Genomic DNA, 118,933 nt, shown 5'->3' on the forward strand with positions numbered 1-118,933 from the left:
ACGGCATATATTTAACATTCTATATTATGGACTATTCGCTCTAATGATTCATCGAAAAGGACATCATAACTACTGCTTAAATTTAAAGAGGGAAAAAATCCTTTTCCAAGTTTCAGCCGCTGTCTTGGAATTTTTTTTGCATTGCTATGCATATTTCCACGACGATGAACTCTCGTAACATACAGTTCGTATGTTTAAATCTGCACGCGTTCCTGTATTAGTAACGGGAAGTGTTTGTCGGAACACGACAACAAATATTACAAAAGTATACATATATACCCATTGCAGCAGCGGAGTTTTTAAGATCTTTCAATGTTCTGTCCACAGTCTCGACATGTGCTCTATTCTATTCTAATTCATAACATATTATCAAAGATGTTTCTAGTAATAATTTACCAAGAGAGTGTTTGTATGTATAGAACCTGTAGACCATTAATACAGTGATACGGATGGGGGTAGTTTAAAAATAGAATGAACAGTTTTTCCGCCAACACTATAGGTATCTCTTACTAATCCCCACGTAGCTATATTCCAACCACAACAGGAAAAAGGCCAAATAAACAACATTTGACAGCAAATTGACTCGAACTCATTTAGTGAGCTAGATTAATCTATGATATTCACTATAGATTTGCGAAAAAATGACTTTTTGAATGTCGACGAAACTGTTATCGGAATTTTGGAAGTAAAATTAAAGATCAAATAAGTATTTAGGTGTAATAGTGTTGTTTTATAAATAAAGATATATTAATCATAATCTCTTAGTAGTGCACAATATAGCTGAGTTATAAGCAAATCTCATGATATACGTAAATCTAAGGTTTGTTTATCTATTTTACTAATTCCATTGGAATAGGCATTGCATTGCGACGCGACGACTACCTAACCGAATGATAACCGCACGTATAATTATTTATATTAATATTACTATTTGCGATATATTCTAAGATATTTGTTTAAACTTTATAGAGTTAAGAGTTATAAAGTTTAATGAATACATTTCTTCTAAGGAAACCTGTAATAATTTATTTAGTTATTCAATTTTCAATAGACAAAATCCACAGTTGAAGCCCATCTTTCACTCTTCATCAAAATATATAGGTATTTAGGATTGTTTGATTTATATATATTTTTTAAATTTGAATACTGTAAAAGATTCTACTATGATAATGTATAAAATCACCAATTTGAATCGAAAACATTCGATCAGCCACTAAGAACCATAGAATGTAATTATATTTAATTATATTTGTAATGCGACATGAACTATAATTATTATTTAAAAAATGGATACATTTACTATAGTAAAATGTATGTAAGATTGTATGTAGTCGTAAATAATATAATCAAATAAGATTATGCATTTAGACGCATTTTAAAGTCAGGTATAAGCGTATTTATAAAAAGTGGCGTTCTAATATAACCGTCAAAAGTGAATATCAGGTTGGACAGGTCTCTTTTTATGTTAGGCAATATAAATACAAGGAAATTATAAAATAAAATAACAAATTATTAGATATATATTTTAATACTATTATTGTTCAATTAAAAATAGCATTCTCGAACATAAACGCGCACTCGCAAAGCGTAAACACAACAGTGTGACCATAAATAACGAGAAAAAAATTAAAACTAAACATTACTTGTCTATTTTCATAGATTTCATTGAACGTAAGGCATCGTGTTAACACTAAATTAAAAAAGCTAGTTTCTTCATAACATTATTAAATATTTAATTATGTTCTTTAGTTTTCTGAATACTTTTGACTTTTGTCGTAGATAATGAACAATGTATTTTTTTAAAGACAAACTAACTTCGCGGGTTTTTATACTCCTGTAAAAAAAATTCAGGTCGCATGTAAGCTAAGCATTTCAAAAGACCTAATAAAAGTTTTAAAGCGAAACAAGTAACAAAAATGTGATGATTTACAAATTGTTTGAAAAATCTCTAAAACTTCCTCTCGAGCTAAAACAGATTATAAAAAAACAAACACGATCCTTTTCCCTTCTTCCTGCCTCTGACATAAATAAGGAAACATGTTCATTCTTGTGCATTGAAAAATATGTTTAATGGATTCGTTCATTCCTAGCGTACAATCTAACGCAATCAGCACTTAAGGCCCTTGTTAATGTGTTAAAAATAAGGACAAATTATTATAATAACCAACACTTACATTGTAAAAATAGGGAAATCAAATTGAATTGTGATTGAAAATTTCATAGTTTTCAATCTCATTCAATCGACATATTATGCATGGGTTTGCTATGCACAAATGTATGTTTTGCTTGTGAAATTACTATTTATAGTAGTATAGTATGGTTGCGCTACTTAACGCAACAAAGGTATAAGTTACTTTCATTCCAATTAATCTCATAACCTTTACTCATTAAATTAAAAATTAATTTAGTATATTGGTCTTGAGAATTATGTGAAATTTGATAATCAACTATACATTCTAGCTGATGTAAGATTAATAAATTTCGTTAGTCACAGTGCGGTTTATTATAATAATTGTTTAATATATTCATAATTAAATATTGATAGTTTATTCTTGCATAGCAGCTGCCTCGGCCGGGGCAGTGGGCTCGTTGCTGTTCTTCTTCTTGGAGCCGGATACAATGTCATCGATTCTGAGCAAGAGGATTGCGGTCTCTACTGCTGTTTTGTATACCTGCAATTTTTATATGAAATTTTATTATTGTTGCCATTGAGTCAACAGATGTAAAAATGCACCATTACTAAAGGAGCATGTATACATAAGCTGTGAAAATGTTTGTCTAATTAACTACAGCTAGTAACATGTTTCAGACTGTGAGCCCATACCTGCAGCTTGACGGCGAGCGGCTCCCAGATGCCCTTGATGGCCATGTCGACGATGTCTCCGGAGTCGCCGTCGATGCCGCTGGTGACGCTGCCGGCGGCGTGCTTGGCGCGCAGGGCGGTCAGCGTGCGGATGGTGTTGGCGCCGCAGTTCTGTGCCAGCGTGCGCGGGATTATTTCTGAAATGCGATAACGTCATGTAAGACAAAGTTTGTCTTAGGATTTATTAGTATTCTTATTTTCTACTCCAGTTTAGCGTAAAGCTTGTATTAAGTTTAGAGATACAATAGTAGGAGTGGGAATCGAATTTGCAATATTTTTGTAGCTAAGCAGAGTATTCATAATAGATCCGTAATAATTTTGTTGGATGTAATACAAAGATATAGTACGACACAACTTAGATGTAGAATCAGTAAAATTCGTAAAACCGATCACATCCGAATTAAGTGACTTCGAAATCATCAATCTTTATTTATTTGCTATGCGAAAATGATCTTTAAGCAAACGTAATAATTTGTAATGTCATATAACCAAATACATTCGCCAAAATGACGATTGATTGTTTTTTTTTAATTGTCGATACTAACATTTAAATTATGTCGTACTATATCGAGATCTCTATCTATAGTTATTCTGAATAAAAATATTAATGCCTGCTTATGACTACATTCATGCATGCAAGCTAATTAATTCAAAATATTTGTATTATTAATACCAATTGACTCAAATAAAATAGTATCACACTATAGAGCTATATCCTAATTTAAAAGTATATATATTACTAAACTAGCTTTCGCTCACGGCGTTGCGTTATGTATACCACAGACGTGACGAAATTTTATGATGATCGGTTGAGTAAATTGGACGTGAAAGAAACCCACTGTCGCGTTTATAATATTAACGATTGTTGTATAGTATCAGTTTGTGCGTACCGAGCGCGCTGGCGACGGCGCGGTAGGGCGTGGCGTGCGGCGCGCGGGCCGCCAGCGCGCTGCACACGGCCAGCTCGCACGCGCCGCCGCCGGCCACCAGGCGGGGGTTCAGCACCTGGAATCACGACATCCTTGTACGAGTTCTGCATGGGAAACAAGGTTGTATAGCCTATTCCAGATACAGGGGACACGTTACCAACTTTGTCAGTGGGTTGCAGTAATATCATTGATCGAAATCTTTGATAACCTTTGGTACCATGGTATTCAAAAATTGTATTTAAAATGCAGGCGAAGTTATTATGGGAAATTTGTTGTATATCCATAGTATCCAGATCCCATGGAATATGTAAATCCAAAGTTTACTTCTTCATTTGGATTGAAGAACGAATTTGTTTTCTTTTAGAATTAATGAAACAGTCAGTTACTAAGTTTTGTCTTGTTTTGCTCTTATGTCAAAGACCACATTAGAACAGAAGATTTTTTATCAGTTTCAAAAACTGTTTATATAATTTTAAGGATAACTAACCAGATTTTTAGCGACATGTAGAGCGTCTTGGAGATTCCTCTCGATCTCATTCAATATGTCCTTAGACGCACCGCGTAGAAGAATTGTGCAAGCCTGAAAAAAAACATACGAACTCTTTAGTCAAAATATACAAAAAACTTGTAAAATAATTTAAATATTTTAACATTAACAATTTTACGATATGTCCAACCCAAAAACCCAAAAATCTATTTACATAGATTTGCAATAAGTGGCACAAAGTTTAGTTACCACACATCTATTTCAGTTTATGTTCAATCACCTCTATTTGACAAGTGGATTTAAAAATAAAAATATTAAATTAATAATATTTTTTTCTATTATAGTAATAAGAATCAATAGAGATGTTTCCCTATAATTTATTGCGATAGTTAACTATAATTACGACGATTAATTCGTATTAGAGCATGATTTAATATATTTATATGATATGTTATAATTGTTCGTGAAATGATTGTTCAGCATTTTGTCTGTATTCAATTAAATGTAAGAGCAACATAAGTTTCATAACAAAGTTGATTTAACTTTAAAAAAGGTTTGATCTACTACAACTCATTTACTGCATTTCATTTGAGGAACAGCAAATTTTTTTTAATACATTGTATCGAAAGCTCCTTAATTATTTGTAAATTGCAAAAGCTTTTGCAGTATATCTTTAATCAATTCTGTTGTTTTACATCTTATCAAATTAACGTTTTATATTTAGTCATGGAGGAGCTTTACATCTGAATAATTTTTTCTTTATACTTAAAGGACGTCTCAACTTTATAATATAAATTATATGTAAACTAATTAAGAAGATTTTTTTATAAGTCTACATCTTTTACGGTTTGATAAATTAACTGCAACCTGCCTTTTAAATTAATCATTACTACTAGTCTACTTCTGTATATTAAAAAAAAAAAACACACCTTGGGATTCTTGCACTCAGTAACGAATGTGAAGTAGTCGTCGCCGATCTTCTTGACCTCGAAGCGTCCGGCTTGCATGCCCACGTCGCTCTCCTTTAACTCCTCCGTACGGTTGACGATGGTGCCGCCGCAGGCCCTCGCTAGACGGTTGTTGTCGGTTTTACGCAGTCTGCGCGAAAATTATGTATTATATGAAATTGCAAAACATGAAAATAAATGTAGAGGTCTGATGACATGGTCTACTATCTATGGATACCACTGAAGACAAAAGTGAAAAACTACTGGGATTAAAAAAAATTGAAATAGATACTATTTCAACTCACAGGAAGAGCAAGGGATGCTCATGGCATAATGAAAATGCCATTGGACATTGGCACTAAATAAAATAACTACTGAAAACTTTTTCAACCAGAAAACAACAGAAATCAAAAAATTATAAGACTTGGTAGTGCAAACCCAAATGGACCTACACTAACCTTGCCAATGTTTTGTGCAAGGCCATCTCAGTAAAGCTAGTTATGTTAGTATACTGCTACTATATAGAGAATACCAAAATCTAAAATGATCTTTAAAAGTTATAGTTTGTTATATTATTAACAGTCACAACCTAAAGTTGCATAGTTATTGCAAAATAATTGTTACAATATTGAGACATTTAAGTCTCAAAACTATAACTACTTAGAATTTTGTTTTTCAAAAATAATCATGAGCTGGTCTGTTTGCAATATTATCTTTAGAACATCTGTATAAAGATAATAATATTTTCATCAATTATCTCACCTGCGAATAGCTGTAATTCCAGCCTTGACTAGATAATGCTGTGCTAAATCAGATACGCCCTTCTCAGTGAACACAACATCGGGTTTCAATGCAATGATGTCTTCACACTGACGTTGGACATGCTCTTCTTCCAATTGTAATAGTTTGGTAAAGTCCTACAAATTTAATTGATATAAATTGCAAGAAAGAAGGTACATATTCAAATTTTTAGATAGCAGCATTTTTAAGCTTAAATAAAAATTAGGTCGTTAGTTTTGATTTGGTTTGTGGTATTTCGCAAATAGCCTTATTAACTTATAAAGAGGTAGTTATTTGCAGTGATAAGTCATAGAAACACTCACAATGTCATTTATATGAATAGATTTTTATTCCATCATTAATAAAAAGAAACATTGTATGTTTCAATAATGATGTGGCATTTTCAAGACATGACGTATTTTATAATACTAAGATTTTGAATAAATAAAATTTTATATATCTTTCAAAGAAACACTTACTTTTTCTTACATCTAAAACGACTTTGACCTTGAAATACATTTCTTAGCATTACATTTTTTGAAAAAAAAAACAAAATGTAATTAAAAATAACATCTTATCTTAATCTTCAAACCGAATAAGTAATGTTCAATCAGCGTAGGCCGTGTTGATGGCAAATCAAAAGTCAGTAGGCAAAAGCAAAAGGTTGTAAATACTAAATCGGTTACAATTACAGTTCGCTTAAAGAAAGCCAGGTCGTAAGAAAAAACCTTTTGATAATTCCGAATAATATCTTACTTTTGTATTACTTTCAAAACTATAAATCAAGTGTTGCTTGGCATAAAACAGACCTATATTTTAAGATTTTTTATTTCTATAAAATGAATTAATTCTTTCAAATTTTTTATCTATACCTTACTATATAAAATAATAACATTTTTATCGAACAATATGTAACTTTCTATATTATATTATAATCCATATTATAACCAATTAAATAAATATATATTTAAAAAAAAAATCTAAAGTGTATGTTAAAACTAAAATAATATATTTTTTATCTGTATAAATTTATTCATTCTCCATTCTTTTAGTGAACAACCTTAGTGAGGCCTCCATTTTAATTGTTCGTTCACCGAAAAATGGCATTTTGAATGTCGGCAAAAATGTTTTCGTTACTTTGGAAGTCAAATTATAAGTTGATTTACGTAGTTAAGTGAAATATTGTTGTATTAAAAACGAAGATATAGTAATCAGGAACTGTTTGTAGTAAATCATAAAGCGGACTTCTCAACAAAACACTCGGGATATTGAAAAGTACGGTTTGTTTTGGTTCTTTCCTATTCCATTCCATTGGAATAGAGTATATATAAAATAAGAGTCATTAGTTTCCATTTTCTGACTGACTATGTTTAATTAACACTACATAAAAACTACAGCATATTCATGTGAATAAGCTTACCTGATCACCAACAATCTCAATATTAGTTTGGCTCTCTCCTTTCTTGTACTCAAGAGGACAATCCAAAAGGATGATACGTGGATTCTCAATATAACGACGCATTTTTGGATGAGTTACATCTTTGTTGATCATCACACCATTTAATACTTTTGACTCTTCAACTGTACCTCCGGGAATCTTCTCCACTTTAGCATAACTATAACCAGATATGAGAAATTTAAAGCATAATTTAATCATGATACCTAATCAAATTTTCGATAGTAATCACTCAGGGTTGAAACACGAAGTTTTCACCGAATTATGTTACATCTATGCACTGCCACACTCAGGATAATTTCAATTTTGGTTGCATCTTATCACAGCAATATTGACCAGTATAGTGTAGTAGTAAAATAAAATATAGCCAGTGACAGCCGTCATATACCTTCAAAAATTCATCACCAATATAACTTATGCAAAGTTTTTCATTCCCAAGAAATAAATATTCAATTTAATTTGCTATGTCATAGTCAAATTACACATATTTAATTACATACATCATATAAAAGGTTTTTGTATTAGCAGTAAAACTTATTGGACCAAGTCACATTTTTCCACTATTATTGTTCTGTCATTATTTCACAGAATGTAGAGTTAATTCAAAATGGGTGGTACCACATAAAACTAATTATAAAAATATATTAACAACTCTTTATCCTTTGCTTTGTTTGCATTTTAGGGGTTAGACATAAAAGACTTTCTTTGACTTCCCTTCATAAAACTTGTTTCCATACTGAATTTCATCAAATTTGGTTCAGTAATTTGGCCATGAAAGACCAACAGACACACAGTTATTTACGCATTTATAATATTAGTATAAATACCTATACAAACTATATTTAACTATTAGTTTAAATAATTAATGTGTAAAATGCTGGTCTTTAGTAATAATATTTTGAATAATAAAAACTTAATTAAATTAAGAAAGTAAATGATATAATTCTGACACCAAACAATAACTCACTTTTTAATATCAACTTCAACACGACCATTTTCATTGACAGTGACTGTGTTGACTGCATCTAGAGCAATATCTACGGCCAAGTCAGCCCAACGACCAATGTATTTTGTGCCTACACAGGATCGAATCTGAAATATAATAAGTATTATAGATATATAGTATATTATAAGTATTTATATTTTCATTTAAATAATTTATAAAAAGTTTTTTATGTATTTCAGCTTGACATTTTACCTCTTAACGCATATAATGTATGTATATGGGCTCAAAAGAAGCACTAATTATTTTATTGCCATATCTTTAAATTTCTTGACTTGACTTGATCTTTACTTCAACTTTTTATAACAATGCATCATCGATTTTAAAGTTACAATATGAAAGAGAATAATGTTAATCTTATTCAAGAACACAACTTTTCCTTTTGTTAATATTTTGTGACAATTCATGACTAATGCATATTAAACTTAGATCAAAACTTCATACTCACAACTTCTTTAAGCTTATCCCTATCATTAAGATCAATAGGTATAGAGATTTTTTCTTCCAGCAACTTAACGGCATCCTCTAAGGCCTGTCTGTATTCTCTGATGATTACTGTTGGGTGAATGTTTTGGGCAAGGAAGGGTTCAGCAACAACCAACATCTCTCCTGCTAGTACAATTACAGATGTTGTGCCATCTCCAACCTAAAAAATTATATTTCTAATATTTTATTTCATCGTAAGGCATTTAATTATTAATTAACTTTATATATACAATATTGGAACATTATTTTGTTTAGTGTTCACAGTTTATGTATTTAAAATAAAATATCTTAGTTAATTAAAAATTACAATCACAGTTACTAAGGAATTTCAAAGATATATATATATTTCAATATATTGTTTAAAAGTATATATATTTTACAGAGTAATGAAATGTAAATGAATCTTGTAAATTATCAAAGTATATATAGACTTATTACAGATATTTAAAATAAAAATCACTCATTCAAGACATGACTAGTTAAATAGTAAATATATATAACCTCTTCATCTTGTGTTCTTGCTATTTCTATCATAGTTTTAGCTGCTGGATGCTGAACAGTAATCTCTCTGAGTATGGCATTGCCGTCATTTGTCATCACAATTCCACCCATCGGATCCATCAACATTTTCAACATCGCCTGAGGCCCGAGGCATGTTCGAATAACGTCTGCTATTGTCTAAAATAAACATAACATAAAACTTGTTTTAGGACCAAACGATAGGTACTGATGAAAAATATCATTATTCAAACAGATTTAACTGAAATTCACCTTTCCAGCATTAATATTCTCCAATTGAACTTTCCGGCCGGAGTCACGTTTTGTGTTTTGGCCTGAAATAGTATCTCACATTAGTATCAAATGTAAACGAATAATACATACAGAGTCCACAAACTCTACTCACTCAAAACTATTATCGGTTGCTGTCCATACATTTTGATACAATTAAATTATAATCACAAGATCAAACTAAGAGAACTTCCACAAAAGAAAAATTGACCAAATTCACAAATCGCGTGGTGACTAAATTTGTGTTGCCAGTATAAAAAATTAACTATAATATATTTTATAATATAAAGATTTTTTCAACACTATAGGATATTAGTTTTTTCGGAGTAATACAAAAATGTAATTGATTCCGAAATAACTAAAAAGATACGTATTTTTTTGTAAATTTCAATCTATTTTTAGAATTTAATCTTTAATCTTCTTCTATATATATATATATATATATAAAATAACAAGTCCTGACTGACTGATTCATCATCGCCGAGCGTAAACTATTAAAGTTAGGGCCTTGAAATTTGGTGAGTTGGATCGTTTTATTGAGTAGACATCCACTAAGAAAGGAATTTTGGAAATTCAACCCCTAAGGGGGTGAAATGGGGATTGAACGTTTCTATGGAAGTCCGTCATTTTTTAAGTTAGGAACATGAAACTTCATTTTTGAGATACTAATTTAAAATAAGTAAATACGTATTTAACCGTTTCCGGATTTTTTACCCCTAAAGGGGTGAAATAAGGATTGAAAGTTTGTAGGGAATACCGTATTTTTTTAAGGTAAAAACATGAAGATTTACTTTTGAGATACTGGTTAAAAATGAGTAGATACGTATTTAAGCGTTTCTTGATATTCTACCTCTGCGGGGTGAAATAAGGGTTGAAAATTAGTATGGAACTCCGTCATTTTTAAGTGAAAAACATGAATCTTTATTTTTCGGCTACTAATTAGAAATAAGTAGACATGTATTTAAGCATTTCTGCATATTCTACTCCTAGGGGTTGATATTTCTTCTGTAGGTTAGTCTGGATATCAGTCATTTTTGAAGTTATAAGCATTAATCTTTATTTTTGGGCTACTGATGAGACATGAGTAGATATGTATTTAAGAGTTTCTGGATATATAAGGTGTTGAAATTTCTTATATAGGTTAGTCTGGAAATCCGTCGTTTTTGAAGTTATAAGCATTACAATTTTTTTGGTGAGATACTGATGAGAAATGAGTAGATATGTATTTAAGCGTTACCGGATATTCTAACCCTAAGGGTTGAAATAATGGTTGAAATTTCGTATATAGGTTAGTCTTGCAGCCCGTAATTTTTTATGTTAGAAGTATGGCGCGCCAATAATGTCACTGAGGAATTTAAGACCTCAAAAATTATGCAACGGCACCAGATTAATAGTAAGGGTTCTCTATCGTAATGTCATAGGTTACAGTTATCACTGGATGTACTAAAAGGGAAATAGTGTATATTCCACGAATATCTTTGATACCATCAGAATACCCCTTTAATTTCAAGAGAATACAGTCAGCTAGTTAGCTTAAAGTATGCTTCACCATGACTATTAATAAAGCACAAGGTCAAATTTCTAAAATGGCCGGTGTAGATATAAGAGAAGACTGTTTTTCGCATAGACAGTTCTAAATAGCCTGTTCGAGAGTAAGCTATGTAAGCAGTCTGGTGTATCTAGCCCATGAAAGTCGAACCACAAATGAGGTCTTAAATTAACATAATATTTTAAATTATTCTGTAATATAATCAATTTCCACGCGAGCAAAGCCGCGGGCAATAGCTAGTTACATATAAAAGTTAAGTTGCGAATGGATTGCAAAGTCAATTAACTCTTCTTATAAAATTAAAAATGGATATTACAAATTTTATTAATTCTATAGATATTTTGACTACTTTCAAGTTTCTTTACAATTGTTTATTAATGTTTGCTTAAATGTTGGTTTGCACAAAGACGGCGTAAGTACTTCATAAAATTTTTGAAACCGATTTTTAAATGTTACGATGTTACACATTTTGGTACTTAATATTCTTATAATAAAAATATTACGATCAAATTACAATTATTTATTTTTCTTTTAAGACTTAATATGTTGATGATATATTTAGTTTTATATAAAATTTTTAGTAAGATAAGTGCAAATTTTATATCAACACAATCAATAGGTATTTTTGGTAGTGAAAAATAAATTATGAAATTAAAAAAAAACTAAAATATATGTAGAAAAATACTTAAATATTTGGATATTGAGTCATAAAAGCGCATTATTAATTTATTATATCAAAATTAATTTTCTGTATATCACGTGACCTAAACCACGAGCCGCCCTGGTGTGGCGTCAGATAGGCAAAAACTGTCATTTCTATATTTTCAATATCATCTACCACTTTGATAAACAACTTATCTGGAGTTTTAAAGTAATTATTACATTATACTCCAACGATAGAGATTGTAATTCATTTATTATTTTCCAAAAAAATAACCAAATACTTATAGCTGTTAACGTTGAATGAGGACCGGTCGTACTTCGACTGTTGTTTTTAACAATCTGACGTCATCAAAATGACTGACAGCGTTTTTGCGGTAATAAAAAGTGTATTTATTTTGTGGTTTTTTGTTAGGAAAATCAACATATTGAAGTACTTTAACAAACAGTGTTGTCGCTACGATTTTTGAGGCGGGCAACATTAAAAAAAAACAGAAAACATTGGCGGGAAATTTAAGCTCTCTTCTGGATACGCTGGAACCGGGAACATTGTTATAACATTATCTTACATTACTGTATTGTTTTACTTTAATTGCTTAACTTAACCAATAAAGAAATATGTTATTAATTAATTTCGAGAGTGATACATACAACTCATATAAATACACCGTACAAATAACTAGCAGCAGTTATTTAACAAATAACTTTCTTTTACAGTAGTAGAATACCATATTAAATATGATTTGTAATAAAATAAAATAGAATTAATTGTTTTAATTAATTCTACATCAATAAATCATTTATAACAATAAAATAAAATCATGATTTATATTGAATAATATGATTAGTTCATTGGAATAGACTCTTTATTATGTATGTTTTTGTGTGTCTCGCTTCACTTCATGGTATAGTCCTCCTTTAGAGGTAATCATATTCTTCTGCCTGATGCCCTTCTCTTCCATATGACATCCGCTATTTCTCTAATTATTTTATCTTGTCAATCCCTTCTTCTTTTTGATGAAAATCTTATAACTAATAATTTTGTTTTAATTCTTATGATTTTTTAATAATTCTATCTTACGTTATGTTTTCTTTTTAAATTCAAAATGCTACTCTACTAACACGCCTCAAGGTCTTGAATATATTTTTTTATTCACTGCCCAATATTTTTTCTATGTTATGGATATATATATATTTAAGACCCTTGGGATTCTTGGATCCTTAAATATTTTACCTTTAATATTTTTTTTAGGTAAAACATTATCACCAATCAAACATTGGCGGTGTTGTTAATCGTAATTTCCGTCTGTGCGTGATTGGTAACTACCAGGTTTAGTACTCTTACGGATGTAAATACTACTCGTAATAATACTAGTCTGCTTTCTTTATATAGTTGCTTTAGTATAAGAAGTTTGAAAGTTTACTAGATACCAGTTATGGATATCAAGTTAATTCGCAAACCTAAGACGACTCAGTAGCTCCCTATTAATATTTAGACCAGGTTTACTCCAGCCTAGTTCTCCAAATAAAAAATCTAGGACTGCAGAAAATAATTATGGCTGCTTGAGAGCTGTGAGCCGTGTGACTCCTTGTTTAATTTTAAATTACTCTCCTATAAATTGATACCTTGGTCTTTTAATGTATTATTATTATTATTATAAATAGCTTAGTGTAGCTATGTACCCCACAACTACACTAAGTTAAGTCAAGACAAGATATTCATTTATATTTTGTTCAATTCAATTTGGTTTAGCCATTACTTAGCTTAGTTCTATTTAAGCTTAGATCCAAGTATTAGTGTAGACCGTGCCTGAAATTCAGTAAGTATTTTTTTCAGCGCCAGTGCGACATTCATTCTATTAATAATGATACAATATTCTATATTTTTAAAACATTATTCATTAATAACATCGAATATGATATAGCTCCGTATACATATAGAGTAACTTTTGTCAAGAGTTTAGGACACGGCTTCATTTTATAACTTATTAAAAGTAGTTTAGTTTTACCTCACTTTTTAAGACTGGAAACAAAAGCGAACCCCATAATTGTGTCTTTACTTACTCACTCACCCTTCAAACTGGAACACAATAATACTATGTATTGCTGTTTGGCGGTAGAATATATGTCGGGACCTAGCCGGACGGACTTGCATAAAGCCAAGTAAATGTCGTAATTATTTTAACCTTGTGTTTAATTAACCAACAACGTATTGAGATATAATTGAGTCTTTTTAATCAAGTCGTATTTACCAATTTAGTAACTATAATAAAAACGGTGCCAGTTTCCTTCCTTTAAAAAAATGTTTAAACGTTTGTTTTTAATCAAGGATTTGTTATAACTTTTAAGACATAAATAAATTCTTACTGATTATAATCGTAAAATTTCAATCTTAAATCGCCAACGTCCATACTACGTTGAATACACCGGTTCTCGTCCGAACACCGAAGTTAAGCAACGTCGGGCGCGTTCAGTACTTGGAGGGGTGACCGCCTGGGAACACCGCGTGTCGTTGGCCTTTTTTGATATATTTTGTTAAATACAAAATACATTTTAATATTTATAGTCATAGAGTTATTGTATCATTTGTCAAATTGTTTTCAGTCTGGATCCCATTGAAAATAAAAAAGAAATTCAAAGGAATGTTAAAACAATAAATTGAAAGACAATTATATACAATTATTATGTTGACGTTCTAGTCGTGCATTGAATTCACATTCACTATGAGTAAGTATAAAGATGAGAAAAAAACAGGTTTTAAGAATTTAATCAAAATACACCTTCTTTGTTCAAATAGACTTTAAGAAACTTATTGGAATTTACATTGTACAGTTGAACTAAACGGGAATCTACCACTGACACGGAACATGGATTATTTCATCAGAGAATGATCTACTGTTACACGGATGTGCAAGAGCTTTTTAGCCTAATTAAGATGTTTAAAGCTTACTCAATCATGATACACTGATTGGTTGTACATTATATGCGAAATTTATACGAGGGGTTCAAAATCCGCGTAATCGTTGTATAATAAATAATACAAACAAATTATTTTTTTCAAAACTTTTTCAATCCTTACGAGCGCTTATTCAAATTGCCGCTACTCAGTTTTTGTCATTTTTAAGCTTGTGTGCGTGTAACTGCATATCAACATCATTACATAGTATAAAGCAAAGTCGCTTACCGCTGTCTGTCCCTGTGTATGCTTTGATCTTTAAAATTACACAACGGATTTTGATGCGTTTTTTTAAATAGATAGATTGATTCAGTAGGAAGGTTTATATGTATATATAATTGCATTGACAATATAGCAGAGAAACACTGATTATTTATTTTAGAGGTTTCTATAGTGACGTCGTAAATAAACACATTTTTTGCGCTTACATTACAAACGCTGGCTGAACTCTACCAGATAGATCAAAATAATGTAGGTACTACAGTATTGTACACTTTAAAAAGGTCTTCACAAAAATCCACTTTGGTATATCTCTTAGGAATAACCCTCAATAACCATTTTTATCCTTTACATTTTACGAGAAATAATGGCTTATTTCTGAAGCGATTTTAGGCAATACAGCATTAATCCTTATCTAATAAAGTACCTTAAGTACAGATTATGCAATTTAATATAAGATCAATATGGCCCTTTACAGCATGTAATTTAAATGAATATTTTGAAAAATATTACAGATTTAAAATGCAGGGCCATAGCGGTTTGTATTGTCTAATGATAAAAAAGCTGTGAAAAATGTAAGATATTCTGTAGTATATTTAGTATCAGCATTGCACCCGTACGAAGCCGGGTCGGGTCGCTAGTGCGTTTATAAGCACAACTACTAGTCAAGCCAATCGATATAAATTATAGTGTTGCTATTACATTATTTGTTCCGTATATATTTACTATGGATTTAATTTTCAATTGATTGAATTAATTGATTCGACGACTTCCGTGGTTGAGTAGTGTGTACACCGGTTTTCATGGGTATGCCACTCCGAGGTCCCGGTTTCGATTCCCTGCCGAGTCGATGTAGAAAAGTTAATTTGTTTTCTATGTTGTCTTGGGTCTGGGTGTTTGTGGTACCGTCGTTACTTCTGATTTTCCATAACACAAGTGCTTTAGCTACTTACATTGGGATCAGAGTATGTGATGTTGTCTCTATATAAAAAAAATATAAATATAAAAAATAAATTGAGTAATATAACAATCGATCGACTCTCTTTTATTATCAAAATTTGCCGCCAAACTTGTAGTTCAACTTTTGTATGATACGTAAATTCTACAAAAATATATATTACCTTAACCTTTAAGGACACTGCTAGTCTTAAACAATCTTAAAGTATAACCGTAATAGGTTTTTGAACTTTTCATGTTGTGTGTCAGTTAATTAAATTATTTTTTCTATTAAGTTTCTAATATAATAGATACTCAACAAAACATAAAACATTCATATAGTAATAAAATCAACTAATATTATAAATCGAAGTCGGTTTCTGTTTCTCTCTGTTTCTCCGCTAACTTCTTCTAAACTACTCAACGGATATTGATGTGGTTCTCACCGATAGGAAGAGTGAGGGTAGTAGGATTATCGGATTATCAGATTGTCGGATAAATGTATTGTAGCTGTAACAATAAAAAAAATATCTTGGCACTTAAAATAACGCAAATTTAAATAAAATAATATATACAAATATTTAGTATATACATATAAGTCATAGACAAAATAATTTTGATTTATGTTTCACAATTAATTTATATTACTGTAATTTATGATATACTTATTTAAACGAATAAATAAACGTTATGAAAAAATATACCTTCTTCAAATTTTATTGCACTCGTTCAAAGCCAGGGTTGCCAGAAATTGATATTATAATAAATTGGATAACTAGATAAAGAAACAATCAATTACGTTTAAATATTTTATTAGAGATCTAACGTTAAAGACAAAAAATATTTAAATAGTTTTAACAAAATAAAACGTTTACTATTCTACTTATATTTATTTACAACATTTAAGCAAGTTTACATAACAATAAAACGTCTAGTGATAAAAGACTAGCACTGATTTTTGAGATCATTTAAATTAGAGATCAACATAACAACTATCTTAAAATTTAAAATGAAGGAATTATTAAATGTATCGAGTGTTCAGTTGAACACCGATTTCTTTCATTTTGGCATCATTGATTTAAAATTCGAAAGAAGAAAATATATTGTTTATTAAAATATAATTACAAGAGACAAGTACAAGAGAAAGTACGGAAAAGACAGATAGGTACACAAATTAGTATGAATATTACACATTTTTTGTTAATGTTGATGATGAATGAAAAAATGACTTTTTTAAGAGCATATAACAATTATAAGCAAATACTCATTACAAATGAGCTTCAAATACAAAGATTAAATTTATCTCTTCATAAAGGTGTGAATTATATTAAAGATTGATTTATATTATATACACTGGTTTGACCGACTTAAAGTAATGTACCTACCTATATTTAGTTTATATTACTATAGAAAGAACATTATAATAACACGTGTAATTAAATTAATTCGGTATCAATATATGTAAACAGCAAATGTATGTATCTAATTTGCTATAATTTTTTTGTCTAGCACAAAAAATATCGATTTCAAACTTTTTTATCATTGAAATAAAACAATATAATTGATCTTAATAGTATCATATCATTATTTATTTTAATAATATTATTGAATATCGTGAAATAATACTCAGTCCATAATATCTTCTTCCAAATCGGATGATTCACCTTTGGCCTCTTCGTTTTTGTCCTTTATGTCTTCCTTATGATCAGTAGAGTGCAGATTTTCATACACACTTTTTAAATTTCTCATTATGTACGACGTCCCATTTGGTTTACCTAGAAATCTGTTACTTCGCTCAAAGAATTTGTCTGGTCCATCAGTTTGGCTATGATTTGATCGAACGGGGACCGAAAAAGCAGACAAATGACGAGGTTTCTGTCCAAAGTCCTTTCCGAGTCCTTTTTCCAAATTGGGTTCATCATTCCTAACTTCAGAGACACTGTTAGGATCTACTGCTTCTGACATAGCTCTTTTCCTGTCGTAAATATGACCAGAGACGCGTAAATCAATGAAGAAATTTAACGGATCTACTCCAAATTGAGGATTGTAAAGCGGTGGGTACCACATCGGTGGTGGAGGTGGTAATATCAAATTTGAAGGAGGAACAGCGTTAGTCTCAACTGGATTCCTCACAACACATGGTGCTGGCTTGGGAAGTTCCTCTGTACCAACATCGACAAATGTGGACTGTCTTCCAGGAGGTCCAGGACTGCTTGACTTAGGAACTTCAGCTTTTGGAGATAATCTTCTTGGGGACTGATCGCAAGATCTCGGTTGTTTATCTACGGTCAGTTCAAGTGGAACTTCAGGCCGCATTTCGGGTTCCTTCTTATCCTCCTCTTGCTTAGTCCAGTCACGTCGCCATTCTGTTTCGTTTTCAGCAAAGTATTTATGAGAACGACGCTTGAAGCGACGGTGATAATGCGGTGGTCGACAGCCATGACGAGCGTTAACAAACGACCTTAGCATTTCACTAAAGAAAAATGCATGCGGCTGTAGTGGTAAAGCGCTGTAAAGATATGGAGGTGTGGCTGCTAACAAGCGGGAAACAAGTTCAGTGTTCCGTAGCTCCCGCACGTGTGTCTTAGCTGCACTTTCCGCGGGCTTTTCTTCTTGTACGGAGCCCATTATCTGAAAACAAAGGAGTACAATTATTTAACAATATTTAAAAATATTAGAAATTACTTTAGTTGGATAAATTTAACAAATTATAAAAGATCGAATTATGAGGTGCGAGATCACTAGGATTTTGGATAACACAAATGTGAGCGCACCCTTACAATTAATCTGATATTGATCACGCAGGTGCTTTCGAGTTCGTAACATGGTTATTGCCTTAATTCGTTTTGGGTACAAAAAAAATTACTTTATTTTATATGTTACACTGATTGCATATTTAGTTTATTAACATTTTTCTTTTTAATGAATACTTTTGGTTTTCGAAGAAGAAGAAGTCGCTTATTACGGCAATAACAAAAATCATAATAAGTCAGTTTCTCTTTAAAATTGGATTTGTTAAACAAACACGTAGGCGTCTATAGCATGATGTTCCCGCATACTTGTCGGTTCGTCTGTCGACATCGATTTTTCAGCTCAGCGCTGTTTTATTGCCAATATTCGAATGAAGATACATCCGCATTCTAATAGCTGGTCGGATTCGGTTGCTCGTAACATTTTTATTATGGTTTCCATTGCTTCTAAATAAAAGAAAGGTAAAAAATATTTTTATAAGCTAACTTTAGTTCTAAAAAGATGAAAATAAACTTTGAAGTAAATAAAACCCGTTTTGTTACATAATACAATAATTTTACTAGGTAATATTACAAACGCGAAAGTAACTCTGTTTGGCTATTTGTCTGTCTGTCTGTCTGTCTATTGCTCTTTTGCAGCCAAAACACTGAATCCAATTTAATGAAATTCGATATTAAGAGCAAGCTTAAACCTCAAGGAAGACGTAGGCTACTTTTTTATGCCAAGCCCATAAAACTCGAGCGAAGCCGTGGGCGACAATACTTTTATTGACAAAAGTTTAATAATTCTAAGTGGAAATTTATCAATTTCTTATAATTTAACGACTTATATGAATATTTATACAAAAAATCGTGTTTACTCTTTTGACTATTCAGGAATTCATCTGGAGCCAATACTGGGTATAGAATCAGGTCATGATTGGCATAAAAATTAATTGTCATAGGAATCGGAAGCCAACATGTTGAATTTCAAATCCGTACGAAAGGAAAATTGTTCTAATTCAACTTGCGAGATTTGTGACCTAAACAAACAAACATTGCATGTTAAATAAGAGCTTGTAAAATAGTTTCGATGGAATGGAGACAAACAGATATAAATAAGCACAGGTGGTATGCCTTCGTGCAAGCCCACCTCGGTAGCCACCCACTCATCAGATAATCTACGGCCTAACAACAATATTTAGTGTTGTTGTGTTCCGGTTTAAAAGGAGTGAGTCAGTGTAACTACGGCATTAGGTACAATCTAGTTCCAAGGTTCGTGGCGCATGTAAGGAATGGTTAATCGTTAAGTATACTGGCGCTGTAAGACAATAAGGGCGGCGGTGACCACTTACACTTAGGTGGCCCATATTTTCTACCTATGTCATAAAAACAAAGATTCATATATAAGCGATCAAATGCGTTGTGTAGTTTAACACAATACATTTGTACGGCGAATGCAAATTCACATTTTTGAAATTTTGACAAATACTTCATGATTTTCTTCGATGATTGATTTTAATACAAATTATTGAAATTTGAACTAAATTGCACATTTATTTTGAAGATACAATAGTAGATTCGAATAATGATTTTAATTCATATCGAGGTTAAAACTTCACAGCAGCTGATAAACGAAACTCGATCGAATGTTATCAGCGATGGTACAATTGAATTTGTAACAAAAGACCTTGCCTGCTATATTAATAAAGGATCCCTCGATGATTGGAATTAAATGTCACATTACCATATCATTGAGCGAGTTCGTAGTGAAAGCGATACATTGGATTTGTGACAATGGCTGAGGGCTGCGGGGAGAGAGGGGGGAGAGGAGATGTTCACAATAAATTCAGAGTGGCGTATCTCTATTCAAACAGTTGATACGGAGCGTGAAGCGGGATGGAATCTTACGTACGCGACGATGGGTAAACATGACGGCCGTGCCTCCCCTGCGGCTCCGGGGAGTACAGTGCACGGCTAAAGCAAAACCTACGTCGTTTTATATCCGGATTGAAAAAAAATTATTGTCTATGTTTTGAGTTATGGGCTTTGATATATTTAGTACTGTTAACTAAATCGCCATTTAACTATTTTTTATCAACTTTAAGGCTTAGATTAATAAACCATACATTTTAAATTGAAAATCTAATTTGTGGTGACTCATAGAGAACTGATGTTTAGACTAAGTTAAACATGCGCATTTCAATAAAGATCACTATTTGTGATAAGTGTACCTATATAACAAACAGTGGTCGTTTAGTTTGGCGAATAAATTAAAACTTGTCTTCAATAAGTGACTATGGGATTTGTTAAATAGGTTCTTTTGTAGGCGATATGACTAATTTCACTTGACATAATTAATTCAAATCACAATATAGGTTATATAATATTTTTGAAATTAAATAAATCTTTCATCCACCCTACGTTCATATTTTAAGTATTGCGTAACTCAAGTAATTTTCTAATTGAAATACAAGTTTGTTTTTCCTCAAAAAATGTTTAAAAACAAGAATTGAAAATGGAAAGAACTGGTAGTTAAGGACGTTACAAACGGTCGATGAGTATCTTTTAATTATCGGAAATTCTTTCGTTGCTCGGTTCCCAGCGGCTGAAACGAGTGAAATGCTTTATTGTGTTAGGAAACTTAGCGGGGAAATTGTAGATTTTACTTTATTTAGAAACCCACTATAAATGACAACAAAGAATTTTAACTTTATTTTATGCTAAAAAGACATGTATTAATGATACATTGTAATAAACATATTATAGTATACATCTATATTATAGAAAAATAGTTCCCTAAAGTGGTGTCAAAAATTTACCGAATATTAACTAATTGGAGCTTGACAGAAGATTATATTTAAAGTTAAAAAAACATATCGATCAAATATGTTTCAAGATTAAGATATCTGATTTAAAATTATTAGAAAAAAAAATACTATTGTCTTCATATTATATTAAGACACTTGTAAACAGATTATAAAATCAAGTTTAACATAAAAGGCTTAACCAATGAATCCGTATTCAAAAAATTTAATCACGCGGCTAAATCCTTCAACGAATTTGATTTATGAGACAAATTCATTATGCACTAGCTAGAAAATATAGTATTTTCAACCTTACGTTGAGGAAGGAATATTCGTTTTAGCGTTAAATAATATGATTACCAAGGTGTGCCGCCACACGGCTGCGAACGTTTAATTTCCATATTAAAACCGCCACAAAGGAAACAAATTCAAAAACCTCGCCGATGGCGGGGTGGTAAAAGAGATTGCACTGGAGTAAGAAACATCAAAGCGTATTTATAAAATGGATGCGGTATTTGCTAAAAACCTTCTGTGTTAAATTATCTTGTTAAGTCTGCGAGACGACGGTGTACATGCCAAGTTCAGTTACAGTTTAATAAAATTAGATTTATAACTATTAACGATTAAAATTAGGAATATTTTTAAAAGACTAAGTCTTCTGTTTGCTTGTATTATACAATTATATTCGTATATATAATAATAGACTAGATTATCTAGGATATAATATATATAGTTCTAATATAACATAATAATTATATTCGTATCAATTTATAAAATTATAAATCAAGAACCGTGGATCGACATATCGGAGTAAACTTTAAGCACACTCTACATTAAATTAATTCCTTATATTTTATAAGAAAAGTAAGTAAATAAATGTAGAAAAGCGGTAAATGACATCTCAGACAAACGATTAGAGCAAGTCTTGTTTGCAACGAGGATGAGTAGAGCTCCGGAGTATAGGTACGCTAGGAGTTTCTTTGTTTCCAGACCAGTCACTAGATAATTTATGTAATTCGTTGTTATATTCATTTTAAATTAAACACAATTTATATTTCTTCAATGCAATTAAATTTATATTATTTATTTTTAAATCCTATTAACCTAGAACAAATATTTAGCAACAACAAACGAAAAATATATTTATTACTTAAAGGGTATAACTGATAATAACTAATCAGTGTTAGGTGTCATGCGTCCAACTAATAGTTTAGTTTAATTTTACTTGTTATTTTATTTATTCTTTAATATTAGAATCAAAAATATTATTTCATAAAACTCTAGAATCTTTGGAATTTGAAACTCGATGAAACATAAACGTGTCACAACAGAGACACGAACGAAAAAAACATATAACTTAATTATTAAATTTCACTTCTACCATGTGTGAATTGCACACACAAACTTGTATTTGATTCTTTGTATTTCTTTGTATCGCTCTAAATCTTGTCTGCAATATGTGCTCATTCAAACAAAACTTCGTTTCATTATAATTTTGAAAAAAAAATATTTCACTCATTTTTCAACTAAAGTACAAAGTACCATATTAATTTAATCCTAAAATACCCTGTCTAATATTTCTTACATCTTAAACATCACAAACAATATTGCGCGCAGATACGGCGGGTATGATAATCGCGTCAAAACGCACGTGAAGTGCCGCCAGGGTGGGGTGGGGTGCTAAGCCGGTGACAGCTTTAAAACGTACCCGATTATCCGACTGAGTGTACTTTAGTCTGAGACGGTCGCTTGAAAAGATATGATTTATGCCTACCGTCATGTCTGTGTTAAAGCTTTTGTGCTAGAATATGCTTTAGAAAACTGATTCATGTTACAATGGTTACATTATGTTTTAGTCATTCACAAGAATATGTCATTCAGAATCATTTAAAATTCATTCATTCATTTTCACAGATATATTTTATGCACTATTTTAAATTCATATCGAATTTTGGCGAACATATATTATACTTTTTATCCAACTCATAGAAGACTCAAACTTACTCTGTCAATAAATCAAATAAATTTAGTGAGTACTTGATCCGACACACGTTATTTATATTAAGGATATAACAATTAAATCAATTGTCTATTGAGCTATAAAGACTGACATCGGATGTATATATTTGTTTAAACAAATTATTTTATTAATTTTCTAGAAATATAAACCAAATCTAACATTTAGGTACGGTTTGTATGTCTACAGCAACTTGTTCTATACAAGTTGAAAGTAGATGTTACGGGTACCACCGAGACTCACATACCTAATTTTGTTTTTATAAATCATCTGCCCCAAACATCGTATTGTTTGAGTCATGTCATTAATACGCAATGATTTGGCGTGGTGGAGTAACCTCGTAACGATCCTTGTTAGGAAAGAACTCTACGTCAACTCGAGAGGAAGTGAACGAGATATTAACGTAAATATATCGAAATAAAGATTATTAATCTAGAAAGTTCAGTAAAAATTTGAGTAGATTTACAAAATAATATATTCGTGTATTACTTTTTAAATACGCACACAATGCCCACGTAGAACGGAGCCGTTTTTAGATATCCGTCACTCTGTAAAAAATAAAACAGAGCTGAGCGCACTGTTAATTACTGATGGAAGCCGGAATGCACTGCCGTGGTTTACTTTTTGCTTTAAAACTTTTAATGGATGGTTTTATGCACTCCAGTTTATAAATGGTATTATAAAAATTGTTACAAGTTTCATATAACAAAAATTTTTTTATTAATCACATCTTTTATAATTGGAGACGTCTCATTCAAAAACTAATTCGTAATTACAAAAAGTAATTTTTGATTATTGACGTAATCAATAAGTTATATAATTATAAGGACCATCCATATACACTGGCTCACTCACCTATTTACACCAATACTTACACCATTGATGCGCTGCAAGTAAAGGTATTTAAAATGTGATATACATTTTGCAGCTGGATACGGAACCACAATACAAAGCGAATAAATGACTGCAAGGGAGTAAGACACAATCTAAAGGTGACTTTTAATTATATTCTAATCTTAATTCTGAAAAAACACTGAAACTGTTCAGTAAAAATTCTGTTCATACTTCATGCTGCTACTAATATTTTGACGGGAAAACGCAATGGGTTTAACCCAGAATCTCATTGAGTACATTAGTAAATTCACGACTCTGATGTAATGATTAAAATGCAACAAAAGATAAAAAAAACACATTCACACAATAAAATAAATAAATTAACTTCTTGGTCGTAATTTCAAAATACCTATAGCAATTGGGTATATGTAAGCGAATATGAAGGTAGACAATTTCCTAAACAGATAAGAGTTACGATAGCGACGGATCCAAATGAAGAAGACCGAACGAACGAATGAGAGAATGTAATGACGCTTGAATGAATGATTACGTATCATTTTGAGATATTCCTTTGATATTGTAAATTTAATAAACTGGCATTTTGTAAGCGTTCTTTTAGGAATAATATTGTTCTATTTTTAAATTATTGTTTGCAATTGAGTGCAAGAAATATTCTATCATATATATGTCGGAGGAAGATATGAGTCGGGTTGATTGATGTTTGCATGTATAACACACAATATTATTTGTTTACATTTTAACATCTTTTAAAATTCTTTAGTTAATTATATTTGATTTGTTACATTTTTTTAAGAAGTTATAAACCATATTCATTTTATAAGTTATGAATATTGTATTTCTTGTAACGACCAATCAGAGCGAAGCATTTGCCTCGAGCGGGGTCGAGGCGCCATCTGGTTGACAGAGGTTAAGACAGTTTTGACGGATACATTTTGTTTGATTAGAAAAAGGGATAGATCGAGTTAGATCTTGAAAAGCGTAGAAGACTGCCTATAAAAGGTCAGATCGGTGCCCTGAACCCGCTGCTCGGTGTTGTTACTCGTTAAAGTGTTAATTTGTTGACTTTATATTAATTAAAATACTGTAATTACGTGATAGTTGTGTTTTGTGCTTGTTCTTTACCCTAATGACGCCCACTAAGCCCGTAACCATTGACGACGATGTCAACAAGAATGATGTTCTCCGACATATTGTAACGTTAAAATTGGGTGTGGGTTTATATTGACGAGTAAAGTGTCAATAAAAAAAAAATATTTAAGTTTCTTTGAGGCAAAAAAATAAAATAAAATCGGTAGAGTTGGAAAAGTTTTTAAACTAAACAAATCGTCAAAAGAAAGTGCTCCGGAAGTCAGATAAATTATTTTAACATTACAAATAGATTTACAAAAACAGCAAATCTATGTTCATAAATATTTTATTCAAAAAAAATTAAAAAGTAATTTTATTATAATATTCTAAATTTAAATCTAACTTAATCGGGCGCCAGGATGTTTACATCCGTTTAAATTAAGCTTAAACAAATATTCACTAAATGTAAAAAAAAATTAAAGTTCAAAAAATTACATACCAAGATCCAGTCATATAAATTAGTGTGATAAAGTTTTACTTCCTTAAAAGTTTCGAAAAATCCATCTTCACCAAATAAACTTCAAATTATAATTCCCAGAAGTAAACTTCTATTTAAATCTTCAAAATATCCAACGAAATGAAGTTGAAATGTTCATCGAAAAGCGTTGAAAATGTCCTATCGAAGATAATGCCAAAGAAAATAATTCCCGAAAATTATTCAAGAATATCATCCCGTAAATAACTGAAGAGATTAATCCATCAAATAATTGAAGAAAATAAATGACAAAAAATATCGTAGATAAATAACTTTGAAAAAGATCGTTGAAAAATAACCGATCAATTCCGGTTATTTTTCACAAATAACAAAATGCATCGTGGGAAATATTCTAAAAATTCCCACCAAGCGACAAATATCGGAATTAATTTTGATAATCCGACATGGATTATCAAAATTATTATTTCCATTTTTCATAATAGAACTCACTGTTCATTTAAACAACTATTTTCAACAATATTCAAAGTTTAAAACAAAACAAAAGTTATAAAAACTTCGAAAATAAATTAGCGTCACATTTCGATTCAAAAAGTGGAAGGAAAGTGAAGCTTTAGTTTAGAAGTTTCACAATTAGTTTAGAAGTGCATAAAAAGTGCATTTAATTTCAAATGTCAAAATTAGCGGTAATTTTAAATTATGCGTAAACATAACCTTAGAAATCGTTGTCAAAGTTAATTGACTGATGACACATGTTAGAAATTCAATAATTTTGTTGAATTGTTTTCAAAAGAATGTAAAAATGTAACGTGCGCCAAAATTACGTTACAATATATATATTCGATGTCGTACTATTTCATTGTATCCAAACAAAAACAGACACTTAAATCTACAAAAAATTACTAAAGAGCTAACAAGATTTTAATTAAATAACTCATAACATATTAATAATTAATTAATTTCCGCGCATTAGACTCCCTACATGACGAATCCCTTAATTACACAACGCTTTGTAAACTTAAGACGTTCGCCTTCACTTAATCAAAGACGAATAACAAGTAGGCTTCTAATTATGCAACGACATATCCAACATGAAACTTTGATTAAGAATATAAAACCACGATAATTAATCACATACATAGCAATCAATACAATAGTACACATATTATTTATTTCAAATATAATCCTCGGTATTGTATCGTCACATGTATATATGTATACAAAATGACGTACAAACCGTTGAATCCCTTTTATGAAGTAGGCAAACTCAACAATGCGACGAGAAAAATTTAAGATGAATCTTTATATGGTCTGGTTACTGCTACTACTTAAACGTTCCCAATAAATACTTTTGGTAGGTACCGTACACTTATAATATATTCGAGCCCCAGACAGCAATTAATATTTTTGTATTCTGGTTTGAAGGGTGACTGAGCAAGTGTGACTTCTGGCAAAGTTTTCAAGGTTGGTTTCACATTGGCGATATAAGAGAAAGCTAACACTTAAAGCACCGATGTCCATGGGCGATGGTGACCACTTATCATCAAATCGCCCATTTGCAAAATAGAAACACACACACAATTCCTAGACATGATTAAAATAAATAAATCTGTTTAACTATAATTTTATAATTGAATACAGACATCTAACAAAAAATATCGTAATGCAAGAATAAACAGGCTTTTCATAAAAATCATATTTGCGTCAATATTTGACGTTGCTAGAGGGAAACGACTTTTATTTTATTTCTCGGCGCGGAGAGGAGCCTAATAAAAGCGTTATCATATCGTCGTACAATAGCAAACTGTTTCTGCTTCCATCAAAGCGCTGAACATTCAGCCACGAAGAGTGACTCACTTTATATTTTGACTACAATATTTATTCTATAAATAAATTTTATGATACTTATACGATAAACTTATCTGAGCCAATATGTCTGCTAATTCATTTAAATTATTGATATATTTTTAAACATACCGAATAGTCTATAAAGAATTGCAATTCAAGTGTATTGTAAATTTCAATAGAACAGTTTTAGTTAATAATAACTTTAATTGTAGGTCTAAGCGAATAAAAATCGTACAAAGGTAATGAAACTACATAAAATATCGCTATTATCGTAATTATATACATTAAATATGTAGTAGTTACAGTTTTTTTGTAAACTTAACGCATCCATTTTAGATAACTTAGTACATGCAATATTTTGGTATTCACGAGAGCGCTACGCGGTTTCTTTGTGTCGTAGAGCACAGGTAGCAGTGCGCTACGAATACTACGGGACTACGACGTAGAAAGAACTAAAAGCAAAAAAATGCTTTCACTGAATATTACAACCATTGAGATTAATCTTAAGCCTATTAACAGACGATTTAAAAAAAACATGATTTAACGTTTTTGTCATAGGTAAAATTATAGAAGTAATATAAAAATTTCCAAGTTTACGAAATAAAGTTCAGCTTTTAAATCACATTGAACTCATTACCCACGATAGAAATGGCACATGTTTTAATCATAAGGTTTTATTAGCATTGAAACGATACATGATGTAGCGTCACCGGACTTAAATTCGACTTTTTCTCTCATCGCGCCCAAATAGCCGCGAACAAATCTAAGTTTAAGTTTCAATGAAAAAAGCAATAAGGAAAGTCATTGCTAGCATATAATCCTGCTTATTCCTTCAGGTTGCTCCAATATTTATGTGTATACAAATGAGGCAGAATTTCATTCAACATATTTACGTTCCTCACAACGTTTTACTTCAGCCTGAGCACGATATGATTATAAGCACAAAATATGAAAACTCAATGTTGCCCGGGCTTGAACCTGTATTCGGTCAGAATTGAAAGATTACTGTGCAATCTCGGTTCTCTTAAACCAATTATAATAAGTTAAATAATATAATAGTAAGATTTACATTTAAGGCATGTCGTATACATAGTTTGGTTTATATTTATATACTTTCTTCCTATGAATTTCAACTTTACGTGATTTTCGGTTGTACCAAATCTTCGATATTTGTCACTCAAGTTTCATCGGAAACACGAATCAAACAAATTTATACAAATACATGTCACTCACACAAAATAACATATGCAGTAATAACAAACATTCACACAAGCGAAAGTAATCTTTAAAATTTACAGTGTAAAGCATAAAGTCGTTTTTGCTTGACATGAGTTTGTTACTAAAATCGTATATGTAAAGAGTTTTTGTAAAAAGCAGCCTTACTGCTTTGGTGTAAGGCTTAAATTTTCTTTCCCTCGATTGGGCAACGCAATAAAACTGACACATGTAGACTACGCAAAGTGAGTGGGTTTGCTTGTAACGTCTATCAGAGGAGGGTTGATACGCGATATTCCCACCGTGTAACATGCAAAATAGAATTGAGAGAAAAACGTTGTATTTGGCCGATATACTTGTTATATATTGTAAAAATAAACATAATATTTCTTTGAATATAATTTTGTACTTTAATAAATATGTACATAAAAATATTCTAAAACTAAATATTTTTTTAGATGAAACAAAATTTGAAAATTATGTGATTGACTCTAGGACAAACAAAATAACCAAGCTAAGTTTTGACCGATGTGAGGTCTAAAGTATTGCTTTCTGAGCGTTGCGGTAAATTTTTAACAATCAGTAAACAAGTGTAACACTGCTATCTATTTACTGAATCATTTTGAATTTGACTTTTTTTATCACCTATTCTGAATAGTCAACTTATATAAAGTAGATTAGTATCCATACATATGCTTTACCGCTATTAACTATAAAACATCAGAACACACAAATGTTTACATTATTTTATATTGTTCATAAATCATATGATATTTAAAAAATTAATATATTCCTATTAATCATTTAAAATCCAGGGCGAGCCGTCGGTTGGGTCCAGGTAATGTGTAACGCAAACACAGGGAGCGAAATGAACGCTTGGCCCTAGCCGCATATTTCTACATATTTATATACTTTAACAGTTATATTTAATTAAATAACAATAAAACGATGTTCAAGCGAATTGGACACCGGTATCCTAAACGAAGTTCGAAATCCATGCGATCACCACTGCATTGAAATGTACTAATTAAGATATATTATGGCTTCACATTTTTTTTTACTGATCTTAACCACACACACACGAATCTGTATTCAAAGGATAGTATTACTATAATATTCATACAAAAGATAATAAAGACGGACAGATAATTAATAAATTTTCAAAAATGATAGAACAATATTTGCTATAAAAAACAGTCACGTATCATATGACTTCTATTTTAAAACCTATAGAACCCTAAAAGTCTGCCTGCATTGAATACCGGCGAGTCCCGAGACAATAGAGGCGGCGAGTGCACGAAGGACTATTGTTTGTCCCACTGTGGGATGAGCGTGGATACTATTGTCGAAGTACAATCACGTCGACGAATAGACAGAAACCTTATCAATTTAATTCAAATACAGCTACACATATAGAATTGTCAATTTGTTTTTGAGAATAAATATGACTTTTATTTAGACATAACAATACGTACAAAATAGCATATTAAAATTCTATGTTCATTAAGGTGCTATTCCGTAAATATAACGGAATTCGAAATACGCGAAATAATCATTATTAAATCTCATCGTAACTTAATTTGAGCTCAGCCAGTTTTAGTTGCTATTATTTTTTCAATTTGTATTTTTTTTTAAATTTATATGTACTGTAATGAAATATAATAGTTCAGTAAAATAAATTAAGCTCTTCAGAAATAATGAAAATGTTAAATGTATAATTGTTGTTTCCTGCAAAATTATTGTTATAGTGAAATTTACACTTTTTCTTATATTATTTCATATTTAAATCTGTATATAATTTAGACACAGTAAAACATGTAAATCTTACAACAGATTATTCATCTGTTTTACATTCAAGCACTTGGCAGCTCCATCAATACAACTATCTACAGAGTTACGCTTTACCATTCGAAAGTATCTACGCCTCGCTATAAATTCAAATCATCCGTAATTACATAGCGAGAATTGAGCTGAAGTGAAGTATCCATCACACTCGTCGCCCTCGCTGGAGTATGCATAAATATCTCTCGACAGTCGACACGACATATCCAACGCTCCCCACTTCCCTAGTTGATGCCTTGATGGTGCCAGATTATGAGATCATTAAGGCAACATCAACTGTTCTGGTTTACGACATGAATATTAACATTGCGCTTTAATATGTTGTTATACTGTAATATTAAACATATATACCTTTACTTTTTATTTGATTAAAGAAATATTTTAAATAATTTGAAATCTATTTTATAGATTTTTATATCTTATATTTGAATCCATAATTATCTTAATAAAAATATACATATAATATATAAAAAACAAATAGTAAACAATAAAAAATATCATAATGTCGGTAAAGTTAACATAGAACCTCCGCTTAAATCACTTAAATCCATCGCAAACAAAAGCGAAATGACAGACTAGAGCCCACAAATCTCATATCCAAATATCTGAGTAAATCTTAATCCTCCCATTGTCTCCGGCTAATAACGATTGAGTCAGCGACAGACGGCTCAGATATTAATGTAATGAGAACCCTCTCTAAGGCAATTTCTGAGAGCCCACGGCGAATGATAAATGTAATTCAGGTTTGTAAGACCGTTGTGTGTTAAGAAAGGGGTTGATTTCGAATCGTAATAGATTCGAGGTAGATTTTGAGTGAGTTCACTTGACTGAAATAATCATAACACACAGATACGTTTTATTTGACATGCTTTCAAATCAATTAAATATAGCAATAAAACATTAAAATAATATACACTAATACACTTTCAGAGATCATAGTAAAAAAAAACATAAATAGACTTTACAATAATACTTTTTCAAACTAACATAATAGATGTAATAATGAATTATTTTTCCAATATATGAGATATCTCCCATATTGACGTTGCCTTTAAAAAATATGGAAACTAAATCAAGTATTTTGAAGTCAACATCATCATAGAAATGAAGTAAATATAAACCGCGGTAGTAGAAACATACATACATATCCAAACGTTATAGACATATGATGCTGTTATTTTCATACATTAAAAAGACACTTGAGATAAGTTTGTTTCCACTTCTTTTCTTGACTACGGTACGCTATTATATTTTCGGCATAGCACTTCTTGTGTTCACTAAAGAGAAATATTTAAATCAATAAAAGTTAGAAAGTTGAAACTTCTAACTTTTATTGATACCGAGGGTAGGTGGCTCCATGAAGTTTTCTTTGTGTTTGCACCCACAATCTTAATACTTGTTGATTCCCCCAACAAGAAAATAATAAACCCTTCCCCACGAAAACTCGTCGTCAAGAATTTATTGCTCGCCATAAATATTAAAAAGTTTCAGCGCATAAATCTCTGCTTTTAATATCACGACGCCACAAACGTATGCCGCAATATTACCTTGTTTCTCTGCATCAATGATCAAAGATTTATGCCACGTTATAAATGGTTTTTCATATTTGCAAAGACGAAAAACTTATTAAAATTGAATTACATAGGTTGGCATAGATACTTTTAATGTATAATAAAATATATTTAAATAAATCAAATACATCCTACCTTTAAACCGAAACACAGATAATAAATATAAAGTTCATTCAGGATAAGTATTCACAATTGTATGGTTTTATCTGTATTAAAAAAAAACCAAAAGACACTTTAATATACATGACTGTGTTTGCTGGCTTTGCGTAATTGTTTCGAACAACCGTACCTCACCAACCCTTCAATATAGGGATTAAAAGAACAAAAAGAGGAGCGAGTTTCAATAACGGAGCAAACAGTAATCTCTGCGGGATTACAGCAATGAACTGCGGACCCGTGGGGTGATCTGCTTTAAACAACCATTAGTCTCTATGAAATAGTGTAATAACGTTCTTCTTAAAAACGAGAAAATTTTACTATAAGTTTAGTTTTTGAATCTTAAATATATATTTTTTTTATTATTAAGAATAAAGAACAACTAGTAACACCAGGTTTCCGTCTCAAGTCAAGTTTCAAGCAATGTCAATTCAATCTTCTTTGGGCAATGTGTTCGTGTCGATAGTAGAATTACTCTTAATTTTTCCAATTAATAAATGTAAACGGTATATAATTTAATTATCCGTTAAGAAGTTATTCTTACAGCTTATTATTACTTGCTACAGTAGTTATACTGAGTTAATCTTGTTTAATAACTGTTCTAAGCTACTTTTTAGGGTTCCGTAGACAAATGGCAAAAAACGGAACCCTTATAGATTCGTCATGTCTGTCTGTCTGTCCGTCCGTATGTCACAGCCATTTTTTTCCGAAACTATAAGAACTATACTCTTGAAACTTAGTAAGTAGATGTATTCTGTGAACCTGTGTAAATTTTGGGGTTCCCCATACTTAGAACTGAAACTCAAAAAAAATTTTTTTCATCCAACCGATACGTGTATGTGTATATCTATGGATAGGTCTTCAAAAATTATATGGTTAATATAGGTTTCTAATATCATTTTTTTCTAAACTGAATAGCTTGTGCTAGAGACACTTCCAAAGTGGTAAAATGTATGCCCCCCCCCTTGTAACTTCTAAAGTAAGAGAATGATAAAACTAAAAAAATATCATATATACATTACCATGCAAACTTCCACCCAAAATTGGTTTAAACGAGATCTATTAAGTACTGTTTTTTAACACGTCATAAATCATTCAATCAACTCAAATATAAAAAAAAACATTTAATTTCATAAAAATAAATCTTGTTACTTGCTGCTACGGAACCCTTCATGGGCGAGTCCGACTCGCACTTGGCCACTTTTTTATTTTAATGCATCCTTATGTTTAAAGTGTCTACATAGACCTACATACCAGGTGACTGTTTTGTCTTTATATTTTGATTTATCTTTGAGTTTACTACAATATAATAATATATAGTATAATGTCCTTCTGACCGCATTTACCTTCGATGGCTATTCTCAACGGACACGAATGTGTGGGCAAATACAGGCGCTCTCTACTATTCCCTTACTCTCATAGTCCATTAATCAGATCAAACTCGAGCTGAATATTTCTTGGCAGAATAGCTCACTAGGTTTTATTAAGCCTGGACCTCATGTTATGCAGACTGCCGACCACGAACTTATGATAACAAATTCTGTTTCGATTAAGATTTAAGATTGTCGACATTCGATAATATCGATTGATTATGAAATTTATAAGCTTAATTCTATGAATTCAATGAGCATAATAAACGCACTTAGGCCTGTAGACCATGACGACTTTTGATTCTTTCTGAGATTTTTACTTTTCTATTACAAAGACTTAGTTCTTTGACAAAATATGGCATTCTGCATAATTAAATAGTAGACTTCATAGATTTTATTTTTTAAATCATTTCGACCGTCAGGCCATAGACACGAGCAAAAAGTTTGCAACCCTTGCTATTTTTTCAAAGCCCTGTAACGCAAAAACGAATCAAAATCTATGTCGCTGCGTAGCTCTTAATTAATTACACCAAATCGATTGGTATCGATCTGAACTCTAATACAAAAAATAAGCAGATCTTAAGCCGTATCGTTTCCCGCCTTCGTAACAGTGTCTATTATCACACGTGGTTGGTAAAAAAAGATTATAAACGAGAGAGGTCATTACGTACAACTAAAGTAAAGACGATATATCTTGAATAATTAATAATAAACACAGTCTCTGGTATAAGTTTATACATAGATCGCTTTAAACACACTTTACTTGATAAGAAAAAAAATATGAATAACCTGAGCGCAAAAGATGGTTATAGGATGAATAAATTAATTATAATAATTAATTAAATATACTTCATTGTTTTTATGTCTTTCCGTTCTGTTTTATTCAGTATATAGAAAAATATATATAAAACAGAAATTGTGATTTTCGCAGATAGAATTTCAATGATGATTACCTAATAAAAACGAAAGGAAAACAAACAAAAATTCAATCCGGAATTAATTGTTGGACCACAAAAGAAGCCATTAGCTCCCAAACTCCACGGGAGGTAGTAAAACTTGATGGAAAATCTCCATGGAAATCAACGGATGGCGACTTTTGATTAATTAGCGCTATTCTTTCCACGCTGAGACGACAGGAAGCGCCGCCATTAATCCCTGCAAAACAATATGGCGGTATCTGACATTTTATATCAGGCTATATCTGGTTACTTGATCGAGGGTTTTATTTTGACCGTAAATTTTGTATTTGTCTCTAATATCTACAATTGCTTATACAAGCATAACCAAACTGAACAAAAACTTCTTAGATTTATTTTAAAGTCAAGCTACAACTATATATAAAACGTAATTTAAGACATACTTAATTATGATTTAACAAATAATGTTAAAATTTGTTTGGTCTTTATAGGAGAAGATGGTGCAAAATTTTGGGAAAAAGAAATTTACAAAACTTGTAAATACAAAACAAAACTACCTATTTTCCAGTAAGAATTTTTTTTTTTATTCTCTAATCCCAACTTTAATATTACAGTTCCTGATATAAAAACTCTTTTTAAGACCTAGATAAGATAAGAAGAATATATAAAACCATAAATTGCGGTGTTTTTTTAACTTTATTTTCATTTTAAACGATAAGACCAAATAATTTTCTTCGTAATTTAAAAATCAATCTAAAAATGTAATCAATTTAATTTTAATTTATTATAATGATTATACTTAGTATAAGTAGTGAAATTGATTCTACTGCAATAAAATCCAGAAACAATCCTATTAATTCAAAAAGACATCTCGAAGCCGATATCGGAATGATTTAAAGTGAAACCGACTGCCGCTAATTAATGCTCGTCAACGCCGCGTTTCATTACCGCCTAATTGTTTTTAAAACAGGTTCCCGTTAATTTAACGTTTGTTGCCGGTTCGGTTTTATTGCAAGGGGGGTTTGGTTATCGCTTTTATTCTAAATCTAAAACACCCCTGTTATAAACTTTTTGTTTAGTTCTCTTTTGACTTAAAACTTTAAGAGTACCAAAAATATTTTCAATCAAAACAAAATTGATTGGAATTTATTTATTCGATATATACAAGCTATTCATATACAAATATAAGTATATATATATATATATATATATATATTATAGATTAAATAATTGTAAAGTAACTCATACACACTCATCCCATGTACTCATCAGTTATTTTACCGCCAAACTTTACGTACAAAACGTACCACACAATACATTGTGTGGTATATGAATGTGTTGCATCATTGTTTATTACCCAAGGGACATAACCTCTTAGAGCTGATAGTTATCTGAGCTTTGATTGCGTTCCGGTTCTTTTATACTTCTTACATCACCAATATCTTTGGGTGATTATTCATAGGCCATCATTGGCAATGTTAAGACTACAACTCCTCTGGTAGATGACTCTATAATCTATAAATAAATAAAAAATCTACAAAATATTTAGTGTAATTACTGTTTTTAAATGTCTTCCTCAATAAAATCTATTTGGAATGTGAAAGTCGCAAGTCGAATTATAACAAATAAAAGTATTAGCAACTACTTTATTAGAATTCCATATAAATCATCGTTTAACTTTAGGAAGTTATTCGTAGTCAAACTGAAAATTACAGGTTTCGAAAAATAATAGCAAGCCCCGGATCTTTGAAACGGTGAATACTTAAATACTCCGACGGAAGGAAACCATAAGATCTACGATTTTACAAACATAAACAGAACTGATTAGATTATTGTGTTATTGGCAGTGTTAAAAGTACTTATTGATACATAATCCGCTTTTTTTTTAAATTTATATTTTTAAATTTAAAAATATATACAAAATCAAAATATACTTTATTCGTGTAGGCTAATTATTTATATATTCAAAATATACTTTATTTAAGTATTCTATAAGCACTTTGAATCGACATTTTACGTAACTATATTTAAAGTAAAGCTACCACCTGCACCGTTACGGAATGTAGATTCTACTGGAAGGAACCAGCAAGAAACTTAATAGTTACTCTTTTTCAACATTTGAAATACGTTTATGTGTACCTATATAATACACTTATTTATAGATAGAGATCTTTACGTGACAGGAAAATCTGTAAGGGCTGTAAGCCATAAATATTAAATAACTAGAATTAGATGTAAAATGAAATCCAAACGTTCATTTTGATTTTAATATATCTAACATTGTGTTATACTCGTAGCAGAGTATATTTCTTTATTCTAGTAAAAAAATATTTAAATTATTTCAAAGGATAACGAGAAACGCACGAAATATTAAGTACATCGAAACCCAAGACCAAATACCTAAGTTCATTAAATAATTTAAAAATATATTCATTCTTTCAATTGAAGACTGACGAATGTATTTTCTCTCCCCTCAATGACACAGGCACGACATCATTCGATTTGACGTTTTTTTATATCGCAGCTTGATCATATAACAACTGATAAAACTGAAAATCGATCGATATTAATAAAACAGTATATTATTCTTCAATACGCTATAAAACACCAATCTATTTGACGTTATGTCAATTCTAGGAATTTCAACGTCAATAATCAGTCAGCTTTAACTTATGTATGTATAAGAATTTGAAAATCATATTTAAGTTCTGTCTATTCTCTTTCCTAATATACCCAAATGACCTTATTCAATTTATTGGTTTCGGAGCACAGTTTTCGTCTTTAATTCGTATCCTACGTCCCTATCTCTTGTGATAACTTATATTTTTACCATGTCATCCTTCGCACAATCCATTTATCTTTTTATCGTTCTTTCTTTTTTATACACATAAGTATTACATAAAGTTAAACTCAGATAGTGAACCTAAGATAGTATACAAATAAACGCTAAAATTTTATTATTAATCTACACACCGTGATATATTCCGCAGACATATTATTAAATGTTTCAACCCTATTTATTTCCAAAATGTTAACCCTCACAATGTCAATCACATGCAACTCTATACTTGTTTCGTTTGAATAAGTTATTTAAACAAATATTTTATGCTTTAAAGTCAGTGACGAGTCCGAGTCCAGCCCATCTGGATAGGTAAAGCGCACTCTCATCCATGGATGGTGCTGACCACTTACTAAAACATTTCAAGTACATTTGAAAATTATTTTACAAAGTTTTAAAATTTATTAATTGTTCCTAGACAGTACTGTACACACTCAAACAATGTTTATCATCTTTTAAGTATTTTATAATTCCTCTTAGTAGTAAATAGTATATACATAAGTGTTCATGAAACTTTAGTAGACTGAGAAAAATGATTAGTATAGAACACTGTGTCTAAACTAAAAAATATATTTTTAATTCAGCTTAAAATTAGGCTATAGTACACTGGGCAAAGGTTGTGTTGCTTTCAGCAATAAATATGTAGCGTATCTATTTACACAGCTCAAGGCAGTTGAACATCATTTTATTTAATACAAAAGTTATTATTTTGAGGATAGATACAGATTTTTTTTCTTTATTTGGTAGCAAGACTTTGTGCAAGCCCATCTGGGTAGTTTCCACCTTCATCATTTATACTACCGCCAAACGGCAATACTTACTATCGTTGTTTTCCGGTTCGATTCATTGTAACTATGTGTAGTTACAATGAATCAAACCGGCACAAAGGACATAACATCTTAGTTCTCAAAGTTGGTGACGGATTGGTGATGTAAGTACCCGTTAATATTTCTTAGTGTCTACGAGCGGAGGTGACCGCTACCACTAGGGGTACCCATTCGCCAGTCCTCCTAACTATTTGAAATATATAAAAAATGTATGTGTATTAATAATAAAAAATGACGATTCATAGATGACGTCATTAACAATGTGATATAATCTGTATTTTGTATTGCATATTGTGAGTTGACATTTGTCCCGCTTCGTTCACCGCGACTAATCGCTAACCGCGATGTGACGAGTATTTTGTTATAAGCTTACCATTTACAGCTTTGACATTTATAATATTATGTCTCTGTGGATTTGATTTCGACGTGTAAAAACAAAATGAATATTAATTTTAAAAAAAAGGTCTACTATAATTTAAGAGTAATTTTTTAATTTAAATTTTCAAAAATGTATGTATGTAATTTTTTTTTTAACATTAGTCTCGTTTATATTGATTACCAATTATTAGATGTTATGGAAACTCAATGCTACGAATATACTGTTAACATTTCCTCATGTTATAAGATTATCCCCTTACCAAAAACCGCTTAACGCGCCAAAAAAGTTTTATTCCGAAAATGGTATCGGTTTTAATCGATTTGTATGTACTACCAATTACCGATTTCTTCCTTCAGAGGCAATATTCTTTGCAATCAATTCATGCAATTTTTTATATCAAACATTAGTACAATATTACTGAATTAAATACGCTCCTAAAAGCACTTCCGTCATTTTACAACATTATTTATAGATATTACAAAACAATTTATATTAATTATCTACCGATTTGAAATCCAGATTAAACTGAGGAAGCTGCATATTAGATGAAATACCTTTTTATTTATAAACAATTATACCGGCGCCGCCTACTGTAGGTACTTATGATTGTGTAATCTACCTATAGCCTATTTCAATCGAAGTAGGAATAAAAATACTCCACCTTAGATTTACGTATTTCATACGATTTGCTTATAACTCCGCTATATTGTGCACTACTAAGAGTTTATGATTATTAATCATAAACTCTTACTACACGTACAGTACTTAGTAGTAACTTTATTTATAAAGACACCCATACTCTATTACACTTAACTATTTATATCCACTCTAAATTTACTGTCAAATATTGTTTATTTGGCTTTTCTCCTCTTATGGTTGGAATCGAGTATATATGATAGCAGTTGCTTGGTTAATTTTAATTTGAAAAGTTTTGATATAGGTCCAAAATTTAAGGTAAGGTCCATAGATTCTTTTAAATAAAGAAATGATTTTTCTTGTTAATGAATTTAAAGAACTACTCAACTAATATTTATTTTATTAAATGGACGGTCAGGCAAATAGGCCACCTGATGGCAAGTGTTTACCCACAACCGTAAACGTTGGCGCCACAAGAGTTTTGCAAGAAGTTGGCCGGAGCTTTCCCTGCGAGTTATCGTGTTGACGATACTCTAGGCATCGCAGTAGAGGACAGTAGCCTCCGTCTGTGAGACCTTCATAGATGTAACACAATGTTGAATATAACCTCCTTCGGTCTCCTTATAGGAGACCCCGACGCGAGAAAGGGCCGATCCCGCTCTCCCAGAAGGAATCTCACATAACCCAGTTTCCCAGGTTCCCGATTCTTACTGAAACTTTTAACTGCTTAAAAAAATGGTGCAACGTGTTATTTTCAACATTCTGTTACAGAAGATGTATTTTTTTTTTATTTTATAGGGGGCAAACGAGCAGGATGCTCACCTGATGGAAAGTGATTACCACCGCCCATGGACATCTGCAACACCAGGGGGATTGCAGGTCGTTGCCTGTCCAAGTTCTTATAAACATAACGCTATGAGACGACGGTACCACAAACACCCAGACCCAAGACAACATAGAAAACTAATAAACTTTTTCTACATCGACTCGGCCAGGAATCGAACCCGGGACATCGGAGTGGCGTACCCATGAAAACCGATGTACAGACTACTCAACCACGGAGGTCGTCTTGTATTCGCCTTTTACTTTGCCTCCATATTCTTGACGTCTTGAAGGCGTCTTATATCAGGTTGGTAAACAGTTTCGAGGATACGTCATACTCCTGTCTCATCCGTCTGCGCTTTTGTATCACCTTAATCTGACAGTCCTGGTTTTAGATAGTAAAAGCATGTATGTGCGCTATAGTTCTGTAGGCTGATCCAAAGTTTGCATGCTCTGATAGCTGGAACTCATCAAGTCGTCTGGCGAGACAATTCGTACCAACTCTTGATGATCCAAGTTTATATAAGTAGCTCAGAATGGAGATGAGGATCAGTTTTTCAGAAGGGTTTTATCGTTATTATTATAGCCGCTTATGCGAGATACCTTGGTCAAAGTCCGACAGCTCCTCTGGTCGTAATCCATAGTAGTAAATCGATTTCGAAGTCACCAGTCGCCGGTGCCGAAAACACTTTGTCTCAACCAACAACGAGCAAACAATTCATATAAAATGTTGACTGTCTTAAAGAACATAGCTTTCTTAATTCATGCATAGGAGAACTGTTTTAAGTTACCACCACTTCCTCTTTTGGAATGTCTGATGCGACAGATGATTATTAAAATAATTTAAGAAAAAGAGTTTACACCAAGTAAAAAGAAAATGGATTAAAGATCAAAATGTTTTAAGCGCCTATGCGAATTAATATTAGATGCTGGATAAAAGATTTAAGCGACATTACGGTATGGATTTCAGGTGCAGGTAAAATGTTTTAAGCCACATTAACTATAGATTTCAGGTGCAGCCCAAATGTTTTAAACGACATTAAGAATGGATTTCAGATGCGGGCAAAATGATTCAAACGCCCAATTTTACGTAACTTTCGTCAGAATAAACCGCTTAAGTCAAAATCACAAAATACTATATATGTATGAAGTCCATCTTTTCAAAAATTGTGTAAAATATGTGCCGCATCAATACTGTCAGATTCAAACTGCACCTAAATTTACTGATGTTTCAAACGACAAAAAAGTGCTCAGATAGCCACGAAACGAGCTCAGTCGACGCAGAAAAATCTAGTGCTTCCGAATATGTATTTAACTCAATATCGGCCAAGATGTCGCTCAATACAAATAGCCCGTGAACCCTCGTTATATATCTTGTGCATTTAGTTACACGGGCTCGCTCACTCTTCAAACCGGAACACAGCAATACTAAACTATTGCTATTAGACAGTAGAATACGTGATGAGTGGATGGTACCTACTCACAACAAAACCCTATCACAATGCTTACTTTCGTTTGTTTGAAAAATTAAAACGAACAGTATCTAATATTTTCATTTAAACAGAGCAGTTATCCAATTTCTAAATATATTTTTTATTATGAGATCTGTATAACATAAAAGAAAAGTGTACTATTTTACGATTGGCACATAAAAATTAACGATATCAATTGAAATTGTTCTACAATTAAACGAAATTATTCATATCCAGGATACTCTTAAACTTATCAGCCTCGAAAACTTCGGCTGATTAAAATTTGTGATCAATATAATGTTAAAAACGTCTATGAACTGCAATCATAGACATGGCATTTATCGGATAAAATTAGTGGTTAAGACAAGTGCTAAAAACGTGGGGCCCTAACCCCTCGTGTGTCATAATGATATTAGTACGTAACCTCGAATTATTTCCAATGGGGTGGGCGTATGAAGGTGGACATGTATCGAAGGGGGATCTGATTTCGGACGAAGCTCTTGCTTGAAGCTTATTGTTCAATGTCGGTTTTATGACGTATTATTGATATACATACTAAATACTATGCACATTGTGTCTATTGTATATCATAATAAATAAATTTAAAAAAAACTTATTATAAATAGTTCCTGCAAAATACGTTATACTTATATACTTTTGGCTTGATAATCATTAATAGATAGCAGATGAAGGATAAGCCATTTCATCCTTTACATGCATTTATACATACATATATTATCCCTTTATAATTTATCTGCTCATTAGCCTACACAACTAAATTCATGTATCAAAATATATTTTAATGTAAGATCGGTTATCTGTCCGTGTAAATTTTGAACAAACTACTACTTTTGTATTTTTTACTAAAGCGAGACCACCAATAATCGTTTACAGATTTTCAAATCAAAAATTCATTATGTAACAAATTTTACACATTTCTAAAAGTATTTACATAATTCGGTAAAGAAAAAACCTTGAAAGTCCAAACAGCACTCGGGAAAATAAGAGAAAATTAAAAAGTAATAAAAATACAAATGAGCCGCTTTCAATCATCCCTCTGACAACACGGCGGGGGTGGGGGTGTCACATGAGATTAAAAAGTTTGACGAGCTCCCACGGAAATTAGCATTTTACTCCTGCGCGTCATTTACATAGACACTGTGATGTCTAACTTTTAACCGACTTTAAAAGATATATATTTCACTCAATTGTTCCGTTGCATTTTCTTTCATAATTTACTTTTACATGTATGTTGTTATATATGGCAATACCGTTTTCGGTTACTCCTGAGACTACTCCTTTACCTTAAAAATAATAATATAAATATTTACGTTCGAGCATTAGAACTTTGACCGTTAAGTTTTCAAGTAGTTTCTCGTGATCCGTTCGTATAAACTGTATTTCTAAGAATAATTTATATACGTATAGATTATATATATCGAAAAGTTCAACGGATTCAAATTATTGAATGAGTCTTTCTGAGGAAAATGTAGTTTACAAAATCTATTCTATCTACTGTAAGACCAACATAAGCATTGATTTCACCTTTAAGCATACTAAGTACTTATATTGTCCCTGACAAAATTTATAAATAATTTAATTTAAAAGTCCAACTTATAAAAAGTATAAAGCGTATTGAAAATTTACAAAATAGAGACTGCCGTGTTGTCGAGGGGGAAATGCTCCCAGAATTTTATGAAAAATGCTTTCAATTTGACGTCGTCTTTCCATTTTACTTACGGCAACAAAAAGTATCTGCATTGTACATTTTACTAGAAAATCGCAAATTCATTATACGTTGATATAGTTCCGAAACATGTATTGATTAATACATTTAAATAATATCAAATATTAAGAATAATTATGTCAATATTTGATCAATTTTATATGACCAAATGCAGAAAGTATCAAAATTGATAAAAATAAATTTCATTTTCTTCATAAATAATATGTACTTAGTATAAATTCATACGACAACATTCAATACTTGTTGACTTCCAGGCAGGATATATCACTGTACTTTACTTTAACTAACATTAATGTATTTTGAAATGTTGTTGAGTAACTAACTACTGAGTTTCTTGCCGGTTCTTCCCGGTAGAATCTACATTCCGAACCAGTGGTAGCTCTACTTATTATAGTTTGTTATATGACGATTCAAAAGTGTTTGTTTAAAAGCCTACTTGAATAAAGTATATTTTAATTTTGACACATGCCTCCATTCATAGCGATGTTTTTCTTCAAGGCCGACCACGAAATGAATTACAAACAAAAAATAATAATTGTGCCTGTCCCGGCTTTGAACCTTTTTCAAATAAATTTCTCATTATACTGGGCCATGACCTAATTACCATAAAAGTATACACAATTATGTATTTATTTAACTATTTACAATATCATAATATTTTAATGAAAAATATTTTTAATAAAAAAAGCTAAACAGCTATAAATCTTGCAACAGTATTGAAACCTGAGTACGGTCTCTCGTGTTACCGCCACGGCGCGCCCGCGGGCAGCTGTCACATAATAATTTAATTGTACATTTCCCTCCCTTTTTCACAGCTCTTTCGGCGACAACTCCGCCGGCCATTATGGCGTTGAGAATAAAAAATAAAACATAATGTCGATGCAAATTGCACAGATACTTTTTTTCAGAATAGAACTTTTATTAAGTCTTACGAAATGATTAAAAAGGGATGGGTACGTTGATTTATTATAGGCCCTATATGGTTTTTATCAAATACGAGTAGTCGGCTAAGTAGGTCGGTAAATTATTGTACCGAATATATATACACATTATATATGTACCATACATATTATATGTGTATGAAGGAAAATTAATTATGATAAAATGTCAATGCAATAATTTTAGTATATTTTTCCACCTTCATATACCTACACAATTTCAAAAATATAAAATATAGGTTATATATACGTGTTAACGTAATAGTTTTGGCTTTTGATATTATTTATATATAAACTTTAATATAATATTTAAATAAATTATTATTTTTAATGTGAAGATAATATTTGCTACACCGATACACGATAGATACACGATAATAATTCATTAATGTAAAATATCTGTATACTTAATATTCGGTTTCAGGTTTATCAATTCGACTAAGAATAATTAGTGGAATCGTTATGAAATATGAGTTACTTTTCTATCGATACAAATAAAAAAACAATCTACTGAGTGCAGTACTTACGTAGGCAACTTAGAGGGCTGACGTAAAAGTAGGCACATTTTTTAAAAAAATGCCTAAACAATGTTTTTAAATAAAAATATTGTTTTATTCATTAATTATAAACTATTTTGAAATAATCGAGTATATTAAAAAAAAAAATTGTAATGACTTGATATGACCTTCAAATATGAACATATAAATAATTACCGACATAGTATTAATATTCTATATATACATATCATAAGTAGTAAATAACTGGAAGCTCTTAAAAAAGTTTATAAATAAAAATATTTTTTGTTTTATTTTAAATATTTACATTACTGTACCGGCTGTTTTAAATAGAACCCTATTAAATAAACCAAACTTAAAAAAAGAAGTCTACAATGATGTAGTAATTGTTTTTTTTAAATAAAAAAAATATATTTTTTCACTTAAAATTAATTTAACTTTAATCAACGCTTTAGAATAAAACAATGGAACAAAGTTACTCGCATTATTACTAATTCAAAATAATACTGTTTATTATTACAATATAAATATAAAAGTAATAATTGAAATTCTATAAAACTGAAAACTTTTTTACGTACCTTTATGCTGTCAGACCCCAAACGCCAAAATCACTCGATCTCGCAGCAAGCAAAGCCGTCACATTCACTGTAAAGTCGGGTACACACTGAGGGAAAATCAACGTGATCTGAAACCCGCCCAGCAGGGTAGGCGGGGCCAGAGGTAGGCGGGGCGGTATTGGCAAATGGGATTCACTCGAATACTTCTTTTCTTGTCTAGTCAAGAAGCAGAATGGTCAACCAGATTAACGAGGAGGCTGTCGCAAAGTTATCCTTGTCCTTATAAAAGATTTAAATCCGTAGATAAATGATCGAAGTGGGATAGATTTTCTTTTGCTATTTATTGTAGACATATTTGAGAACTTGTATGATATTTATATCTAAGAATAAAATGTTTCGAGCGATACCTTAAAAAGCTAAAAATTTTAATGAAATGGTTTACTCTATTCAGCCTTATATTTGATTTAAAGAGATGGTATTTTTTATTAAATGGTACATTTTTGTTTCTAATAAGCTTAGCATTTAATATCAGTGAATTATTTATCAAAAGTGAATAATTGTCAAGAACAATAATTTGTAAATATTTGAGAATAATCTTAATTGAATAAAATAGGCATTCCACTAACACTTGCAATTCAATAGAAGTATTTTTAATTTAAAATTGAATAACAATTAAGTACTAAGGTACGAATACTTATGCCTAGTAGTACTGATTGCAGATTACCTCTGTAATCAGTATAATATACTGTGGTTAGCTTCCTAACCTTCGAGGCGTACATTTAGATACAGGATTTCTCATGATTTTAATCGATAAGAATTAAAGCTCAGCAGTGCGTTTCTGTAATAATTCTCTTCGTATTTGACTCGTTAAATTTTTAACGTCGACTTACGGTGATACGCCGTTTTCAATGTTGCATATCACATTCTGAACTTTCACGTTCGTGTTCCTCGGTGAGTTTCAAATTTCTACTTACGGTGTAGGTACCTCTAAAATAGGCACTGATGTGAATTGTTTCGGCCCATTTGATTTGTAAAAAAATATGATATTAATTACATACTTATTCGTATTTACTCGTTGAGCTTAAGTCAAACCTCAAAATCATGCTGAAAACAAAGAAATTCTTCAAGGCAAACGACCTTGTTTAAACAGGCTTTGCAGTATCAGATACCTATAATTAATCAACTTGGAAGATCAATTATCTGTGATCTTGTAAACCAAAGCGAATTTTCCTACAGAAACTTGACGCTAAAGCTTCAGAAAATGACATGAGTAAAGAACATCTATCGGTTAGAACTAAGAAGAAAAAAAAAATCTAAAATTGCCAACACATCACATTATTGTATATTTTTACCCATAATACGTACATAAATAAGTCATACAGAAATTTCCCTTTATAACAAGGTCATAAATAAATCTCCTAGCAATCCATTCGACAGTTGGGAATAAATTTGGTTTTGCTGAGCATTTGAACATGCTCGTATCAAAAGAAAAACGTAGATTTTTGCTTTTCCATAAACCTACTGTAAAATATCTGCTGTATGTAAATAGTGATTACTCCTCACTGACTATGGACTAAATGTAATACTACAAGACTAACTTATTAGAAAATTGCTAATAAAGACAGTAACATATTTTAAACCTTTCCATTCTTCGATTAAAATAAAACCATGTTATGTAGTTAGTTAGTTATGTGGTTATTTAAGTTTTAGTCGTAGATTACTACTAAAATTTAAATAACCACATAACTAACTAAGTAACCACTATTTTTTCTTTGTATGATATTAGTCAAAAAATACTAATATTTTTCCTTGAGTCTTGACATTAACAAAAACTGCATAATGACTTATGAAATTTTCAATATCAAGATTTTACCTATATAGAAAATCGCTCAGGGAATTTCTCTTCGCTTCACTTATACTATAAAGACATAATTGAAAAGGTAACTAATTCTATTAATATTTTTTGTGAAATAGATAGGCAGACGTGCAAAAGGTGGTCAACACCGCCCATAGACATAGGCACTATTAGAATTATTAACCATTCCTCACGTCGTCAATGCGCCACTAACCTTGGGAGTTAAGATCTTATATTCCTTGTGTCTGTAGTTTACTGGCTCATTCAACCTTCAAGCCGGATTACAATACTAAGTATTGTTGTTTGGCCTTAGAATATCCAAGGGTGGTACGCTGGTGGTGGCAGGCTCGCAAAAAACCCTGCCACCGAGTAAAATAATATACATTTAGTAGAAATTTAGAAAGATACGTCGCTTTTTTTAATCATCAAATATCATAAGTTCTTTGTTTTATAACGATAGCATATCTATAACAGATAGCATATCTGTAACTATTTTACATGTAAATAAATTGGGGTAAAAAATAATGATATACTTTGTTAAGTTTATTTGCGGAACATTTAACCCTACCCTTAACCATTCATCTTTTCTGGAACTGCCGATAACACACCCATAGTTGAAGATATAGATGTTACAAGATATTTTAATACAAACAAGTAAAAATGGCGCAGTGAGATTTACTAGAACTGTTGACGCGGGCTGATATATCGCTTGACTCGCTTATTGTATTACTCGATTTGCCATCATGAATTGTGATGATAATTACCTCCTATAACACTAACCAGTATGTACTTTAATTTAAAATTGTTATAATTTTTAATGCACTTAACCGGTATTAATATATAAACTTTTTTAAATATCATGACTATAATTTTAGTTAGGTACTCAACGAAGGCAAAGTTCAATGAGCTATTATGTAATATTATTAACCATCTCTACCGTTAGTAAACTACTCAAGATGGATATAGTACCGACGTATAAAATTAAACAAATTTTCTTCAATTTATTTTAAAAGGTCATTACTTAGTAATTAAATTTATCTTACCTAATAATTTTACCACAGATAAATATGAGTGTAATTATTTTATGCTTGAAGTAAGTTTTATGATTACTAATTCTATTCCTATTTAACATTAAATTGTATTTTGGTTTATTTCTTATGAATATTTAAAGATTATACAAACAACCTTCTATTTAAACTACATTTATAAAATACTACGTACGTACGTATATACTAAGTAGTACTAGTAGTTAAAAATTATATCAATCAGCATGTTTGTTAGAAAATAATTACTATTTTAATTTTCAGTCGATAATATCACACTACGACGCCGTCAATGAATGTAGGTAATTTAAATACCACAATATTAAAATTATCTACATTCATTATGTAAATGATTAATTACTACAATAAATTATTTTTTAAGTAAATTTAATAACCGTTTTTTTTTGCTTTTTTCTAAATTATACTAATATATGCTAACAATCTGTTCCAATGCAAATCTATTTTTTTATTATAAAAAACAACACTAAAATATATTAGAGTCCTTTATTTAGAAATTAAATTATGAATACAAAATGAAAACAGAGCCATCTATTGTCCTATAATAGATAATATATTAATAGATTGGCAAAGCACCGTTTTGAAACGTCACTCAACAGTTCCACTTCCATGTCCTAAATTAGCAGCGCTAATCAATAAGTTCATAAGATGGAGCAGATGGCGACACTAGTGATCAATTAATATACTATAATGTTAGTGTAAATTGTAAATATGATATTATCATTATTTAATACAATATTTTTCATAAATATTCAAAACCCAATCAATAGATGTGAACGAATGGACTATTTTATTTAAATTATTTTAAAACGTCACTATATTGACTAGTTCTCCAAGCGTCAGCGGTCAGTCCAACATAAAAACGTAAAAGCTATACACCGCCATCTTGCGTTTGTAGTGTCAACTTGAAGTGAATTTGGTGCAGTAATTTTGTGATGTGTGCAAGTTATTGAAATCATAGTGTTCGTATCTTTGTAGTGTAATTGGTAAGTTGTTCATGAAATAAACACTAAAAACTTAAGGCGCAAAATTCAAGTATAATTCAGTAGAAATACAATGAAAATTCTATAGTACTTTTATGCCGTGTTAACTCATGGCAATAAACAATTACAATAACGATCCATTCTGAGATGTACGGCTTTAAAAATGCTTTTAAGTTGAAATACAACGTTAAAACAATATTTTTTTAATTTCAGTGTATCGTAACCTCGAAATGATTTAAAACATAAACGGCATAATGTCTGATGTAAAGCAAGTGAAAGTGGACAATTGGGGAATTTACTTCCTCCAGAGGCTTAAACATTTTTTCAATCGAACAGATTACTGCGACTTGACACTCCAATTCCAAGACAATGCACAACTTAAAGTGCACAGGCTTGTTCTTAGTGCTTGCACAGAATATTTCGAATTATTGGAGCGAACATGCGAAATGTATGAAGATTGTTTGGTTATGCCGGATGATCTGCAAGCCGATGTCGTAGTTCCCATTATAAACTTTATGTATACAGGGCAGCTAGAATTCAAAATGGATTTACTAGAAAAGCTATATCAAACATCTCTTGTTATGAATATGCCAGTTCTAACAAAGCTTCTTGCCTCACACCGAAGCCAACAATCACAAACAAATCATCAGACAAGGCCGGCTCCTAACAATTTCTATGGTAAAAGATATCTAAAACATTCAAAAGCTGTACTATCACCTAGCAGTAGCAATACCAGTAAGCGTAATTTCACAAATGCATTTGAAAATGCAGATACACCAAGAGCTAAGAAACCACATATTGTAAGTCGAACAGAATCACATGCTAAAAATGGTAGTCAAGAAGCTACAACATCAAGCCCAAAATTTCCTATCTTTTCTGAGAAAAATAAACACTTGACAAAGGAACCTCGTCCAACCCGGTACGAGTTGCCAGAAGAACTAGATGAAGATAATATTTTTGACAATTCCTTCATGAACATATCATACACTTCAAAACCCCTTATGGTTCATCCAGAAACAACGAAACAATATACCTCTAAAAGAATTAAGTTATTTGAAGAAGGCACAAGTTCTAGATTTATGCAAGGTTCATCAAATAATGACATTGTGGAATGCAAAAAAATTTCAGTTAACGATAGTCTCTTTATAGATGACAATAGTGTTGCAGATGATAATGACACATTTCAATCTCTACATGTTAAGGATGATTCTAAAGATGCAAGTCAACTCTTTGATCAAATTATAGACAACAATGATTGTTCCAATATAACAATAGAAACAAAAAATAATAAACAATCAGGAAACTTAGATCATGCCAAAATAATAAGTGAAGTGCTGAAAAAATACCCACATTTAGTCAAAAGTAATAAGCATATTAAATTAAAGATTCTTAACACTCCAAATAAGCCTAAGAAAACTCGGGCATCTAATATCTCAAATGAAGAGAAAGACAATAAAGTAAAGAATGAAACACCTGATTTTACGTATGAAACTGATGTTATTGACTCTAAAGAAGCAGCGAGGCTCATAGCATTAGGTGCAGAGAATATCAGGGGTCCCTGGATCTGTCTTATTTGTGGGACACCTGGTAAAGCTTTACATTTTACTTCCTATTATAACTTCCGTAAGCATCTTGTAGATATACACAATGAAAAGCCTGTACCGAATATATGTGAATATTGTGGGTTGAAGTCCCAAAAAAGAAATTACTTAGTTCACCATCAATTAACAAAGCATGGAGTGGAGCCCCCATCACATTACAATTTCCCAAAATGTAATTATTGTAAGTACATAGCTCTTAATGAAGCATTAATGGTAAAACATAAATTGACCCATACAGAAGTCAGGAGTTTTAGAAGAAATGTAAGTACTACAGCATTTACAACATCTAATTTAATGTTAGATCATGGACAGAAAAGCGGTAGTAAATATGGTGAAAGAAAACATAATTTGCAATGCATTTATTGCCTTAGAAATTTCTTACGTGAAAATAATTTATATGCTCATTTAAAAACGAATCACAAAGAAGCTGCTAAGAATGACGGTCTTATAGATGACTCTGATGAAGAACTACAAGAAGAAGAAGAAAAACCGAAATCAAAGCATAATTCAAATGAATCTTCTAATTACATCAAAGTGGAATTACCAGTTAATTATGACAACTCATTTGATGATAATAATGTGCAGTATCAAATTGAACGAAGAGCAGATGGTAATATACATGTCGTATCCAAAAAACCGCGTGTAGTAATGCCAATAACTAAACACAAGATATTAAACCCAGGCTTCATAATGCAAAACCAAAATAACTCTTCATTGCCTAAACAACAAAAACCAAAATCTACTATAAACACTACACTAAAAAGGAATGAGTATTTACAAGAGCTTTGTGTATCCCCAACTAGTAATGTTACTAATGAAGAAATTGTGTTAATTGATAATAATGAATATATTGTTCAAGATTTCCAATTAATTCCTAAAAAAGAAAAAAATATTGGAGAGTATATAATGACTAGTACAGTAAACACTAACAAAGATGAGTCGATACAATCAATCATACCTACAACGTCTATAGAATATCATAACATAACACATAATGCTAGTGGTGATGCGAAAGTGTTTGTCAAAAAACCAACAAATGCCAATCAGCCTATACAAATTGTTGTTTCAAATGAAGAAGAATATAAAGCTTTAGTATCTAACCCATCAGTCATATTTGAAGATGGAGATTCTAACAAAGCTTTAACTGTGTTAACTCCTGGAACTTCATCATTAGAAACTGCTACAATTGACTTAGACAATGCCCAATCTAATGATATGATGATAATTCAAGATGACTTTTCTATAAATGTATCTGAAACTGTTGCTGCTAATAATTCAAATATAGTTGTTGTGTATAGTCATCCAGTAGAAGACCAAAATAAACAGTATCAAATTATAACAACACAAGCAGTCGAAGCACAATTTGTTCCATCCTCAGCCATTATAACTCAAAATTACGAAACTGTTACAACTTGTACACCTGTTGTAAGTGCTCATACAGCATTAGATAATTCATGGCAGAACAATATTCATACAAATATTAATAAATTACCACTAACTTCCACTGACTCAGAATTACATACCATGACTGTAGCAGAATCAGTAACAATTTCACCTGAATCTGATTCTAATACTAATATTAATGAGTTTTCTGAAGTCCCAATAACAACATCAGAATCAGTTGCCATTAATATTAATCAAATTGTTGAATCACAAAACCAAACAATAGAAAACAATTTCAATGAATCAAATGTTTTACCTAATATTACTGAGGATATGAATAATGTACCTGTCTGTCAGCCAAGTTCTATCATCACACTTGAACATCCTACTATTGTCACTGATGATCTACAACAAACATTGGCTGAAAATAATATTCAGCCACTATCATCAACTGACCTAGATAAATCTGCTCCCATAAGTACCTTTATTAACACTATTGAGGAGCCATTAACTACTAATACACTAGAACCCATTACTGAGAATGCTGATCAAGTGACACCAAGTGAACTAGGTCCAGTTTTCGATGAAGAAATTTTAGTACCAGAAAGTCAAAGTTCTATTGCTGATGCTCCAACTGTTATTGACAGTACAATAGAAGAAAAAGATGTATCTAGTGAACCTTTAAACAAGAATGTTATTAGTGAAGTAGATAATAGCATTACACATTCATCAGATGAACATATAAGAATTGAACAATCTACTGATGGACCTTTGATCGAAGAAGAATCTAATGTTGAAACTGAAAAATTAGAAGAGCAAACAAATGAAATGGCAGTTGAGGAAACCATAGAAAATATTGCGAGAGATATTGGAGTAAATCCAAACACAACTGATAAACCAGAATCACCTAAAATCACTGAAAGCTTAGAAGCTAATTTGGTTACAAAAGTAGCAATTGCTCAAATAGAAAATCTAGCATCTGAATGGTCTGAAGATGAAAGTGAAACATTAACTGAAAATGAAAATAAGACTGATAAGTCTAATTCAGAAGCCAAAAACCATGATGTCAGTGAAATATCTGAGGTAGAAGAATCTATTGAAAATATTCAACAGGAAATGGATAAGCAAGTGTCTGTTGATTTAGTTCCTTACACAGATGAAGATGTAAGCTCATCACAAGATGAAAATTTACCTAAACTTCCTGAATTACAAGAAGTTAGTAAAGTGAGTGACGAAATTCAAACCAACTCAAAAGAAAAAATATCCTTACTTCTCAATGATTGGGATGATAATGATTCACAAGAAGATAACACACTTGTTACTTGTGAAGCTAAGATAAATGATCATGATCCAAAATCTCAAAACACTGATGACAACATAGAGAATGCTAGTGCTGTAGTAGATAAATCAGAAATAAGTAAAAATGATAATATTAAGAGTCTAGTTAGTGATTGGGATGAAGATGATGAAGAAAATAAGGAGTAATAAGGACTGATCTGAGAAAAATTAACTTAAATATTATATACATTTACATTTTATGTGTTTTTTTTTGTAACTATAATTATAATAATCCTAATAATTACTCCTATACATATTAGACATGAATTTTATATTATTTAGGAAATATTTCCTATTCATTCTTGTGTAAAATTTAAAACACAATTAGATGTATTGTTTTTTTTATACTTTATTGTAAATTATGAGATTTATTTCTGTACATTATATACATAAAAATGTACATTGTGTAATGTAAAATTATTATGTTTCCTTTGTAGCTTGAGTGTGTAAACCAATGTAATTTTACTGTAATAGTCTGTTATTGAGTTTTCTAAGTAAACAATCTAAAGTTTAGCTCATGTTAGTGTGCTTTCAATTATATATTTATACTATATACATACATTGTAATGTTAATAATTTGTAATGTTGAATATTATAAAATGTTGTTAACACTATCATTCAGTAAAGTAATACTTAGTCTCTGATTTAGCAAATTTTATTTACAATATGATAAAAAAGTGCATTATATTTGGACCACATCCCATGTTAAAAATACACAATGTATGGTAAATAATTAAATTAGATTATTATAAGTAAAACTTTGTTTGATTTAATCAGCTTTTATTCATAATGGTTATCATGAAACTATTTCTACAATAAAACAGGGCATGATATAGAAACAACAATTAAGTATAAAAAATACTATTTATTTATATATTCATTTTAGTACTAGCCAATTACACAATAATATCTTTCCTTAGGTGCATTTTAATTATTTGTCACTAAATAATTGTTAATTAAAACAATTTAAGTTTACAAACAAGTTGAAATAATTCAATGCATTTACATTACAAATGCAAAGACAATACTAGTGACATTTCTGCATAAATATAAAACTAATAGACAGACAAACATGGAGTCTGATTATTAAATAAAATTCACAAATAATGGAATATAAGTTAGATTTTAAGAACAGTGGACTTTTCCAAGACTGTTTCTTTATCACAGTTTCTTAACAAATCAACATAACTAGGAAATAACACAAAAATATACATATTAAAATTGAAAATAATAATGTTAGAAGATACTTTACTTTACATAGTGTTTTACGAGAAAAATCCTACATTTTATTTGAAAGTGCTAAAAGATAAATACAATATCATCTACGAAGATGAGAAAGTTACGGTAACAGATAGAAATTTATAGAACTATGATTGACCATTCATAAAAAGTTGAAAGAAATCTTATCATCTCAAATATCCTTAGTTTGATTATTTGAAGTTGAGGTAATTCCTAATTTGTATTTTTTTATTCAAATGATAAGCTTATCAATATTAATGTGAAGCAATGTAGGAAAGTTAGAGAAATAGATATTTCAAAATTTAGAAATTTTTTGATTTGGTAAACATTAATAATATGATTAATTTCTCTCTAAAGAATGTTTTATGTACATAATTAATTACATTATTTACATTTATATAAAGTGTTATTTATTGCTTAGTCATTAGATATTGAGACCAAAACATATTTGACCATGTAAGCAAGAAAAACAAAACCGACAAGCACAAAAAGATTAGTCAAAATATAGTACATGTTAGACTGTTGTTCAGTCACCACTTCACTACCACTGTTATTATTTGTGTTTTCTGTATGCAGGATTGCCTCTTGCCTTTCTTTCAGTAGTTGTTCAATCTCTTCTACATATTCAGGAAATAGTTCACAAAACATTTTGTTTTTTAGATTAATTTCGAGAGATTCTGCAGCTAAACAGCGCTTTTGGTAATCTGATGTCACGATGGAACCTAACGTTGGGGTTTTCTCTAGCATAAAGCTGAGCAGACCAGTCAAAATTGTAGAAATAGACCAAGCTGGGTTCCATGTGTCTGGGTGGAAATCAGTAATGCTAAGGCACAATTTTGTATTTGTCTTGAATCGTCCATTTGGAGTAATCATGTAGATAGACGGGGGCTTAAAAGGAAATTCTCTGGGAAATATAATTTTTCCATGATAGTATCCGCCTTCATATGGACTTTTTTCGGGGCCTTTTACAACGTAATGCCATTCTAGAATGTTTGAAGGAACGGGTTCCGCAGTCACATATGGTACAGGATCACTTTTCAGCCGGAGGTAATCTTGTTTTAGTCTACTAGTCGCTCCAGTAACCTTAGTTTTTGCCATTGTTTGTATAATAGAAAAACATGTAAGTCAACTTCTATTATATTTATTTAAATGTAAAACACAACTATAGTGTTCATGTCACGCATATGAAGTCGAAGAAATTAATATTAGTACAAAAGTATATAATTTTCGTGTAATCGAAGAATCCTGAATGAATAAATAGAATACGTCACTGCACATAGTCACTTCCCATGTGTCAAATTCAGAGATAGCAGAGTTGCCAGTACCATAGAGAGCTAGTACTGCTAGTCTTTATAATGGATATATAGTATATAAAAAAGATGTTTTATTTTTATTTAAATCGATTTAGCGGTCGTGGTGCTTTAAAACTGCATACTTATATATATATATGCATATATATACAAAGAAAAAACAATTTTAATATCATAAAAGAAAACACGAAATGATTCTTTAAAAATTTATTTGTCAGTAAATTAAAGCTTTCTGTATAAAACTAGTCAACGGTCAAATGCCACAATTAATTAGCATATTTCTTATTTCGTGATTAAGCTGCTTGATTGTATCTTCGTCGGGATTATCTTGCCTTATAAGTTGATCTCTTTGCATGATAAGTTCGCCGAGCTTATCGCTTGATGTAGTTTTAATTCCATTTCTATAAAAAAAATTAATTAATTTTATTAGGGAAGAATTTTTTAAACATACTATAAATATTTTTGTGTGCATATTTTACAAGAAATCTTTTCAATTTTCAAATATGTAGACTAAAATAATAATATAATACAATTGGATAGTATTTTCAGAAGTCGAGTATGATAAGTTATTAAAAAAAAAACTTCATCATATACAACATAGTGATAGTCTTATATCACAAGTACATTAAGACTAACACTAAATAGGTTAAAATTACTAAATATTTTTTATTTCTCGGTGGAAGCAGACAGCTTTATCAGACAGGATTTATCTGTAAATTGTTCTATTATGTTATATATATGTACATAGATAGATGATATATAGAAGGTAACAATCATAAGCAATTGTTGATTACATTATGTAAATAATGTGTTAAGAGCAATACCTACAAAGAGCATAATTGATTAAATGTAATATAACAAATCATCAGGTCATTAATCCTGTGCATTGTGTTAAAAATAAAAAATATCATTAATTACTATCAAAGATATATATACCAACTCACTTCAAATCACACAACTCCAATTCAGGGGCTGTAAAAAAAAATTTAAGAAATCAATTAACAAGAAAACATCAATTATATATTTAAATCATTGTATAGTGAAATTGAAAACGAGCCTCGCCGATTGAAATCAAGAAGTCGGTGATCATGGATAAAGTAGAAAAATTATATGGGATATTTTGATTCAATTCTTAAAACATGTTTTTTTTTCGTCAATATTGAACACTTACTCATAATTGTATGTGAATTCAATGCAGGACTATTAGCTAGAATGTCAACATAATAATTGTCTTTGAGTTTATCGATATCGACGTTGCTTTGATTTTCTTCCTTATCTTCGATGGGATCCAGGCTGAAAACAATTTGACAAATTATACAATAACTTTATGACTATAAATAATTAAAATGTATTTTGTATTTAAACAAAATATATCAAAAAAGGCCAACGACACGCGGTGTTCCCAGGCGGTCACCCATCCAAGTACTGAACGCGCCCGACGTTGCTTAACTTCGGTGATCGGACGAGAACCGGTGTAATCAACGTGGTGTGGACGTTGGCGATATTACATCGAAATTTTACGATTATAATCAATGAGAATTTATTTATATCTTAAAAGATATAAAAAGTAACATTATATGATTGAAAACAAACGTTTAAACTTTTTTTTAAGGAAGGAAACTGACACCGAACAAAATAATTACGACAATTTACTTCGTGTTAGGGCTTTATGCAAGTCCATCTGGCTAGGTACCCACTCATATATTCTACCGCCAAACGGCAATACATATATAGTATTATTGTGTTCCGGTTCGGAGGGTGAGTGAGCCAGTATAAGTACACACACAAGGGACATTACATCTTAGTTCGCAATTATGGTGGAGCATTCGTATAACGAGCACTGATTAATATGTATTACAGTACCAATGTCTTATGAGCAGTGGTTACCAAAAAAAACAACCATAGCAAACTAGTACAGTCAACCATTATCGGTGTGCATAAAAATTTAAACAAAACTAGTTCTTCTATATTTTTATTATTGATTACTTCTGCGAACGTGATGATTACAGGATGAGAGGATACGTCAACGTGCCCTTACCTCATTTCGCCCAACTGGCGCCTCTCCTGGCGCAGCTGGGTCAGCATTTGCCGACGAGTGCTGAGCTTAATGAGATGCAGCTCTCTGACTGCGCGGCCCCACTGCTCCTTGAAGAAGGCCTTGGATTGAACTGCACTATCCAACTTTTCTTCCAAACATCGCTGTAAGAGGCATTTATCATAACTTTAAATCATATACAGTATAAATAGGAGCCGTGATAATCTGGTTTGGATTACAAATTAATCTTAATGAAGGACTGCGTTTTGATATCGAACAAACACCGCTGAGTTTTCTTGTTGTTAATTTTTGTCTACAACTATATTGTTCATCTCGTTCTCGGCAGTGAAGGAGAAGAATACGATTGTGAGAATCATGCATGTTTTAAATGAAAGGATACATGCATGTTTTCTTCAACCTGCATTGGAGCACTGGGGTAAAATTTCCGAATACTCCTTAAGGGGAGAGGCCTTAGCCTAGCTGTGAGATAGTTACAGGATGATCCTTATACTTTTAAAAAATGATAAATTATTTTCTGGTTTAAGAGTTTTATTTCTCTAAAATGTATGTATCTAATTTTTGCCATATTAAAGAATTTCATTAAATAATTACGAAATAAACTACATAAAATTTTATTTTTTTTATAAAATCTAATTAATTGTGGCATATTAAAGAATTTCATTAAATAATTACGAAATAAACTACATAAAATTTTATTTTTTTAATTTTATATGTTGTTCAAAAATTAACGTTACATAATATATATATATATATATATATAGTAAAAAAAAATATAATTACCAATTCTTGTATGAGACTCGCAGTTTGATCTTTCGTTAGTCCCGAATATTTGTTCTCAGCCGTTTTTTCGAAATTCTTCATATTGTTCTAAAAATATACCTTAATGTAAACTTAGATTGTTTCCTCTAAAGATTCAAAAAATAGCCGCTAGTAGCAGTAGGGCTCATATTTTTTGGATATTCAGTATAAATTGTAATGCTTTTGTAATGAAATTGATTCTTATAATTTATTAAGTTTAAAGTTTCTGTATTTATTGGTGTTATTTACCACTACTATTGCCATTAGCAAATTTTACCAAATATTTCAGTGATCCGATTATCTAAAAAGGAATTGTATCACCGATCATTCTATTGTGAACTATCGTACATTAAGGATCGACTGGAATAAACGAACCATGGACCCTGACACTCTTACTTAAATATAATAGTAAATTTTGATTGACTTGACTGATTCAGATTATATTAGAAAAGATGGATTTTATTTCGTCAACATTTTCGATCTGATTTTTACTTAATACTAGTCAAGCCAAGTCAGAATTGAACTCTATATCAGTTTATGAACCAAACTGAGTGACATTTGCGATATATGTTTGGTTCAACGCTGAAATCGTTTTGATAATCAAAAACGGCCAACGACACGCGGTGTTCCCAGGCGGTCACCCATCCAAGTACTGAACGCGCCCGATGTTGCTTAACTTCGGTGATCGGACGAGAACCGGTGTATTCAACGTGGTGTGGACGTTGGCGATTAGACAATTGAATTATCAGAACAATTTCAAATATCAAAACAATTTAATTTTAAAGTAAATAGTCTGAATGTCAATGAATGTCACGCAAAATGACAATACGAAACATCTAACATGGTGCACTTACTCTCTGGTGATCTATAAATTAATTTTTTTCTATACACCCATATATGCTTCAACTTGTACCTTAAGGACATCATTCTGTTTTTCCAGCAGCTGCACTTTCTGCTGTAACTCTTCAATATTCATATCCTTCAGCTTGAGTTGATGATTCATATCGTCTTCCATCTTCTGCGACGCCTCTCTTAACTCCTGATACTTAGCAGTGTAGTGTGTTTCTAAAGCCTTCTTTGCGTCTAACAACTAAAAGACAAGATCTACATAAATATTTATATTTAAGAAAAATGAAATAAGTAATATAGTTACAACTACAACAACTAGACAATTAATATCATGTTAACAAATATTTATACGATACATCACTAGTAGTCGTATATGTTTCGAGAAAAGGTACCATACAAAACTGGTACAGCGATGCTGTTTATTCTATAATAGGAGCTGAACCTACAAGTTTTGGCCATATTAACGGTAAAATTTACATAACATTTTTATTTCATTTAGCAGTTTTGTTCTCACCAATAAGTATAACCCACACTACTACCCAGACCAATGCTTGGACGATATATTTTCTATATTCGAGCCAGTGTACGAGAACACGTCCACTTAATTTTGTCTGTGTGGTGACCACGATCGACGGGCTGCGAGCGATGCAAACTGGCCGTCTCGATCCCACTATTATATCCAGTTTGTGACGCGCGAAGGGCGGAGTCAACGGACCGCGGAGCACCAGCCGACCCGCGGCCGCCATAGCAGACCGCTAGTGCTTCCCCGCGTCGACCCCGCGTCCCCTTTTATCGTGCCCGCTTAATACGCTTTTATTTCGCCTTATAGTATTTCTTTAGACTTTCTTACGCTTTCAATATCTTCTCTTCTATTTTTCTCGTGTACCAGCTTACTGTTCTTATTTCTTATTACCGACTTTCTTTTTCAATTAATATCGTTAAACTTGAAGAATATATAATAATTATACAGTTTGTTGAGAGTTTTATTCCGACACACGATATTAACAAGCTATATCTGTTTATGTAGGAACCACCCCCTTATTACATATTTCAAACAGCAATACATAGGATATTTCGGTTTGAAGGATGATTAAGTTAATAAAACTACAGGCACAAGAGACATAACGTCTTAGTTCCCATGTGTAGCTCATTGAAATTATAAATAATGGTTAATTTTCTCATCGCGCTAATGTCTATGGGCAGTAGTAAACACTTACCATCAGGTACCCCATTTGCTCTTCCGCCTATCTATTTTATAATAATAACACACAGAAATATTTCACAACTTTTAAATTAAAAAAAAATAAGCATACGTGTTACATGACTGATTGACACCTTTTTTTTTTCATTATGCTTTATTGTACAACATGTAAAGAGGCCTTTTTTATCTCGCTGGAATCTCGCATTACGCGTTTCCCCCACGTGGAAGTGTATGTAGTATGAGGCTGTATGAGGGACGGTACGAGGGAATCGCCGGTGCCCTGAACGCCGAGTACATCTCGGTACACCGGAATACCCAATTAAAAACCAGCGGTACCCTCTCCGTCTCGTCGGCGGGCGTCATGGGGTCGCTATCGTATGCTACCGTGACGCCCGCATGTAAAGAACCAATGTCATGAGGAACAGACAAAAATATTGTGCAAAAGCGGTCTCATTGCTTTTCTCTCACACCAGCTTACCAGATAAATGTCTCCACCAAAGACCTACCTTCCTCTCTCTCTCCGTGTTCCTGTATCCGCGTAATCTAAAGTCCTCAGTGGCGCGGCTCAAGTCTGAGGCGAGGTTGCGACACTGTTCGATACCCTTGCTCAGCTTGTACTCCAACTCGCTTCGGCGTTTTGACCACTCGTTAGCGAGGAGGTCGAGATGATAATCCTCTTTACGTTTCAACTGAAAAAAAAAAATAATTAAAGAAATTACATTTTATAACACGACTCAAATAAAGAGGTATGTGGAACAAAGTATGTAAGGCAATGATATAATTCACAAAAAGTTGCTAGAAATTATATTTTGATTGTATTTCAATAATATGTTAAGTAAATTTATAATGACGCCTCGTTGGTCTATTGACTAGATATAAAGCCAGTGATCCTGAGGACCTGGCAGTATATCCCGTGTGGGGCCGATAGTTACTGGGTTTTTCCGTCCAAAATTCTCAGTAGCAATCCGGATTCTGGAGGTTAGGTGTGTGTACACTCCTATCGCTCGGAAGCCACATAAAACCATTGGTTTGGGCCTGAGTCGGATCAAGACTACGGGAATAGGTGCATTTATGTTGTGCTTGTATAATGCGTTTATAATGCACAACACAAGTGCAGCGTACAACAAAACCGAAACAAATGGACTCAACTTATTAAATATGACACTTAGTGTTATATTTCTTTATTCAATAAAGATATTTTAATTTGAATATAATTCGTTGGGATGCGACCTTTCGTAACCCTAACGCTCCTTTGCTCGAGAAGTCATTATCGATATACTGTGACAAAGTTCCATCCCGTTCTCATACCAAATGTTTTGCGCACCTGTATTTTGAATAGCTCCTGTTGTTTCTCCTTCCAATCTTCAAGTTCCTCGACGTATTTCTTCATGACAGCGTCGCGCTCTGCTGGAGAGAGTGCACTGGGTATTGCATCTACAAAGTTATAAGCGTTTAAATGTTACAAACAACAATTGAACAATTGTCTATAAACAAATTTCCATTTGTAACTGTATCGTAAATACGCACCGCTTTCTGTATCCTTTATACTTGTATCGCTCTTCGTTGTTTTCATTTGTACGGGTTCCCTGAAATAAATGTTATAATATATTTATGAAAATATCAAAAACGGCCAACGACACGCGGTGTTCCCAGGCGGTCACCCATCTAAGTACTGAACGCGCCCGACGTTGCTTAACTTCGGTGATCGGACGAGAACCGGTGTATTCAACGTGGTGTGGACGTTGGCGACATCTTAGCGAAAATACTCGATTATATGAATAATAAAAAACAAAATTAATATATAAAAGTTCTATCTATTTTTATACACAAGCTGTTTCGCAAGAATTCACACGATTTAATCGTGTATAAATAAAATATCTAATGCAAAAAAAGACAGACAGATTTCGAATTTAACAGAACAAACCAACTATGTAAATACTAACTCATCAGCTCAATACTATTTGTATAGATAATAATAATAATAACTTATTTTTATATTGAACAACAATATCAAAAACATCCCAGAGCTGTGACTGGTAAACTTTCAAATATTCGATATTTCAAAAATATATCTACAACTTATAATATATTTTGTTAAATAGAGAACATATAGTATTATTAAAATTTCTTTTGAATATGTCTGATATGGCAAAAAGATAATAGCAAAACCGTACTCTGGGTGCGGCGCGGGGCCGCCGGCGCGCTGCGCGTGCGCGAACGCCTCGCACATCTTCTTGATCAGCTCCGTCAGCTCGTTGGTCTGCAGCACTGCGTCGCCCGAAGCCGTTTTATATCTGAAGTTAGGTATCTTTTGTCATTATTACCCAATGTGGCGTTATTGGATATTATTTCTACATTAGGAGCTTTTATAATTTACTGTCACCGCACATTCTCTGTCAAGGATAATGCCATTACTTGGTATTGTCTCACTCTGCCTATGTTGCCGTAAGTCGTGTCTACCATCTGTTTATGTTAAATCTAGATATCTCGAAAATAAAGATTATTTTTTTACTTATCTACACCAAGGGACAAACTACACTGTTTTCTTTAATAATATCTTCATGACTGTACCTGCACATTTCGGGAACATTACAATTTAAGGCAAGAATAAAAGAAACATTTGAACATACCTAGTAGTATTTCCGGGTGCAATATTAGTATAGGCCACGCCTCCCACGTCGGCGTTCAGATCAGTGCAACTACCACTCTTGACTTCGAGGACGGGTCCTTTCTCCAAATATCCATTTCCTCTTTCGCTTTCTAGTTGAGTAGCACTTCTGGCAGATAAAAGAGACGGCTTCTAAATTTAAAAAATATGTTAATGCTTAAGTAAAAAGTTTTTATAATCATTATTTTAATAACTATGTGAAAGCTGCAGTTCAGGTATACGAGATTCTGTTACAGCGCCATCTGGCGGCGAATAACAATAAAGTAAATAATATAAAACTCAAAATAATCATTCGAACACTTCAAACATTGTCGAAGTTACTCATTACATTACTCTGAAACAGACTAATAATGCATATTACGTACCTACGTTTTTAGAAGCTTTTACCTAACTTGCAAAATTTGACATTTTATTTAGATCAAATTTTATAAATTGTTTATGTTAATTTAGTAGACAATAATGCACTATTATTATAATCATTACCAGATGAAGGAACTCCTCAACATTCGACAAGCATACTAAAAAAAATCGTATAGTTTTCTATACTTATTTTGAATTTTTTTTTACTATTAACTGATTATAAATAAGGTTTAGACATTATTAATTTTATTACAAATAGTTTAGATAAAGATAATAATTACTGGCATATCATTCTTGACTCCGAGATACTTCAAACTCATTTCCACATCCATATAAGGTTTTCTGCTATCTTTAGATTCACCCCCATCACATCTTAACATAAAACATCTTTCATGTATAGTCAGAGAGTTATCATTGTTGCAGAAATTATTCAGAAAGTGATCGATGTCATCAGTTGGAACCAGTTTACGAAGATCCATGCTGCATATACCTGGAAATTTACATTACAAAGTAGTTAGTAATAATACATACTTTCTTACATATTATTCTAGCTACTACTAAAACTGACTCAGAAACGCGCTTTACCTTCTAGTATAAGTGTTATGTTTATTATTTTATATTAGTTATTTAAGGGAAACAAAAAAACATCTCTTACATTGATACCTGGTTTATTCGTACGGAGGAAGATATGCTACAATATATAAAACATTTGAAGGTGACATAACACAGGTTTGATGTAAAAAAAGATTCAGTATATCTTGTTATGCTTAAGAATATGTTATATTATTCTTTGTCCTTAAAAAGGACATCAATACACTTCTGATCAGGGAGATAGGATTAGTATAATTTGTGGTGGCTTTACCACACACAAGCTGTACCAATGGCAATGTGATCACTGACCCACGTCTCCGTCGACTCGCAGTGTGGCCACGAGCTGGGGACAGCAGGCGAAGTATCGAGTGAGGCAGTCGAGCGAGCTGCGCACGCGCAACGACGAGCGCTGGTTCAGCTGCGCACGCGTGCCTGACACGGGTACTCTGCGTAATATATATTATCATGCAATATATTATATCTGGTAGTAGATCTTAAATATAATGTCAGGATAATTTTTCTTTACATTTGAAATATTTTATTAAATATTGCTCTCCTACATATTTCAACAATAACTTTTTATTACCTGTCAGATGTGATAGTATGTGTAAAAACTGAATACGTCACATAGCAACTTAAATCTTCATCCTTCGAATCAATAGGCAGCAACTGAAAAATCGCAATATTACGTCCACTTATGATTTAGCTAAAAAATTTATTCATATTAATTTAAATTACTTTCAGCAATCACACTCGAAATAAGCATAAGAAAATGATAATTAATTTCACTCACTAAATCAAAATTCTCAACTGTTCCTATTAACAACTCCAGCAGAAATAAATGGTTGTCGCTACCTATTTGTATAAGACCTTCGTCACAGATAAGCTTTGCTCGGAGTTCTGGAGAGGACACTGTTTTCTTACTCTCAACTATATAATCATCTGTAATGTATACAGCATTCTTCCTTTATCACATAAAAACCTCACTCAACCAGGTCATTATGACCAATTAACCATAAACATGTTTTAAAATTCCAAATGTACCATAATTATAAAAGAAAAGCTATAAACATTATAAAGTCTAGAATTAAAATATTCCAATGAATTGTTCTAATACATATTATATAGAAATATTTTACATTTAAATACAATATCATATAACACATTAAAAACTTACTCAATGATAAAAGCATAGTATGACTATCAGGTTTTGTAACATTTTTGTTGGAGCATACTGAAGGAAAAGCAACTTCATTGCTATGGAACATACGTAGCTCATTGCGCTGAAAATAAACAATAAAATTATATTCTCTATGCTCTCTCATCTCTCATTTGTAATATTATGTAAAATGTTCTTTTTTTTAAATATCAAATTTTCATACTAACTGGTGTTGGTGTACTTATTCTGTCTTCCACTGAGAGGCTCATAAGAAGCTGTGGATGACAGCATTTGCCTTCCGACTTCACACCTAGTAATTTGTGCCATGTGTGTTTTATCTAAAATTAAATATTTTCTATATTTATTAAGAAGTTCTTATACCACAGAAATTTTGAAGTATGTATTAAATATAGAGATGGAATTCATCTACAATATTCAGAAAGTTAAAGTTTATTTAGGTAAGTTCCATTTATGAAAATAAATTTATTTAAAAACAACAACACACAAGGCAGCTAATAAATAAAACTTTTTATGTATATTACGATAGTGATAAATCATCAGTTTGTTGAGGTTTTTGAAGTGAGGTATCTATTTTTTATTAAATTAAATTTAAAAAAAAATTGTTACTATTTGGTGAGAGCAACTTCTATTATATACATTAACAATGCGGTCAACAGCTGATGCACAACATTTATTCTGAAGTACTCTACTAACATAGGAGGTAAATAAAAATAATATTAAGTCAAACAATCATTACATATATGATGATGATGATGAGGAAAAACATTCCAAATAAGTAATATTACACAAATAAAAGCAATATTCAATGATTTATTACAAAATTTTGTTTTGTTATTAATTTATGATTCTTTGTATTTAAGCTACTTACATCAATAACCTTATTGTTAGGACAGGGCTGAGCTCCAAGTAGACTCAACAATAAATAGCCAACCTTGTCCTTTCTTCCTTGTGTACTGGTTGTGTAAACCTCAATTTTAACAGGTACATTTTGAACCCGTAAACTATAAGAGAAGGTAATTTATAATTTAATAAAAAATTAATCACCAAGCCAAGGTAGTTGGGTTTTGTTCAAATTGCTGATTGTAGAAAGAAAGTAATCAGAGTATAACTACTTTTATTAATAATGCCTAGATTCACTCACCTCCTAAACCGCCGTTTATCTGCCTCCCAAACAAGTTCTGCGTCAAACACTGGTGCATGAGATGGAACAACTGGATCCGTCTCTAGCATATAACCATTTAAAGAACCACTTACTATAAATGGGCACTTAAGAAAACCGAAACCAAGTCCTGAAAAACTTTTAATATTATGTACATAATTAAATTATATGATTATAACAAAAAAAAAGTTATTTGCCTTCTCTGACGTTTAGAACTATTTGGATTGTGGGACCTCTTAATTCATCCATCAACAGTTTATTTTAAAAATATGAATAAAATGTTAAAACTTGATTTTACACAACGTAAACAAATACTTCTAAATTCAAAAGAACTAATAATAGACAAGCAGACTAATTACAAAAAAAAACACTACACCTGACGTATACAAGTAAATATTGCCCTTTTAAAAATCTCAAATTAAAACTTAGTTTAGTCAGTTTAGCACTATGGCAGAATAGATTTATTGAACAATTAAAATAAATGTATATTTACATTGGTGCTACTTAATTAGTTACATAATTAGTATTATTACTGTCATTAGATATGTCGATAATATTTATTAAATATTGTCTAAGCAATATGCACTCGCTAGTCGCTACTCAAGTTGTCACTATATGCATGACCACCGGACGCCGAAAAAATTTATTACAATAAATTATCTATCGCTATAAAACCTTGAAAAAGCACAAATTCATAATATAATTATTCGGCTTAATAAACTTTAATTATTACATTTCAGAATCAAATTCATTTGTTACAGAATATATATCTCCCTTGATCTGTTGTCTATTATAGCCGGAAATATAAATAAATCAAATTAATTTTAAGAAAAGTCAGAATAATTTGATCCATAACTTTTTATTATTTTACCTTCAAATCTGTAAAATAATTTATTGCGAGTGTATCAAATGTTTTAAACAAAACCCTGCAACATTTTAAAAGAAGGCATCTAGTCTAATAAATCGAATGAGTAATACTTATTTAATAAAGACATTCAATTGCTTATTTTATGTCATTTTCATTAATATCAATTTAAATACCTACAATTCAATTATTATTAATTATATTCAATTCAATTATTTTTATATAGGTAAATGTATTAAGCTAAGTTATATTAGTGTTTAAAATTACGGTAAAATAATTTTAAAACAAATAATGAAGAAATTTATAAACGAATATAAAGCTATTCGAACACGATCTGTAGCAGAAATGTCTAGAGAGCAACGGTAAACAAACAAGTATACCTTATTTTTTATTATATTACAGTATTTTAAACTACCCTATTTTAATTAAAACTGAATATTTTTTGAATAAAAACTCATTCGTTGAGAGATTGACTTGTAATTCCCGAGTGCTCAACGGCCAATGCAGTGATAGAGTGACGCGCGAAGCTCAACCGGCGTGGATGAAGTGGATCACCGGAGCGCGACGAAAAGTAATTTGTACAAAAAACTAAATTCAACTCATTGCGATTGCCGTGCTGTTCGTGTTGTTTTGTCTGACCGCACAATATATCGGTGGTCATTGTTGTTAGACGTTTTTATACCGATCGGATCTAATGCGACGGTAATGTTCCGCGTGCTTCTCGTGTCGGCAGACTTTCTGTTTAAAAAAAACTTTTTTGCTAGTGTCGTGTCGTAGACGGCTTAAATGTGTAACTAAGTATTTAATAAAAAGTGGCTTCATTGCAAGAAATGGGAGTATTTAAGTGGTTGCGCCGGTATGTACCTACCTACATTTTTTTTACATGCAATAAGATTTGTAGTTTGTAACTAATATTTTACAACAGTTGTAATTATTTACGTAGGTATATTGAAAGTTTTACAAAAATAATTTTGTGATTGCAGAAAATGTGATATAACTTTTTAAAGTTTATTAAACATTTAGTAAAAGATTGAGAACCACCTGTTGTTAAATAAAATTGACAAAATTTGTTTATGTTGTAATCTTTATTCATAGATGGCTCTTGCCACTAGGGCTTGGGATTGATTTCTGATGAAATTATTAGGTATAGATTTGTATTATTAAGTAATGGAAAATGTTAAGTAGGCACCTATTTTATATCTTTGAAAGTTTACACCGATGTTTAATTTGTTTATTTTACCAGTTACCAGTCCCTAATTTTCTTCTGGTAGTATTATTATTTGCCATACATTTTTTAAAATAATAAACAAAGTAATACAATCAGTATCAAGTCAAGCGTTCGACCGATCCAACTGTACCGCTAAAACGTCACACCGTTCGGTTTAAATATTATTTCATGCAATTTTTCAAATTACACCGAAAATACTACCGATCCAAATTCCATTGTATTGCCATTTGGGCAATTTGTATTTGCGGAAAAAATATCGTTTTTATTCCAATTTTTTAAACAGAAAAATTCAATGCATAAAAAGAATACCAAAGTTATTATAAATATATTATCAAATCAGGCCCAGTCTACGTTTAAAATATATAAAGACGTCAAATCATGAGTTTTCTTTCGTTGTTCTGGGTCGGAAATCAGGCTTTAGCTCCGGACAGGGTATTGAACCCTTCCTTAAAGGTACTCCATATGCTACTACAAGTCAAGGAAGTATCATTCTAGATCCTTATGTTGTGCACATTTTGAACAACAAATTAAATAATAAGTTTTTTTTTATTTGTAATAAAGTATACCATTTATTTTAATACGAATAACAGGGCTCTCAAGGGATAAGACTATCATACATATAACTCTTTTACACAGCAAATTCATTTTAGGTGCAGTTGTTAAAATAGATAATTATGCAACTTCACTGTTAATGCACCCGAATGTATAAAAGGTCGCGGTCGTATGCATAACGCGAGCGACCGTTTATATATGGGTATACGTTCATTCTTCTCCAACTAATATCAATGTTCGTGTAGGCATCAACATTTCTTTTACTAGTTGCTGTTTTTTAGTCGTGAGTGACGAATAGATTCAAAGAGGCAATTATCAAAATAATTCGCCTCACCACTCGCGTGTCGAAGTAACGCAGAGTAAACACAGTAGAATACACATTTACGGTGATTTACGTTTCAGTTCGCCTCGCCGCTAGCTGCAACACGAGCACGCATGTGTAAATTTCGCGAACATACACGAAAATTTTCGTTTGATATTGAGGTAAATGTCTAGGAAGCATGTATTTCAATTTTAAATGCGATGTCACATTACGCACGTATACGCTAGTGGTAGGTAAATACTCTCATTAACAGTCACAACCTAGACTAGACGGTATAGTTTAAAGTATTATAAACTTTACATAATAAACAATCAATCAATAAGCGACTGTGTTATTATCGATACATTCACAATTCAGTGATAATTTTTGATCTCTAATTAAAATGAAATGAGGAAACGTTAGGAGAAAATTAACGCGACCGACGTGTTATCAGATTTTATCTAATTCATTTAAATTTAATCCAACAACAGTTGTTTCCTTTGTTTTATCGCAAGTTTGTTGTTTTATTCTCCTTGTTCTACTTATAACACGATTGTAAACGCACTTAAAGTTATTGTCAGTTAAATAAAATGATGTTAAAAATAACATTATTGTGTGTATAAGTAGGTATTTAAATTTATAACTTTGGTAAATAAGTAGGTAAGCTAAGTTGATTTATTTTTAATTGGACGTCAGTTAATATAATATATATGTATTAATATAATAATGATACCGTACTTAACCGGTGGAACATCATTTACTACTATTTTCTCAATTTCAAAGTCAATAATATCGATCTTTTACATGTAAGTTATCTATGCTTAATTGCTGTGAAAAGTAAGGCTTAAAAATAAATGAAAATAAAGTGACGCTTTAATATCTACTATTATAGAATATGCTATAATTACAACTTCTGTTTTTTTTTTATGTTTGTTTTTAATCTGTACAAATGTTTAATCATATTAACTATTATTACTATTATTGTTAACGAAATCTCCGCCTAAAGTTCCAACAATCGAATTCGGTGCGCCTTTTCAACGGTTAACTATAGAGGTCGCATTCCAGGTGTATTGTTGGTACTAAATTTCCGGGCTTTTATAGTTCATTAATTTAATCAATTTTTATTTGTGAGTATTATTATTTTAACATATTTAAACAATTGTATGTGATGAATATAATTCAAAGATTACGAATGTATTTCTTTAAGATGAGTCTTTATTTATAGTAGTTATTTAATTTAAATATAAAATAAAGCGTAACTTAAACAGAGATATCGAAAATGATTATGTAGGAAAGCCTATGCGGTCTGATTTATTTGTTGAAAGAATTAGGATGCCGCAATACCGATTGTAACATAATATTTGTTGATATCTCGCCATTTAAAAAGAATTGGGTAAAACACTGAAACCGTAGTTGTACCGGTGCGAAATCGGAGCTGGTTTAGCACGGCTGGTCATGTACATTTGTCAAAAGACTTTCTAGCTTTATATATAAATCGCCTTGCCTTGTCAGTTCTGCCTAAATAAATATTATATTTTAAACATTACGAATTATAACGAATTTTAAAAGGATTGTAATATAATCCGATCAGACACCATTAAATTAAACATAAATCGAATATTATACCCATTATCAATGGTTTCGTTTAGTAAAATCGAAACGAAATTGACCATACAATAAAAATCATTTGTTTGGTGTAGTGTACAGATTAAAAAGAAACCGCTCCTATTGGTTCCATTTTTAAATGGCATGTGAATCGAAAGCGTATTTTATTACGACGTAGGTATAGTCGGTCTATTTAATTTCCTTTTTATTTTGTATATTTCCGTATGATGTGAATCTGTTTATTTTCAATATATTATGAGCTTTATATTTATGAGCTTAAGGACTATAAATGCGTGTGATCTTTATCGTATAATATTTTACGGCACTTGTCGCGCTTTAATAACTTCTTTATATTCAGTATACTTACACGTGAACAAGACAAGTGATAATGTTTTTTTTTTCATCTATATTAATTCAATAGATCATACGGCTTCGATGCGTCACTCGAGATAAAATTACTGAATGAAGAACTTTTACTTTAGAAATTCGCTTAAATCTAGACTAATTCGATTTTTTCTGTTATTTTGTCTTTTGTCAGTAAACGTGAATCGTTTTTACAGTTATGATAAAGGTCTTCTTACTAATTTGAATATCGAGAAATGCAACATTTGGAATTTAGAAATACATATTATTATTTTATTTATTGTGAATAAAAAAAAAAACGTTTTTTTTATTAGATAAATAGTAATTCAAGAAGGTTTATATGTATCGATATATCGATCGATAATATCGTAGAAAAACACTGATAATTTAGAGGTTTCTAATGCGATGTAAATAAACACTTTTCTTGTGTTTACATTGCAAACACTGGCTGAACCCTACGAGATAGATCTAAATAATGTACTACACCTTAAAAAGGTCTAAAAAAAAGTCCGGGATGGTATATGTCTATCTCTTAGGGATCTTTTACGAGAAATAATGGCATATTTATGAAGCGATTTTAAGCAATACAGTATTAATCCTTATCCAATTAAGTACTTTAAATACATCGTGCATTTAATATATATGACCCTGAACTGACTGGAAAACTGTGAACGTTGTAATAAAGACATTCTGTACTCTGTAATATATTTAGTACCAGCACGAACGAAGCCGGAGCGGGTCGTTAGTTTATTTTGATTAATTTGTTCTAAAAGTAATTCTTATAAGTTTAATGTATAATAAATCTTGTTATGCACTTGTATAGTTGCATAAAATCATAACTCAAAACGAATACAACCTTGATTGATTTAATTCACTCAATGAACTAAACAATAGAATCTCCGCTTAAACCTCTTCCGTGTGATTGATACATCCAACAAAAGGCATTTCGGCAGAACATCGTTCAATGAGGCATTGTCTAAAACAGTATCGAAGTTTCACTTTCACCGCACTATTTAACAATTTATGCATCGTAATACTTTTATTACTTTAAAAAAAAATAACGAAAATTGATGGTTAGACAGCCGTGTATTTATGTAAGCTTATCTTCGTGAAACAAAAATTTGCTTGCTATCAGAGATGCTTTCTATTTTATTTTAAACATCAATTATATAAGTATCAGATTAAGTTCATAATGTATTTTTGACTTATCAGTGAGCTATTTATCTTTCGCGTAATGACTTTCTCTAATCTCTTAATCATATTCCCATTATTATGATCTTGAACACGCAATCTTGCCCTTAAGTAATGTTCACAAGATGTACTAATGTAGACAGAAGTAATTGCGTATTGTCGTAAATATAATTTGTCGCCGATCGATATTTAAATCTATATATAAGGTTCTGTTAAATTGTTTTGGATATCGCCTGCTTTGCTTATTTAAGCGAAGAAAGCGCTCGGAGCAATAAAAGCAGCTTAAAGTAATAAAAGTAGTGGAGTAATCATATATTAAATAGAATAAACGTTATTGAAATAAATTAATGCAATTATTATTGTAGCAATGAAACTCTCATTTGGTCGTAATTAAAGACTTCTATATCTCTTATAACTTTCCTTGGCTTAGGCTTGATTTTTGTATAGCGATATCACGATATTTACACGCATTTATAACGAAAGAAAATCTGATGTATTAGAAAATATAACATGGAATGAACTGGGATATACGTCAAATATTTTAAAGCAAGAGTAATTCTACTGAAGTAACTAAATGTGGTCGGTCAAGGCAGTACAACTTATTTATATGATTGATTATCTCTGTCGTTGCGTTATATTATTATATATATTTCAGAAACATTCGTAGTATTTACGATTTGCTGGATTTAATGTGGAAGTTAATGATTAATATGCCATTGGTACAAAATTTAATCAGCGTAACTAGAGTCCAGGCAAAGATTTCGGTGCAGGATTAGCTAATGTTTCACATCGATAACGATGTTCAATACGAATCGATTTTATCCTAGTTTTTTAAAGTCATTATTTGCATTTTTGAGTTACAGCGCTTCAAAAGAAAAAAGGGTGTTAAATTATTTGCTCGCGTCACTCTCTGAGGATGATAAATCATCCTGAAAACAAAGAAAATCCGTGAGCCAGACATCCAGGGCTGCACATTATCAGGGAACGTAGTTTGAAAATGTAAAAAAAAAACTTCTAAATAATTTTCCCATGATTCTAGTTTTATCTATTCGATTAGTAAATCGACTCGCTGAAAAAGAAAAAAAAATTCAGACATTTTACTCACTGACTTAGAACTCGAATATTTGAATTACTCGATAATATAATATAATGGATTGCCTGTTTAACGTATTTAAGATTAATTATTAATTTAAGATTATATTTCCGTTTTTTTAATATTCGTTTTCTCGCCAGCCGAAAACATTAGTTTTCCCTAGCCGCAAATTTAAAACAGATGCCCAAAAAAGTTACATTGTAAACTTTTGGATTATTCTGCATCTTCTACCGAATTTTTCTCGGGGAATGTTCCGAGGAATTGTTTAGATTACTCCCGGCTGCTGAATTTCACCTTCGGACATCTCGTCAAAATTCTAAGTTTCACCCGCACCACCTAGATGTCCGAAAATCCATAACAACGCGATTTTCTGAAGACATTTTCTATCTCGCACAACCAATCTGTGGAACCAGCTTTCGCCGGCGGTTTTTCGATTGGACCGATACGACTTGGGAACCTTCAAGAAAAGAGTACTACTACTACGTACTCCTTCCTCAAAGGCCGGCAACGCACCTGCCCTCCGGTATTGCAGATGTCCATGGGCGGTGGTAGTCACTTTCCATCAAGTGAGCCTCCTGCTCGTTTGCCACCTATCACATAAAAAAAACTTTCCGTGCCTCAGAAAGCGGGTAAAGCATTTGGTCCTGAACCGGAACTCTTTCCGCTCGTCGGATAAACTACTCCATTGGGTTATGAGATTGGGGAGTTAAAGAGTGTACCTGTGCGCACACACCAGAGCACTTTAATATGTCCTGCATAAGTGGCTAGTAGTAGCTGTAATTGCTGGTTGAGATTGGTAACCGAGAGCAAAATTTTATCACAAATAACCACTTCAAAACTTACATTTATTATATTTACATATCATGTATTCCAATCGAAGAATGAAAGAAGATAAACAGACCTTAGATTTACGTATTCCATGCGATCTGCCAATAGCTCACCTATTTTGTGCACTACTAACAGTTCTTGGTTAATACATCTTTATTTATAATAAAACACTATTCCGTTCAGTACTTATATCCACTTTAATTTTACTGCCATTATTCCGATAACCATTTCGTCGATGTTCAAAACGCCATTTTTTCGCAAAACCATAAGGAATATTATAGATTATTCAAGCTATCGACCAATGATATCCGGTTAATTCGAAGTCAAATGTTATTTATTTGGGTTTTGTCGTCTTGTAATTGGAATAGACTATAATATGTAATATTTGTTCGGGATATCATTAGTGATTGTACCTGTTTTAAAAGTATGTAATTTACTTTAGTTAAGGGACAATGGAAAAAACATTTTAGATCTCTCATGTTGTTAGATACAACCTGTCCTATAGCTACTACCAAATATGGGAAAAAAAAACAACTTAAACATCGAATTGACGTTAAGGCAATTAACTGGTCGAAATCTTTAATTATAATCTATGATTTTCATTATGGAATAGTGGCGTTTGAATTTTGACGAAGTTGTTATCGGAACTGAAAGTAAAATTCAAGTGGATATACCAGCTAGCCAGTCACTCAGTAGTTACACTTTTCATCAATCGTAGATATAAATCATAACATTATGCAATTTAATCTATGTAACCTGTGTAAAATCAGTGGATACTAATTCCAAACTTCTTTATAATGTGTATAATCATGTGAACAGTAATATGACTTATAATCATTTTTAATAACAAACAAATTATATTTAAAACAAATGTCTAAACAAAATTTATAAAGAACTAGAGTTTGTGAATGTATTTCGTGATCATTGCATTAGTCATAGGTAATTCTTGAATACATAACGAATTACAAACTGATCACTGTTTTTAATGTTTTTTTTTTTTTATTTTATTTCACGACCTACCATTGATAGACACGTAGATTATAAACACCGTGACGGCCTGTTGGCCGTTTTGGCGATTAAAACGTCTGGCTCTGAGTAAAAGTTCAATTTTTATAACTGATATAATAGAGTATTAAATAATTTAAAAAATAATATAGATTGTAAATGTGTGTTTTTTATTCTCTCGAAATTGTTTGGTTCGTTCAGTGGATTTTCAGAATACAATATATCTTCATAGAAACATATAAAACAAAGTCGCTTGCTGACGTCTGTAACTCTGTAGGGTAGACTGGGTACGGTCGTGACAATTTTCATTCGACAACCAATAATTTTGCTAGTGTAGTAGTAAACTATACAAAATAGGTTTTTTTTTATAAAGAGTACTTTTACCTACGTATAAATACAAAAAATGGATTTCTAAGTACTATGGTTAACTCACATGAGCAAGTTAGAAAAAAAAAAGAAAATGTCACAACCGTCCACATCCCAGGGGCGGTTGTGACAGTACTTGGAGTCGGTAGTGGCAGGTTCAAAAATACACCAGAATGGTCATCAATCACTTTTATTGCACAACATATACTTTTTTTAAGTAATTACCATTACGTAACACAGGTATAGCTATTATAACAAATCCTCATATAGCAATTTGATTGCTTATAATGAATCAGTCTTAAATTACAATCAGTACAAAATCCTAACTAAAATATTATAATTATACAAAACGTCAAAATACTAACTAAATAAAAAAAAAACAATTTGTATATTGTATCAGCATACAGCATAACAAACGAAAATAATATTTAATATTCATTATTAATCAAAATAATATATTGTAGTAAAAATAATATATTGGAGATCAATCATCAGTCAGAGTCATCACAGTTATGACATATGTAATGGCGATTACCATCAGTGCACTCTAAATGTGACCAGAGCTCACATTTTCCTTGGCACTTTATCCATTTTTCACCAGGCTTACTATCGGAATATGCACCAATGCACACTAAACAAAAATACTCGTCTTCACCTGATGACGGTGGTGATGTCTTCCGTTTTCTCTCTTTGTTTTTTCCTTTTCCTTTATTTTTTCCTTTTACTTTGTTCAGGTTTTTCTTTATCAGTTTAGCCTTCAATCGTTTTTCTCTTTCTTCATATTCCTGCCGAACTGCCTCTTTTTCTGGGGTGTCTGTATATATGGTTGACTTTTTGGTTCTGGAACCTCTTGATTTCCTTAGGGGAGCCTTTGGAAAAGGTCGAACAATATCAGGAGAAAAAATAAGTGGTGTAGCTGAGGATGACGCAGTTGGCTGATCATTGCTATTTAAATATTGAAATGAGAATTCGCCCAATACGGAAGGTGAAAGTGGTGGTGTTTCATCATTAGGGCCAAGATAGTTTTCGTCTAATGAAAAATCTAATAGTGGTGACACCGGTGCCATATCACTGCTAGGAACTGGATTGTTTTCTCTAATATCAGGGTTTGGTATGTTCGGGGTTTGATCATCAATTGCAGAAGTGCATGTTGCAGGATTGTTTAGTTGATTGTCTGGATTTGGTCGATCTGTTACTGAAGAGGGAGCAAAATCTATTTCATCGAATAAATTTCGATTAAAAGGGTAAATACCAGTTTTAGAAAATCCAGCCTGAATATTCGCTTGTGTTAAAGCTAGAGGCATTGCAGTTTTCACAATACTTGGAATGTCGTAAATGGTCATGGTTCTTCCAGGGTGACTTCGCATCCAACCGTCACAAGCAGTATTTATTGCTTTTTTTAAGGGTCCGAAGACGGATCTATCCAGTGGCTGCAGTTTGTGCGAACAGTGTGGAGGAAATGAAAGCAAAGTGATTCCGTTTTCTTTACAAAAATCCAATGTATTAACATGGATGTGAGAAGAATGGTTATCTAGCAATAGTAAGATTCTATGCGTTAGAGAAGCATTTGCAAATTTCTTGAAATGTTCAAGAAAAACTAAGAATGACACGTCTTGCATCCAGCCTGAAGGATTTGCAGTTCCTATCGATCCTATAGGCCCGTCTCTCACAAAATGTTCGTGATAACGAACGCGAGGAAATATAAATAAAGGGGGTATACTATTGCCCAAAGCATTTACTGCAAATGTAACTGTGACCAATGTGCCTCGTTCAGCTGACGTCAGAGCTCCCACTTGGCGTATGCCACGTCTTGCGACAACTTTATCTGGTCTATGGACGGTAGTTATGCCTGTTTCGTCTACATTATATATATCCTGTGGCTCATAAGTGTGTCTGTCCAAAACAATTTGCAAATTGTTGTAAAAAAGCTTCCACGTTTGTTTTATTAAAACTTGTTGCTCTTGACAGGCTAGTAGCTTGAGCTACACGAACAGATAGTGATGGATTTCTGTTCATGAATGAACGAAACCATTCCTCACCAGCCATCTTATTCTGAAGCCAAGCAGCAGGTTGCTTTAGATTATATTTAATAGTAAGCTCAAAAGCTAACTTCCGTACTTCTCTCGGAGACAAACCAAAATATATTTCAGCACAACGTGTTATATATTTTGACAGCTGCTGTTCTTGTTCCTCAGAGAAAACTTTATTATGTGCAACATACCCCATGCTGATGCTGTCTTTATTGTGGTCATTGCCGGGTTCATCGCGTTTTCGAATATACCGTAATAAAGACATACGATTAACTTTGTGCATTTCTGCAGCTCTCCGTAATGATGTTCCTCGTTTCACTTCTGTATAAGCTTCTTCATATTTTACAATTTCACATTGCCCTCTTTCCGTCTTTCTTACGCGTTTTCTTGGCATCTAAAAGCAAAAAACAAATTAAAAAATTGTCACAACCGTACCCAAAGTACTCTTTGACAAAAGAAGATTAGTTATAATAATATTAAACAACATACTTATAAAGTAAGAACTGCTATTTAACCACTAATGTTTGACTAATAATGAGAAAGAACATTAATTACTGTATCTGTACACATATTACAACAATCACTAAAAGAAATCGAATAAAAATACTTACTTTTGACCGTTAAAAAGTAATGAGGGCCTCTGCTAACGTCAACGTCGCGCGTCGTCTGATAAAACAATGTGAAACATGTTCAGACTCGCACGACGTTCCTCTCTCCCCTTTACACCTCCCCCGTATTCCTTATGGTTTCGCTAATATTGCGACTGTCACAACCGTAACCTGTCACAACCGTACCCAGTCTACCCTACCCTTAGATCTTTTAAACTACGCAACGAATTTTAATGCGGTTTTTGTCAATAAACATAGTGATTCAAGTGGAACGTATATATATACATGCATAATATAAATAAAACCAAGAGTTTTCATAGCTGGAAAAATAAAAGATTTTTTATATTTGTACTTCAATCTAAAAGTTGTGTATAGAATCATATTGTACACGTGCGAAGCCAGGGAGGTTAACTAGTAATGATATTACAAATTAATTTGGATTAAGTTGGTTCTCAACCGCAGTAATACAGGTAAAAATACAAAATACTTCTCGCATCATTAAACCGAATAACTCTTTTGTACTCGTTGATCATGCATAGACTAGTGTTTCATTTAATTGGTAAATATTTGCATATATATATATTTAATACTGGATACTGAAATATCTTGTAATTCAATTCAATTCTCAGTTTAATGGCTTTTAGTTGTGCCGACAGGGCTCAGATTATTTCGCCAATGTCACGTAGGATGGAGAAGACTCGAAAGAGATTGATCAAATATCTTCTATTTTTTTTCCATTAAAGTGGACTTGTGTCAATTCTACCGTCGCACCTAAATATTGTAGCCAAGTGAATCTCACTTGATTAACTGTCCATTAATTTTATTGAACCATATAAACGTTGTGTATTTTATTACATAGCGTAACATGTAGTTAAAATTAAGGCAATCATAGCAGACTTGTGCACTTAAATTGTGTGATAGAAAAGATTTTATAATTTTTCGATCAAATGTAGCATTGTACCTTCTAGAGTAATGGGTTTTTGATACTAATGATAGTTTCGCCTAATTATTTTATTGGTGTAAATAAAGTATAAATATATATACAATTTTATACTTATTCTATATGTTATTTGGTAAATGAACGTTTGTCTACTTATCGCTTATCAAGAGCGTTGAGTTCTTCGAAGATTGTCAATAAAGTATGAAAGTCAAATACAATCTGTATCAGAAATATCAGAGACCTGTTTCGGCGATATTCTTCGTTTTTGATATCTTACCTCTTTCTTAACATTTTTTAAACGGTCTCAATTAAAAACGCAGTGGACCATTGCAACGGACACTATTTTTATGTCGTCTAACATTGTATTTTATCAAACAATTCATGTACCTATAACTATATAAATCAAAATTAAAATATACTTTATTCAAGTAGACTTTTACAAGCACTTTTAAATCTTCATTTAACAAACTGTTTTAAGTAAAGCCACCACCGGTTCGGAATGTAGATTCTACCGAGAAGAACCGGCAAGAAACTCAGTAGTTACTCTTTTTCAACATCTAAAAATACAGTAATGTTAGTTAAATACAATTATATATGTATTTTATGTCTCCTGCCTGGAAGTCAACAAGCATTAAATCCACGCTTTCTTTACCAATGTATTTTTTACAATTTAAATTAATATGAAACGGCAAAGTTAAAAATGTCTGCGGAATTTTATTATAGAAACGGATACTTTGCCCCAAGAATAATTTATTGATATTTTTTTTGTCAAATACATTTTAGAATGTTTCACTAAAAAGTCAGAGCAAAGATTGTCTCTTATTTGAAGATCAATCTCAGAGATAAATAGCAGTAGAGGTCTTTTTTTATCCCTCACGTCGCCGATGCGTCATCATCCTTGGGAACTAACTATACTATAGATACAAGCACCTGTAGTTACACTGGCTCACTCTCCTCCCTACAAACCGGAATAAAATAATTGCTTTTTGGAGGTACAATTAAACTATCGGCGGTGTAACCGATCAACTATACTCTTTTAATAATAATAATATCGATAGATTCGCTTTATTCGTATGAAAAATTTAAAATGTACTTGATATTGTTTATAAACAAAAAAAAGCAAATGTTTTCGACGAAAACAACAAAGTGTTATCTGCACAACACTTAATAAACGTCGATAAATATAAGTAATAGCTTCAATGATAGAAAACTATCACGAGTAAAAGTTAGTTGCAACTCGATGGATTCACGGTTGAAATACCATTGTAGTTGGAGTGAGCTGTGGGCTAGTTCAAAGTTAATCACCGCTATGGAAATTGTTAAGGTAACTGAACAATGAGACCCGTCACAAAAACCAGTTAAGTCTCAGCGACTGTCCCACGCTGCGTACTTAATTTCTTAGATCACTGTAATTACCCGGTTAACCCGTCTTACATCTTTTTTAAAGTTTTTTTATTATTTTTTTTATTCTCACTAAATAAATTTTCTCAAAGAACTTAAACTGTTTCATTTAAAGTATATTAATTATTAGTCATAGAATATTTCCATTGAAAGTTTCGTGTGTAAGTAGGACTTTATGTTGTGTTTTACTTACAGGCAATAGATGCACAGCATTTATAAATAAAACTTTACGCTAATCTTATTAATTGTTGAGATTTGTTTAAGTGTATATTTATATGTATAAAATGTATAAATTCGTAGAATATAGTAATAATACTATAATACTAATGGTGAGAGTCAAAGATCAAAGATGAAATAAAAATGAATTACGCGCTGTTATGTTGATTTTATTGTTGAAATAAATGTGAAACTAATATTTCGAAAATAACAAAGTAACAAATAAAAATACACATTAAAAGCAATAAATATTTGTTACACATAATCAATATATTCAATCACATTTGTTGCCGTGCACGGATCAAATTAATTGATATAGAATTTGGAATTCGTGTCGTAACGAACCGGTGGCGTCATCTTCTGTTGTATTGTTGATCGTTCCGCTCAACATAACATGCGCAAGTGTGTCATACACATGCAAGCTACAATTTACACGTTTACTTTGAATTACAAGTTAATCTTGATTTATTAATTTTTTACGTCTCAATACAACTATTAATATTCTGCGTAAATAACTTAAATGTAGTTTAAATAAAAATGGTTGAATATATTTTATTCGCAGAGAACGTGTGACCGTCACAACCAGTCATGTAGGCCCCTCGCCCTCCATCGACGATACTCCTATACAAGTCGGAACTATACGGACGGAAGAATACAAACGTGATCTCGCTGAATTCCAAGCAAGGAGATCTTCGGGAAGCAAAGATCTGCAAGTAACACCCGTGAAGAAGAAATGCGGACGTCACTCTCTTCCCGTCTCTTGCACAGATTGCACCGGCGACCCAGACAGCACGTTTAACTACGAGAAAAAATCCGCTATGAAATATAAAAAAAAGTCGCACAAACGAACTCGAAGCGCACATTCCGACGAAAAAATCCACGAAGGTGTTCCGAACATACAGTTTCTCTTCCAAAACCAAGTCTTCATGCCGGGGAATATGTTCACAGCGGCGCCATACTCGGAGCCACGTCAAACCAACCGTCATAGCTCGAATCAACGCTCGCCAGACTTCTTTATTCAAAAGCATATCGATTTTAAAGACGACCAACCGTTATCCCCACCATTTTTCTTTAAGAACAATTCGTTACCTTTCGACACTAAAAACTTTTTGGACGGAGCGAGAAGCGACGAAGAGGAAGTTGACGGAGTGCAGGCGACAGGGGACGTGAAAGCATCTAGCTCAAGTTCGGGAAGTCGTCAAAATGATAGTTGCGAAGAGAAACTTTGGGAAGTGATGAGTGAATTGAATCACTTTGACCAGTGGGCGGATGAGCAGCTGCAGGCGCCATCGCTGAACACGAGCAAATCTGACGATAGTAAGGTAAGTCTCATAGAGAATAATCGAATACAATATTGAAGGAACTGCACGTAATCACTTTTTTATTATTATGTCTTGTAAATAATTAGCAAAAACATTCATAAAATGACGTATCATTTTTTACTGCACTATTCTGTCTTGCAAATAGCAATGTTACAAGAAACCGGTTCCAATTGTCTTGCTGATTGTTCGTAGAGTGACGTAAGCATGTTTGGACTACCGATCGCGAGTGCATGCAATTTGAATGTGACGATTGATAAGAGCAAAGCATGGAGCAACGGCAAGTGGGGAGTGGTGCCAGTGCAGATCAAAAAGCTGGCCGGAGTCACCATTGAGCATGTCAAGAAGAAACGGAACATGGAGATAAATATACTAAGGTTACTTTTGCAAGTGATTGCAAGTGTTGTGTTTATCGTAGAATTTTGTCCCCTTTTTCGGTTTTTGAGCTTAAATCATAGAGATACTACGTTACAGGGAAGTTTTTTTTTGATACGATACACTTTAACTTCATCCGACAAGAGAAATTAAATAACCAAGAAAACTCCGTCGTTCTTGTCCGGTGTTTAGTCTGTGATCTTTGGTTTTGACCAGCTGTTTCTTAAGCACAACAAACGCCCGGGTTGCAAGCAGTGTTTTGGCGATCAATTTAATTAACAATAAAATTTAATTCCCTAGACCATCTCAGATCTGTGCTAAAATATATCTTATGATTTTCACTAGACATGTGTACCCGTAAAAGGTGATACTTTTATATTATATTCAACTAGGATGGTGTAATAAAACCTTTTTTATTTACAGAAAATGTCGCCATCCAAATATAATACTTCTCATGGGACTCTATCCGGATGTTAAAAGTAATATTCATATAATATGCGAAAGATGCATCGATACATTGTTTGGTATACTTCATGTACAGGTAAAAAATATGTAGTATTAAATAAATAAATGTTACATGTATAAACTTAACCCGACATTTCTTTATGGACGGGAGTTCTGGGTTATCTACATAACTACTAAACTGTGTTACGATTTCAAGGGTGACGGTCAGTGTAACTACAAGTCCAAGGTAACTACAGAACCACTCACCAATAGGTGGCCTGTATGACCGCCCGCCAAAATATATTATAAAAAAAAACTGAATTAATGTTCTACTATATAATTTCCAGGGTCGTATTTTAAGCGTCCAAACATCGGTCCACTATGCTTTAGACATCGCGAACGCATTAGTATTCCTACATATGCAAGGCTATCTCCACACTGAGCTGTCTAGCATGAGCGTAATGATAACCGCACAAAACACTGCGAAACTGTCTGACCTTGGACCTTGTACGAAACTTCCGGCTCAGAAAGGTAATGAGGACAAGGGGTACGAAATGTATTCATCAGAGCCGCAGTACGTCAACTTGAGTGGTAAGCATCACAAATCAAAATCAAATAGTTTATTACTTTTGAATCGTAAATTTACAATGTTAATTTGAATATCGAGCTACTATCGGTTCGAAATGAGTACCCAGGAACTGACAAGAAACTCGGTAGTTACTCTTTTTTCAATCAAAAACCATTTACATGTAGTAATCATTTATTATATAAATGTGGCCTGCATAAACATCAATTAATATTAACTACAAGCTCTTATATGATTTATACAATCCAATGATATCGTGTCTATTCAATGTCAAAGTTAGTTATTAATCTACTCTTAGTTGGAATAGGCTATAAAGCATATTATTTTAAACTGAAATTTGAACCGATAAGTCGAGTGTCTTTCAACGAGCTCCAGAAAACTATCCGTCTGGTCAGCGGTACAGAGGCAGATACTGAAGTTTGCACGCTATCAGAAACAAGTTTGTGTAAGAGGAGACGGCATCGAACTTGAAAGTCTAATAAATCTTTTTAAGTAGTGTATTACCTAAAAATCATCCATGATTTGCCTTCGTTTTCCAGAAAGCTGCGACGTAACCTCGGACTCCGAGCCGCTCCTGTCGCAGCGCTCGTCCGAGGCCTACCTCGGCTCCAACGCTGTATCGAAGCACTATAAAGCTTACTCCGAATCAGAGCACTATCGCTGGCAGGCTCCTGAACTCTTCGAGCCTGACGAAGAGGGCTTTGTTCATCCGTGTTCTAAGAGCGATGTGTATTCCCTCTCCATTATGCTCTGGGAATGCTGTAATGGTGAATATAATCGATGTATCCGTATTATAAAACTGGCGAGTTTGTATGGCTAAAAGATGCTTGGTGGTAGGGCTTTGTTCAAGCCCGTCTACCAAGTCCCCGGATACCTTGGTATTGCTCTATTTCTGTACGGTGAGTGAATCAGTTTAAGCAGAAGCACAAGAAACATAACGTATTAGTTCCCATGGTTGGTGGCATGTTGGTTATGTAAGGAGTGGTTGATATTTCTTTCAGCGCCAATGTCTATGATTGGTGGTGGTGGATAACCATCGAGTGTGCCTTAAGGCCGTCCGCCGACCAAAATGTAAGAAAGTGCGTCTCAAAAACTGTCAGCCCGATTTAAATAATTTTAGATATGCCGTTTACTAATGAACTTTTTAACGGTATATATATGAGTAAACGCATCTCAAACAAAATCGCAAACTGTATGAAACAGGTAAGCGTTATTGCAATTGTGATGGTTTTTGGTCAATCGCATAAGTAATTTCATTTATATACATACTAGAGAGGCGCAAAATAACTATCGATTTTATTGGGTAGGTGCAATTTATGATTTTATGAAAACTAGCAGCTTTAACAATGGAGGTATGTACATCACTGGGGTCATATTTATTTTGAAAACACAATTCGATAGTTTGTTTAAACAAAACAATGAACATTATATAACATAACACAACATTATTTGACATTAATAATGAATAAATTATGTTAGTATTGAATGAGGAGTGGAAGATGGAGTGCTCTTCGGAGAATGATTTACTGCTTATATTTATAATAAATAAAAATGTTTTTTTTTTTTTTTGTAACATTAAAATAAATATTATGATACAATCAGTATTGACCTACCGCACGCTCCAAAACTTTTACAGTTTTTTATTCAAGTATCTTGGTAGTTTACATTATAAGTTGCAAATTGTATAAGGCTTTTCTTTATATTTTCGGTATCCAATTATATTCATATCGTAACGCCAAGTACATACATAGTTATATTTCGTCTGACCGTTGTCTAGTTTATAGGGTTAGTCAACTAAGGTGATCGCCGGCACAAGGGACACGTCTCGGGTCTATCGTTGATGTTGCGGTTACATAGTAAGATATTAAGATGTCTACGGGCGGAGGCGACCTCCTACCATAGGGTGGCCCACTCTTTCATTTAATTTCGTATTATTATTAAGCACAGTACAAAAGACGCGAGTGGGGTATTAACGTACGCAACGCGAAGCTACTAAAGGTATCCACGTGGCCCGCAGCGTCGCTGCCGTGGAAGGCGCTGTCGTACGGCCAGCTGAAGCGGCAGTACGCGGCGCGGCGCGGCGTGGCGCTGCCCGCGGACGGCACGTACCCCGGCGCCGTGCTGGGCGCGCTGCGCGCCGGCCTGGCGCCGCGCCGCCCCGCGCGCGCCGCGCTGCCCGCGCTGCGCGCGCAGCTGCTGCACGCGCAGGTCTGCCCTCGCCTACTCCGCGCTCGACTTCCATATAGGTCGGGGCCAGGTCTAGAGAATCCGGGACGACAGCCCCGTGGCCCCCACAGTGGATATTCTAAAAAATACTTAATTCCGACTTGTTAACAATTTTAATGTAGTATTTGTTTACATATAGTACATTACAAGTATGGCATGCGATAGTTTTGACTTTTACATATTTATTTCATTAATATAAAAAAAGTCACCTGTAAAGAAAGTTTTGAAAATTTGAGATATATATATATATATATACATATTTTTACTTACTCTGATACACAACAGTTTTTATATGTAGTTTAATACATCTTTTAAAATAAAATTAAGGTTTCCTTCCTTATGCGATCCAAATTAGAATCATTACTTCCGAAATATATGGCTTCAACATGTTTCCACTATTACCTGTTAGTTGTACCTCACTTAACATACTATTCAATTGAAAACAAACTTAATTTTATTCACACAAATAATTAGGTGCCTACTTTGAATAATGGTTGATTTTGTATTCTATGTGCGTGATTTTTTTGTGTACTACTATAAATTTTTTTAAATTATTTAATTATGATGAAACTTAAATTTTAGATATTCGTGAATATAGTTATGACGTCGTTAATTTTGTATGACAATTATAGTAGTATTCTTTAGCCACTCCAATTAGATACGATATATTCAAATATTGCATCGCCAACGTCCATACCACGTTGAATACACCGGTTCTCGTCCGATCACCGAAGTTAAGCAACGTCGGGCGCGTTCAGTACTTGGATGGGTGACCGCCTGGGAACACCGCGTGTCGTTGACCTTTTTTTACTTAAGAGTTTAAATAATGTTTTCACAAACAAATAACTAGACAATTTGTTATATTAATATTGTATATATGTTTTATTTATTTTTTATCTAAAGCGTAGACATGATTTGTTAAGATTAATTATCTTTAGAATGTTTAAATTGTTATTGTAATCTTCTTTATTACTAACTTTTTCAGAGTACTCTCGACGAAATGGAGTATATAATAATACCAGCTCAACTATCCAAAAAAAAATTGAGTCTCAGTACTCAGCCTTGGGATACCACTTCGCCCACCGATTCCGATTACCTCAGCCCCAAGAACATTGAACACAAAGCCGAAATTCACACACGCGATAGTCCCGGCGATACCTCCAAGGAGAATAGCCCTTTGTATGAAACCATACGACAGATAAACTTACCAACTGCTCATACTACGGATAAGTGTTTTATATTGTCCGATGAGGAAAATCCACCTATGAAATTCGACCTATTACAAGAGAATGAATGTTCAAGCGCCTGCTCAACTCCCCTAGCTAAACTTCGAGCGAGAATCAACGACGTAGTTACGCCGGGAACTTTACACAGAAGTGACTCAACTGAATACTGCAGTATCCTTAGCCCGGATACGCGTTTGAACAATTTTGGTCTCACTGATGATAGCATTAAGGATCAAAGTAGCGAGCGACCGACGACTAAACTGAGCAGGAGCTTCACACCGAAGTCTTATAAACCCTTGCATATAAAAGTGCCAGAATTCAATTTGGACTCTATTAAGCCGCTGCTAAAGGAACAAAATAGCACTGAGCGATCTTCTTATAATTTTAATATAAAGAATTACAGCTTGCCAAACACGCCGATCGCGCGAAGTAATAAGTTAAGAAAGAATGCTTGGTTGTCGGGAGAATTAAATGTAAACAGAAGTAAAACTGAGGAAACTTCGAAGGTTCCTTCCGCTATGCCGAATAATCGAGGTATGTGTTTTTATTTACGATCATTTGAATAGGTAAATTTAAAATTTCATTATAATGCCAGTTATGTTAACCGTGTACTTCATTTGTAAAAGTAGGTTATTATAGTAGTTATAAGCTGAGTACATAATATGTCATCTTTATATAATAAGGAATATATATTATGAATATGTTTTATTTATACATCTATATTAAAATTCAAACCGCAAATCTACAGATGATTCGAAATTCTATTAGCCAACGTCCATACTACGTTGAATACACCGGTTCTCGTCCGATCACCGAAGTTAAGCAACGTCGGGCGCGTTCAGTACTTGGATGGGTGACCGCCTGGGAACACCGCGTGTCGTTGGCCTTTTTTGATATATTTTTATTGCAGAAATCAAAATCGAAGTCTCGGATATGGTTTTGACTTCGTCGGACCCGCCTCAAGAAAAGGAGGACAAGTCAGAAATTTTATCCTCCAATCAGCCGGAGAGAAACGAAATCGTATCGAGTGGTAGTGCAGATACATTACGGGATAGCTTTACAGGTTTAAGAAGGTAAAATACCGTGATTGCTTCTCTTAGTTACATACATATTTACCTAGTAACAGGAAGTTTACATATTAGACAATTATGTAATTAACAAAGCATACTATAATTTCATAAATGCAATAAAGAAAATGCTGAACGCCTAGGGTCCCGCTGGCGGGCGGCGCGCCGCTGGAGCGCGCGCGCTCGCTGGGCTGCGTGAAGGGCGCGCGGCCGGACGACGCGCTCGCCAGCGTCTACGTCAAGCCGCTCGTCGCCATCCACGAGCGCTGGATACACGAGGCCAACAAGAAGACGGGCCGCTCCATGTCGCTGCCGGAGGACAACCGGAGGTAGGCCCCTGCTGGCACGCTGCTCGACAGTTACTCCGCCGCCAGACTTTATAACTTATTGTGTCTGGAGGGTGAGTGAGACCGTATCATTATGAGCACGAGATCGCGACGTCTTAGATGTCATAGTTGGCGGCATATTGACGGTGTGAGAAGTAGTTAACACGTCTTAATCAGGGTAGTCTTAGTTGATTCCGGGGCCCTAAAGCGCGGCGGAATATAGAACCCTGGTGGAAACTTTTTTTTTAATATATATTTTTGATGTGATATCGATAACTCGATATCGATTATATCGATATTCGATTTATAATGAAATCGAATATAATTTTTATAATTAATAGTTAAAAGATTTACTCCTATAATAGTCATTACTTACATTTGGAAATACAAATGAACCGAGAAATCCAAATTTTGGATGTTATGTGGAGGGGGCTTAGAAAAGCTTAATAATAATTATTCGACATATTAGAATTTAATGTAGCCAACGTCCATACCACGTTGAATACACCGGTTCTCGTCCGATCACCGAAGTTAAGCAACGTCGGGCGCGTTCAGTACTTGGATGGGTGACCGCCTGGGAACACCGCGTGTCGTTGGCCTTTTTTAAAATTTTACGTGAAACGAAGTTTTATTATTTTGTTTCAAGTAAAATAATAAATAAAGGTTTATTTCGTGGCACTTTCAATATAAATGAAAAGAAAATGGTAAATCGACACTTATCCTTATAGATACAGAAATTATTATAAAATGCATCATGATCTTTATAATAATATTGATCGTACGTTTCCTTACAATTACAGTGTACGTACTCTTCATCTAAATATTTATTTGTACCGGCAATCAAAATAACTGATTATTTCTAAAACAACACGATACCTACTCGGACAAGTTTTCATGGAGCCTAATCAACAGTAAAACCAACTCAGTCGAGTTATAAATATAATTTTGTTTCCAGCAGTCGAGTGCAAGCGGTGAAGCCCGCCTCGCACTGCGTGGACACGCTGCAGACGTCGCTGCCCGCGCCGGCGCGCCGCCGTCCGCCGCGCGCCGCACACGTCGCCGGTCAGTGCGCGTGTGTGTCTACTTGCATGTACACTGATAGCGACCAAATTCAATAATATGCACCTGTGTCTGAAGGCTTTGTAGAATCCACTTTAAGCTTAAACACTGTTTTTTTAATGCACGTGTATCGCTTTTATTTTTTAACAAAACGAAATCTAATTCAGTTAGATTAAAAACTTTGATAAAGGAAAACAAACATTAATTTACGTTTTAGTTTTGTGCATGTTAATGCATGCTAATTAAACTAACTTTCATTTAATTATATTTTACTAAGTAACTAAAATAAATTATTATATTTTATATGGTCCGACCATAACCGACCGAACATATAATTAATTTAAAGCTCGAACTTTTGCTTCACAAGGGGATTTAAATACATTTATTGGTAAAGTATTTTAATATTCTTACTTCATTGATAATTGGTTGATTAAATAAGTTGATAAGTAGTATAATATTCAAGTGCTGTTGACATTAGCACATAAAAGTTATCTATATAAATAAGAGCGAATATTTGTTCTCTATGCGTTCCTGCACTATTCAAACGATTGTTCGTCCGAGAAGATACTTTCCCCAAAAATAACTAATATGACAACAAACTTATTTATTAAAAAAAAAAACTATTCACCAAACTCAATTAGTTGATACACACAAAACGAAAACTATAAATCTTTAGTAATAAATAAAATGTATTTTTTTGTGTTCTCTAACTAAAAAACTACTAAACAGCATGTTTCGGAGGTTTCAGTATTTAATACATGGCAGACAGCGATTTTGCTTTTATATATTAGAATTCATATGTATGGAAACAAGATATTTAATACTAAAAAATATATGTACTATATTTATTTAATTCTTCGATACCAACTCTATATCTATTTGAGTTGGATACAGGTCCACCTTACAGCACTGCACTGCTATATAGAGCTAATATAATATTTGTATTTAACCACTTCAGAAGGACAAAGTTAAAGTGCACAGTGCATTTATATTGCAATAATAAAATGGTGATGGCCACAATGTACTAACATTCATACATATATATATATATATATATATATGATAAAACATTTATTAATATTTTTCCTTTTTAATATATAATATAAATACATTTGTTAATTACACAAAAGAAATGGTTTTATTTAAGTTTAATATATATTTAAAATTAAACATCATGTCTGGTTTTATAATGGTAAGTTCTTAAATTTTAAGCAATGTGAAATTGTTCTTTTAATTAACTTGTTTTCTCTATAGTTAGGTAATGACACTGTCATAATATACTTAAACAAACTTATATAATTATAATTTAAAACATATTGATTTTGCTGTAACTAACTGATACGTGAAGAGGTTTTAATGCCTTCTTGTTCTAATTAAATAAGCTAAAAGTATTTACTTATTCATAGGCCACTGGGAACAATACTGTCAAGCGCGAGAAGCAGTTTCGAAAAGTATGAACTTCCCGCCTCTAGACACAAATACCTGGATAAAAGCTTCGGAAAAGGGGTTTGTAATTTATGTCATCTTTATTATATAAAATTAGTAAAAATATAAAGTCAATAATGGACTTTTTGAGTGGTTCTCTAACTATTACTATAATTTGTTAGGAGCAATAGTTATAAAATGAGTCATAAAGGTAATTTTACACAAAGTATGAATTCGTCGTCCATTGAAAAATTTTATCAGATATTTTGAATGTATGAAATGCCAACGTCCATACCACGTTGAATACACCGGTTCTCGTCCGATCACCGAAGTTAAGCAACGTCGGGCGCGTTCAGTACTTGGATGGGTGACCGCCTGGGAACACCGCGTGTCGTTGGCCGTTTTTGATATTTTTCTTTACAATTTTGAAAATAAAAAAGCAATCCTTAAGTCTTTAACTCTTTCCTTTTTTTCTATCCTTACAGGACAATAACTGAAGATATTGTAACTGGCCCACCCAAAATCGACCGTTCAACTGATACACTAAGTATTGAAGAATTCATTCGAGATTTAATTCGAAAGGAATTCCATCATCTACTAAACGAAATAACTGACAATACTTCAGAATCTACCAACAGTCTTCAAAAAGGCGATGACTTACTAAACAAAGGCGTCGCTAACATTCTGGAATCTTTGAAAAATGCTGACGAGAGTGACCAAGCCGCTAAGAAGGATACAGTTAAATCATTTTCAAGGGTAAAAATAAACGGTAACAATAAACCATTGTTACAAATCACCTTTAACCGTTCGGGTGAGAACAGCTTGCATGTACTAGATAACTGTGTCAATGTGACAATATGTGACTCAAACAGCGGCAAAGATAAACTTAATTTATCCATGGAAGACACTTTGACCGGAGAAGACATTCATATTAATTCGTTGAAACGATGCCAAGCTTTCAGTGCTATTCAGGTTTGTATTTACTTAATTTGGCAATACCATTCCTAAAATAGGGATAACTTATAAGGATCAAATGATCAATGATAATTTTCTACATGATGTATTTAAACTAAAAATAATATATAATAATTTGTTCGTTTGCAGGAAGCTCGCAGCACAGAGGACTTATATATCGACGACGATCTCTCGACTCACATGCAAGAGAACTTCGGCGGCAGAGTGAAGTTGATCCCCTTACACGGGTCCCTCCACGAGATCCTCTGCGAGAAGGCGGACGACTGCTGCCTCGTCAAAGTGAAGCAGGAGAACGGCTGCGACACCATCTACTTCCGCTGTGATAACTCCGACACGGAGTCCCGGGACGCCGTCGACGGCCACGAAGGACCGAGAGACACGGTGGTCTTCAAACGAAGCATTTCCTTGATCGAGGAACGCATTCAGCGTGTATTCCCGAAGGACAAGCGACCGAATCCCGTCGTGGCTCTCAAAAAACTGAACGACAAGCTAAATACTCGTCCCAAATCTGAAATCTTTATTAAAAACATCAACAGGGACACCCGCGTGCTGAGCAACAGTAGTCCGTCTTTACTCACAAGGGACGATAAAAACGACGAGGTCGAATTGAATATTGAGAACGTTATGTGCTATCAGGACTCGTCGTCGGAAGAATGCTTGAAGTGTCAAGTTGAAAATGACGACTTCGAAATATTGGAGCGAGAGATCGAGGAAGATTTAGCGAAGAATATCAACTCGCTCACTTGCGGATGTTTGGAAAAAATATCAGAAGAAAATCTCTCCGTCATTAACGAGGACATCACAGATAAAAACTGATTCTGATGTCCGGAATTATTTCACCGTTATATAATTTAAAATCAAAATACAAATTCTATATTTAGGCTATAACAGAGAAAAATGAACAACGTTAATTCTATGTCTAATATATTTTATAATTGTTATTGAAAGGATTATATGCTAATATTGTGGCAGGTCTTCCACCGACGAGTACAAATTTTTGATAAATTTATCTCATATATAATTCGAATCAAATCACACGCCATATAAACTCGAACCCGTCCAAGATAGTTCGCATTTAGAAAACCCAAAGATATTTAACGTTTTAATAGGTTTTCGTTTAAGATAATCATTTTTTTTATTGTGAAAGGCTATGTGATTTTAGATTAAGTAGCACTTAAACATTCCACTGTTGTGATTTTAGAATAGTTTTTCACAGTTTTATTTATCATTTATATTTTCACTGTTAATTTAATTTTATCATAAATTTAACACATTCTTTTTTAAAAGTCTGCATGGACCAAAGGATATAAGGCTGCATACCTTGCTGTCTTCAAATAATTTTCTAAGTGCAGTTTTAATTGTATTTTGGTGATTTAGAGATTATTTAAAAAGCGTTTAGATTGATTTTAGATGTAATTGTTAAAAATAAAGTCTTGTTATTAGGAAATATGTTTTATTTATTTTTTTACATATAAATATATACGTTATTCATGACTAAAGTAAAGTATTATAAATGGCAATAGTTTCACTATTGTTAAACAGTCTCTGAAAATCTTACTTAAACATAGCGGGAAGACTTGTGCTCATTTAAAACGAAAAGATTCAGTATAGTATTCTTACTCATTACAAATGCTATCATCGATACAATTCTATCACTTCAAGGAATTTCCGTAACTAAATATATTTTTTGATTAGTTTTAAGAATTCTTTTCGGTTAGTTTGACAACTACCGCCTTGACTTCTGTGTAGTTCTTGATACCGTAGGGTCCATTTTCGCGTCCGATACCGGATTGCTTGAATCCGCCGAAGGGTACTTGGTTTCCAAACACGTTATAATCGTTCACCCAGACTGTTCCTGCGCGTAGCCCCTGGAAATAATAAATAAAGTTTTTGAATACATTTCTTAGAACTTGAATTTACTCTTTCACGGCTGAACTACTGAATGAATGAATAGAATTTCAAAAATTTTTGAATTTAGCAAGCTTGAACTCCAGAGTCCTTCCTATATGCTGATTTTTTATGGATAACATACGACGATCAACACAAAAAAGCGAGCAAATGGTACGTTAAAAAGTTTCAATAAAAACGTGCTTATTTGGTTGATCCTGTACCAACCTAACATTGGAACCAATTGAGATAAACTTTAGCACTCGCTTAGTGACGATGAGAATACAGACTATTGCTTGCTAATCTTAATACATATTATTATTCAAAATATGAGACTGTTTTGAAACAATAGTTTTATTGAAACTAAAATAAAATACACAATTTGTTTAATATATTATGAATTATTGTTAACAAAATATCGTATATGTATATTATATCAAAATGAGCATAATTAATAATTATATCTACTGCCACTATAAATACTCCAGTAAGATAAAATATACTCAAACACAGTTGACAATGTCAACATTTAACAAAACAAGTTTATTTTTGTGATATGAGCATTGCGTAATATTAGGTGGGCGGCGCGTGGTGGTACTTTTCTTAAAACCAGGAATATTACAGCGATGGTAGTAAAAAGGTTAGCGGTTATACTGAACGTGTCTTACAAATAAAAATATTACATAACACTTACCAGCATTTCGTTGTTCTTATAATTAATAAAATTTATTTTTATATTCTGCTGAAATATTATTTACCTGAATGAGATAGTTAGCCTTGTCGATGTCTTTGGTAAATACAGCAGCGGCCAGACCGTATTCACTGTTGTTAGCACGTTCTAAAACTTCGTCTAGTTGTGAAAATTTAAGAATCTGCTGAACGGGGCCGAAGATCTGTTGAAATAATAAATAGATTTACTTGAAAACGATATTTCTCTAAAATTGTAAGTTATTTCAAAATGTAAGGAAAAATATTATATGAAGAATCGACTATCAGATTAAATTAAGGAATTACAAATACATATTAAGATCTTAATGAAATTTTATTTTAAAAAATAAAGTTGCTGCTGCTGACCAAAGCTCTTCTGTACTGGGAAAAGAATATGGTGATTAAACTTAATTGCAGATTTGTGAATATTCACAGTTACGTTTAAATCCGATGAATGCATGTTACCTCACTCGTTCTTGGCCCGAAATCGAACCGGTTGATTCAGACAAAAAGCACAGTGTTGTTGTAATACATATGTAATATTATCTATACATCTAAATACGTAGAGCAGCAGCACGCACCTCCGTGCGCGCGATGTCCATGTGGTCCTGCACGTCCGCGAACACGGTGGGCTGCACGAAGTACCCGGAGTCGCCGCCCCGCCTCCCGCCGCACATGAGGCGGGCGCCCTGCTGCTGGCCGCTCGATATCAGCTGCAGGATCTTCTCCTGCTGCTCGCCGTCGATCTGGACGAGCAAACGTTACTGCAGCTAGAGTGGGTTTAGATATCGGTCGCCTCAGGCAACCTAAGCACAAAATCTGGTATGCTCCTTCGTGGGAATTTAATTTCCTTTGGCATAAGCTGATTTTAAAGCCGAGGGTATATTTATTAAAAAGATAATTTTTTTGTACAGCTGTCCCACTTTCCGAGACACTCCCCAGAACGGCAGAACGCAACCGGGAACGATCGATTCCAACTCAGACTAGACTGCAGAACAAACAGCGCGTGTGCACACATGCCTCACTGTACTACCCCGGGCAGTGCGGGTAGGGCCGTGTGTGGGGTACCTGCGGGCCCTGCTCGGTGTCGGCGCGGAAAGGGTCGCCCACCACGCGGCGGGAGGCGCGCGCGGCGGCCTGCGCCACGAACTCCTCGTAGATGGAGTCCTGCACGAACGTCCGCGAGCCTGCGCACACGAGATCGCAATCAAAACTTTAGCCTCTGTAGTATGTAATATTATAGTCTATATTGCCGTAGTCATTGCATTCGGTTTTGTATTTAGCTAATGTTATGTAAGTATTTAGCTGATAGGCGAAGGAAGTGTCTTTTTAAGGTAAGTGTTCACCACCTCCCCTAGACATTGGCACTGTTAGAAATATTAACCATTCCTTACATCGGCAATGTGCCCTCAAACTTGGGAGCTAAGATATTGTATCCCCTGTGCCTGTAGTTTCACTGACAACTATTGCTGTTTGGCGGCAGAATACCTAATGAGTGGGTGGGACCTACCCAGGCGGACTTGCACAGTGCCCTACAATCGACTTGTATATAATTGAATGATTTAGATCGAATCAGTTCAACATGATCGCTATGGACACGAAATTCACTCGTCATTATGGCGACAGGTTTTGGAATTTAAAAGCAGAGGGCTAAAGAGTATGGCCGACCGGCGCAGCAGCACTGCCCCATGTTGTAGAAGAGCGCCATGTGCGACTGCTCCACGGCGTAGGGCAGGTCGGCGTCGGCCAGCACGATGTTGGGCGACTTCCCCCCCAACTCCAGCGTGATGCGCTTCACGGAGCCCGCCGCGCCGCGCTGGATCAGCTTGCCCACTTCCGTCGAACCTGTAATATTTAATAATAATATGTAACCTTAATTACCTCCAGTCTGCAATATTCGTATTTAGTAAACTAAGGTTTCTACAAATGCATACCAATGGCATTTTTTTCTATATGTTATACATGCGACATACCGGTGAAGGCGACTTTGTCGACGTCGGGATGGTCGACGATGGCCGCGCCGGCGTCCCCGAAGCCCGGGACCACGTTCACGACTCCCGCGGGGAAGCCGGCCTCCTGCAAAAACGGTTATTTGGTCGGTGAAATGAATGTAAGATGAATTAATAGAGCTAGTGAATGAACGATATAAAAGGCAGCGTAGCAACGATTTTAATTTTGGTCAGATTGTTTATGTGGTTCCTTTCTAGACTCATATATTTTTAAACTATATAAAATAAGAGAAATAATAAAATATCATTGAATTTTTTGGTAAACTGCTAAGTGGGCCATGATGTCAAGTGATAACCATCTTCGCGACATCAGCATAGACTTCAAATTTCATACTGGAATATAAATACTATATACAACACAATATTAAGTACTGCTGTTTAGCGGTAGAATAAATAACGAGTGTGTGGTACCTACCACCCAGGCGGGCTTGCATAAAGCCACCACCTACCACCGAGTAAAATGTTAACATGGTACTTATTTGAAGCATAAACTTTTTATACATTTGCATTATCTTCGCGACCCTTCAAACTTGCCACGAAATTTAATCATTTATGACTAAGATTAGACGTCAATAATGTCTTCTCAACGGTAACTTGTACTATTTGAGATTTTTATAACATTTGAGAAAAGCTAATGTATAGTAAGGCAAGGGAAATAAAAGTTTGTGAGATGTAGTTGGCTATCAGCAGCAAGCGATGAAGGGTAAAAAAACATTTGAACAGTCACCTTGACGAGCTGCGCGAGGTAGAGAGCCGTGAGCGGAGTCTGCTCAGCGGGCTTCAGCAGCACCGTGCAGCCCGCCGCCAGCGCCGGACCCAACTTCCACGCAGCCATGAGCAGCGGGAAGTTCCAGGGAATTATCTGACCGCAGACACCTGAAATAAAATATTTAACACGTTCACAAATTTGATATCAATAGCTATGTATTACCGGTGGAGCTATTACGGCTATGGCATAGCAACTGTTGCTATCAAATATTTGTTGCGGATTGATGAATGTTGCAGTCGATAAGTCAGTATTATGGAGCATTATGCTACTGCATAGGTCCATAACACTGATTTAATTTTATGCGATTTGATTTGATATCAATCCGTAACAAATATTTGATAGCAACACTTGCTATGCTACACCCGCAATAGCGCCACAGTAATTTATAAGACATTTATAGAACAGACTAGAGTCCTTAAGTTATACTAGACTAATTCTAATTTTCTTCTAAAATATTTCTCACCGACGGGTTCATGTCGTGTGTAGGCAAAGTATTTTCCATCCATTGGCAGCACTGCTCCATGGTTCTTGTCCGCCCAGCCGGCATAGTACCTCAGGTTTTTTATTACCGAAGCTAAATCGCCATGGTAAGCTGCTAGGTACGGCTTTCCATTGTCCAAGGTTTCTAGACTCTGTGGGTAATAAAATAAGGTTCATTTTAAAATAATTTAAGTTTAGTCCATATAAATAGTTCGTGCATAAATGGACACATTAACGCTCCAATTTAAAAATTGGTAAATGTTATTTAAATTGAGATTACGACTTTGTTTCTACTGCAAACTACTTATTTTTTTAAAGTTATGGTTTATTATAAGATACCAAGAAATCAGTCATCGCGGAACATCTTCTGGAAGCCGGGCCGAAACATTGGATTGAGTTTCATTATGCTCAGATACTCGCGACAAAACACCATTACATACCCCGACTGGTACGAGAAGCCGTTGAAATTACTAAATATAGTAATTTCAATAGAGAAGATGGATTTCAACTGTCGAGAGTCTGGAATCCAGTGATAAAGTTATGCAAACCCTCGAACAATAATATAAAAAATCGCGACTCGATAGTTTCGTCTGTAAAACACGGGATCGAGTGTCGAGTGCACGTAAAATAAATAAAACCAGGGACAATAGTAGGGGTGAAAGTGACAATGGTAGTGGTGACCCGTGTTTACGCAGCAAACGTACGAGAAAGGAGGCAGTCCGATATGGACACTTCTTATGCCGCGACATCTACCCGCAAACGCAGACCTCGTGAACAAGACATTCGTAGATAAATATCCCGTTTTAAATACTTGTAGTTATAGTTAAGAATCTATGTAACTTGTAAAAAAAACTCGTTAACACTTCCTAATAGAATCGTCACTAAAATAAATATTAATTTTCCAATAATACGTGTCATAAATATACTTATGTAAGCGAGGTGACAGTGCACTCATCATGATCACGTAATAATTGCCATCGTAAGTTCATCGGGATCGCTCGCTCAACTGAGTGATAACATTGAACGCGATTGCAAATGACATCGTTTATGAGATACGATGACAACGCGACTATTTTTAATTGAGAATATAAACACGCCCATTAAAAATCTACATCATTGCAGGATACCCATATATCCTATTATACGAGTATGTATATTGCCACGAACGTGATCACGAACGACAAAGTCGTATTTACGTGCATGGTAAACGTAATGGACAATTATTATTACTAGTGAGTCGCTCGCGAAACTTCTCGTTTATTCAACAGATTTTTACAAATTTCGAAATCTTTTTTTTTACTTGGTGGTAGGGCTTTTTGCAAGCCCATCTGGGTAGGTACCACCCACTCATCAGATATTCTACCGCCAAATAACAGTACACTGTATTGTTGTGTTCCGGGTAGAAGGGTGAGTGAGCCAGTGTAATCACAGGCACAAGGGACATAACATCTTAGTTCCCAAGGTTGGTGGCGCATAGGTGATGTAAGGAATGGTTAATATTTCTTACAGCGCCTTTGTCTATGGGCGGTGGTGACCACTTACCATCAGGTGGCCCATATGCTCGTCCGCCAACCAATGCCATAAAAAAAAAATCTATGACAGGATTTTTTTATTTAATTTCATAGTAAGCTGACGACGTCTGTTCGCACGATTTACACTAGTTTTTTTATGTTTAATATTAGTAACTTTTTTCCGCTTTCTATCCTCTTTATTTTCTGCACATCTACGGCTGGAGCTCTTCAAAATGAGATTATAACCGATTTTTTTTATGTGCAGCCATCGTCCCATAATCACTGGGACAGAAACCGGCTTACGCTATTATTACATAAGATTACACTATTCAATGGCGATAGCGTTAAGTGTAAATAACTAAATACGCATTTCTAATCAAACACTATCGTTATCTGACACAAGTTTATCCTGTGTCAGATAACTATGATGATGATTTGAATAATTATAAATTCAATGATTTGTCAAACTAGACCAGCTAGACCATCGGTTATGTCTAAATATCTATATGATATATTCACCTACTTGTTAATTCGAGATATACATATATTTTTTTAACTGAACATAACAATTTTGTCCTGTTACAAGAGAATGATTTGTCATAAAAAAAATTGTATTTATGATTCATTTCGTGCACAGCGGCGAAGGAAAACATCGTAAGGAAGTTATAAACATAACGCATTTGTAGTCTTTACAACTTTATCTTAGTATTGAATAAAAAATCAAACTTACAGCCATATAAGCCCTATCTCTTTCAACTAGATCAGCCAGTTTGTTTAGGAGGTACCCTCGTTGTGACGCATCCATCTGCCTCCATGGTGACCCCAATCTATTGAAAAAATAAAATACTTTTAACTCAAAAATTCTGAATATATATAACCACAAAAGATTAAAATATGGCTTTAAATGTACGAATAAAATTTGTTTCATGCATTGTAGATCATGAACTAGATATATCTCCATGGTATGAAACAAAGATATTTTAAACTACACAACTGATTTTAATTCGGTTTTCATCAATAAACAGATTGTTTCAAGAGGAAAGTTTATATGTGTATTAAATTTATATAATATTATAGTAGTGAAAAGGCAGTATAGTAGAATTGTTCTTTTTATGTTTGTTTTTCAATCTTAAAGTTGTATGAAGACCCTTATTGTATCCATGTGAAGCCAGAACTGGTAGACTAGTACTTAGTTAATTTACATCTATTTTATAAGAACACTCAATGTACATTACATAACAAATAAACGATAAAAACTATGAATAATATAACAACAAATTAAACACGGACCGACATTAGTTACCAGTCAACAGTACGTAGGTACACGAAGCATTACAATGACACGAAGATACATAAGTATATGTACAGTCGGGGTAAGAAAAGGTTCGTCACTTTAAGATCTATTTTCGTGTGCTCAGTATGAGCGATAACCTGCTTTACCGATTGAGTATGAGATATTGCGTCGCAATGTCATTATAAGTCGCATCTAGCAAAGAGTATAATAGCGTTTAAAAGCTATAATAATAAGAAGAAGAAGCCGTCAATCGGGATGATAGTTACCAACTTTTCACTAAACCTCATAGCCCTTCGTGAATGCTCGTGTAACATCGGAGATTAGGACTTTAGTCTTGTCTCTTATAAAAGAGAGTGCATAGAAGTAATCCTACTTCCTATTAATATTATAAACGCGAAAGTTTGTGTGTATGGATCAGGTTGATTTCTCTGAGGTATGGATGGATTTTTGTTACTCTTTCACGTAAAATTTCCTGAACGTATTTGGATAACATTTTGCACACACATAGAATATCTACTGGAATAACATATTGGATATTTTTTATGCCGGGAAAACATAAAATAATATCATAACTAATGCTGGTCCTGTATCCACATAGGCAATTAGAATTAAAACTTGCAATGTACGATTACTATTTTTACTTCTTTATATTTTTATAATAAAGGTAAACAATCGCACGGACGCTTAGTCTGTGGATATTTAATGAGAACATAGAAAAATCATAACTACGAGGCGATAATTGTAGTGTGTTGAGGTAAGATCGTACCGATCGAAACCCAGGCGCTACAAACTAATAAAACCGATTCTAACCACCATTCTATTAGGCCATTTTAAATAGTACTTCTCTACTTCATTCGTACAGATGTCTTTTTGACAAATAAAGTGTCTACACTGGGCGGATTGACCACAGACTCATTGTGAATAAAGTTAAGCTAGTTTGTATGTAAATCAAATTAATTTACAAAAATGACTTTCCGCAAATAATACACCTACCACCATTAATCTATAGTCCCGGTTATGGAAGTTGACCAACCCGTTTTACGAACTTAACTAAACCGAGTTCGAGTAGATTCCATCTGTCGTGTGGGTTCTTTTTTATTGGGTATCTTTTGTTTATGATTTCATAAAAACTTTACTACACATTTTGTTTGTTTCGAAGGTTCAAATTTACGAAACAGATTACAATATTGTTACTACAAATTGCCTGACTTCAACTTATAAGCGCTACGCTATATAAATATATTTATCCAATTTGTATATACACATGCCTAAAAAATCAACACATCAGCATGACCTTTAAAAAGTAAAAAACTGGTTTAATTTTTGTATTTCATCAAAATCTTGTACCATAATAAGAACTGTTTAGTGGCACGTAGTTATCAAGCTGTGTACTTGATACAGAATTAAGTTATGTTAACATAATATATTAGCAACAGTATGCCAACTAAAATCGATGTTAAGAGTCACGTTGCGTTGAATAATTGATATAAGAAATAATTTTATAGTAGCTATTATTGTAACCTTGAATAGAGACTAACAAAAAAGTAGTCCTATCCGCTTATCCGAGATCATTTTGTAAATATATATCTTGAGTGAGTTCATGTCAGCCTACTCATTTTTAATGTTGAATCTAGACTAGTTAGTTTTTATGTATCAGTATGCTAACTTGATAAGCTGTGATAATGTTTTCTAGACGACTTTAGGCTATGCTGGCGACAGTGGAGGCGATCCGTCCCCACTTGAGTCGCTGGGTCGAAAGGAAGAAGGGCACACTCACCTTCATGATGACACAGGTACTTACCGGGCACGGATGCTTCGGTAAGTACCTGCACGGAATAGCGCGGTGGGAGGTGTCATTCTCCTGCCACGAGTGTGGTGCGCCAGTCGACACGGCGCCCCACACCCTGAGTGAGTGTGCTGCGTGGAGGCCCCAGAGGCACACCCTGGCGGCGACTATGGGCGGAGACCTCTCGCTGCCGAGCATCGTCAACGAAATGCTCGGTAGCGAGACGTGCTGGTCGGAGATGCGCTCCTTCTGCGAAAACGTGATGTCGCAGAAAGAAGCCGCGGAGCGGGAACGGGAAGAGGATGCCGCTGCAGACCCGCTCCGCCGAAGACGACCGGGGAGGAGGAAGAAGCGCTACGCGCACCTTCTCCCCCCGCCTCAATAGGCGTCGCAGGGACTAGGGGGGGTCTCAGTACCCCGAGAACCCCCTCTAGGTGTTGGAGGCCCGCATAGGCGGGCCGACCGTCAGGGCGTCACGGTAGCATGCGCAAGCGATCCCGTGGCGCCCGCAGAAAGACGGAGAGGGTACCGTTGGCTTTTTAGTGGGTAAACCCGGCGTACCTGGGCGCACTCGGCGTCCAGGTCTCCGGGGAGTCCCACACACCCCCCCACCTTCCATCACGTGGAGGAAGCGCGTAAAGCGTTTTTGCAGCGAGAAAAAAATAAATAAATAAAAAAGTTATGATATGAGACTAGGCAACTGCGCAGGATATTGGTATAGTCCATAAGCATATGCGCAAATACGGGTGAAGTCTTATTCTATTGTACAGAAATATCTTTTCTGAGTGGAAATGTACAAATCAAGTCTAAAACCTACCGTAGTTTAGTAACTTCGAGAAGCTATTGAGATTTCTTTCGCAGATAAATATTTTTATTTGACTCGACCCGGAAGTCTAATTTGCAACCAATGAGGTTCACTATGAATCATAAATTATTAAATATCTATTGTGACAAAAAAAAATGCCTTTTTTGGTTGAATTGAATCGAAATAAAAACTACAACCCACAAATCAAGGAAATAATTAATAATTAATTTCTGATTGCTTTATTTCTTACAAGAAAATCAATTATTTCGAGTGTTATAGTTGATCCACATGAAGCATCTAACCTTCGAAATTAGATCCGATCTAATTCTAGATCTACAAAGTTAACATTTTTATTTTTGAATAAGACGATTAAGTAAATACGAAATTCATCTCTTGCTTTTCCCTACTTTTATTTTTCAATCCATCTTGCAATGCTGACAACTATAAAGGCGATTGCAAAGTGTACATTTTAGATAAAAAAATATCTATACTAATATTATAAATGCAAAAGTCACCGAATTTCCTGAAATTTGATATAAAGCGAGCTTGAACTCTAAATTGCGACCGACGCTTTGGCGGCAACTAGTTATTTATGAAATAAATTAAATTTTGGATAAAAAAATCTCGTTGTAAATAAACATACATGTAGAAAAATAACGTACATGTCGAAAAATTCTTGATGGTAGGGCTTTGTGCAAGCCCGCCTGGGTAGCTACCACCCACTCATCAGATATTCTACCGCCAAACAGCAGTACTCAGTATTGTTGTGTTCCGGTTTGAAGGGTGAGTGAGCTAGTGTAACTTATAACATATTAGTTCCCAAGTTTCGTGGCGCATTGGTGATGTAAGGAATGTTTAATATTTCTTACAATGGTGACCACTTACCATCAGGTGGCCCATTTGCTCGTCCGCCAAAGGATGTAATAAAAAAAGACAAATGAAATAGTGACATTACATTATTTATTGTTGAAATGAGAAAAAAATGTTTATAGTAATTAACGAAAATTAATGTGTTCTTCACAAACTCTTGCAGTGTCCTGCAGGTGATCAAGGACTACGGAAGAAAATGGCAAGTACCAAATATATAATATAATAAAACAATACTTTCATCCTATATAATTAATAATTACGGTTTATTTATTTATCATTTATTTTACAAATATCCTCGGCCGAGGTGCAATAGATCTGTGCTATGCATTGACAGTTCGAGAAAAAAAAAATGTCGTCTTAAAAAGCGGCGAAGCTGTCGAAGTGTATAACACATCTCGTGCTCGGCGATGAAAGAAAACATCGCGAGGAAACCTACATGTGTCAAATAATTATTCTCATTGACATTGAAAAACCAGGATATGAGAAGAGTGGTGCCATATCCTCCAAACCTCCTTTTCAAAAGACGTGTAGCCAGCACTGGAACAATTTCTCGTTACTTTTACTTAATACATATTTCTGACTTACTTAAAGGCTTTCTTGGCTGCATCAACGGCTTTGTCGATGTCAGCTTTACCAGCTTGCTGTACATCCGCTATTATACTTCCGTTCGTTGGGTTCTCTGTCTGGAATGTTCGTCCATCTGAAGATTTCACCCACTCGTTGTTGATGAAAAGCTGCAAAAAGAAATCAGTTTAGTATATTATGATTTTAATTTGTATAGTAAAATGGTATGAAGTTTATTTTATATTAACTTTGGACCTTGGATTACATACAGGGAGTAGGTACTAATATGCAGGAAGTAATTGTAATTTTGAAAAATAACAACTTTTGACGTAACTTTTTAAACGTGGGACGTGGGTCCCTTATATAAAAAATACGGAAATATATGATGCGGAAAAATGTCGGTCGAAACTTGTCTAGCCTGATCTGTCTTATAATTTAAAATAATATGAATTCTCATAGTACAATAATTTTATTGATCGGGTCCTAATTTAATCGGTTTGACGGCGTAGTTTAATTAAACATATTTATAATATTAGGTAGGCGAGTTAACAAAATTCTTAACTGTCAGCTCTGTTACTACTACTACTACTACTTAATATATGTTTGTAAAAATATAAATGAATTTTACAAAAATTGTGACGCGGACGCTATTTATATAAAGAACAAACAAACTTTAAATTATCCATTGTTACCCGACTACACAGATTTAGTAATTACTTTGTAAAAATTTTTGTATGGTGAGGGTGGAATGAAAATTATTATAATATTAATAATTTTATGGTACCTTCGCCAGTTCTTCTCGGGTTTGAGACGTTTCTTTTCGAACCCGGTGGTATAATTTAATAAGATAAGAAAGTGTAAGGCTTCTATGTTAAATAGAGATTTTTGAATTTGAATGATCCACGAACAATCGTGACTTACAAAAGTGACAGCATGCGTCTAATCACTTTAAGGCCGCCAGTGGACCGACATGTAAAGGACCTAATGAGTTATATCTCTCATTAATGTAAGAAACTCGCTCACTCACCTTCAACCATAAGCCAGACATATAGTATGGCGATAAGGTGATACGGTGATAAGGTAATTGGTGAACGATTGGTTCTTACTACCAAGAACTCCATAGAAAATCATACATCATAACATCAGTAAAATCATTGCCAATTATTTTAATCCTATTAAATATATAAGTAAACTTATTTTTAATTGAATTTATATTTACACTAACTGTCGCCTGCGGCGTTGCTTATGGTTTTGGAGTTGGTCGTGAAGTGTTGGGTATAAAAAAATGTATACCTTCTTTGAGGTTAAAGCTTGCTTCACACCAAATTTCATCAAATTCGGTTCTGTGGTTCGCCGCGAAACAGACAGACAGACTTACTTTCGCATTAATATTAGTATGGATATAAGTATAATGAGAAGAGTGAAAACAAGATTTTTTTTTTCTTGTACAAAAATTAATATATATATATATATTTATCGCTGTAAATGTGATAACCTTTTGCACAGAGGACATTGCTTTACTAAACCTACCTAACTAAACTCGTCGATGTCCTAAGAAGTAATAAATAATAACAATATCCTAAAACAAAAAAAATATATATTGATCTTCTGATATGATGTAGTGATACATACATTTTTGGGTTGTTTTATATGTATGAATATTACAAACCATAAGAGTCGTGTCCCAAAGATATAGGCAATATTTTGATTCAACGAATTTAATCTGATAAGATATGTATTTCATTTATCCAACAACTCTTTATATGTTATCTGTAAATACAGTTGTGTAAATAAATACATACAAATTAATAAAATTATATAACCGATGTAAATAACAAGTTGTTACATAAAATATTGTTAGTACATTTTTTAGTATATTCCATAGTTATTCTAGAGAAGGCTGTATAAATACAATGTTGGCTACACAGGTAGCTTACGATAACTGAATCGCCAATTTTGTGTAAATTGCTTCGGTAATATATAAGTCATACATACATTTTTTAATAAGTTATAACGCTCAAAGAATTCTCTATAAGTTAACGAAAAATTGCAGGAAGGCACGTCTGTATCTATGAGCACTTATTACTTTATAGTATATAAATAGCTTAAGTTTGGTCTTTCTCCAATTTACTGTAAAATTAAATAAATAGTTCCTAATCCTAGTGGATAAGCTAGACCTATAGTATAGGTCAACCTAGTTTGGGTTCCTGCCTCCCACACGCAATTTTATTTATTATTAATGAAAAATCTAAACTGAAATGTATGTAGAAGAGAATATATATAATGTACTATTATTACACAATCTTATTTGACTATGGGTACAGATTCTTACGTGTTTCCAAACAAAAAATATACATATAATAATAATATGACAATTGGCGAATACAGAACCCAATTGTCATATTATTAAAGAAATATAATAAGAAACAATAACACAATAAACCACATTTAATCGTTATGATGTTCATATTCATAAAAGGTCGCACAGAACGACGCGTCACCACGTCAAGTATGCTCAACCGCAGGTGAGAGAAAAACACGATAGGTATATTGCTTTTATTACGGTCATGCGCAAAAAACATGTATTTAGACCTAGAGCTTTTGAAAAAATAAATATAAAATAATAAATTATATCCGAATTTCAAATGAAAATTACCCAAATAGGATACTATCTATATTCATATTGTATGTGTGCCTGTACTCTATTCCAACCATAAGAGGAAAAAAGCCAAATATATAACATTCGACACTAAATTGATGCGAAAGAATGCCGTTTTGAACGTCGACGAAACTGTTATCACAATTTTGGAAGTAAAATTAAAGTGGAAATAAGTGGTTAAGTGAAATAGTGTTGTATCTTTATCTTTACATAGTATAGTCACTTTCTCTGTCCCTATATCCCTTTGTACGCTCAAATCTTTAAAACTACACAACGGATTTTGATGCGGTTTTTTTTTAATAGATAGAGTGATTCGAGAGGAAGGTTTTTGTATATAATACATAGACAATATAATTAAGTAACATTGATAATTTTAAAAGTTTCTAATGTGATGTCGTAAATTTATACATTTTTTGCGCTTACATTATAAACACTAGCTGAACCCTACTAGATAGATCAAAATAATGTACTACAGAATTGTATACCTCAAAAATATCTACAAAAAAGTCCGCGATGGTATGTGTCTATCTGTAAATGATAACCCACAATAACATTTTTATGTCATATATTTTTTACCACAAATATTGGCTAATTTTCGAAGCGATTTTAACCTATACAGCATTAATCCTTATCCAATGAAATAGCTTAAATACATTGTTGATTTAATATTGGTCTATATGGCCCTTTACAGCATATAATTTAAATGAATATTTTTGAAGATATTACAGATTTAAAAATTGGGGAACGTAGCGTTTGCGGTGGTACCGGCCGGCCGTGGCGGCGGGAGCGTGTTATAGGCGCGTCGGAAGCCGCGGTTTTCCCTGTACCTGTAGCACTTTGAATTTAGCAGCGATCGGACGCGGTTCTTATCGGAGCTCTCTAGGGAGGGAAATAACTTCCATACTTAATAATTATAAATGCGAAAGTAACTCTGTCTGTCTGTCTCGCTTTCACGCCAAAACTACTGGACCGATTTAAATGAAATTTGGTACACAAATAGTCTAGAGCCTGAGAAAGGACATATAGGCTACTTTTTATTTGGAAAGAAGTGCTGTAAAGGGTTCAAAAGGGGAATGAAATTTTGTAAGTTGTTGAAAGTATTGTCATCTTTAGGCTACCGATTGAAAATGATTTGATACGTATTTAAGCGTTTCTGGATATTCTACCGTAAGGGCTGAAATACACACCAATGTGGTATACAAAGAGGTATTACATTATATAAATAAAATAGCTACTTTATGAAAACAATTTAAAGGAGAATAAATTATGAAGCAGTGTTTTAGGTCAATACTGAATGATTATATTTTATGACAATAATAGTAAGAAAAGCTCAAAAGAGCACAATTTAATCGCGTTGGATAATTTACGTATTCAATATAATTTGAATAGAGAGTTATAAAATTGCATTGTTTTTGTTGTCCATACTTACATTATTTTCTTTGATTATTAACACGCAGAAACATACTATTGTTACCTATAGTCTATTCCAACGACGAGAGGACAAAAGCTTGTGATCGTTCATGAAAATAAATGACATATAACTAAAATAATCAAATCAATTAATTTAAAATAATCAAAATCATATTACCTAGTACATTTTTGTATTAGCATATTCGCTAAACAATATATAAAAATATCACCCATGCGCATTGCAATAATTAAACTGATTGCGTCGGAAATAAAATTTATTGGCCCATTCTGTCAGTAGCAGCCCCGTGTCTGGAGTATCGGAAGTGTGAGCACTTAGTAGTGCACACACTGCCGACTACCGAACCTCTAAAGGCAACTCAGTCCTATAGGCTGTTAAATATATATTAAAATAATGAGGTATTCCCTCTCACTCAAAACTTACACTTATTGCACTCACACTTGAACACTAAAATCTCTTACGCAGTTGGCTGTTGGCTCCACTAAGATCGACTGTCTTGGCCAAAATCGGTTATAAACAACGTCATCGTAGTAATACTAATGCAAGTTATAATACGACGCAGTTATGTATCGTGTCGTGATTGTATCGTTTTTTCGTCTTTTAACAAGCTTAAATGGCAGTGAGATACCGTGATATTCAATCGGTTTGTAACCCGTTTGAAAATTCAATGCCTATTTTGCTGGGCTTAATGAACACAGTATTTTAGTAAATTTACCGCCAATACATACCGACAGGGTGGCAGGATTATTTATTATAATATCTACTTATTGACGTTACGAATATAAAAAGTAGTATAATTGTGTATGTCAAAATTTCATTGTATTTGATTAATTATATTTGATAGTATGTCAGAAGGCTGTTAGATTAGCGTCTATGCCGGAGGACTCTGTACTATTAGTTAGAATATAGTGTAATTAGTAGTCAACAAAACAATAACTTTAGTGTAAACAATACACTTAGATAGTGGATATAAGTAGTTAAGTGGTATAGTGTTCTAATATACAAAGGTATATTAATAATGAACTATTCAGTGCATTATATAGCAGAGTTATTATAGGGCATAGAATATAATAAAATGCATTTGTTTATTAATTAACACTTTATATTTTAATTTTTATCAAATTTAATAATTTATTTTTCACTACCGAAAATACCCTATTACACAGGCTCGCCAACAGCTTAAGCCGGCAGTATAAAATATTCTGTATGCTGATAGAATAACTAATGAGACCGCCGTCTCATTAGTTCTACACAAATTAGTTAACCGTCAGTGGAAGGGTTTTAAGTGAACGCTACAAGAATCGGCGAAAAAACACACCGATAGGTCCAATTCCACCGACCACCGACCGAAATCAAGGGATAAGCGTGTTTTTTTTTTGTGATTTCAACTAGTTCAATCTACTTATAAGAAATATTTACGGTAACTAGTATTTAGGTATGTGAAGTATGAAGTTCTAGAATGTTTAGGTATAACAAAAAAGACTATTTTCACATTTATTTTACCCACTAATCCGTGTTTTACAATATATCCCGTATTCTCCAAAAATCTCCTGATAATTCTAATTATTTAAAAAATATTTTTTAAAAAATATTTTTAAAAAATATTTTTTTAAATAATTAGAATTATAACAAAACACTGCCGCCGCGTTCGATTTCTTGACATTAATTTTCTTATTGACCAGTATCAGACATTCGGCCAGTATTAATTGTGAAAAATTAAAATATTACATTACAACAAATTCTAAAAATAGTCAATCTACATATTATTAATTAAATTATTATAATAAATTAAAGTTATACAATGTGTAAAAAAATAACTCTAACAAAAGAATAAGTTGTTTACATAATATATGTATGTTGTGTAATCTGTATATCAACAATAATATTGTCTATTTTAATAAAACTAACAATCAATTGTGTAAACAAGAGAAATAAACATAAATTAATAGCATAAAATGTATGGAAACTCGTTTCCATACTTTTTATGCAAGCAATTAAAATCATTGTATTAAATCGTAACTGCTAAGCTGAACGTAACTGTAAGCTGCTAACTATTTGCTGGTAAAGCTATCACTAGCAATGGTAACACGTGTTTCTATTAATTATTAAGATCATCTTCATAAATGACGATTTAAAGTTGATTTGATTCTAAATATTTAAATAGACTATTTTCAACGAATCAAAATATAATAATAACTGTATCAATATTATATTTTCTTGTTAGATATTACGAAGAGAAAAATAAATTAATAAGAAATATTTAAATGTTATTCTTTAAATATACATTTATTATTAAATTACATTTACACAAGTCTAAAATTTTAGACTTGAGTAATTTTTTATACACAAATTGGTGAATAAAAATAAATAGTTATTACATTTATTCTTTAAATATGATTAGATAAACACGACAATTGATTTTGCAAGAAATTTATGCAGATACGCGTTTTCATAAACTAGAAATAGAATCAGAATGAATAATCAGGAATATATGAGAACTTTGACCTTGAATCATATCGCTATTCCAATTTATTGCCCTTTATCAAAAGGATTTGTAAACTATAAACAATGACACTAAAACGGATGGTAAATAAAAATATTTTTCTATTTTTTCTTTTAAATTACATAATTAAAATACAACATACCCCTGTGTATAAAATTTCCGGCTTGGTATGAGGGGCCGGAGCTGCTGCGGTGGCGAATTTCGCTTTTTGTATTTGTACGAGTTTATTTAAATTCCGCAACATTTTCCTTAATATACGTCCACACGTCACAAGTTGTAACAAACACTAATGCAAATTGCAATATGGAATTATGGATAGAGTATATTACTACAGATGCACTAATGTTAGTCAAAAATGATAATTGACAGATGTTTTGGTTTATGGTTTAATGCCCATGATTTGACGGTTGTCTGTGTCTTGACTCTTGAAAATGAATGTATATTCTACTGTATTTTGTTTATTCTATTCCAATCGAAGAGAGAATAAAGATTAAAGATAAATAACCTTATCTTTACGTTGCCTTGCAATTTGCTAATAATTTAGCTATATTGTTCACCATTGAAATTTATCCTGAAGCAAATATAGGGCTTTCGTTGTTTCTAATTAGATACATAGGTATTTTATAATAATAAAATATGTATCTAAATTCTACGGCGATAAAGAAGGAGCAGCGGATTCATAGCATTTTAGTGACATTTATGTATTTTTATGGCTTTTTCAAAAGTTTCGTACATTTTAATACAAATGCCGAATCATAAGGCAAAAAATAATTCACGAGAATTATTAGTACTTTTGTTTTATATAATGATCGTTTTCAACTGCTCATGACGAGTGCCGTAGTAGTAATTATAATTACATTGGCATCTCAGACTATTTTTGAATGTAACACAACTTTCTTAGTGCGCTAAGCGGTTGGTGGACGCAAGTGCAAAGCGTATTTTTTTTATGTTATAGGGGGCAAACGAGCAGGAGGCTCATCTGATGGGAAAGTGATTACCACCTCCCATGGACATCTGCAACACCAGGGGGTTGCAGGTGCGTTGCCACTTGCCGGCCCTTTTTGACTTTTCCATTTCAAATTTTCAATACAACTCTGTCATCCCAACCATAGGTGGTCAATTTACTGACATGACATTGACAAGTGACAACAAAATATTTATCAATTCATATTGCAACAGTGTAAACTTGAAAATATATTTCTGTAATTGTTAATAATACCGGAAAAGATTACATAAAATATACAGATATCAATTAATAATATTATTAGACTTTGATCTTTACTTCAGTTCTATGAATTACATCGAGCATATATGGATTGAGTGATTTTATTTAAATTATTATTCATTTCGAATGAGATATTATGAAAGTAATATTATAATCAAGTTTTTATTCAATGAAATTAATTGTTACGAAAAAAAATTAAAAATGACAAGACTTCTAACTTTTTTTGACTTCATTTTATCTAAAGTTGAATATAAATTAATTAGGCCTTTAAAATGTATAGAAAGGCAGATTTCTATGAATTTACAAGAAGCAGGTATAGATACAAGGTAAGAAATATCTTTCACTTAACTAAGCATTGGCTTGGTTGAGCCATGAAATATTTGGAATCGATAGGAATTCCTGAATTTATTTATTTTTTACAGACCAGCTAATAGTAATGGGTTATGGTGCCACCTTTTACTGCCCACAGTTTTACTGGTTTACACTTGTTTCGATAATGTTACACTATTATATAAAATAACATCCCTGATATCCATTGGCTTATTATGTTATTGTGTACTGTTCATATTATTTCTTACAACATCAAGTGTTGTTTTGAAGGAACCAATTTATGCAGGATGCTTAGCATCTAGCATAATATCTGCCGTGCTTTTAAATTTTTGTTTAGGACAAGGTAATTTTTAATCATTTCACATTTTATATTACAAAACTATAATGACAATTTTATATGTAATTATATGGGATTTATTGCAGGATTACTATTTTCAATATCTGTAACATTTTCATCAACAATACTTTTTGCCTGTGTGCTTCGACTATGTATAACAAAATGCCAGAAGACATTCACTGTTGGTGAAGCAATGATAGTGTCCCAGAGTATGGTTTTGTTTACTGTAATGTCTGTAATCAAATTCCTATTTGAAATGCACAGTGATGACAAGGAAATGGAATTTATTAGTTTAATTTTCTATGTAAGTTTACTTTAGAATATATATATTTTTTGAGTTAGTTATAAAAAAGCTACTTATTTTTCTGATACATTCTAAAAAAATGACAATAAAACAAATACAGTCAAAATCTGTTATAACGACTTTGAAGGGACTACTCATATTTAGTCATAAAAACCGATAGTCATAACAACCGGTGATGCTTATTTTTTATGAAGTGGTATTATTGAATGTGTAGGTCATAGGTATAAATAGGCAAAATATGTATATTAATGTATGAAATTAAATTATATTTCGTTTATTTCAATCAAAACATATACGTATTAAGAAAGAACAATGTCGTTTACCTGTAAGCATAAAATCTGTAATTTTAGTTTGTTTGGAACACTTCTGTCTTATATACACATTTTGTAATTCACTTTGGAGTTTAATCAGCATATCGTTATAATGCATGTGAAACTGTTTATTAAAAAGAACAATCTTGCGTTATACACTAACAGCATTGAGACCATCATTCAAAGTTGCCACTGTAAATTGTTCATGAGTTGGTCTTTTTCTTCTTGAACTTCTCGTACAATATCATCTTTCGTAGCCGGTCCACAAATCGCAATAGACCTATCTGCATCAATGCACTCGTCCGCTTCAGTAGTAATTGTTTACAATATGACTCAGCTGGTTGTTCTACAGATATAATTCTCCAAAAACATTAGCCAAATGTGGTTGTTTAATGCGGTATTTCGTAGTAAGCAATGTCGTACTAAACAATATTTTTGATAAGACAGTTATATAGCATTCAGCCGGGACCTTTGATTTTGGTCAATATAACCGATATGTTGTTCTAAACGATGTCGCCATAAACAGTTTAACTGTATATAATAAAAAATATATATTTGACTTCATACTACCTATATTACAAAAAATATGTGAATCTTAACTATACTGTATATTTACATTATGGAATCAATAATAAACACATTTATGCATTACTTAATAGGCTTGTGCTTGAATGTGCTATTTATGCTTGGTGATGAAGGAGTACATTGGGGAAAGCTGCATATTCTTTGGTGGTGGGTGAAGGTTAAGCTTATCACCTTATCCTTTAAAAAAACAAGAAATATTTGCTCAGCAATGCATCAATTATTTATACAAAATACTTCATTTTGAAATAAGGATGTTTTCAGTGTTCATTTTTTTTGTTATATATCTTAAATATTTTCAGACAATATTATCAACCGTGGGATTAATTGTTACAGCACTGTACTTCCTGAAAGATTCACAGAGAAATTTAAGAACACTAGTATACATTGTTGGATCAGCCATTGTATTTGTATTACTCATTTTACATTCTTTATTTGGTCCCAATTTTGTGACCATAATATTAAATTATGTATTTGTGAAGCAAAATCGGGTAAGCAAATAACAAGAATAATATTTATGTAAAATAAACTAAAACAACTATGTAGATTGATTTATTAATAGAAACATTTTTTATTGACATCAGGTACAAATATTTATATTCTGGCTAATATTACTGATCCTGGCAATATGTGCATTACTTGTACGAACTAAACTGGCGATCAAAGCAAGTACAGTCACAAGGAAGACATTTCACGTATTAGCCTCCCTTGTGTTTCTCTCTGGGATTATGTTTGATATATATTTAATGACATTCGCAGCGGGAATTGGCCTCGGAGTTTTGATATTTGTAGAGGTTCCTATTTTTTAATTATTTAATTACTGTTATTATTTTATTGTCATTAGATACTTTTATATGGTAGCTCAGTTAACAAAAAATAATATTTTTCTTTAAGGCATTAAGAAAATCAAGTATAGAACCAATATCTTCAGCTCTGCAGTCCGCCTTCTTAGTCTACAGTGATGAAAAGGTGTTTTTAATTTATTTTTCGTTTAAAAATATATTGCAATTTTTGTTACAACTACATCATTTACTTTAATCTATGTTTGTTTTGACAGGATTGTGGCCTATTTGCAATGACCCCACTATATCTATATGTTGGGTTAGCTTTTCCATTGCTGGTAGTGCCTAACCGAGAGAACAGGCAATTAGAGCTGCTCAGTGGAGTGCTATCCATAGGAATAGGTGACACGGCCGCAAGTTGGTTTGGTTCCAGATTTGGATTTAATAAATGGCCAGGTGACATAAATGGTCTTTAATTACATGACATGTATTTGTTTATATAATAAATTACTCATTACTTGTAAAGGAACTATGTCTTAAAATATTTTTATTTCTTTTGCAGATAGTAGCAGAACATTAGAGGGCACATTATTTAATGTTCTTTCACAGATAGGAACTGTATATGCCTTGGAGTTATTTGGTAAGTTATGTCTTAGAAATTGCTAGATCTTTTTTGTCATATAAATACGACCAAACTAGGAACGCGTTAATGGTTAACAGTCACTTCTAAATTATTCCCATTGTTCTTATCAATTATTATTAAATACATAACATAAACTTCCAAAAAAAAAGATCATGACGATTACAAACATGTAACAAGTATTAAATTAAAAAAAAAATGTAAAGATTAACATATTTCACTTATTAAGTCATTTGAGCGAGTAAGGTCATGTTAAATTGTACGTACTCAACGGACGTTGAAAGTTATTGATACTGATTTCTGTTTACAATTTCAATAAAAAGATTTGAGAGCGATTGTTATCAGTATAGTTGACAATATGTATGATGATCAGGCGTGCTGCACAACTCCCACGCGCTGCTGCGCGGCGCCGTGTGCGCGTGCGCGGCGGCGGCGCTGGAGGCGCGCACGGCGCAGGTCGATAACCTCGTGCTGCCGCTCGCCGCGCTCGTCGCGCTGCAGGCCGCTCGACTGCTCTGCTAGCACACCACCTCGGAGGAGAGTACCCTCCCATCTCTGTCGGTTGCCATAGGACCCGGCTGCCAATTTTATTATGTAAAGCTCATGGATTAATAGATCAGCACTTGCGGCCTGCACCATCAGAACGGTGATAGAAGAGCAGCTTATCAGAAAAAATATTCCCAGTTATTCCCAGTTACCGTATGTAGAAGGCCGTAAGTCAAATCATATACATATTTAGCATTGTTAAAAAATACATTATTTGCAACCTCAAATAAATGGAATAAGGGCAAGTGAATTATGATAACTATTGCTACGGCTTTGGGGAAGTTCTCTTTGGTTGGTACCTCGAAGCAATGCTTCGTTTTGCTGACTGCTGTGTGCCGGTTTGCAGGGTGGATGAATCAATATAATGTTTTATATTTTTTACACTGCCAATATCTGTCAGAGTAGGTATGATATCCCATCTACCTTTATAATTTAAATAAATAACTGAACTGTAAATACATTTAAATCGATATGTTAAAATAATTGTTTTTCAAACTCTTATCCCATTTCATTGAGTGCCAAAAACTTCAATATTAATTTTAATGATGAAAAATAAAAACTAACAAAAATAATAATAGTTGATATAAAATATGTGATATTATAATAATACCAAATATTATTATACAAAGTTAGTTAATTAATTATTCATATGTCCATTTATCTGTATAATTCATACATCAATTAAATATTAATTGTGTCTTTGGTTCGGATAAATAGTTATGAAATTCCTTTTCAACACAGTAACTTAATACTCTCAATTGAAGTAATGTACGAATTTCTACTGTATTTCAATCCCCCATAAACTTTGTCTAGCATTTATGTACGCAATTGTTGCCTTCTTCTTTTGAATGTAAATTTTCTGATGACAGAAACTTAAAAGAGACAAATCTGTTGTCTTCTGTTTTACAGCATTTTAAAATAGTAAACTTCTTTATTTATCATTCGATTTTCTGTTCTCTCATTTTCCACTACATAGTGTTATAATGTTTTTAGAAAAGTTTAACACCGAATGTTTTTTCTCTTAAGACTTTTAAAATCGTTTAGTATGTTTGTCAAAAAATAGTAAAGTTAACATTTATACACTCAAATAAAATAACATATAAGATTCAGAACATAGAACATAAATATATAAGATTTTGCATTAGAGATAAATTCTCTAGTAAGTGAATATATTATAATATTTACCAAGTAATATTACAGGAAAAATTAAATTGAAAACTACTAATAATCCGCGACTACTTTTGTGTATAGTTCTTTCTACATGATAATGCCAAATGCATAGCCACGTAAGTAAGTAATAGGATCGAATCCGTAAGGTGAATAGGATCGACTCTATATTTTACTATTAAATTTAAATAAAATGGTTTATTGATAAAACATTTTTTTTTTCAATAATTTATTTTAGGTTCAGTTCCTATAGATTATACTTTAAGTGAATATTGACATTTTAAAAATATGATACCGGTAATTTTTTCTTTTTACAATTGGCAAATGTTATAATTCTCCTACGGTCCTGCAAAGGAGCTAACTAAACCTAACCGCTGTAGTAGCGACTACTACTTAGTAACTTTTAATTTGTACTCATTTTCATAGACGCCACGAAACATTATACAGGGGGCACTCTGGCGGTGCCGCATTTTTTTTTGAGTTAACCGTGGCTTCTTTTCCGG

The 118,933-nt window shown here is 32.7% G+C and overlaps 8 protein-coding genes and 8 non-coding genes across 17 annotated transcripts; 8 read left to right on the forward strand and 8 right to left on the reverse strand.

Moving 5' to 3' along the window:
• Positions 1-1,509: 1,509 nt before the first annotated feature.
• On the reverse strand, positions 1,510-9,995 carry LOC113398552 (T-complex protein 1 subunit gamma). The gene is made up of 12 exons (XM_026637332.2): positions 9,856-9,995; positions 9,723-9,784; positions 9,453-9,629; positions 8,914-9,111; positions 8,430-8,554; positions 7,427-7,622; positions 5,989-6,143; positions 5,209-5,377; positions 4,280-4,372; positions 3,754-3,868; positions 2,825-3,000; positions 1,510-2,672 (listed from the first exon to the last, which is right to left on the reverse strand). Exons 1-12 carry the CDS (start codon positions 9,884-9,886, stop codon positions 2,547-2,549), a joined length of 1,623 nt encoding a protein of 540 aa, XP_026493117.1. The 5' UTR covers positions 9,887-9,995; the 3' UTR covers positions 1,510-2,546.
• Positions 9,996-14,348: 4,353 nt separating this feature from the next.
• LOC113398839 (5S ribosomal RNA) lies at positions 14,349-14,467 on the forward strand. The gene has a single exon (XR_003368933.2). It is a non-coding gene; the product is annotated as a 5S ribosomal RNA (ribosomal RNA).
• Positions 14,468-17,592: 3,125 nt separating this feature from the next.
• On the reverse strand, positions 17,593-45,781 carry LOC113398553 (uncharacterized). Its single transcript, XM_026637333.2, has 2 exons — positions 45,702-45,781; positions 17,593-18,691 (listed from the first exon to the last, which is right to left on the reverse strand). Exon 2 carries the CDS (start codon positions 18,686-18,688, stop codon positions 17,687-17,689), a length of 1,002 nt encoding a protein of 333 aa, XP_026493118.1. The 5' UTR covers positions 18,689-18,691; positions 45,702-45,781; the 3' UTR covers positions 17,593-17,686.
• Positions 45,782-49,421: 3,640 nt separating this feature from the next.
• On the forward strand, positions 49,422-54,609 carry LOC113398814 (centrosome-associated zinc finger protein Cp190). Its single transcript, XM_026637748.2, has 2 exons — positions 49,422-49,582; positions 49,793-54,609. Exon 2 carries the CDS (start codon positions 49,834-49,836, stop codon positions 54,046-54,048), a length of 4,215 nt encoding a protein of 1,404 aa, XP_026493533.2. The 5' UTR covers positions 49,422-49,582; positions 49,793-49,833; the 3' UTR covers positions 54,049-54,609.
• A 137-nt stretch (positions 54,610-54,746) lies between these two features.
• Positions 54,747-56,453, reverse strand: LOC113398815 (ubiquitin-conjugating enzyme E2 J2-like). Its single transcript, XM_026637749.2, has one exon. The coding sequence runs from the start codon at positions 56,236-56,238 to the stop codon at positions 55,558-55,560; it is 681 nt and encodes a 226-aa protein (XP_026493534.2). The 5' UTR covers positions 56,239-56,453; the 3' UTR covers positions 54,747-55,557.
• Positions 56,454-56,642: 189 nt separating this feature from the next.
• On the reverse strand, positions 56,643-67,668 carry LOC113398528 (centrosomal protein of 120 kDa-like). The gene is made up of 20 exons (XM_026637304.2): positions 67,510-67,668; positions 67,295-67,442; positions 67,022-67,154; positions 66,360-66,470; positions 66,151-66,256; positions 65,767-65,915; positions 65,560-65,642; positions 65,283-65,419; positions 64,664-64,872; positions 63,985-64,154; positions 63,529-63,648; positions 62,882-62,940; positions 62,679-62,788; positions 61,861-62,043; positions 60,218-60,394; positions 59,287-59,373; positions 58,489-58,649; positions 57,622-57,743; positions 57,395-57,422; positions 56,643-56,851 (listed from the first exon to the last, which is right to left on the reverse strand). Exons 1-20 carry the CDS (start codon positions 67,559-67,561, stop codon positions 56,704-56,706), a joined length of 2,493 nt encoding a protein of 830 aa, XP_026493089.2. The 5' UTR covers positions 67,562-67,668; the 3' UTR covers positions 56,643-56,703.
• LOC113398846 (5S ribosomal RNA) lies at positions 57,832-57,950 on the reverse strand. Its single transcript, XR_003368940.2, has one exon. It is a non-coding gene; the product is annotated as a 5S ribosomal RNA (ribosomal RNA).
• LOC113398840 (5S ribosomal RNA) lies at positions 59,913-60,031 on the reverse strand. Its single transcript, XR_003368934.2, has one exon. It is a non-coding gene; the product is annotated as a 5S ribosomal RNA (ribosomal RNA).
• LOC113398845 (5S ribosomal RNA) lies at positions 62,983-63,101 on the reverse strand. Its single transcript, XR_003368939.2, has one exon. It is a non-coding gene; the product is annotated as a 5S ribosomal RNA (ribosomal RNA).
• A 996-nt stretch (positions 67,669-68,664) lies between the features above and the next one.
• LOC113398527 (uncharacterized) lies at positions 68,665-94,379 on the forward strand. 2 transcript variants are annotated; one of them, XM_026637300.2, is made up of 14 exons: positions 68,665-69,033; positions 82,467-83,226; positions 83,419-83,600; positions 84,022-84,139; positions 84,390-84,633; positions 85,168-85,395; positions 86,646-86,836; positions 87,840-88,614; positions 88,991-89,153; positions 89,291-89,476; positions 90,432-90,535; positions 91,939-92,038; positions 92,443-92,929; positions 93,062-94,379. In XM_026637300.2, exons 1-14 carry the CDS (start codon positions 69,008-69,010, stop codon positions 93,746-93,748), a joined length of 4,251 nt encoding a protein of 1,416 aa, XP_026493085.2. In that variant the 5' UTR covers positions 68,665-69,007; the 3' UTR covers positions 93,749-94,379. The 2 variants fall into 2 exon arrangements, with proteins under 2 accessions (XP_026493085.2, XP_026493084.2); XM_026637299.2 differs by having other exon boundaries at positions 68,666-69,033; positions 90,429-90,535.
• LOC113398844 (5S ribosomal RNA) lies at positions 87,538-87,656 on the forward strand. Its single transcript, XR_003368938.2, has one exon. It is a non-coding gene; the product is annotated as a 5S ribosomal RNA (ribosomal RNA).
• On the forward strand, positions 88,848-88,966 carry LOC113398836 (5S ribosomal RNA). Its single transcript, XR_003368931.2, has one exon. It is a non-coding gene; the product is annotated as a 5S ribosomal RNA (ribosomal RNA).
• LOC113398837 (5S ribosomal RNA) lies at positions 89,954-90,072 on the forward strand. Its single transcript, XR_003368932.2, has one exon. It is a non-coding gene; the product is annotated as a 5S ribosomal RNA (ribosomal RNA).
• LOC113398847 (5S ribosomal RNA) lies at positions 92,239-92,357 on the forward strand. The gene has a single exon (XR_003368941.2). It is a non-coding gene; the product is annotated as a 5S ribosomal RNA (ribosomal RNA).
• A 248-nt stretch (positions 94,380-94,627) lies between the features above and the next one.
• On the reverse strand, positions 94,628-112,525 carry Aldh (Aldehyde dehydrogenase). The gene is made up of 11 exons (XM_026637305.2): positions 112,349-112,525; positions 105,637-105,785; positions 101,027-101,123; positions 98,769-98,937; positions 98,264-98,412; positions 97,501-97,603; positions 97,196-97,372; positions 96,596-96,714; positions 96,109-96,273; positions 95,578-95,712; positions 94,628-94,800 (listed from the first exon to the last, which is right to left on the reverse strand). The coding sequence occupies exons 1-11, from the start codon at positions 112,448-112,450 to the stop codon at positions 94,630-94,632; spliced, it is 1,536 nt and encodes a 511-aa protein (XP_026493090.1). The 5' UTR covers positions 112,451-112,525; the 3' UTR covers positions 94,628-94,629.
• An 838-nt stretch (positions 112,526-113,363) lies between these two features.
• On the forward strand, positions 113,364-117,663 carry LOC113398800 (dolichol kinase). Its single transcript, XM_026637712.2, has 9 exons — positions 113,364-113,757; positions 113,854-114,104; positions 114,185-114,402; positions 115,598-115,786; positions 115,880-116,089; positions 116,190-116,264; positions 116,353-116,533; positions 116,640-116,717; positions 117,091-117,663. The coding sequence occupies exons 1-9, from the start codon at positions 113,558-113,560 to the stop codon at positions 117,237-117,239; spliced, it is 1,551 nt and encodes a 516-aa protein (XP_026493497.2). The 5' UTR covers positions 113,364-113,557; the 3' UTR covers positions 117,240-117,663.
• The last annotated feature ends 1,270 nt before the right edge of the window (positions 117,664-118,933 follow it).

The sequence above is a fragment of the Vanessa tameamea genome, chromosome 14 (assembly GCF_037043105.1).
Source record: "Vanessa tameamea isolate UH-Manoa-2023 chromosome 14, ilVanTame1 primary haplotype, whole genome shotgun sequence".
NCBI lineage: Eukaryota > Metazoa > Arthropoda > Insecta > Lepidoptera > Nymphalidae > Vanessa > Vanessa tameamea.

What these genes read in the sequence shown, in the direction of transcription:
- LOC113398552 (XM_026637332.2), bottom strand. Translation starts at nt 9,886, where the DNA reads ATGTATGGACAGCAACCGATAATAGTTTTGA. An exon ending in GGAATTACAGCTATTCGCAG is followed by an intron (nt 5,378 to 5,988) that starts GTGAGATAATTG and finishes ATTTTCGCGCAG; the next exon opens with ACTGCGTAAAACCGACAACA. An exon ending in CGCCGTCGCCAGCGCGCTCG is followed by an intron (nt 3,001 to 3,753) that starts GTACGCACAAAC and finishes ATCGCATTTCAG; the next exon opens with AAATAATCCCGCGCACGCTG.
- LOC113398553 (XM_026637333.2), bottom strand. Translation starts at nt 18,688, where the DNA reads ATGGGCTCCGTACAAGAAGAAAAGCCCGCGGAAAGTGCAGCTAAGACA.
- LOC113398814 (XM_026637748.2), top strand. Translation starts at nt 49,834, where the DNA reads ATGTCTGATGTAAAGCAAGTGAAAGTGGACAATTGGGGAATTTACTTC.
- LOC113398815 (XM_026637749.2), bottom strand. Translation starts at nt 56,238, where the DNA reads ATGGCAAAAACTAAGGTTACTGGAGCGACTAGTAGACTAAAACAAGAT.
- LOC113398528 (XM_026637304.2), bottom strand. Translation starts at nt 67,561, where the DNA reads ATGGATGAATTAAGAGGTCCCACAATCCAAATAGTTCTAAACGTCAGA. An exon ending in CTAACAATAAGGTTATTGAT is followed by an intron (nt 66,471 to 67,021) that starts GTAAGTAGCTTA and finishes ATTTAATTTTAG; the next exon opens with ATAAAACACACATGGCACAA. An exon ending in AGGAGCTATTCAAAATACAG is followed by an intron (nt 62,044 to 62,678) that starts GTGCGCAAAACA and finishes TTTTTTTTTCAG; the next exon opens with TTGAAACGTAAAGAGGATTA.
- LOC113398527 (XM_026637299.2), top strand. Translation starts at nt 69,008, where the DNA reads ATGGGAGTATTTAAGTGGTTGCGCCG. An exon ending in GCGCGCCGCACACGTCGCCG is followed by an intron (nt 90,536 to 91,938) that starts GTCAGTGCGCGT and finishes ACTTATTCATAG; the next exon opens with GCCACTGGGAACAATACTGT. An exon ending in AAGCTTTCAGTGCTATTCAG is followed by an intron (nt 92,930 to 93,061) that starts GTTTGTATTTAC and finishes GTTCGTTTGCAG; the next exon opens with GAAGCTCGCAGCACAGAGGA.
- Aldh (XM_026637305.2), bottom strand. Translation starts at nt 112,450, where the DNA reads ATGTTGCGGAATTTAAATAAACTCGTACAAATACAAAAAGCGAAATTC. An exon ending in GGGGCAGTGCTGCTGCGCCG is followed by an intron (nt 96,715 to 97,195) that starts GTCGGCCATACT and finishes TCGTGTGCGCAG; the next exon opens with GCTCGCGGACGTTCGTGCAG. An exon ending in TGGACATCGCGCGCACGGAG is followed by an intron (nt 95,713 to 96,108) that starts GTGCGTGCTGCT and finishes TTATTTCAACAG; the next exon opens with ATCTTCGGCCCCGTTCAGCA.
- LOC113398800 (XM_026637712.2), top strand. Translation starts at nt 113,558, where the DNA reads ATGAGATATTATGAAAGTAATATTATAATCAAGTTTTTATTCAATGAA. An exon ending in TATTTGTGAAGCAAAATCGG is followed by an intron (nt 115,787 to 115,879) that starts GTAAGCAAATAA and finishes TATTGACATCAG; the next exon opens with GTACAAATATTTATATTCTG. An exon ending in GAGTTTTGATATTTGTAGAG is followed by an intron (nt 116,090 to 116,189) that starts GTTCCTATTTTT and finishes TTTTTCTTTAAG; the next exon opens with GCATTAAGAAAATCAAGTAT.